Raw genomic sequence first — 106,793 nt, forward strand, 5'->3', positions numbered from 1 at the left:
CATATAAGATTATGAAGGGGCTTGACATGGTAGATGTTGAGAGGTTGTTTCCCATGGCTGGAGAGTCTAGAACTAGGGGATATAGTTGCAGGATAAGGGGTCGGTCATTTAAGTCTGAAATGAGGAGGAATTTCTTCACTCAGAGGGTTGTGAATCTTTGGAATTCTCTACCCCAGAGGGCTGTGGATGCTGAGTCATTGAATATATTCAAGGCTGAAAGAGAGAGATTTCTGGACTCCAGGGATATGGGGATCCGGCAGGAAAGTGGAGTTGAGGTTGAAGATCAGCCATGATCTGATTGAATGGTGGAGCAGGCTCGAGGGGCTACGTGGCCTATTCCTGCTCCTATTACTTATGTTCTTATGTTGTGGAGTTTGCCTGGAGTTCAGTTTGCAGCATGCAATACAACCCAGTTACACCTCGTGAAGCAAAACCAAGGAGATGCAGTTCCTTAGGCAAATCCAGGTTAAATGCACTTCTGTCGACAGATACAAGTTGGAAGATCGTGGTGTGTACAGTAAGTCTACCTCTGGTGCAATCTCATGTGCCAGTTACTGCTCCTTGTTCTTTCTCCAGAAGGATTCCCATTGGAAACCCATGCAATTGGTTTAAAAGGTGCCATAAACCAGCGACTGTCAAAATCTTTAGCACAAAATGTAACCTAAGTGGCACCAAAAAACAGCAACCTCCTCCCACAATAGACTTGTACTGCAAATAACTATAAATCCAAACCTGTCACTACAGCTTTAAATCCACTTTCAGGAACGAATCCCACAACCCTGAACACCTGTTTTGTACGGGTGTGACAAAGGCACATCGTATTCCTAGAATAAAACAGGAGAAGTTGCACATTTTCAGCATAATGCATTTAAACTTAATTCTAATAAATATTTAGATACAAGACTTCCCAACTGTCTTTTTGGCAAGATCTTCCTGCTACTAAGTGGTCACCTAACCAAAAGATGTGTCGTGCATTATGGGCAAAGAAACAAACACAAACTGTACCCAGACTTCTGAACCCCTTTCCCTACAAGCCATTTTACATTAGCACTGGCAGCATAAATTGTTGAAAAAGGTGCCACCATTTGTGCTGTAAGCTATTGGAAAACTCTTGACATGTCAGCATCAGCAATTCCCATTCATCACAGGCACTGTGTGTCGCTGTTCATTTACCAGACATGCTGACATTGGAGTTTGTTCTAATTTTTTTGATTGACAGTTCTGTAGGCAGAGACAACTCACATTGGGAAATAAATAGACGCTTTCACTAGTTTGTTTGGTCACTTTTGTTTCTTTGTATGTATGGGTCACTAGTGGAGCAGGACTCTGCACAAGTATACACATAAAAAGCTCAAAAGGATTTATTTTGGTGTCAAAGTTTCAAAAGTGCTAGCAAAAAATTCAACATTGCATTACTATTTTCCATCTGATTTGTTTGCTTTTGTGTATTAAGCTTAATTGATGCTTTTAGTCTGAACGTTATGGTTGATCAGTGGGATGTTTTCCACCACTATGAGGTCATGTTATTTGCAGTGACTGTCAATGGTAGAAGAGTTTGTTGTTTGCTCCATGGCAATAATAACCCAGAAAGTTTGCACACAAGGCAGTTTGGTTTACAGGAAACGAAGGGTGACCTACGCAATCTGACTTTTACAGAGAGCACGAATAAAGCCCAAACTGAACAGAATTCCCCAGCGTCCTGGCTATAACATCACCAAAAAAATGATCAGCTGGTCAGCCATGTCATTTCTGTTTATGGGATATTGCTGGATGCAAAAATGACTGCCCTCTTCATCTTCAGAATGCACTTCAAAAAGCAACTCTTTGTATGAGGTGGTTGGGAGATTTGAGAAGTGATAACACACAATATAAATTCATGTTCATTCTTTTACCTCCAGCAATACCAGCCTCATCTTGGACAGGAAGTTTTTTTTTGTAGTTTGTGTGGAGATCAGAGCCAGGAGATTCACACCGACTACACAGCTCTTTGGAGCTCAGGCACCTTTGTGGGAAGGAGCCAGCACAGACACATAGGGCCAGATGACCACATTCTGTGCTGTCAACTTCTATGGTTCAAAGTATGGGGCATTGGATCTTGGTTTGGGGGGTTCCTGACAAACCAAATTTTATTGAGGCCCATGTGGAGCACCCCCACTCTTGTTAGGGTAAATAGCCCTCACTCCGTGCACAGCAGTTGGGTCAACCAACGTCATCTTAGCTGGATACAGCACTCCTGGCTCTGGCTCAGAGTAGGGGTTTAAAGGGCACACTGGGTAATATTAAAGGATTGCTGCAATGTTGGAGGTGCACACTTTCAGGAGATGCTAATCCATCTGACTGTTTAGGTGAACATTAAAGCTCACATTGCACTATATGAAGAGCTGGGATCTGTCCAAGATACCTCCCATAACCAATAACGTAAAAACATTTAATTCATCTATTTGCTGGTGTAGATTGTTATTTAGGCAAACACCATAGCCAATCATTGCATTAATTCCAGTTATGTTATGGGGTTTTTGAAATCTGCATGAACCAGTTTAAAAAAAGACAGCAGCACCACCAAGTATTGCATTCTCCCAAAATTGATGTTCACGACCAAAAATCTTACCACAAGAGACTGTGCTAGGCTACTAAGTAAATACATTGGGTAAGATTTTTTAGCTTCTGAGAAATGCAAAGTGGAAATTAAAATTGGCTTTAAATGGAGAGTGAGCACACAAACAGAATTATTTAAATATTTATTCTTCAAAACTTTAGAATTACATTAGTTTTACTTCTAGTAGAATACAACAGGACAGTTAATAAAATTATGCAAGTTGTAGTGACAGGATAGAAAAAAATCATAGAAGTTCATTACACAAGGATTACCAATATTTATTGTATTACATTAGATTATATGCAAAATTAGTTACTTGTAATCTTGCATTGATAAAAGTGCAGAAAATATCTGGCCTTAGTAAAGGGTGGTTATACAGACATTTTGAACTATTTTCTCCTTTCCCTACTCAGTCAATTGAAACCAGAGCAGCATTGGAGCAAGTCCACTTTTTGGGGACTGACAACAAATGCTGACACAGGTACCAGCTCAAATTGCAGGCCGCATCCTCAAAAGTTGTTCAGAGTGAATGAAAACAGTGACCAGATTGGCCCCAAGAACAGCAATCTCTTCAACATAAAGACAAATGAAAAATTCCTCCTTATCCCCTCCATCATTTTGAGTAAATGGACCATCTGTTGTGGATACCAGGAAGGTTCAGCTTTGATCCCCAATTTGTGTTTGCTGATTTCAGCTAGGACAGCAGGAGATAAAACAAGGCTCCCAATGCTGATCACTACACAGCAGTTACTGCTGGAAGTGTGGGAGAGGACAATCAGGCTTGGTTATGGCACCGTCCTCAATCACAGGGTCTGCCAACACTCAATGTCTGGGCTCTCGCATGAAGAACAGCCAACTGTGAGATACCAGAGCGCTGCCAGCATCCAAAGTTCAGGGAGAGTTTCCTCTTTGGCACTCCCAGGGGCACATATTCAGAAGATGGCACCCGATTTTCCATTAAAAGGAATGAGTGGAATATCATGGGCTGGAGGTGTGGAAGCAGAAAGTATCCCATATTCCAGCACAAGTCAACACTTTCAGAAGAGTTAAAATGGGGGGGATTGAGGGAAGAATTAAGTTAAAGTAAAGAGGGGTCAAATGTATTTCATTATTCTTTGGATTAATCTTGGTTAGCAATGGTTTTCTTAGCAGCAAAGTTCTTTCCTAGAGACCATTAAAAATTCTAAAATAATTCAAAGTGGTTGTGTATGTCGGCAACTTAAATATCAAACACCTCCCCCTTGTGGCAAGAAGCTGCTCTCACACGATGGACCACCACAAAACCAGCTTCAGATTCCATCCTTGGACACTAAGGAGTCTGGTGTCAGTTGCCATGTTCTAAGGTTTATCAGAACCTGGTTCAGTTTCTCCATCCATTGGTTTCTCTCTTCTTTCGTGTCAGCTGACAGCCAGTTCCTGCAAAAGAATTCATAACAAGCACCAGGTTAACAGTTGGATTGTTACTCCCTATTCTATTTATACTGAAATCTTAATATTCTCCATTTGAGTTTCTATCCAAGGTAAAACAAGTCAGTGTTTCATACAAGTATCTGAGGCTCATGCCCCAATATGTATCTTACTGTCTGAATCAAGGACACCCCACGACAAGTTTGTTTTTAGATCCTAAAGTTGAAATGCTGCATCCTGTCAGCATTATTTGGGTGTTAGAATCATAGAATCTTACAGCACAGGCGGCTGCCATTCGGTCAGTCATGCCTATGCTGGCTCTTTGAAAGAGCTTTTTCCCCATAACACTGCAAATTTTTTTTTAAAAATTCGTTCATGGGATGTGAGCGTCACTGGCAAGGCCAGCATTTATTGCCCATCCCTAATTGCCTTCAAGAAGGTGGTGGTGAGCCGCCTTCTTGAACCGCTGCAGTCCATGTGGTGAAGGTTCTCCCACAGTGCTGTTAGGAAGGGAGTTCCAGGATTTTGACCCAGCGATGATGAAGGAACGACAATATATTTCCAAGTTGGGATGGTGTGTGACTTGGAGGGGAACGTGCAGGTGGTGTTGTCCCCATGTGCCTGCTGCCCTCGTCTTTCTAGGTGGTAGAGGTTGCGGGTTTGGGAGGTGCTGTCGGAGAAGCCTTGGTGAGTTGCTGCAGTACATCCTCTTCAAGTACGTGTCCGATTGCCTTTTGAAAGTTCCTATGGAATCTGATTCGACCACTCTTTCAGGTAGTGCGTTCCAGATCTTTAAAAAATTCTCATTTCCCCTCTAGTTCTTTTGCCAATTATTTTAAATCAATGACCTCGGTTTCCTCTGGCAAATGGGTCGGTAACCAGTTTCCTCCTACTTGCTTTATCAAAACCCCTGAATTTTGAATACCTCTATTAAATCTACCCTTAATCTTCTCTGCTTTAAAAAGGGGAACAATCCCAGCTTCTCCAATCTCTCCACATAACTGAAGTCCCTCATCCCTGGTAATCCTCCTCTGTACCCTCTCTAAGGCCTTGATATCCTTCCTAAAGTGTGGTGCCCAGAATTGTATGCAGTATTCCAGCTGAGGCCCAACCAGTGATTTGTAAAGGTTTAGCATGACTTCCTTGTTTTTGTATTCAATGCCCCTATTTACAAATCCAAGTATCCCATATGCTTTCTTAACCACATCATCAATTTGCTCTGCCACCTTCAAAGATTTGTGAATACTCACCCCCCTGGTCACCTGCCGTATATGTACCTTAAGTGAAATAGCAACAGGTGTCAACACTTGGCCATTGGGATTTAATTCATCAGAAAAATAAATGAAGCCAGACAGTCTATTTCTTACAACATGCACTCGCTTGGTAGGTGCGCACAATTTAGGTAAGAATTTGCAGGCGTGCAACTTGGAATTTTGTGCGGACCACATGTACCCATGTCAGTCACAAAAAAGATGCTGTCAGTGAAAGAAAACCTGTAAGTGGGGAAATAAAGTGTGGTTTCATGAAAGCTTTGGTTTGACCCTGCAGCTGCAACAAATGAAGGGAAAGGAAGGTTCTACTGATGTCAGAACTACTTTGTACTCATGGACAAGAGGATATATGGACAGATTAGTGATGGGATGAAGAGGAAGAGAAAACTATTGCTGTAAGTCAGCACAATACCCACAACATTCACTTTATAGAATCATGCAGCACAGGAGGTCGTCATCTGGTCAATCGTGTCCGTGCCAGCTCTTTAAAAGCTATCCAATTAATCCCACTCCCACTCTTTCCCTACAGCCCTGTAAATTTTTCCTTTAAGTATTTATCCAATTTCCTTTTGAAAATTACTACTGAATCTGCTTCCACCACCTTTTCAGGCAGTGCATTCAGATCATAACTTGCTGCGTAAAAAAATTCTCATCTCCTCTCTGGTTACTGATGCACCCGCCAGTGGAAACAGTTTCACCTCATTTACTCTATCAAAACCTCTTAATTTTGAACACTATCAAATCTCTCCTTAACCTTACCTGCTCTGAGAACAATCTCTAGTCTCTCCAACAATAATTTGATGAAATATCCTGATGCATTTGTTTTGTGTTTTTTTAAAAATAAGTGCAGACTATGCACAAGATTAAGAAAAAACAATAGTAAAAGGGTCAGCTGGGCTCAATTTATAGTAATGTTGCACCTGGGTCAAAAGATTGTGTATGAAATCCTACTCTAGGACTTGGGCACTATGAAGGCTTGGACTTAGTGCAATACCTAGTTCCTTCTGTCTGTTTCAGGCATTCAAATGGATGTTAAAGATCTGATAGGACTGTTTGAACAGAGGATTCTCAGATCTTGGCTAACAACCCCCTAAAAAAGATTCACCAAGATCTAATAAGTTGAATGACTAGTTAAATTATAGCAGTCATTTTATGCACTAAACAGTAATTGCACTTCCAAATATAAAAAAGGAACTTGGGTTTATATCTTTGTGGTGTCCTAAAGCGCTTCACAGCCAATGAATTATTTTTGAAATGTAGTCACTTGTTTTGCAGGTAAATGTGGCAGCTAATTTTGCACAGCCAGGTCCCATAAAGAAAAAGAAATGAGAAAAATGACTAGATAATCTGTATTTTTGGTGGTGTAGACCGAGGGATGAACTTTATCCTCGGACACTCAGTGAACTCTTTACTTTTCTTCAAATAGTACTATTAGGTTTTTATCATCCAGCCGAGCAGGCAGATGGAGCCTTGGTTTAACATCTCATCTCTTGACAATGTAGTACTCCTCAGTACTGCACTGTAATGTCAGCCCAGATTATGTGCGCAAGTCCTGGAGTGGAGTTTGAGCCCCACAACCTCTAACTCAGGAGACAAGAGTGCTACCACCTGAGCCAAGCAGATCCTCGTCAACAAAAGTAATTCACGGAAATGTTAAAGACACAAGGTGTCAGAAACATACAAGTCTTTTCTTTCTTCCATTACCAGAAAACGCAATGGAGTTGAAATTCAGAACCAGATACCAATGAAAGAAGCCTAATGAATCACATCAGCACTGCACCATTTACACAGCCCATATCGAATCAAAGTGCTTGCAGAGTTTAGAAAGTTGGAGGGGGGTGGGGGAGGGTGGAAAGAGTCAACCTGAGCCAGTGTTACTTCTCTCCAAAATCACCAGGTCAGTTTAAGGGGCTTCAAAACATTTTTTTTTGGTGGTTAGGGAAAGAGAGAGCAAAACATACAAGAAACCTTAAAATAATTAAACATAATCTACGTTTTAATACCAATTTAAAAAAGCACCTAAGGCTAACAAGACTTACTTGGTAAAGCACAGTTTGTTTCTACACTGAACGATGAGGGTTTCACGATCATCTTTGCACTGTGGTCGTGCTGTAATCAGCTCAAATGTTTTGGGCCGAGAACAGAACTCACGGCTGGCAGGTTCAATCTTGTCCTTGGTGCAGTTGACCAAGTTAATACAGCCAATAGGTTCCTGGGCAAAATCAAATGTGTTAGTGCCTTAATATGTTTCTAAAATGGTTAAAATCCACGTACACAACTGGTATTTTAAAAAACTGAATTGCGCTATGTATACTATACAATTTTATATTTTAAAAAGATGTGAGCTGGGAAACGGAAGAAAGATAAATAGTCTGCACTGCATTACAAAGCAGAAACCCATTAAAGGGTTTAAAGGAAGTCCCAGTGCAAATGCAAACCTTGACACACACCAGCATTTTATTTTGTATAATATGCAGGAAAGTTGCTCAACTCCTAAATGTACTTAATGGTGTGGCATTGACCCATACAGATGTGGAAGATCTCAAATTTAATCCTTGGAAATGTGTAGTGTTAATTGATCTCAGCCAGGACAGGGAGGCTATAATTAGCCTCAGCGTCCCTGGACTGGAGTGTAGAATTATCCACTACGGTTCCTGTCTGGATCACTGCCCATTGATTGCTCTTGGATACATGTGCAGGAACAGGATCATACTCTGCTGAAATGTCCTCCATGGTTGGGTGACCTGATGACATCCTGGGCAGTCATGTGAAGAACGGCAATCTCGGCAGAGTTATCAACTAATTCAGTAAAGATCAAACTTAGGATCATCCCAGGCTGTATGGCTTAATACCAAACTAGGTAAAGAATTTACTAGGGCAGTGATCCAATTTTAATCCTTTCAATAATAATTTCCAGTTCACAAACATTATCTTAACTACTCAGAGGTTTTGTCAAATGAGCACTCATTTGCTTAAATGGGCATTTTAACACTCAATTTACTGAATGGATAAAAAGGGCATTGGCAAATAATGTTCATTTATAAAATCCCATTGAAATTTGGTTTCAGTTTGATCCACTAGTGGGCTATCTAGTGTGCTCAACCTTTGTGACCAATTTATTACTTCATCTGACCCAGAGAGTTTATGCCCAGCAGATTCACGAGAGGTTGACTGCACCTTGTGTTTCTCTTCATCTGGATAGGTCCAATAGGAAAGAGAGTTGCCAGACAGCATGAACCAACGACGATGCCATGCACCAAACCCACTCACGTCCTCAAATATTGTCTGTAAAAAATAAAAACACGCATTAGAACACAATAGGATTCGTACATTCCCGAGTACTGAAGCCAGACATGTTCCCAAACACATTTTACATTGCCCTGCATTATTATAAAATCTGCTTAGTCACTAAACTACATAACTAAATAATGCAAGTAGAGTGCACCAGCGGAAGTCTATTGTGTACAAGGAACAGATAACTACCACGCTTCTGCATCCCACCCTTTCAAGGATGTTTGGTACATGCTTCTGAGTGGCAGTTTGGGAAGAAAAAGAGCACATTAGTTCCCCTCTCCTCCTTCACTCCACCCCCATCTTCTCTCCCCCCTCCCCCCCCCCCCCCCCACCAAAAAAAGATAGCTGGCATCAAAAATTAATCAGCACAATTACCAGGAATCCTGAGTGTTCAATAGTGGAGTGAAAACGGCACTGGAGTTTCAAATAGATGGCACCTTCCAGGGGAGACAGGAAAGGAACCTGCATTCGGTCAAAAGAAAAAATGCATCAGTAACACTTCAAGCAAACAATTTAACTCAATACAGGGTACACAGTATATACTCCAGATACCAAAATCTGGATTAACAGAAAATTGTTAGTTAAAACAGAAGCAAAAGGCACAGATAGACAGCATGTACTTGTACAGGTAATGCTTGAAATAAAATTGGTAAAGCTTATCCTCATTACAAGGACCAAGAATCTGATATGGTCAATGTACAATAGGCAATTTCAGAAGTGCAGGTACTGTGACAGGGAAGAAAACTATAGATTAGCTGGAATGCAACTTCTACACTGCAGACTTGTTATAATTTTAAACACATTGAAGACAGAACCATGCAAAAGGAGCAAGCCAGAAATAAGCAGGGAAAATCCAGCTATATGCATCATCTACTACTACGACGCTTGAAGCTGTAGTTTGGACTAGAGAACTCATTTATGTGGAATATGACATTATATATTTCCACATACCACTAATCAAAGTTCCATACGTAATCACATCAATTTACTGTATTGTGTGTAACACAAGATAATGTTCTGCAAAAATTCAACAGATTTAACATCCACTATGGTACTGTACTGAATCAGACCCTGGAGCAAAAAGAATTCCCTATCTAGTCAATACACATTAATGCAGAGTCCATTATATGGAAGTGTATTAAGGGCTCAAAAGTCACTGTTGATAATGGATATTTGTTTCATCTATAGTAGGCAATCCAGAAGCAGATCATTTTCTAGTCCCAAACTAAAACTCTGGTACATGCAGTAGAATCTAATGATTAGGTGTATAGATATTAGGTAACTATAGCAACCTTGTCCTGAAACTCATCTCCAAGTAGTTGCCTGACTTTTCCATCAAACTTCATCTACAGTAAAGAGAACACAAGTAAAAAGTTAATTGATTTTTACAACTTACAAGTATTTATTGAAAAAGGAGTCATCACTGGATGGCAATTAGGAGATATTGGAGCTGGGAAACTTCACTGGCTGGCCAGCAGCTTAGATACCCTGTGACTGATCAGACCGAGCAGCAGGGATTTCCTATGAAGCTGCTCGCCTAAGCTCCCAGAGGTGAGTAGCAACCTGTGGAGAGGGGTAACTCAAAATGGCCATTTGTACAAAAGCAAAAACCACCTGTAAGACTGAGTCTTAAAGTAGTGGATTTTTATTTCTTCCTGTTTGTGTCCAACACGTATTGCTTCGCCAGATTAATTTCAAATTTTAATTTGTTGGTTACATTCCATAAAAGGGACATGTCCTGCATTGTGTTCGTACAGGAATCCTGGACAATTTTCAATGTAGTTTTATTCTGTTTAATTAGAACTTTCCAAGTCCAATTTCACACCATAAATGAATCTATGTATCCTGTTCAGCAGGATCTCCTGGTATATGTGCAGCATGCAAAACAAGCCCCACCGAATGTTCAGATTTTGTCTAAAGATATCTCAGTCAGGGGGGGACAAAAGTCTATGATGATGCCCCTTGTAAAACGTCAAAAGGTATTTTGGATTTTAGGCACCCTACCTGCAATTTAAGGACAAATCCAAGGCAATGCCAAGAATCCACTGTTTCGTTTGATTACTACAGTCCAAAAACTACAAGGTTTGAAGCTGACATTTAAGCAATTTGCTTAGGAAGCCAAAATTATAGTTTTAAAAAAAATCTTGTATAATTGGTGATGGGCAGGTGTTTAGTCACTACACCCACTTTAGTAAGATGCTATACTACAAAACCTGTAGTAAGATGCTATACTACAAAACCACAATAGCATCAAAGCCTACTAGCAAAGCATTTGAGAAAATGCCCATAGTAAATCCACATCACTACCTGTTTTTTTTAAAAAATTCGTTCATGGGATGTGGGCGTCGCTGGCGAGGCCTGCATTTATTGCCCATCCCTAATTGCCCTTGAGAAGGTGGTGGTGAGCCGCCTTCTTGAACCGCTGCAGTCCATGTGGTGAAGGTTCTCCCACTGTGCTGTTAGGAAGGGAGTTCCAGGATTTTGACCCAGCGACGATGAAGGAACGGCGACATATTTCCAAGTCGGTATGGTGTGAGACTTGGAGGGGAACATGCAGGTGGTGTTGTTCCCACATGCCTGCTACTCTTGTCCTTCTAGGTGGTAGAGGTCATGGGTTTGGGAGGTGCTGTCGAAGAAGCCTTGGCGAGTTGCTGCAGTGCATCTTGTGGATGGTACACACTGCAGCCACTGTGCGCCAGTGGTGAAGGGAGTGAATGTTTAGGGTAGTTGATGAGATGCTAATCAAGCAGGCTGCTTTGTCCTGGATGGCGTAGAGCTTCTTGTGTTGTTGGAGCTGCACTCATCCAGGCAAGTGGAGAGTATTCCATCACACTCCTGACTTGTGCCTTGTAGATGGTGGAAAGGCTTTGGGGAGTCAGGAGGTGAGTCACTCGCCGCAGAATACCCAGCCTCTAACCTGCTCTTGTAGCCACAGTGTTAATATGACTGGTCCAGTTAAGTTTCTGGTCAATGGTGACCCCCGGGATGTTGATGGTGGGGGATTCGGCGATGGTAATGCCGTTGAATGTCAAGGGAGGTGGTTGGACTCTCTCTTGTTGGAGATGGTCATTGCCTGGCACTTGTCTGGTGCGAATGTTACTTGCCACTTATCAGCCCAAGCCTGGATGTTGTCGTCTTGCTGCATGCGGGCTCGGACTGCTTCATTATTTGAAGGGTTGCGAATGGAACTGAACACTGTGCAATCATCAGCGAACATCCCCATTTCTGACCTTATGATGGAGGGAAGGTCATTGATGAAGCAGCTGAAGATGGTTGGGCCTAGGACACTGCCCTGAGGAACTCCTGCAGCAATGTCCTGGGGCTGAGATGATTGGCCTCCAACAACCACTACAATCTTCCTTTGTGCTAGGTATGACTCCAGCCACTGGAGAGTTTTCCCCCCGATTCCCATTGACTTCAATTCTTACTAGTGCTCCTTGGTGCCACACTCGGTCAAATGCTGCCTTGATGTCAAGGGCAGTCACTCTCACCCCACCTCTGGAATTCAGCTCTTTTGTCCATGTTTGGACCAAGGCTGTAATGAGGTCTGGAGCAGAGTGGTGCTGGCGGAACCCAAACCGTTATTGGTGAGTAAGTGCCACTTGATAGCACTGTCGACGACACCTTCCATCACTTTGCTGACGATTGAGAGTAGACTGATGGGGCGGTAATTGGCCGGAAGATGCCAGTGTTGTAGCTGTACTGGAACAGCTTGGCTAGAGGTGCAGCTAGTTCTGGTGCACAAGACTTCAACACTACAGCCGGGATGCTGTCGGGGCCCATAGCCTTTGCTGTATCCAGTGCACTCAGCCGTTTCTTGATATCACGTGGAGTGAATCGAATTGGCTGAAGACAGGCTTCTGTGATGGTGGGGATATGGGGAGGAGGCCGAGATGGATCATCCACTCCGCACTTCTGGATGAAGATGGTTGCAAACGCTTCAGCCTTGTCTTTTGCACTCACGTGCTGGACTCCGCCATCGAGGATGGGGATGTTTGCAGAGCCTACTCCTCCCATTAGTTGTTTAATTGTCCACCACCATTCACGACTGGACGTGGCAGGACTGCAGAGCTTTGATCTGATCAGTTGGCTGTGGAATCGCTTAGCACCGTCTGTAGCATGTTGCTTCCGCTGTTTAGCATGCATGTAGTCCAGAGTTGTAGCTTCACCAGGTTGGCACCTCATTTATAGGTACGCCTGGTGCTGCTCCTGGCATGCTCTTCTGCACTCCTCATTGAACCAGGGTTGATCCCCTGGCTTGTTCAAGACTGCATTCTGTTCACTGGAGTGAAGTTGCAGTTGACACAGTTGTGCAGAGTGTGGCACTAGCACCAAGCATGCCATTCACAGAACTTAGTGCTGTTTATTGAATTAACACTTTTCCCTACCCCTTGCTCTTCCTGCTCGACATACTCAAAGCATAACGTCATTCTCCTCTTCCCTCCCCCAATGAAAAGCACTGCATCTTCAAGATTCTCATTTCCTCTCTCCCCCTCGACAATCCATACATTAAGCAGCTTCACTGCTCGAAGTTCACTAAGTTACCCAAGACCATTACAGTTGCACCATAAAATCTTAGTAAAATAGATTAAATTGCAAGCAAAGTCCATTGCACTGAAGCTAATTAATTTAAGGTATCAAGAGTCATGCAGTTTACATGAAGGGATCAATTAAAGTTACAATTGTGCAGAATAATTGTCCCACTGTTAACTCCCTACTTCATCCAGATCAACTCGAGTCTTGTCTGATCCAAAAACCAGGATGGTCTAAAGCACAAGTCTTCAATGGGCATGTGTCTAGACCAGATCATCCCTTTCCTTCAATTGAAACTACCATGTACTCATTTGTCAAACTCAAAATGAACAGCCAACGAACTGAACCTCATCTCTGCACATTCGACTAGATGGGAAGCAGGGTACAGAGTATTACATTCCTGGCTGCTTAAAAGTTACATAGAATTTACTGCACAGAAACAGGCCACTTGGCCCAACAGATCTATGCCTGCGTTTATGCTCCACATAAGCCTCCTCCCACCCCTCTTCATCTAAACCCTATCAGCATAACCGTCTATTCCTTTCTCCCTGATGTGCTTATGTAGCTTCCCCTGAAATGCATCGAGTTATGCACCCAGTTATTTATGCTTCAATTTACTTTCGTTCAAAGTTAGTCAGGGAGCCCACATTTTCTAAAAGACAAAAAGGAGCATTGAACATTTGCCATATGTCAAATGCTGCACATGCTATTATAAACGTGGGATGGATTAGATATTAGACTGTATTCAGGGATTAGATTTGGAAGCACATGAATTATCTCACAAATAAACTTAGGAGGGCCTGTAAAATGTTGTATAACTCTATTGCATGAGTATTTAAAACGGATTAAATATGCACCATTATAGCTTTCTTGTGAATAAGCAACCCACACAAACAAAGAATCAACTGTAGATGTCATCAGTGCTAATACAAGTTCCCTTTCCGAAGGCATTGACTCCTTGCAGGTACAGTTACCTGGAAACCAGTTACTATCCAAAACATTTCCAGGCTATTTAACAGCTATGGGGAATTGGTTGGGGCCGGCAGATTGGGGGTGGGGGGGGAGGAATTCAAGAGGAACACAGGCAACCTTGATCTAGTCTTCTGCACACTCAGGAGTCACTGGATCGGGAGCAAGAGCAGATTTTCTCTCTATTCCCCACCCTCCCCCAACTCAAAAAAAGACACATGCCAATTATAGTGCCCCTACCATCTCCTTGGCTGCAAACAGCTACGTCAGCACCTATTAGAAATACCTGGACAAAGAGATGCAAGGTGTGGTCAGCTACTTTTAGTACCCAGCAGAAAAGTAGATTCACAACTTTTCTTAGGTGCGATGAAGTCCTAAGTTGTCACAGCTGTGGTGCAAGCTCAACAGCTAGTCTATCTGCCACTTTTCTCGACTGCACTTCAACAACTCGTTAGATAAGCTCACAGCCTCCAGGGAAGTTTAAATATCCGAACTTTAATGAAGCTGCAGCTAAGTTCACGCGAAGTTAGAATTTGCAGTAACTCCAACTTGGCTCAGCTGTATAAAATGGGAACTCCTTGTTGGGGGGGAAAAAAAAGTACTGAAGCAACAGTGATCCATCATGATCACAAAGCTGCGATGGCTATTGCAACTGGTGTAACTGCCCAGATCCTGACACAAAGCTTACCTTTTCCCAGACTCTCTCATGGGATTTATGTTCAGTTTTATTATACAAAACTCTTTACAAGTGTGCAGAACAAAACTGGGGGAAAATAATATAAAACACTGACATGTAGAGAAAACTAGTACTGGTCATCCAACAGATATATAATCCAACTGAATTTTCAAATGTATTTTTGTGATTTTGCTATAGTTACTTCCTCCAAGAAGCAAAGTCAATCCAGGCTACAGACACCAACTGAATTGCTGGAGTTCAGGAGGCAGCTACAAGTAGATTGGAAGACTGATTCCTCGGTGTCTCATCTTCTGCATAATAAATCAGCACAGCTCAACCTGGCAAATTTACTTCAAGGAAATCAGACTAACTAAGGGATTAGAATTAAGACCAGGTGCAAGGTGAAGACCACGGCTCGCCGGCCACCTCATGACATAGGAACATGGGAGCAGGAGTAGGCCATTCAGCCCCTCGTGCCTGCTCCGCCATTTGACAAGATCATGGCTGATCTGTGATCTAACTCCATATACCTGCCTTTGGCCCATATCCCTTCATACCTTTGGTTGCCAAAAAGCTATCTATCTCAGATTTAAATTTAGCAATTGAGCTAGTATCAATTGCCGTTTGTGGAAGAGAGTTCCAAACTTCTACCACTCTTTGTGTGTACAAATGTTTTCTATTCTCACTCCTGAAAGGTCTGGCTTTAATTTTTAGACTGTGCCCCCTACTCCTAAAATCCCCAACCAGCGGAAATAGTTTCTCTCTATCCACCCTATCTGTTCCCCTTAATATCTTATAAACTTCGATCAGATCACCCCTTGACCTTCGAAATTCGAGAGAATACAACCCCAATTTGTGTAATCTCTCCTTGAAACTTAACCCTTGAAGTCTGGGTATCATTCTAGTAAACCTACGCTGCACTCCCTCCAAAGCCAATATGTCCTTCCGAAGGTGCCGTGCCCAGAACTGCTCACAGTACTCCAGGTGCGGTCTAACCAGGGTTTTGTATAGCTGCAGCATAACTTCTGCTCCTTGTACTCCAGTCCTCGAGATATAAAGGCCAGCATTCCATTAGCCTTATTGATTATTTTCTGCACCTGTTCATGACACTTCAATGATCTATGTACCTGAACCCCTAAGTCCCTTTGGGCATCCACTGTTTTTAACTTTTTACCATTTAGAAAGTACCCTGTTCTATCCTTTTTTGGTCCAAAGTGGATGACCTCACATTTGCCTACATTGAATTCCATTTGCCACAGTTTTGCCCATTCACCTAATCTATCAATATCGCTTTGTAATTTTATGTTTTCATCTACAATGCCACCAATCTTTGAGTCATCGGCAAACTTAGATATGAGACTTTCTATGCCTTCATCTAAGTCGTTAGTATAGTGAATAACTGAGGCCCCAAGACAGATCCCTGCGGGACTCCACTAGTCACGTCTTGCCAATGTGAGTACCTACCCATTATCCCTACTCTCTGTCGCCTTTTGCTCAGCCAACTTCCTAACCAAGTCCATACTTTTCCCTCGATTCCATGGTCTTCTAACTTAGCTAACAGTGTCTTATGTGGGACCTTATCAAATGCCTTCTGGAAGTCCATATAAATAACATCCATTGACATTCCCCTGTCCACTACTTTAGTCACCTCTTCAAAAAATTCAATCAGGTTTGTCAGGCACGACCTACCTTTCACAAATCCATGCTGGCTCTCTCTGATTAACTAAAAATTCGAGGTGTTCAGTCACCCTATCCTTAATTATAGACTCCAGCATTTTCCCCACAACAGATGTTAGGCTAACTGGTCTATAATTCTTTGGTTTCCCTCTCTCTCCTTTCTTAAAAAAGGAGAGTGACATGTGCAATTTTCCAATCTAGAGGGACAGTTCCTGAATCTAGAGAACTTTATAAGATTATAGTTAGGGCATCTGCAATGTGCACACCTACTTCCTTTAAAACCCTGGGATGGAAACCATCTGGTCCTGGGGATTTGTCACTCTTTAGTGCTATTATTTTCTTAATTACTGTTGCTTTACTTATGTTAATTTTATCAAGTCCCTGTCCCCGATTCAATATTAGTTTTCTTGGGATTTCCGGCATGCTCTCTTCTTTTTCTACTGTAAATACTGACGCAAAGTAATTGCTCAACATATCCGCCATTTCCCCATTGTCAATAACAATATCCCCACTTTCAGTTTTTAAAGAGACCAACACTGCTCCTGACCACCCTCTTTTTCCTAGTATAACTATAAAAGTTCTTCATATTGGTTTTGATATCCCATGCAAGTTTCTTTTCATACTCTCTTTTTGTAGCTCTTACTATCTGTTTTGTGACCCTTTGTTGATCTTTGTATCTTTCCCATTCACCAGGATCTGTGCCATTTTTGCCTTTTTGTATGCCCTTTCCTCATGTCTTATACTGTCCCTTACCTCTTTAGTTATCCATGGCTGTTTTTTTGGCAAGTAGAGTTCTTGCCCCTCAGGGGTATAAACCGATTTTGTATCATGTTAAATGTTTCTTTAAACATCAGTCGTTTTACCCATTAACAGATTTGCCCAGTTTACTGTGGACAGTCTTTGTCTCATCCCATTGAAGTCGGCCTTACCCAAGTCTAGAATCTTAGCAGCTGATTCACTTTTTTTCCCTTCCAAAAACTACATTGAACTCGATCATGTTATGATCGCTATTGAATAGATGTTCGCGCACAGTTAAGCTGTTAACTAAATCTGGTTAATTACTCATTACTAAATCTAGTATGGCTTGCCCCCTTGTTGCCTCTAGGAAATGCTGCTGTAGAAAACTATCCCGGACACACTCAAGAAATTCACTACCTTTCTGGCAGTTGCTAGTCTGCTTTTCCCAATCTATGTGAAGCTTAAAGTTCCCCATTAAGACCACTATGCCTTTGTTACGTGCTTGTCTAATCTCTGCATTTATACAATCTTGCACTTCGGAGCTGCTGCCAGGGGTCCTATACACAACTCCCACTATAGTTTTAGATCCTTTCCTATTTCTCAATTCAACCCATAAGGTCTCTGTTGGCTGCTTACCTCTCGTTATATCCTCCTTTATCATTGAATTGATTTCATTTCTAATCACTAAGGCTACTCCTCCCCCTCTTCCATTTTCCCTATCTCTCGTGTAGACCTTATAACCCAGTATATTTAGTTTCCAATCCTGACCATCCTGCAGCCATGTCTCAGTAATAGCTATCATGTCATACCCTCCAATTTGAATTTGAACCTGTAGTTCATTTGATTTATTCCTTATACTCCATGTATTTGTATATAGAACTTTTAGTTGGGCCACACTCCCTAGCCTGACCTTCAGCTTCGATGCTGGGTTAATCGTCTTACACCTTCTAGTTTTCACTTTATCTGTAGTGTCTAAAGTACACTTTCTTTCTGCTGCTCTACACTTTTCCCTTTCACTTGTTTTTGAACAACTGTTTGTACTATTTGTATTGTAAATTTCCCCTGGGTCTTCCCCTCTCTTGCTGCTCTCAACTTTACTCCCTTCTGACTCCCCACTCAGGTTTCCATCCCCATGCCACTCTAGTTTAAACCTTCCCCAACAGCACTAGCAAACACCCCCGTGAGGACAATGGTCCCGGTCCTGCTCGGGTGTAACCTGTCCCTCGTGTACAGGGACCACCTTCCCCTGAACCGTCACAACCTTAATGCAATTAGGCAGCCAATGATCAACTTATTAAAAACCCAAGACTTACTTTGTCCAGTGGAAACTTGGCCTTGCCCAGAGATTCCAGAGTGATTTTGTGTGACCCGACCAGCACAAAGTTACTGGTGCGTACAGAATTGCCAATAGCAGGACTAGCAGCTGCAAGACAAAAGTAGAATAGCACAAAAAAAAGTTAGAATTCTATCAATTACACTGTTGCGGGCATTCAGCTGTTCAAATGGGGGTTGGGAGAGTCCAGAACAAGGGGGCATAACCCCAAGATTAGAGCCAGGCTGTTCAAGGGTGATGTCAGGAAGCACTTCTTCACACCAAGGGTAGAGGAATTCTGAAACACTCCCCAAAATGCCATTACGGTTAGATTAATTGAAAATTTCAAAACTGAGATTGATAGATGTGTGTTAGGTAAGGGATTTGGAACCAAGGTGGGTAAATGGATACAGATCAGCCATGATCTAATTGAATGGAGCAGCAGACTCAAGGGACTGAATGGTCTATTCCTGTTCCTATGTTCCACCTGATGATTCAGTCGATAAATGCGCCACGTGTGGTACTGAGCTACACAGATCAGTGAAGTCCCAGTCGATGCCAAATTTGCAGACCTCAGCCAGGAGCACAAGGGATTTACTATAAATGCTTCAGCATCAAGTTACCAGCAGAAAGTTTTAAAAAAAAAGCCACGGTCCTATGGTCTGTGCAGAGACCACTGCTGCAAGTTGGTATCTGACGAGGACCAGGAAGGGATGTGGAGGGGGAAACCCAAAGGAACTCACCATCCAGACTCATACATACAAACAAGTCATGTGAGCAAGTTACCTGACAGCCACAAAGGCCTAAGGAATCAACACCCCCTCTCCCAAGCCAGTCAATAAGCTTTAATGCTGTATTATCTTTCCACCAGTGCTACGGACACATCTATTCAAGTTTAGAGTTAGAAAAAAAACCAAAAAAATGTATAAAATCTAACCTGGTTACAATGTTACTTTTTCAACATTGTTTAAATGCACTACAAATTTTGAAGTTACCACATTGTAATAGGAGCCAGTGGTGCATCTGTTTAATATAGCTAACTATTGATTCCTCACACCAAGTTCACAGTCTCTGCTCAAAAGGAGCTCGAGAGCAAAACACAAGGCAATCTGGAGGATGGTATAAGTGGAAATGTATTTTTGCTTGTGAAACTTACTGGCCAGTTACAGTGCTGCTGTTGGAAAGTCACTTACCCACAACTGCGTGAAAAGTAGAAGGAAAAAGTCAGATTCAGCATTGCAGCTGGTGGTACATCACTACAAGTTATGCAGCTTAATTTCTTTTTAAATTTAAAAAAGGGTTCTTGATGAAAATCAAAAATGTTTGTATAAAACTCACCAGGTGACTGCAAACTTGATTTCTGAAAGGAAAAAAAAAAGACAATGTGAACAGTTTCCTTCTGGTAACTTATGACTCCAAGCACCACCATTCTAAAAACAAATCATGTAAGTACATTCACTACATAAGCTGTGTAATCATTTACGAAGCTGCATCAAGATTACACCTAGCAATAATGGCATCTCAGCCCTATTTAAATAATGCTCTTAAATCATTTGCATAGTGTACTGTGATTGCCAAGCAAGACCAGATTATTTGGCTTATTCCAATGAGCAGCATTAACAATTGATGTCTCTTTTCTCAGCTCTTAACTGACAAGAGGTTAGTCCTAATATTGGCAGCATTTAAGGCCATCACTAAAAAAATAAATGGTGTACTTACAGTAATGGAGGTCAGCAGCTTCTTTGGGGTCATAACCTGTGTGACAGTACACAAGATTATACTTCATTTGCTTTTTATATACAAATTGTTAGCAAGGATTTAAGAAAATGGGGCATAGATCACTGAACAGGAGAAAGTCTGCATCATTTCATTAAAACACTGATTTTTAGTTCATTTTAATCTGGACTCTGTTCTATCAATTGAGTTGAAGTTCCCAAAGCACATTAGGCAGGTTTTCAAAAGGTAAATCAGCAAAATTGAGACTGTCAGAACAGTATCTGCTCAGCCATTGGGAGTACCCGATTGCAGGTATTAATTAGCAATTAAAAGCTTCTTGCAAAAATGATTGCAGTCTACATATGGTATATCCAGCACAGGTGTTAAATTTGGAGGCATGTGACATGGGTACAGACATGTTATGTACCTAACAAGAGGTTGCTGACTATGCACTACATTTTAGTTTGTGACATATTATACTTTAAGTGGATATTCCTGGAATACTTACCTCTAGCATTTTCCAGCAGCTTTATGAATAAAGGCCTCACTTACCTAAAGTAATTTTCATTTGAACCCAGATATAAAAATAGAGAATCTGGCAATATTAGTTTAGAAGAATGGTGATCTCATTGAAACGTATAAAATTCTGAGGGGGCTTGACAGGGTAGATGCTGAGAGGCTGTTTCCCCTGGCTGGAGAGTCTCGAACTAGGGGTCATGGTCTCAAGGGGTCAGCCATTTAAGACACAGATGAGGAAGAATTTCTTCACTTAGAGGGGTTGTGAATCCTGAAGGGCTGTGGATGCTCAATCGTCGAGGACATTCAAGATTGAGATCGATAAGATGTTTGAACAATAGGGGAATCAAGGGATTTGGGGATAGGGCGGGAAAGTGGAGTCGAGGTAGAAAATCAGCCATGATCTTATTGAATATTGGAGCAGGCTCGAGGGGCCACTCCTATTTCTTATATTCTTAGGAGGGGTCATTAAAAGCAATTCAAGAATTTTGCAATGTGAAATCATTGTATTTTTGATTTTGCCAGAGACCTTTTGTGGTTGGGTTTTACTGAACTTTTTAAATAAGCTTCAACTTTATTTCAAACTGATTATATATTTCTTTTAGAATGAATTCAGTCTCAATTGGAAAACATATCAGTCATACACTAGTTACATTATAACATGTGCAGTGTGAAAGTCAGGAAGTAATTTGCAGGTTGCAGATGCACATAACAAATTGATCAGAGTACAGATTTTAATTTACACACAGGGCACTTTAGACCAGTGACAATATTAAAAAGGAAGAGAAACTTAAAGATGGATGACTTTAAATTAACATTGTAATTATAAGCCTGCTATGTCATTTTGATCACCACTATTCTAAACAGTTCATCAACAGACTGCTTTCCTAGCGGAAAAAAACGCACGATGATAGATGAGCAGATTGTCTGGGATAAAAGTGATATTAGCATCCCACACTGATACCTCAGAGGGCTGAACAAACCCAGCTAGCTTAGAGTGCAGTGTTGTGACTAGCGTAACCATTAGATGTAGTCATGGTGTTTTACCTTCTCCATTAAGGAACTTCAAAAACATTTTTGACAGAATTACACAAAGTGCAGAAGACAGGCTGGAGATGGAGTAACCTCACTTTTAGAGGAGGCAGTATACTCAAATGGTACATGCACAGGAAGATGTAGCCATAGTTGATGGGCACCAGAATGAAGTCAATATCAGTACCCCTTTACTGCATCGGTTTCAGTATAATTGTTAAGCTTTTCGTATGCTCCTGCTGCAGGCTGTATGAACAGCTTTGGTAAGTTTGCAAGAATGCATAGAATCCTAGAAAGTTACAGCACAGGAGGCGGCCATTCGGCCCATTGGGTTCGTGCCGGCCGAAGAGCTATCCAGCTTAATCCCACTTGCCAGCACTTGGTCCGTAGCCCTGTAGGTTACGGCACTTCAAGGGCACATCCAAGTACTTTTTAAATGGATTGAGGGTTTCTGCCTCTACCACCCTTTCAGGCAGTGAGTTCCAGACCCCCACCACCCTCGGTGAAAAAAAATTTCCTCAGCTCCCGTCTAATCCTTCTATCAATTACTTTAAATCTATGCACCCTGGTCACTGACCCCTCTGCTAAGGGAAATAGGTCCTCCCTATCCACTCTATATCTATCTCGAGGTAGAGGGAGAGGGATATAGATATATATAAAAAATTAAATCTCGTCTCAGCCTCCTTTGTTCCAAAGAAAACAACCCCAGCCTATCCAATCTTCTCATGGTTAAAATTCTCCAACCCTGGCAACATCTTAATAAATCTCCTCTGTGCCCTCTCTAGTGCAATCACATCTTTCATGTAATGTGGTGACCAGAACTGTACGCAGTACTCTAGCTGTGGCCTAACCAATGTTTTATACAGTTCTAGCATAACTGCCCTGCTCTTATATTCTATGCCTTGGCTAATAAAGGAAAGTATCTCATGCCTTTTTAACCACCTTATCTACCTGTCCTGCTACCTTCAGGGATCTGTGGACATGCACTCCAAGGTCCCTCACTTCCTCGACACCTCTCAGTATCCTCCCATTTATTGTGTATTCCCTTGCGCTGTTTGCCCTCCCCAAATACATTACCGCACACTTCTCCGGATTGAATTCCATTTGCCACTTTTCTGCCCACCTGACCAGTCCATTTGATATCTTCCTGCAGTCTACAGCTTTCCTTCTCACTAACAACCACATGGCCAATTTTTGTATCATCTGCAAACTTCTTGATCAAGCCCCCCACATTCAAGTCCAAATCATTGACATATACCACAAAAAGCAAGGGACTCAGTACTGAGCCTTGTGGAACCCCACTGGAAACAGCCTTCCAGTCGCAAAAACACCCATCAACCATTACCCTTTGCTTCCTGCCACAGCCAATTTTGGATCCAACTAGCCACTTTCCCTGGGATCCCATTTACTTTTTTGACCAGTCTGCCATGTGGGACCTTGTCAAAAGCCCTGCTAAAATCCATGTACACTACATCAACTGCACTACCCTCATTGAATTTTTTGAGGAGGTAACAAGGAGGGTCAATCAAATCAGATAGATATGACCTTCCCGTAACAAATCCATGCTGACTGTCCTTGATTAACCTATGCCTTTCTAAATGATGATTGATGCTGTCCCTCAATCTGTTCCAATAATTTGCCCACCACCGAGGTTAGACTGACTGGCCTATAATTACTCAGTCCATCTCTTTCTCCCTTTTTAAACAACAGTACAACGTTAGCAGTCCTCCAACAACACACCTGTAGCTCGGGAGGATTGGAAAATGATGGTCAGAGCCTCCGCTACTTCCTCCCTTGCTTCTCTTAGCAGCTTGGGATACATTTCATCCGGGCCTGGCGATTTATCTACTTTCAAAGATGATAAACCCCTTAATATTTCCTCTCTCACTACTTATCCCATCCAATATTTCACACTCCTCCTCAACTACAATCTCTGCATCATCCCCCTCTTTTGCGAAGACAGACGCAAACTATTCATTAAGAACCCATACCCATATCTTCCGCCTCCACACGTAGGTTATCTTTTTGGACTCTAATAGGTGCAAGAATTCATCATGTGCCACAAAACTGATATAATTGCTTGAGGATTATACAATTCTGTTGCAATTTGTGTCAAGCCTCAAACCACTCCTCCCCCAACATCTAGACCCACAGACACTAAGAGAAATTTAGATTTTCGGAGGCTTAATCATGTCACGAGCAAGGTTGACTTTATTAAAGCAAATTTTTTTTTAAAAATCCACTTTAACAATGTAAGATTTTTTTTTGAAGAGGGAACAATATCATAATCAGCTCCCAGAATAACGATGAATGCCTTTAAGCACAGACTCGGTCACCTGACGGCACAGTTCCAGAGTTTGGAAACACACATGATTTCACACCTACAATTTCCCAGTCAGCTCCTGGGCAGGCAACATTCCACAAAGAAGGTTACCTTGTGCATAATCTAGCAACCACGTTCATCAACTTAAAATTGGCTAAAAGGTGTTTCAGATTTTACAATACTCCGCATTAGAAAAAGACTATAAAATGCACATGTCTGTAATTTTTAAATTTAAGCATCTTTTAACCTGCAAAGAAAACATCGCATCATACTTTAAATAAGTATTGAGTGCAACCATACAAAATGGCAATATGTTTCTTGAGTGCTTAGGAGCAACACCAGAGTGCTAGGCAATAGCTCGCAATCGTAATGTGCACCTTTCAGCCTCAAATTTGAGCTGACACTTTTTGCAGTGGTAGTGGAAAAGACAACTGTACACCATAAAGAAAACCAAATCAAGTGCATAGTTTCCAGGTCAGATTACATGTTTCAAATCAAGAAGATGTTGCACATCAAGAAGAAATCACCTTAGATTTTGACACTCTTCGCTTCTCAGAGGTAATTACATTTGCAGTCTGAGCCTAAGGAAGAGAAAAAAAGATTGAATTTGCTGCAAACATAAGGAACAGTTTAGAAACTGCAGCAATAAGCTCAAAGTTGAAGACAGTTTGCTTACCAGGCTGTACACCTCCACATCAATTTCAAACTTGGAATGAATATCACGCCTGAAAGACACAAAACTAGCATTAACTACATATTTTGATTCAGGTTACCATTTAACTTTGCCCACTGTATTAATGCCTGTGCTTTAGAGACAAACTGATCAGGTGCGCCAGGCATCAGCTGCCACAGATCATTGGTGTCATGAAATGAGTTTTCAAACAGGGAAGGAATTTTTTTCGTCCTCTCCTGTCCAAACATAGATCTACCTTTTTTTTAAAAAAAAAAGTGCAGGTATAAAAGGTTATTTTTTTTAAAAAAAGGCAAATGGGATCCTGAGTTTTATACCTAGAACATCAGAAATAAAAGCAAAAAAGTGATTTAAATTTGTAGAGGACTTTGGATAAGTCATAGTTGGAGTAATGAGTGCAGATCTGGGCACCCTGTTGTAAGGAGGGTATTAAAGACATGGAAATGATACAGTTTAAAACTTATAGTCATGAAGGATTGAAAAAAAAAGCTTTTTTCCCCCCAAGGTTCAGGGGAGAACCAAGAGGTTTTGAAGATAAAAGGTTTTGAGGGGGGTGAATAATGAAAGATTGTTTCCATTGATAAGTTAGCCTAGCCTGTCACAAGTAGAGATATGCTCATCACCAGAAAAATGGAGGGAAGCCAGAAGCAGATTTTTTCCTAGAGGGTTTTTAGAACATGGAACTCTTTACTGGAAGAAGCAATTCAGACTGAGACAATATAACTTTAAAGAAAATTGAATAAGGAGGAATATATAAAAAAAGGATTAGAGCAGATAGCTCCAGTTAAAGAGCTAGCACTGGTACAGGCAAGATGGGTTGAATGGCCACCTTCTGTGCTGTAATTGCTAGGATTCTACAAAATCACTCCTGGTATCTTAAATCGGAAATAAATCTTTAGATTAAATGGCTACATCATTTCTTTAATAGTTCAATTTTTGACAATTTAAGCTTTACTTGGCAAACAGTTTTGGAAAATATGACAAACAAAGTTAATTTAAAATCACAACAAAAATGTTGGTCTCCACATTTCTGTATTTTAGAATTTTAATTTTACTTCCAGACACAAACAGCTCACAAGAGATGGAGACTCACAGGGTGATGGTGGTCGGGAAAGTAATGGTATCACCATGCTGTGCATCCTCTGCTGTTGCTAGTGGAGTTGCCACAATGTTATGTGGACCGTATCGGATAATCAGTAAGAAATAGTGGCTGGGCTTTCCTGGAGAACACAATAAAAGTCAAGTGAAGAAAAGGCCATTTGACCCACCTAACCTACAGTCTATAATACTTTTAGTTTTGCATCCAACTGCATTGAATGTCCCAGTGCCTGCACCTCTACGATACAGCCAGAGAGTATTCCAGAATCTGTTTGCACGAAGAGGCTCCTTCTGACATCCTCAATTTTTTTTCCTAGTACTCAAGGTGAGGGGCATCAGTGCTGGGCAATGGATTTCTGAGTTAAGTTACCCAGGGCATAATTTTAAACAATCAGCAGGGAGGTGAATAGTCATGTGCGAAACCTGGAAAAATTTTCCATGCGTCGGCTCTTGCGATCGCGACTCAATTGAAGGCCCTTAATGGAACTTCTGGGTTTCAAGTCTACAAGCTGCATAGTGGGTGTACTGCGCACCCAACTGACTGCTGGGAACAGGAGTATTTAAAGGGCCATTGCAACTACGGATTTTGAGGGAGAAAGGAGGAATGTGCAGCGATGGAGCGCAGCAGCACCCCACCTTATTGACTTCGCTTGAGTTGCTACTGGTTGGTGTGAGAAAGGACATACTGGATCCGGCTGATCAGAGGAAGCTCCCTGCCTCCATCACCAAGGCCTGGCTCGAGGTGGCAGAGGAGTTAAGCAGTAGGAGCATGGTGGCAACATTGTGGGTGCAGTGCAGGAAGTGCATTAATGACCTAACCAGGTCAGGAAAAGTAAGTACAGTTACTGATTCACCTACATTCTGTGGTGTACATTACCCCCCCTCTCACCGTCTTGCCAAGCCTACTCTGCATCACTCCTCACATCCACTGAAGTCGCATCAACTTACCTTCAATTTCTGTGCACTTCCTCATCACCCCATTTGTGAACCCACCACTCCCACTCACACCAATCCTGATGTAATGTGATGAATCTGTCTGATACTCACTCTCTGATGCATCTGTTTCATTGGCAGTCTCACCCAAAGCAATGCACTCTTCGGGTGATCACGTCACCATCACCCACTCGGCTGTTCTTTCTCCCCTTGTAGGGGAAGACAGTGCAAAATGCATGGGAGTCTGAAGGGGGGCCTCCACAAATAGTGTCCTGATAGCGGTGAAGGCTTTGGAACTTAGCCACACGGTTAAATGCCTGGCCACGGATGGAGAGACTGGCAACCCGTAAATGGCTGGTGACAGAACTTTAACATCCCTCACACACACCATGAATTGATGTTATCAATGACTGACCTGTTGCAAACTTCTGTATGCTCATTGCAAACTAACTTCTGCGATGATTCTTAATATTGCTTTAGGTTCTTTTCCAGGGCCTTCAAGGATTGACGAGGAGGCATGGAAGAGGGAAATTGCTCAGGAGCTCCTTTCCTCTGAAGGCGCACAGTCACATCATATCCAGCCATGCACCAGCGCAGATACTGGCACTTGGGTGGGTCCTTTTAGGCAGATAGTTAGGTTGTCACCTGGTGATTCACCAACTCAAGTGTGCATCAGCAGACACTGGTGGCAGGAGCAGCTGTGAAGAGGCCACATCGGGAGGTGGCGCACTCTTCTCCAAGCTCTGCTCAGCTGGACGCAGCATCTGAACCCCAGGGGCTATCGTTGAGGATGAGAGGGGTACAGCTACACCTTTGAGGTACTGAAAAACATGCCACGCACACTGTCCACAATAGCAGAGGATGGAGTCATCTGACTCCATCGCTGGTGGATTGGTGTCGTAGGAAAGTGCGGGAATATCTGTGATGGAGAGAATGGCAGCCTCCATGAGCTTCAAGCACCAATCACAAATGAGTCCATTCAGGCCATGACAACGGCCGTGCGGACTCTGGATGCCAGCACGTCTGCCTCTGTAAACTGGCAGACAGATACTTTTGCCATGGCCTTCGAATGCGTCACAGATCTGCTCAAGCTGTTGTCCAGCAGAGTGGTGGGATCGATGTGGCCCTGGCCCAGGAGAGGGATATTGGCGAAAGGGGACGCGGAAGTGGGAACTCCGCTCAAAGTGCTGCCATGTCTCACCCGTAGTCCCCCCCACCCACTTCAACCAGTACCTGCAATGCTGCCTCCTCTCCAGATGGCTGAGTCTGCCCCTGCACAGCTACAGGTGGAGCAGACTTTGACAGGGCCCTCACAGGCTCCAAAACCCAAAGTTCATAGGCAGAGAGCATCTCAGCAGTTGGGGCAGAGATCTGAGCAACCTGCTACCACCACCGCTGAAGCCGCAGGGGAAGCACCATGTAGAAGCAGTAGGAAGAGGAAGGCAAAGGTTTTGAATTCACCAAGGGTATGCACAAGGGTGTCTGATGCAATGTCATGTTTTTCATTTATATTTGTTTTTTTCTTACACGCACATTAAATGTTATAATTGTCACCACCACTGCCACATCTTGGACTATTGAATCCCTTTGTTTGCCTATGTTTGCCCTCCTCTTCAATTTTGCTGGCAGATGAGGATGCTTTGAGCGCATTCAAGCTCCTCCACCTGTAACCCTCTCTGCTGAAACCTCTGTGCAACACACGACTATTATTCTGCACACCCTGGCTGGTGAGCTCCCTCAGATCTATCCAGGTACCTGAAGTGCATCTTCAGTATTCCTATGGCTTGTTCAATGACAACTGGTGGTGATGTGACTGTCATTGTACTGCTGCTGTGCCTTGTTGGTGGGATTTCTCACAGGTGTCATGAGCCACATCTGCAGGGGGTATCCCTGGTCTCCAGGGAGACAGCCCGTAAGCCTGTCTTGTATGTGGAAGAGAGCCGCGTTGGATTCATGCAAAATGAAGGAACCACGGCAGCTGCCAGGGAATTCGGCACACACCTACAGAAATCTCTTCGGTGGTCGCAAACCAGCTGCACATCAATAGAGTGATGGTTGATGAACAGTCCTGGCTCACGTACAGGTCCTCGAATTGCTACATGTGCGCATTCAATTGCGCCCGGCACCTGTGGGAAGCCAGCGAGAGTTGAAACCCACTGCCCCTCAGTCTGGCCGATGACGTCACGGGGGAAGTTGACGTGGTCGGATGCCCTGGCAAACAATCTGTCACCTGCAGACGACAGACACCCTGGAGATGTCACCTGTGGCACCCTGGAAGGAATTGAAAGCGAAGAAATTTAGGGCAGTGGTTACTTTGAGTGCGACAGGCAAAACGTGGCCACCAGGCACAGCTCTGCATGAAGCAGCGTGCAGACCACTTGCCTGCGTAGACACCGCTCCTTAGATGTCCAGGAACCTCAGCCTCTGCCTGCACACCCTCACGTGGGTAGTGCCTCCTGCAACGTCTCCCCTTCCGTTGGTCCAGTCTCTGCTCTTCTGTTGGTCCTTTGTGGTGCAGCTCTCATGCGCCTGCAACTCCCAGAACTGCACGTCATGCCTGCCACAGATGATGTGCCACCTCCTCAAATGTATTATAGAATAAATCCGTTGCGCCCCCGCACCCCCCCCCGCCACCCTGATGTAGTTCGAGGGGGTCCAAAATGTAGGCAAATATGTCCGAACACAAGAATTCTGAGTGTTACAAACAAATCTCAGTCTAAACACAAAGAACTCGCAGCCAAAAGTTTGTCTGAGAGAACTGATTGCCCTGCTGCAAAAACTCACCTTTTATTCACACGTCAATCACTGGTTTAAAAAGGTCCAAATGAGGTTCGGCTGCAACTCGTCTCCGTTTCCATGGCGTGTTTCAGGAGGCCACGGGAGACACGTTCAGGAAAAGTTAAAATGGTTTGTGTAATTCATTGCACAAAAAGTTATTAAAGCCGGCAGGACTTCTGGATGTCAGAAGCGCGCCCATATCCCAACGTGTCTGGGTCAAACCTGGAAGTAGGCACATTGGAGCCGGGCCGATGCATAGAAACATAGAAAATAGGAGCAAGAGTAGGCCCTTTGGGCCTGCCCCGCCATTCAAAATGATCATGGCTGATCGACTAACTCAGTACCCTGTTCCCGCTTTGCATCCTCCTCACAGCTCACAATCCACCCCAGCTTTGTGTCGTCTGCAAACTTGGAAATGTTACATTTAGTTCCCTCATCCAAATCATTGGTATATATTGTGAATAGCTGGGGCCCCAAGCACTGATCCCTGTGGTACCCCACTAGTCACTGCCTGCCACCTGGAAAAAGACCCGTTTATTCCTACTCTGTTTCCTGTCTGTCAACCAATTCTCAATCCATGCCAGTATATTCCCCCCCAATCCCATGTGCTTTAATTTTGCACACTAACCTCTTGTGTGGGACCTTATCAAAAGCCTTCTGAAAATCCAAGTACACCACATCCACTGGTTGTCCTCTATCTATTCCACTAGTTACATCCTCAAAAAACTCCAGTAGATTTGTTAAGCATGATTTCCCTTTCATAAACCCATGCTGACTTTGTCCAATCCCGTTAATGCCTTCCAAGTATGTTATCACATCTTTTATAATAGACTCTAGCATTTTGCCCACTACTGATGTTAGGCTAACTGGTCTGTAATTCCGTTTTTTCTCTCCCTCCTTTTTTAAATAGTCAGGTTACATTTGCCACCCTCCAATCTGTAGGCACTATTCCAGAGTCTATAGAATTTTGGAAGATGATCACCAATGCATCCACTATTTCCAGGACCACTTCCTTTAGTACTCTGGGTTGTAGATTATCAGGTCCTGGGGATTTGTCAGCCTTTAGCCCCATTAATTTCCCGAGCACTATTTTTTTTTAATTAATACTGGTTTCCTTCAGTTCCTCCCTCTCACTGGGCCAGGAAAACGGAATATTTTTACTGCCCACCTGTTCTTGGGTGTTAAAATTGACCCCCCAGTGTCAGCATCAAGTACTCCCAGGTACAGCTTAAATCAATGCTGAGTAAAGCTCACTTTACTCAACTCCAACCTCAGGGAGCACACCCTACTGCAACATCCTGTGGCCTCGCCAATTAGTGCGCAATTATAGGGATTGTTTTGCACCATAGGGCACATGCCCACTGAGAACTGGATCGAGACTGTCCAAACTCATTTCACATAGGACCCTCATAGCAAGCAGAGAAGACCTTTGCCTATCGATCTGGGCTTTATTTGAACACAGGTCCCAAAGGTGAAAGTCTAACCCATTGCTCTCAGTTTAAATTTATATTTTACTCCCCAATATTCATGATCTATGGTCCTTCTATCCTGTATCCAGGAATCACAGTATTTTGTACACTTTGAGGAAAAGAAACAAACCTTTAGCATGTAAAAAGAAAAACTTAACATCTGTACTGCTTTTTTTTTAATAAAATGTATGGCTTACACAATCCTTAATATAAATTTAAATATTAATGGTCACTACTGTATGCTCATTTTAGTGAGACTCTTTGAAAGTGCCTCCATACATTCAGTTTTGCATTCCTGGTAATTTAATTTCTTTTTTCCTGAATTCAGGTTTAAAAAAAAAATCAGGTGCAAGCAAGTGTGTACTTTTTCAGGACAAAAATAAAGATATGTTCAGAAAACCTCAGGGTATAATTGGAAAAAAAAAAATCACAGCAAGTAAAGCACAGCACACAATGAGACAGCAACCGATTAAGTGAATCAGCAAGTGGGAATCTGCTTTGCAAAAGGGAGGGGCATTCCACAAGCCAAACCATTTGTTTATGGTAAGGGAGGGGCAGAATCTTTTACGAGTTTGTTCAAAGAAAGGACAAACTTACATTTTCATGACCTCAGGACATCCCAAAGCACTTTACAGCTAATGAAGTTCAGCTCAAATACAGCATTTGCTCTAGTCTTTTAAATCAATTTTCACCCTAATTTTGGATGCATTCTTTGGGAAGGGCTAACTCTTTTACTGGAGCTGTCGTCAAGAGTTTAAAACTGGATAAAAATATTGGAGTTCAAAACCTATGCCTCCATCAGCCTGTGTGCATGAACTTTTCAGCACCTGAAAATGCCCCAAAAATCCTGTTTGGAAACCCACCAAAAAAAGTGGAGGGTACATTTCGCTCAGGTTTTGTGCAGTCACATGTATAACCTGTTTCAGTTTAGAATCAGAAGTTTACAACATGGAAACAGGCCCTTCGGCCCAACATGTCCATGTCGCCCAGTTTATACCACTAAGCTAGTCCCAATTGCCTGCACTTGGCCCATATCCCTCTATACCCATCTTACCCATGTAACTGTCCAAATGCTTTTTAAAAGACAAAATTGTACCCGCCTCTACTACTGCCTCTGGCAGCTCGTTCCAGACACTCACCACCCTTTGAATGAAAAAATTGCCCCTCTGGACCCTTTTGTATCTCTCCCCTCTCACCTTAAATCTATGCCCCCTCGTTATAGACTCCCCTACCTTTGGGAAAAGATTTGGACTATCTACCTTATCTATGCCCCTCATTATTTTATAGACTTCTATAAGATCACCCCGAAACCTCCCACTCTCCAGGGAAAAAAGTCTCAGCCTATCCAACCTCTCCCTATAAGTCAAACCATCAAGTCCTGGTAGCATCCTAGTAAATCATTTCTGCACTCTTTCTAGTTTAATAATATCCTTTCTATAATAGGGTGACCAGAACTGTACACAGTATTCCAAGTGTGGCCTTACTAATGTCTTGTACAACTTCAACAAGGCATCCCAACTCCTGCATTCAATGTTCTGACCAATGAAACCAAGCATGCTGAATGCCTTCTTCACCACCCTATCCACCTGTGACTCCACTTTCAAGGAGCTATGAACCTGTACTCCTAGATCTCTGTTCTATAACTCTCCCCAACGCCCTACCATTAACGGAGTAGGTCCTGGCCCGATTTGATCTACCAAAATGCATCACCTCACATTTATCTAAATTAAACTCCATCTGCCATTCATCGGCCCAATTTATCAAGATCCCGTTGCAATCCTAGATAACCTTCTTCACTGTCCACAATGCCACCAATCTTGGTGTCATCTGAAAACTTACTAACCATGCCTCCTAAATTCTCATCCAAATCATTAATATAAACAACAAATAACAGCGGACCCAGCACCGATCTCTGAGGCACACTGCTGGTCACAGGTCTCCAGTTTGAAAAACAACCCTCTACAACCACCCTCTGTCTTCGGTCGTCAATCCAATTTTGTATCCAATTGGCTACCTCACCTTGGATCCCGTGAGATGGCTTTAAAGAATTAACATTAAGGGGGTTAACTGCAGTGGTAAACGACAGTAGTCCTTGATTATTCAGAACAGCAGGTGCTAGTGTTGGTTGGAATGCTCCACAATACTCTACCCTTTTTTATATTGAGAGGGGTGAACTGTTTTGTCAAGGATTTTGTTATACTACAAAAAATTTTAAAGGCCAGGTGAAGCCCTGTGTCTATCTCACTGTGGCAGCTAAGCAATAAAATGCCACTGCTTCACAGAGAACCAATCGCTGGCACACAAACTCAAGACTCAGCCACATGTTCCTCACACTGATCACCTGTCCACCTTGTGCTTCCCTACCTTGTTTACGTAGTGCTGAACACACAAATTCAGCTTTCAAAGGAAGGCGAAGATCAGAGATGGAGACAGTGCCTCGACATGGTTCAAGCCCGTTTGTCAACTCAGTAGTTTCCCCTCGAGATACAGCATTGCCCTCTCCTTTCATCCTGTTCAGTTCAGTCAGCAAAGCGATACGCTTCTCAGCTTTAAAAACAAAATGGCAAAACATTGGATGTGAATAATTGCCAGTGCAGTCGAGGGCAAGTTTCTGCTCAACAATGGTATACCACAAATTTCACTCTGCAGTACATTACAAGTTTAACCATATTATAAATTTACCCAATCTAAGACAAAAGAACCATGTTTACATAGTGTACTAATTTTCAAATGTATTTTCTAACTGCATAGCTTAATCAAATACTCTATTTTCTCCAATGTTGGTGGAGGGGGTATTGAGGCAATTAATTCCCAAACATTTACCAACACTCATACCCAACAACTAAAATTGTGCACCGTATGGGAGTGATTAGGAACATAGGAACAGGAGTAGGCCATTCAGCCCCTCGTGCCTGCTCCGCCATTGATAAGATCATGGCTGATCTGTGATGTAGCTCCATATACCTGCCACATCCCTTAATACCTTTGGTTGCCAAAAAGCTATCTATCTCAGATTTAAAATTAGCAATTGAGCTAGTATCAATTGCCATTTGAGGAAGAGAGTTCCAAACTTCTACCACTCTGTAGAAATGTTTTCTAATCTCACTCCTGAAAGGTCTAATTTTTAGACTGTGCCCCCTACTCCTAGAATCCCCAACCAGCGGAAATAGTTCCTTTCTATCCACCCTGTCTGTTCCCCTCAATATCTTATAAACTTCGATCAGATCACCCCTTAACCTTCGAAACTTGAGATTACAACCCAAATTTGTGTAATCTCTCCTCGTAACTTAACCCTTGAAGTCCGGGTATCATTCTAGTAAATCTACGCTGCACTCCCTCAAAGGCCAATATGTCCTTCCAAAGGTGCGGTGCCCAGAACTGCTCACAGTACTCCAGGTGCGGTCTAACCAGGGTTTTGTATAGCTGCAGCATAATTTCTGCCCCCTTGTACTCTAGTCCTCTAGATATAAAGGGCCAGCATTCCATTAACCTTATTGATTATTTTCTGCACCTGTTCATGACACTTCAATGATCTATGTACCTGGACCCCTAAGTCCCTTTGGACGTACCCTGTTTTTAAACTTTTTACCATTTAGAAAGTACCCTGTTCTATCCTTTTTTGGTCCAAAGTGGATGACCTCACATTTGCCTACATTGAATTCCATTTGCCACAGTTTTGCCCATTCACCTAATCTATCAATATCGCTTTGTAATTTTATGTTTTCATCTACACTGCTTACAATCCCACCAATCTTCGTGTCATCAGCAAACTTAGATATGAGACTTTCTATGCCTTCATCTAAGTCATTAATAAATAGTGTGACTAATTGAGGCCCCAAGACAGATCCCTGCGGGACTCCACTAGTCACATCCTGCCAAAGTGTGTACTTACCCATTATCCCTACTCTCTGTCGCTTTTCACTCAGCCAATTTCCTAACCAAGTCCGTACTTTCCCCTCGATTCCATTAGCTAACAGTCTCTTATGTGGGACCTTATCAAATGCCTTCTGGAAGTCTATTTAAATAACATCCATTGACATTCCCTGTCCACTACTTTGGTCACCTCTTCAAAAAAAATTCAATCAGGTTTGTCAGGCACAACCTACCTTTCACAAATCCATGCTGGCTTTCTGATTAACTGAAAATTCGAGGTGTTCAGTCACCCTATCTTTAATGATCGACTCCAGCATTTTCCCCACAACAGAGGTTAGGCTAACTGGTCTATAATTCCCCGGTTTCCCTCTATCTCCTTTCTTAAAAAGCAGAGTGACATGTGCAATTTTCCAATCTAGAGGGACAGTTCCTGAATCTAGAGAACTTTGAAAGATTATAGTTAGGGCATCTGCAATGTGCTCACCTACTTCCTTTAAAACCCTGGGATGGAAACCATCTGGTCCTGGGGATTTGTCACTCTTTAGTACTATTATTTTCTTAATTACTGTTGCTTTACTTATGTTAATTTTATCAAGTCCCTGTCCCCGATTCAATACTAGTTTTCTTGGGATTTCCGGCATGCTATCCTCTTTCTCTATTGTAAATACAGACGTAAAAGTAATTGTTCAACATGTCCGCCATTTCCCCATTGTCAATGACAATATCCCCACTTTCAGTTTTTAAGGGGCCAACAATGCTCCTGACCACCCTCTTTTTCCTAGTATAACTATAAAAGTTCTTCATATTGGTTTTGATATCCCATGCAAGTTTCTTTTCATACCTCTTACAATCTGTTTTGTGACCCTTTGTTGATCTTTGTATCTTTCCCATTCACCAGGATCTGTGCCATTTTTTGCCTTTTTGTGTGCCCTTTCCTTATGTCTTATACTGTCCCTTACCTCTAGTTGTCCATGGCTTTTTTTTATGCCAAGTAGAGTTCTTGCCCCTCAGGGGTATAAACCGGTTCTGTATCTCATTAAATGTTTCTTTAAACATTTCCCACTGATCATCAGTCGTTTTACCCATTAACAGATTTGCCCAGTTTACTGTGGACAGTCTCTGACTCATCCCATTGAAGTCGACCTTACCCAAGTCTAGAATCTTAGCAGCTGATTCACTTTTTTCCCTTTCAAACACTACATTGAACGAGATCATGTTATGATCGCTATTGGATAGATGTTCGCGCACAGTTAAGCCGTTAACTAAATCTGGTTCATTACTCATTAATAAATCTAGTATGGCTTGCCCCCTTGTTGCCTCTAGGAAATGCTGCTGTAGAAAACTATCCCGGACACACAAGAAATTCACTACCTTTCTGACAGTTGCTAGTCTGCTTTTCCCAATCTATGTGAAGGTTAAAGTTCCCCATTAAGACCACTATGCCTTTGTTACACACTTATCTAATCTCTGCATTTATACAATCTTGCGCTTCAGAGCTGCTGCCAGGGGTCCTATACACAACTCCCACTATAGTCTTAGATCCTTTCCTATTTCTCAATTCAACCCATAAGGTCTCTGTTGGCTGCTTACCTCTCATTATATCCTCCTTTATCATTGAAGTGATTTCATCTCTAATCACTAAGGCTACTCCTCCCCCTCTTCCATTTTCCCTATCTCTCCTGTAGACCTTATAACCCGGTATATTTAGTTCCCAATCCTGACCATCCTGCAGCCATGTCTCAGTAATAGCTATCATGTCATACCCTCCAATTTGATTCACCCATAGTTCTGCATCTCCCTGATTTCAGCCATAACCAGGTGGAAACGCATTATTGCGGGTCATTGTACAGCACCAAGTCTTTCCACTATTCCTTAGTTTCACAGCTTGGAGCAGTTCCAACTTCCTGCATCACACTTCTCCAAGTCTTGGATCCCCATTTATTCCTATATTACTCACAAGCAATAAGTAGGTGACGCTCTGCTTCCGCTTCCTCTCGCGAGCCTTTACCATGCTCCTCATCTGTACAGCATTTTAGTGCCTGGCTGGCTTGATGCATGATGCTGTGCAACCTGTTAATCTCATCATTAAGTATCTGGTAGGAGACAACAAAAAATGAAATTTTGCATGCTTTGCATTTGATTTCACCCCCCCCCCCCCGACAACCTGATATGTACATGTCGCTGTGCGCGCATCTCTCTTTTTCATGCGTATGTTATGCACATATCTCTCGATGTGTGTATGCATAGGTAGAGAATATAGACACAACACATCCACCATTAGGACAAATGGAAAATTAAAAATATTTGCAGCTTTAAATCCCACATTCTGGGTCAAACAAGGTTGCAGAATTGTGGGGTGCATATTCTGTAGCTGCACAGTACAGTAGTTAGAAAATTGGACTTCAAAACTGACTGAGGTTAACAGAACGCTGTCTGGTTACAATCAATGATATTAAGATAATGGACATCCTGTGATGTCTGTCTAAAAAAGGATTTTCATGACTGCTGAAGCATGTATATGAGGTGCTTTCCAAGTAGAACGTTCAAATGTTTGACATTCATTTCACACCAAATATTTGGGAGCCTCTTCTGTCCAAACAAATTATAAAACCCTAAAAGCAGTCTAGAGAAGTCAAAGAATGGGCATCCTAATATTAAAAGTACTGTCACTAAGAATTTTAGATCGGGATCATATTTACCGTAGGCTGTGACATCTTAATCTGGACATACAATGGATTGTCATTTAAGCTAACAGTGCCATATTTAGGCCATTGCTGGTTTCGAGTTTAGTGATGTTCCAAATTAAAAAAGAACTGCATTTTTTGGGGTCCAATATTTTTCTTTTGATTTCCCCTTATTTTTGAAAAAAGTAAATCGTGAAAATACTTGCAAAATGATCAGCAATAAAAATATTAAATGATCTCTAAACCACCATGGCAATTTTTCCTACGCCCTTCACAACCCCAGGAGAGAATGATTTGTACACAAACTTCAGATTATCCCGTACCTTTATTTTCTCTTTTGTGGTCACTTGCTGTGTTGCCAACCAAGAACTTTCTGCTGCTCTTTGGGCATTAGTTTTGTTGATTTCTTTGGTTTTTCTTTCTTGCTGCCGAGTACTGCGACGCTGAGTTCTATACAAATCAATACTGAAAAAAGGGGAAAACTCACTCAGTCTGGAATGCTTTAGTGCTTTAATATGAAGTACTGAAGGCACAAATATATTATTGTATCATCCATAATGCAGATGAACTTTTGAAAAATTATTAAAAGCTTTGACTCAGTGGAAAAGGCATTGGGCTCCAATGGTTTACATTCAGAATGCTGAGGGAAGTCAGAAGCTCTGACCACAATCTTTCAAACATCTTTGTATATGGAAGTTGTGAGAAGGGACTGGAAGGTTACCAATGTAACACCTGTGTTCAAAAAGGGATAAACCAGGTAACTACCAGAAATTTTGCTCCTTAAAAAAAAAGGAACCAATGCCCAACTTCATTAAACTTGTTTTGTACAGGTTCAAATATCTGAAATGGCTGCGTATCAGGATACATTACCTGTAGAATGGCGCACTCTCCGCTGCCGTTGAGATTTCCCCAGCTGGGTCTTGGTTCTGGCCAGGAGTGTCCAGCTCTAGTGAGGAGTAGAGTGTGCAGCAGGATTCGGTTAGGCTATTGTTTAGTGATGACAGTACTGTGGTCTACCAAAATACAGAAACAAAAAATAAAAACCTTTTTGAAGCATTACAATCAAACATCCCAAGCTACTTGCAGTTACTAGCACCCAGACCCATTAAAAGGCATATTAAATAGTCAATTCAAACGTGATCCTTTGTGGCATTTAGGGACTCTTAACTAATAATCTTTGTCTAGTCATGAATACATTTGCTATAGCAGCCTGACAGTTTATCAGCAAACCTGATCACTTCCACAAACTGGTTGCCAAGCTTTAATGGCTACCTCTACCCTAGTGAATCCTCATCTTTAAATCCCTCGACGTTATCTACTCCACCTAACAATCTGCTTCAGCAGAGGGATTGCTCCTCACAACCTCCATTCCATCACTGGTAGACATTGTCAACCACTATGCCTCTACCCCCTATCCCCTTGCTTTTAAAAGCCTAAACAAAAACCTCCCCCTTTTCTGTTCTGCTCAGTGTTGACCCTTTTTCCTCTTATGCTAGAAATTAAGTTATTGCTGAACTTTAGAAGCTGATCTAAAATGTGTCAAATTAAGGTTTTTGGCCAAATTGACAGACACTGCAGGTTAAGGGAAATCTACAGACTGTAGACTAGGTTTTTTATTTCATCTCTAATTTACTTGGATTTTTTTTAAATCAGGAAAGAGGTGGATTACCATAATTAGCACCTTCTCACTCAAATGAAAATGCACCTCAGTGTACAAATAAGGTGGTCATGTGATCCCACAGCATAAATCAAATCAAGTTTGAAGGCATCAGCTGAGCTTTTCCAATACTACCACATCATAGTCTCAAAAAAAACCTTCACTTTTCCCCTTCTATTTTCCTCCCTAAAATGGCTATGCACACTGTAGTATTGATCAATTGGTGCCAGCTGCCTACAGTACTTCACTCAAGATGATTCACATGAGCCTGGACTGCGAATCTGGCAAGCTACGTTGGGGCGGGGGAAGAGGGGTTAAAAAGCAGACGACATCACAGTCAAGCCCGATCCTGTCCTCACCAAACACTCATTTAGGCCACCGGATAATTAGTAGAAACTCTAGCTAATTGTTAAATCTATTGACAGAGACAAATCTGCAATGCCCCTACTGCTGTCCCAAATGAAATCAGCCAATTAGAAGAACCAGAAAGATAGGTTTAATCCGCACCTTGAAGTATATTTACTCACATGGGGAATTATGCCTTTAGTTCTATTTCCCAAGGGGCAATGAAACAAAGAGCCATACATGGCAGGTAGGGGAGGACCTCTGCACAAGATTGGACTATTCATCTGGATCAGACGGTCTTTTGTACAGGACCCTGAGCGGGGGGGGTCTCATCAGCACTCAAGGCCAGCAGATCCAAGCACCAAGTGTTCCTGGACCAGTATAGGCTCACTAGAACAATTATCACCACCTCCAGATTCTTGTGAATGATCTACACTATGAAAGGAAAAGTATACAGAATGCCCCTGTCTGGAAATGAAATTAACATCTCCGCTTATCACCTCTCTGAAGTTTGGCACAAACTCCAGCAACCTTGTTTTGGCACATAGCCGTAAGTGGACTGAAAATCACACCGGTGCAGTGCAAGTAACTAATACGTTCATGAAATGCTGTTGTTATTTAATGGACATGTTAACTCATTTTACTTATTTTTTAAAAACTGGTTGATATTTTAAAAAACATATCTGTATAAACTTTCTAACGCATTACTGTATCATGCAGTCCAATTTCACTCAAATAATCTCTCTGGGATAATTGCACTTATCAAAGTGATTAGATGGTGCCCCTGCTGAAGCAGACCACCTGATTCTGCACCTAAAGTAATGCTGCAGTTCGCTGCATTCAGTCCACACCAGTGCATCATTTGCAAAGTATCAAGGCACACATAGATTAAGTACTAGCCTGTTTGCATAATTGGATCACTGATGTGTTGCTCATCCATCTTAAATCATTTCAGAAGTCACATACACAATAGCATGGTGGAGGGCCAGAGTACTGAGTTTGAGATGACATATGCCATGAGTTTTATGGAGGCCCCTCTCCCAAGATAGATGCCTAACCTATTAGGGAGATGTTAGGAACTGAAATTTGCATGGTTTTCAAGCAATAGAATCAAAATTTCAACACTTGAGTAAAGACGTTTAGATGCACAGCAGTTCATCAGCCAATATCAGAGAGCCTTCATATGTGGTACCATCTGGATGGACAATTTTATTTTAAAGATAAGAGACATATTGGCTGGGATTGTCCACCAGCCTGTAATTTTCTGCTGACAGTTGAAAAATTGTGAGCTGGAGAGGGCAGAAATGGAAAATCCAGGTCATTATTGTAGACAGTGCAAATAAGTTACTGGAGCTTTGCACACCCAATATTTATACAATCCAATTAACAATGCAGGCAAATAGTGATACTGCACAGTACGTAGAACTACCCAACATGGCAACGGACTTCAGTTTTGCACATTGATCGGAGTGCATTTGGCAAACAACTGTGGCTGTTTGAACAGCATAACCGCCATGGTAAGTCCACGGGAGTACACTCACCAGAGGAGTTGCAACATCCAACTTGATAGATTTAGCAAGTGGAGACAACACTGATAAACTAGGAAAAGTCAGCTCATCATCCTCTTTTTGATCTTTAGCCTCAGCCTTCACCTCATCTTTCTGCTCTTTGGTTTTGGATTTTTCCAACTCTGCCACCATTTGGTCTTTAGCCTCTGGGGCCATTTCTTCATCTGTACTGTCCGAGTCAAGCACACCTTCAAACAGCTGATCAATTATTTCAGAGTTGTTCAGTTCTTCCCGTGAGCCTGACTCCAGTTCTGAGAGAGCAACAATGAAACAAAACCCCCATTATGGACATATTACAGAGTAGTCTTCAAAAATATCAGTAATGATACAAGGCTGGTTGTCTTCCAGTTTATTATAAAATTGAAAAGCTTTTAAAAATTTTTTTAAAGAAAAGCTAAGCCAGTTCACTTTACCTTTACAACAGGAAAATGAGTGTTAAACTAAGACATTGTACAATGGTAGCAGCTTCTAACCCAGTCTTTCCCAAATCAAAGTTAGCAGCAGGCTATTTGACTATAGGAGGCTAATCACAGCCAAGCCAGATTCATGAAGCCTCTGGATAGTAATCCGAAACAGGACATTTTACCTCCTAGCCATTTGGAGGGTAGAAAGGCCAATTGCATTGCCAGTCAGCACAGGATTGATCTTAGTCCTTCTTGTTCAATATGGTTCAGTGTCACTACACATTCCCACATGATTCATTAAGTGAAAGTGTTCACCCATATAAAATACTCAACACATTAAAAGTTACAAACCAGTGTTTAAATAAATACATGCCCATTTAAAAACTTACTTTTCTAGAAAGGAACATTGGCATTGATCAGCAGAACAGCTAAGATCTGAAAGGATCAGGTGCAGCAAGGAAGCAGGGAGCAGTGTTGAAGTTGTTTGAAAGCTCACCATGTGCTGGGTTTCAGAGTAAAACGTAGGCTAGGAGTATAAACTATTCCAGCCCAGCTCTTCCTCCTCTCCCCACAAGGTACTGTTTGGACTACATCACACCAGTCAGCAGCACAGTGCATTGAAGCTCCAATAATGCACCCCAGATTTCATCAATAAACACAAAATCAGAAAGGAGAACAGTTTGCCAGGATAAACTGTGGGTCACTAGCTTCCTGAAGCTTCAGTTAACATCCTTTACTTTTCAGATAACTTAACTTTATTGGACTCAATTAAAAACAGACCCAGTATATTCTTAATAGCAACTTACCAAATCTCTGATTTAGAATGGTCAGCCACACCCAAGACTATTTATTCTAGAATGTACTTCTGGAGGTTGAATTGTACTCAAGTGAACAGGTAGTCTGTAGATGTTGCACTGTATGTTTAAAAAGGTTTGCTTCATGAAGTCAAAAATTTGTCCACCATTTTCACCCTCTCCCTTGCACTGAACACCGTCAATCCTGCTCCATCATGAGCTAAGAAAGGAGGGGCCGATCTGGTCTGCTTTCCCTCCCCACTACAAGGCGGCATTTAATGGGCTGTCCAAGAGAAAACTAAATCTCAAACTTATTACAATTCCCATTTGCAAAGTACACAAAGATGGACAATCTTTCTTCCCATAGAAGTGCCCCTTTCAGTCCTCTAATTACAAATCAGCATTTAAAGTTTTACAGAAATAAGTTTATATTTTGATAATCTCAAGGGGCCACAACAAAATTCTCATACCCATCTCAGAGATGCACTTCTCATTCTCATCGCTTTCAGTTTCTACATACTCAGGCGATGGAATGATTTGTGGTTCTAATGCAAAGGTAACCTTCCTGAGGGGAGTAGACCAATCCACAGGCTCTTCTCCCATGCAATCACCTAATTTGGGATGAACATATTTCATAAGGGTTACACATAACCGAATGCATGTAAACTTTCACTGCCAGCATCTGCCATAGAATACTGTGCAGGAAATGCAAATGTGTTAAGCCAGTATTTAATTATTGAAACTAACAAGTCAACCATCACATGCATCTCTACTTTGACAGATGTGCAGCTAAACAGTTCATAGTGACATACTAGGGCTGCAACCATTTCTATCCTGGGCTTGAAGTGAAGGGGGAAAAGAACAAAGCTTTGAATACCCAGCCTTATTCCCATTACGTATTTGATTCAAAATTGTAGTAGAAACTGAATCTTGCTTATCTGTGGGAACACCACCACCTGAAAACTCCTTTTCCTTTAACCACCTCCCATGCAATTTTCAAGACGATAAAAGTCTTGAGCTGGAGGCCCAAAAAAGTGGATGTGAAGCTTAACCAAGTGAAATTCCAGTTTGTAGCTTGATCATAGCAGTACAAGGTAGCAGGATACGGAAGACTCATTGTGGTAGAATAGTCTATTGCAATAGGTTAGAAGCAGAAGGAATTAGCTGTCAGCATGCAACAGGCAACAGTGGATAGAACAATTTACAGCAGAGCTTGTTAGTTGACAATCAATTGATAATGAATGTACAGCTTTCATACCTTCATCTTCAGTAATCCGAAGAATTTCTTCATACTTTTCGTTGTGCTCAAAACCTGAAGCAGCATCATTGCCTTGAATAGTGTTCTCTGCAGACTCCGTGCTCCCAGTCGACCCTTCCTGCTGTATCGATAGACTTGGCACTGGTTGATTAATATCCTTATGGAGAAAGAGAATGAACAATTTGGTAACTTTATATAGGCACTGCATCATTTATTGCAGTCAATACCTAAAACATGTCTAGGAGGGAGTCAAAATGTAAAGAAAAAGAATGAACTTGCATTTATATAGCACCTTTTATGGCCTCAGGACATCTGAGCTTTACAGCCAATTAAGTACTTTTGAAGTGTAGTAACTTGTAATGTAGGGAAATACTGAAGCCAATTTGTGTACAGCAAGGACCCACAAAAAGCAATAAGATAAACCACCAGATATTCTGCTTTAGTAATGGTGGTTGAGATATAAATGCAGGCCAGGACACCAGGACAACTCCTTTGCTCGTCGAATAATACCCACAGGATCTCTTACATCCACCTGAGTGCGCAGAGGGGCCTTTAGTTTAACGTCTCATCCAAAAGAAACATTTGGTGGCTTTCTTTGGGTTATATGGGGAAAAGAATAAAAAAGGAACAGAACAAAGTCAGTGACAAGTAATGTCATATTTTCAGCCTCAGATTGGTAAACAAATGCACAACTACCACAAAGTAGTGGCGTAACTATTACTTGCGCTAAAGCTAGACTAGACTTTACACAGACTAAACAAGTCAAACAGCAATTGCTGAAAATAGATCCACACTCTTACCATCTTCTCCCCCAAGTGTATTCTATTGACCAGTCACAGTAAAAACCATCAGAAAGTAATTTATATCTTATTTATTACCTATTCCCTTTTTATGCTTAAGATTATTGCTTGCCTGGGAAATACATTTGTAGTGTGACATTAAGCTCTGTTCCAATGATGCTAGTGGGGAACAGAAGGCCACAGGGATCTGTGCAGCCAGTGCTAAAATTAAACTGTCACACAGTGAGCATGCTAAAATCTCTCTGAACAGCAGCAGCAATTGTACTTGATGTTTAATAAGAATTCATCTTAAAGCATTGCCCAAACAAAAATCATCTCAACTGCAAAACAAACTTGCATCGACATAGCACCTTTTACATCCTCTGGTTGTAAAGAGCTTTGGGCCAACCTATGATTTACTTCTGAGACACAGTTAATTATGTAGGAAGTCACTGGAAAGACAAAAAGTGAATTAATCAATCATCGCTTTAAAAAAAACAGGGTATGTAATAGGGAGAAGTGAGAATTCAGCAGAGGGAGAAAAAAAAAAAGCAAACTAGCATTTCAAATATTGAAATCAAGACGAGAGCTGGAAAGAGTGTGAAGAAGGAAAGGGAGACATGAACCTTTCAGTTTGCATGTAATCTGGTTGGAGCAATGTAGAAGACCAAAGAGAATGATGGGCATGGGAATGGGGAAGAAGTTTGCACTGTGGAGTCACAGGGCAGCATCTTGCTTAGGGCTGGAACAGAGTTGTTCAGCAGGCGCACAATTCTCACTTGCATGAACTGTTAGGTCAATTATTTTAACCAAAAAGAGTCTTGGTCTATCAAAGATGGCCTTCTGTAAGCAGACAGAAAGAAACCTCAGATTTAAATTAAAGACAAATAAGCTTTTCAGCTCCAATTGTTTGCAAGGTTCTGAATTACAGACACAGATTCACACCACCAGATTTAGAAGGTATAAATCTGTAACATACTGTTGAATTTTCAAGTGGGCCCCGTACTTTCAATTTATGTCCAGGAAGTCGAGATACAAATGGTTGAAAGCCGCTGGTTCAAGAAAGTATTCTTGTCCAAGCTAAAGTCAAATAGGGCGATGCATCTGGCAAGGATGCCCACTGTGCTAACAAGAGGCCCAACTGACAATACTATAAATTACCCTTCAACTGGAACACATTTGGAAATAAAAATTGAGTGTTGCTTCCTCCTCCACCATGCAGTACAGTTTCAAAACTACACAGATCAATAAAAAATAATTGAATGTTTTTGTAAATCCACTACAACAATGACTTAGCATTGTTTCTTCTGTATCCCTATAGCTTTGCATAGGTATGGGGTGGTTATGTAAATTAGTGATTAATAATTGCCCAGTACTTTGTATATTTCTTTCTATCCATCTGGCATTGATAAAATAGCCACTCTCGTAGCAGGTCAAACATTTATCGATACTTAATTAGTGCAATCATCTCCATAAAAAAGGTCAGTACACTTACCTAATTTGAAACTATAGCAAAACAGATAATTTCCAACCCCTTTCCCTAATAAGTCAGCCCAATTCAGCATTTAAAGTTATCATTTTAAACCATAAGACAATCAATTCACTAAAATAGGAAATTGCTATTTTAAAATACTTCCACCCACAAATATGTAGATGATTAAAATGACAGTTCAAAAAGACACCCAAAAGCAACTTGGTCCCAACATCGGTCCCTCAGTAAGAGGCTATAGTTTTCAATTACTAGCCCATGGGATCAACTTACTGTGGCCATTACATTGGCATCTGGAGGTTGCTTAGAGTCCATTTCTCCCACTGGCATGCTCACATGGCCCCGACCCTTCCTGATCCTTCCTCCCATGCACGTTACACTGGATGCTACCTGTAACAGGCCATAACTCAGCGCACTCTCTCATATCCATTGCAGTGTCCAAGTGTTAAACTACTTTCTATGGTGAACCCTCACCAAGCAACATGCAGGTGGTCCTTAAATTAAAACCAAATACATTTACCTCGGAGGCTAGAAAAAGCCCCCTGCTCATCTAGAATACTCATTTGGAGGTCTGCTTATTTGAATGGTCCAATTATAGCCAGTACCAAGAACAGGTTGCTTCAAAAGTTCCAAAAAAAATTCAGTTTCGCTGAGTTTAAAGATCCAAAAACCACATGAACCCAACCAAAAGCTCTAAATAGGAAATCAAAGTAGTCTCCTTATTGAAAATATTTAAGGCAAAGAGTAGTGCAATAATTTTGTGCAACAGTCAGTATCCCTTTTTGGCTGATCTATTCAAATTACCAAGAGACCGAGAAAGGTAAATGCAAATGCATGACAAGCCGACACGAGACGTTGAGACACCCATTCAAAAAGGACAAGAACAAAAGCAGATGTATGAATCTTTGTAAAACATTTCCAAAATTTCAGAGACTAAAGTCCATCTTTTGAGGGCAAAATGCTAAGGAGTGAGATTTAACATAACCTGCAGGGGATTAAGTTAGTACACTGCATAAAGCTCCTACCATGCAAATCAGAAGAACTGAATTTTTTTTTGCAAATGTTGTTTATATGTATTTGAGCTACAAAGTTCGCATTTAGGGGGCCATAATCATATGCAACTGTGGGTTTCACCTCAAAACCTGGCAAATTGAGATTATATGTCATTCATCCACAATGGTCCAATTTGTAGGTCCTAGTAAACCCATTTTAGAAAGGTATCTAGGAAAGGAATCCTTGGTGTACAATCCCAAACACGACAAGATTGGAGAAAATATCACTTCTTACAGATGAAGGCCATTTTTGCATAAGTAAGTAACGTGGATAGTTTCAAGCTTGCCTGTTTTCAATAAACCCTTCTTGTCTTGAAGCAACAGGGTCCTTATAATTTTTATATCTAGCACTGACAATGGGGGCATTACAAGAGTTACGTCTTTAGATATGGCACAAGATTTCAGGCAAGAACCGTAGCTGCTGAAATTTAGCACGAGGCATTAAACAGGGGCCATCACAAACAATAAAGGAGATAAAATTTACAAATATCCTACTGCATAACATTTAGAATTATCTTTGGGGGTCAATTATCCTATATCGATATCTAGTAAAGAGCCAAGGTTGCGACAAGATAAAATGTGCTCAGCTTAAGGTTATGCCAGAAACTGATACCGACACCAAGAGGCACCAAGTATAGTTAAGTAGAAAATGAGTTACAATTCTCTATAAAATGACTTCACTTATGTGATTTTCTTCAAGGAGGGGGAAGATTGCCTATTCTTACCCCAACAGTTTGCTCGAGTCCTGTGCAGGATCTGGAGGTCTTCTTTCCCACCCAGGGATTGTTCCCTTCAGTCTTACCCCGAAGCATTGCAAGTTCCTGCTCCCGCTCCTAGGGGCACAAGAGCACAAAAACCAGTGAATCTCTAGAATCAGCAGCCCATCCATCACACATGAAGCTCACCATTGATCAGAATCTCTTCCTTCGCTGCTGATGGCTGGCAAACCAACACTTTTGTAAGTTAAAAATCAAGACAAGTTGGAAAAAAAATTCCAGTAAGGCAAACATCGCCAGTTTCTTCAGGTTTGCTCGGGAGTAAAGTTTTAAAAAAAAAACATCATCTTTGCTATCACAGGAATACATTTTGTCCTGAAGCCCAGTGTTCCACGAGAAAAACCACGAGTTGTCTGGCATAAAAACATTTCATATTGAAATATTGCACAAATCACCTCATATCCTATTGGGATAACCAGATTAAACACAATGAAGGTTATTGCCAGCTCCTAAAGACTATTTCCATCCTTGTGCACACATTTTCAAAAAAAGGAAATATATAAAATTGGCAAATTAAAAAAAAGTGGATTCTGTCACACCATCGTAAACTCAAATTAGAAACCTGAAGTAGGCATGGGAGAACCAGATTGGCAGCAACTACCTTACTTTCTATGAAAACTACAGCTCTATTACAACCTACAAACAATAACCCTTATTACTAGACATCCTCAGAACAAAATGGCCCCACAGCGACACATCCTGCTACACTGTTCAACAATATTTTGTCAAGTTCAAGAATCTGACCACCAGCACTTCAAGCAGGTGCATTTGTGTAACACTGTATGCCCTTCAAAAGGATTTAACCTTAGTTTTGCACATCTATGGTCATAGAATCAGCCAGCCTGTTGCACTGACAACCATGGTTCACTTTAGTCATCCAGTGATACCAGGACTAAACTTTCAATCTAGTACATATTACATAAAGCAGATGGCCTGGGAACATGTATGGAGTTAGCTAACTTTAGGCTTTTGTGCCAAAGTGTCTTGGTCAAAACAGTGACTTTAAGTACATGAATATCCTGCCCATCCCTCACCAGCTGTTATTGTTTAAGTTGCCTCAAACCAAGAACACAAACCTAGTTTTATTAAAATTCTGTAACAATTACTTCACTATGCTTAAAGTCCAAATGACACTCAAGACATACCCTGCAATCATATCTTGATGGCCACAGCAGGTCTGGTATATTGTACTTAAGTTATTAAGGATTTGCATTGTTATATTCTATATTTTGTTAAATAGCATCCAAAGTTTGAGGGAAAAAATGCTGTAATAAGAATTCCATACTAATTCTCATTTGGTGCCAGTTCCCAATAATGAAATCTATTCATGAGTCACCCACACTGATTTCACAGAATGTGACCACTGGTGAAAGAAGGAAAAGCATACGGATGTACTGTACAGTGCAGTGCAAAAGGAAATTCTGCAAACAAATAGGGATTGATTGCCTGAGTGGAAAGTGTGACCTTGAGTACCAATGTCCTACATTTAGGTATACAGCTAAATTCAAAGAGTGTTCTTACAGTAGCCTTTACTATTTAGCATAAAATAGTACCTGGTTATTTCAACATTGACGTTTGTTTTGCTCAGTTCCCGACAGAGATGTCAGGAAGCTGGGAGAGGAAGTTTCAGCCTCCGTCCCTTCCACACGTCAGCAGCTGCATTTCAAGCTTCTGCTGTTTCCTGACATCAACATCCGACAGCTCAGCAAGTTTAAAGAAAACAAGTTAACAGATCACATGTCTGTTGGCAAACACTAACTCACTTAACCTTTTCAGGACTGCAGGGTTTCCTCAACTTGGAAGTATTTATACAGAAATCTCCATGCATGTACACATTTCCACTTGTAACATTCATCTTTACAAAGAGGGAGAAGACAAGGTAGCACAGCAACCCTTTCACCCAACATTCACGTTTGAACACAACAGGGACAAAAGGCATAAAAGCTTCAGTGTAAAGCATAAATTTGGGCTGTCTCAAAGCAGTTTAGTGGATGTGGGCCCACATCACCAGACTACTCAATTTGAGAGGGTGGGGCAGTGAAGGAAGAGTGGGGTGGGGTGGGGTGGGGAGCACAATTGCCAATTTGTGCCAGAGAGGTGCAAAGAGAGCATCTTACACAGTACCAAAGGTGTGCTATACCAGATATAGGAATGCTCAATATTGACACTTTAAATCCACCATATACACCCATTAACATGTATAAGTGCAACCTTAATATAACTTGGAAGCACCACTCCTAAGAGTACACATTCACCATTGAAGCTTTTACATGGTCCAACTGATTTATTTGTTGCTTTGTACAATAAAATAGCAGCCAGTTTTGGAGTCTCTAGATTACAAATATTAAGGTTTTATGGTTGCAGTACTGATTACTCAACTCTTTTTCTTGACCCTATACGAGGGAAGTACTCAGAGGGAGGCCTTACAACTAGGAATTTAGAGGGCGTGGGAATTAGGTGCTAAAATGATTTAAACCAAAGAGCTACAGACCAAGACTGAGCAGAGCATAAAAGGAGCTGCATGAGGGATCAAAATTCAAGAAAAAGTCAGTGATTTCACAAGACAAGGATGAGCACAGAGGGTAAATCAGTAAGTACTTAGTTCATCGGTTAGTGTAAGATAAACAGTAAAGTGCCTTAAAGCTAAACAAACAGTTTAAATAACTGTTAGCTAACATGGCAGGATAGCTGAGGCCCATTGCATGTACATCCTGTACCATGTGAGAACTCCAGAACACTGTCCTGGAAAACCATATGTGCAGGAAGTGCCATCAACTGCTTAAACTCAGAGTTTCAGGAGGTGGTCACCCCACAGCCACAGAGAGTTCAGGCAGAGGTGGAATGAGTGACCACCACAGACGAGGAGCAACAGGCAAGCAGTGCAGGAGTCCACTAGGAGTGTGACACTCACAAACTGGTATTCAGTGAATACATGCGAGAGCGTTGACAGCTGGTCGAGTGCAGTCAGGAGCGAATCCACAGCACCGAGACTTGGCTAGTACCGGGGTGGGGGGGGGGTGGGGGGGGGGGGCGGGGAGGGAAGAAAACCAGTCGTTATAGGGGATTCAACAGACAGGTGTTTCCGCAACCACCAAAGCGAGTCCCGCGCAGTGTGTGGCCTCCCTGGTGCCAGGGTAAAGGACATCACAGGAGGGGGATGCAGAACATTGAGGGGGAGGGGAGGGGTACAGCCAGAAGTCACGGTCCACGTGGAAACCAATGACATAGGAAGGAAAAGGGTCGCGGGTACAGTAGCATAGTGGTTATGTTACTGGGCTAGTAATCCAGAGGCCTGGACTAAAATCCAGAGTCATGAGTTCAAATCCCGCCACGGCAGCTGGCGAATTTAAATTCAATTAATTAATTAAAATTCAGTTAATTAAAACAAAATCTGGAATGAAAATACTAGTATCAGTAATGATGGCCATGAAACTACCGGATTGTCGTAAAAACCCATCTGGTTCACTAATGTCCTTTAGGGAAGGAAGCCTGCCGCCCTTACCCGGTCTGGCCCATATGTGACTCCAGACCCACAGCAATGTGGTTGATTCTTAATTGCCCTCTGAAATGGCCTAGCAAGCCACTCAGTTGTAAAATCTCGCTACGAAAAGTCATAATAAGAATAAAACCGGACGGACCACCCGGCATCGGACCACCAGGCACCGGACACGACAACGGCAAAACACCAAGCCCAGTCGACCCTGCAAGGTCCTCCTTACTAACATCTGGGGACTTGTGCCAAAATTGGGAGAGCTGTCCCACAGACTAGTCAAGCAACAGCCTGACATAGCCATACTCACAGAATCATATCTTTCAGCTAACGTCCCAGACTCTTCCATCACCATCCCTGGGTATGTCCTGTCCCACCAGGAGGGAGTGGCCCTGGGAGTCCTCAACATTGACTCTGGACCCCATGAAACCTCATGGCATCAGGTCAAACATGGGCAAGGAAACCTCCTGCTGATTACCACCTACCGTCCTCCCTCAGCTGATGAATCAGTCCTCTTCCATGTTGAGCACCACTTGGAGGAAGCACTGAGGGTAGCAAGGGCACAAAATGTACTCTGGGTGGGGGACTTCAATGTCCATCACCAAGAGTGGCTCGGTAGCACCACAACTGACCGAGCTGGCCGAGTCCTGAAGGACATAGCTGCTAGACTGGGCCTGCGGCAGGTGGTGAGTGAACCAACACGAGGGAAAAACTCACTTGACCTCGTCCTCACCAATCTACCTGTCGCAAATGCATCTGTCCATGACAGTATTGGTAGGAGTGACCACCACACAGTCCTCGTGGAGACGAAGTCCCGTCTTCGCACTGAGGACACCATCCAACGTGTTGTGTGGCACTACCACCGTGCTAAATGGGATAGATTCAGAACAGATCGAGCAGCTCAAAACTGGGCATCCATGAGGCGCTGTGGGCCATTAGCAGCAGCAGAATTGTATTCCAGCACAATCTGTAACCTCATGGCCCGGCATATTCCTCACTCTACCATTACCAACAAGCCAGGGGATCAACCCTGGTTCAATGAGGAGTGTAGAAGAGCATGCCAGGAGCAGCACCAGGCGTACCTAAAAATGAGGTGCCAACCTGGTGAAGCTACAACTCAGGACTACATGCATGCTAAACAGCGGAAGCAACATGCTATGGACAGAGCTAAGCGATTCCACAACCAAGGGATCAGATCAAAGCTCTGCAGTCCTGCCACATCCAGTCGTGAATGGTGGTGGACAATTAAACAACTAACGGGAGGAGGAGGCTCTGCAAACATCCCCATTCTCAATGATGGCGGAGTCCAGCACGTGAGTGCAAAAGACAAGGCTGAAGCGTTTGCAACCATCTTCAGCCAGAAGTGCCGAGTGGATGATCCATCTCAGCCTCCTCCCGATATCCCCACCATCACGGAAGCCAGTCTTCGGCCAATTCGATTCACTCCACGTGATATCAACAAACGGCTGAGTGCACTGGATACAGCAAAGGCTATGGGCCCCGACAACATCCCGGCTGTAGTGCTGAAGACTTGTGCTCCAGAACTAGCTGCGCCTCTAGCCAAGCTGTTCCAGTACAGCTACAACACTGGCATCTACCCGACAATGTGGAAAATTGCCCAGGTATGTCCGGTCCACAAAAAGCAGGACAAATCCAATCAGGCCAATTACCGCCCCATCAGTCTACTCTCAATCATCAGCAAAGTGATGGAAGGTGTCGTCGACAGTGCTATCAAGCAGCACTTACTCACCAATAACGTGCTCACCGATGCTCAGTTTGGGTTCCGCCAGGACCACTCGGCTCCAGACCTCATTACAGCCTTGGTCCAAACATGGACAAAAGAGCTGAATTCCAGAGGTGAGGTGAGAGTGACTGCCCTTGACATCAAGGCCGATTGTGGCACCAAGGAGCCCTAGTAAAATTGAAGTCAATGGGAATCGGGGGGAAAACTCTCCAGTGGCTGAAGTCATACCTAGCACAAAGGAAGATGGTAGTGGTTGTTGGAGGCCAATCATCTCAGCCCCAGGGCATTGCTGCAGGAGTTCCTCAGGGCAGTGTCCTAGGCCCAACCATCTTCAGCTGCTTCATCAATGACCTTCCCTCCATCATAAGGTCAGAAATGGGGATGTTCGCTGATGACTGCACAGTGTTCCGTTCCATTCACAACCCCTCAGATAATGAAGCAGTCCGAGCCTGCATGCAGCAAGACCTGGACAACATCCAGGCTTGGGCTCATAAGTGGCAAGTAACATTCGCGCCAGATAAGTGCCAGGCAATGACCATCTCCAACAAGAGAGAGTCTAACCACCGCCCCTTGACATTCAATGGCATTACCATCGCCGAATCCCCCACCATCAACATCCTGGGGGTCACCATTGACCAGAAACTTAACTGGACCAGCCATATAAATACTGTGGCTACGAGAGCAGGTCAGAGGCTGGGTATTCTGCGGCGAGTGACTCACCTCCTGACTCCCCAAAGCCTTTCCACCATCTACAAGGCACAAGTCAGGAGTGTGATGGAATACTCTCCACTTGCCTGGATGAGTGCAGCTCCAACAACACTCAAGAAGCTCGACACCATCCAAGATAAAGCAGCCCGCTTGATTGGCACCCCATCAACCACCCTAAACATTCACTCCCTTCACCACCGGCGCACTGTGGCTGCAGTGTGCACCATCCACAGGATGCACTGCAGCAACTCGCCAAGGCTTCTTCGACAGCACCTCCCAAACCCGCGACCTCTACCACCTAGAAGGACAAGAGCAGCAGGCGCATGGGAACAACACCACCTGCACGTTCCCCTCCAAATCACACACCATCCCGACTTGGAAATATATCGCCGTTCCTTCATTGTCGCTGGGTCAAAATCCTGGAACTCCCTTCCTAACAGCACTGTGGGAGAACCGTCACCACACGGACTGCAGCGGTTCAAGAAGGCGGCTCACCACCACCTTCTCGGGGGCAATTAGGGATGGGCAATAAATGCCGGCCTTGCCAGCGACGCCCACATCCCGTGAACGAATAAAAAAAAACATGCTAGTGAGTGTAGGGACAGTAGGATAAGACAGGTTAATGCATGGCTGAAGCAATGGTGCAGGAGGGAGGGCTTCAGATTCCAGGGGCACTGTGACCAGTTCTGGGGCAGGAGGGATCTGTTCAAGATGGACAGGTTGCACCACAGAGCTGGGACCAATATCCTCACGGGGAGGTTAACTCGTGCTGTGGGGGAGGGCTTAAACTAATTTGGCAGGGGGATGGGCACCAGAATGAAACATTGGAGAGGAGAAACAAGGTACTCAGAGGACTGGGAGGGACAAGTAGCACTAGGGTAAAGAATAGTTCAGAAATAGAAGCAATCAGACAGGGGGCAACAGCGAGGCAGTCTAAGAGGAGAATGGAGTGCACGTGCATAAATGCACGTAGTAGTAAATAAGGCTGGTGAGTTGCAGGCTCAAGTCGCCACATGGGACTATGATATAGTGGCAATAAGAGACCTGGCTAAAAAGGTATTCAGGAAAGATAGGGGAGAAAAGAAAGGGGGTGGGGTGGCAGTATTGATCAAAGAAACTATAGCACTAGAAATGGATGATGTAGTTGAGGGGTCAAAGACAGAATCTATTTGCTTAGAATTAAGGAACAATAGAGGAGCTGTTTTGCTACAGGCCACCAAATAGTGGGAAGAAGATAGGAGGAGCAAATTACAGAAAGATGTAAGAACTATAGAGTAGAGATAATGGGGGACTTCAATTATCCCAATATGGACCAGGATAGTAATATAGTGTAAAGGGCAGAGGGGGAGGAACTCCTGAAACATTTTTAGGAGAACTTTCTGGAACAGTCTGTTCCCAGCCCAACCAGAAAGGAAGCAGTGCTGGATTTAGTTCTGGGAATGAAGTAGGGCAGGTGGAGTAGGTTTCAGTGCCGGAGCATTTGGGGAACAGCGATCATAATATTAGGTTTAGAACAGTTATGGAAAAGGACAAGGAACAATCAAATGTGAAAATGCTTAACTGGAGGATGGCAAATTTCAGTGAGTTAAAAAAGGGGTCTGGCCCTGGTGGATTGGAATCAAAAATTGTTAGGCAAAACAGTAATTCAACAATGGGAAGCATTCAAGGAGGAGTTGGTTCGGGTACAGAGTAGACACTTCCTTATGAGGGGAAAAGGAAGGACATCCAAAGCTAGAGCTCCCTAGATGACTAAAGATAGAGATTAAAATGAAACAGAAAAAAAGAGGCTTAAGACAAATGTAAGGTTTATAATACAGAAAGTACAGAGATGATCTAAAAAAAGGGAATAAGAGGCGCAAAGAGAGAGAGTTTGAGAATAGATTAGTGGCCAACATAAAAGGGAACCCAAAAGTCTTCTCTAAACATATAAATAAGTAAAAGGGTAGTCAAAGGAAGCATGGGACTGATTAGGGACAAAGAAGATCTTCTTGTGGAGGCAGAGGCACTAAATGAATACTTCGTATCTGTTTTCACTAAAGAGGATGCTGCCATTGTAGCAGTAAAGGAGGAGGTAATAGCGATATTGGAAAGGATAAAAATAGATAAAAAGAGAAGGCACTTAAAAGGTTGGCAGTACTCAAAGTCACCTGGTCCAGATGGGGTGCATCCTAGGTTACCGAGGGAAGTGAGGGTAGAAATTGCAGAGGCTCTGGCCACAATCTTCCAATCCTTCTTAGATATGGGGGTGGTACTGGAGGATTGCAAATGTTACACCCCTGATCAAAAAAAGGGGAGGGATAAACCCAGCAATTACAGGCCAGTCAGACTAACGCTGGTGGTGGGGAAACTTTTAGGGACAATAATCCAGGACAAAATTAATTGGCACTCGGAAAAGTATAGGCTAATAAAGTCAGCACAGATGTATTAAAGGAAAGTCGTGCTTGACTAACTTGATTGAGTTCTTTGATGAAGTAACAGAGGGTTGATGTTGTGTACATGGACTTTCAAAAGGCATTTGATGAAGTACCACATAATAGACTTGTTAGCAAAATTAAAGCCCATGGGATTAAAAAGGGACAGTGGCAATGTGGATACAAAATTGGATAGGGGGCAGAAAACAGAATGTACTGGTGAAAGGTTGTTTTTCATACTTGAGAGAAATATACGATGGTGTTCTCCAGGAGACCACTGCTCTTTTTGATATATATTAGTGACCTGGACTTGGGTATAGAGGGTATAATTTCAAAGTTTGCAGATGAGACAAAACTCAAATGTAGCAAACAATGTGGAGGATAGATTTAGACTTCAGGACAGAGACTGGTGAAATGGGCAGGCATGGCACATGAAATTTAACACGAAGTGTGAAATGATGCATTTTGATAGGAAGAATGAGGAGAGGCAATATGAAGTAAATGGTACATATGAAAAGGGGAGGGGGCAGGGGGAAGGAAGCAGTGCAGGAACAGAGACCTGGGGGTGTATGTACACAAATCTTTGAAGGTGGCAGGACAAGTTGAGAAGGCTGTTAAAGCATGAGAGATTCCGGGCTTTATTAATAGACAGAGTACAAAAGCAAGGAAGTTATGCTAAACCTTTACAAAATACTGGTTAGTCCTCAGCTGGAGTATTGTGTTCAATTCTGGGCACTACACTTTAGGGACAATGTCAAGGCTTTAGAGAGGGTGCAGAAGAGATCTGTTAGAATGGTAACTGAAGTTCCTCATCCCTGGTATGTAGAGAGACTGGAGAAGCTGGGGTTGTTCTCCTTAGAATAGAGAGGTTATGGGGAGATTTGATAGGGGTGTTTAAAATCATGAATGGTTTTGACAGAGTAAATAAGGAGAAACTATTTCCAGTGGCAGAAGGGTTGGTAACTAGAGGACACAGGTTTAAGGTGATCGGCAAGGGAGCCAAAGGCGACAAGAAGAAACTTTTTTTTTAAAAAGCAGCAAGTTGTGATGATCTGGAATGCACTGCATGAAAGGGCGATGGCAGCAGATTCAATAGTAACTTTCAAAAGGGAATTGGACAAATACTTGAAGGGAGAAAATTTACAGGGCTATGGGGAAGCACTAGGGAATGGGACTAATTGGATAGCTCTTTCAAAGAGCCAGCACAGGCATGATGGGCCGAATGGCCTCCTCCTGTGCTGTACCTACTATACCACTCCTTCTTCAGGCAATGCTTTCTACTTTCAAAGCTATACTCATCCCATTCCTTAAAAAGCCTACTTTTGGCCACTTTGTCCTTTCCAACCACCCCATCTCCAACCTCCCATTCCTCTCAAATTCTGGAATACACCATTGCCACCAAACTCCATGCTAACCATTTCCTGCAGTCAGTTTTCCAACCTGCCCACAGCATTGGACCACCCTGGTCAAAGTCAACAACATTCTGTACAATTCCTCTTGACATTACCCAACTTTCCCTTCATCACCATACTTAAATCCATGACTATGCTGTCAGACATCATCCTGGGAATGGGTTGAACTTTCTGCAGTTCATTGACAAGGCCTGTTTGGCTTCTTGCCCAAAACTTTTTAGTCAAGCCCCCGATTCCATCCAAGCTTAACCAGCCTTGCTTGACCCTGAGCTTAGATTTAAAGTCATATCCAGCTCATCACCAAGACCAATTACGTCCACCGTGTCCCTACTTCAACACCACTGCTAAAGAAGCTTCACCCTCACTGCTGCTGAAACCCTCACTTATTCCTCACTTCCAGACCAGACTTTTCCAATGTCCTCTTTAGCTCCAAGCTACATAAATGCCAGCTCATCCTGAACCATATCCTACCTCACTAAATGCCCCCATACAAAGTGCCATCCAACTGTCACTCCTATCCTTGCTGACCTGCACTGGATTCCAATTCCTCAATACATCTACAGAACCCTTCACCCCATCTCTACAGCCTCCCCCAGCCCCAAATCCCTGCTCATACCGACTGCTCTTCCAACTCTGGTTTAACATGCATTTTCCTTTCCTAAACTCAGCTATCAGTGACATAGCCTTCAGCCACCTTGTCCTGACTCTACAACTCATAGCACTCGGTCTTGCTTTATTCCTCACCACCGTCAAAAAACTTGGTTGAAACTCACATCTTTGACCATGCCTTCAGTCACCTCCCCTAATTCCAGCCTTATTGCTGCATGGGCCCAACTCCAAACTGTGAAAGCACACCAGAACCTTGTTATGTTAAAAGGTACTGTATACAAGTAATAACCATAAGTTATCAAAAATCAGTTTCAAGTTTGTGCTTCATGAAGTCTGTTCATATTCATGTGCTAATAAATCAAGGTGGGCAGACTGTACTTTACCTTTTTCATCCGGATGACACGAGATGCACTGGGAGTAGACTTCTCAAGCAGCATTGCATGAATGGCCTTTGTACTTGGAGTTACTGCAGTGATCTTGGGGCAGTTTCCTATTTCTTCTTGGTTCTGGTTTTCATGATTCATCTCTTCAAATTTCTCTCGAACGGATTGCACAACAACACCTAGTTTTTGAAAGAAAAGTTGACCATAGTGTATTAATAACCATGCTGAACTTATCAAAGGTCATGGAATCAAATAATCAGCAGATACACAGATTACAGAATGCTTTTCTGAAAACATTTACAGAAATTGAAATGGCCTAGTTACTGTGCAGATACAGGACAGTTAGCAGCTTCTTCTGCTAAAAGTGTCATACCAAAACTAGTACTGTACAAGTAATCTTGTGTTTACAGTAATAACATTTCTATGATGCCTTAGCACACAACCTCAAAGCACTTCACACAAAAATTACTTTTTAAAAGAGTAGTCACTGATACATCTGCACCTCATGTAACTGAGATAAATGGCTAGTTTAATGCTAATATTGACTGAGGGAGAAATTTTGGACAGGACTTCAAACTCCTTGATCTTTTGCAGATAGTGCTATGTGTTCTTTCAAAGGGTCCATCTGAAGCAGCAGACAGGAACGGCTTTCAACATCTCATCTGAACACCACCTGTGACAATACAGTATTGCTTCAATAATCCACTGAAGGGTCCGCCTAGATTATATGGTCAAACTATAATGGTGGCCTCAAACTCTCAGCCATCTCACCCAAAGGTGAGGATGTTACCAACTACACCAAGTTTACATACGTTAAGCTCTGGAACTATAATCCTGAAAGTTAGCATTTTCTGGTTTGTGGAACGGCTCTGTTTATAGTGGAGAGCATCTCTGCACTAGGAGGCAGAGAGGGAGCACACTTGTACCGTACTTTGTGACCAAATAAAAATTGTACTTTTTTAAAAAAAAGCATATTTGTTCATATGAACAAAGTTTATACACATTTATATTATAGAACCAATGGCAGGGACATTTTAAAAGAGCGTGCCAGATTAGTCTGACGTCTCTCAAGGATGTCTCAGAATCTTTGTCTTACTGAAACAGAAAGCAGTGAACGGTTGTTTCTGGGACTAGAGGGAGGTGTACAGTGGTGTTCCCCAGGGGTCAGTGCTGGGATCACTGCTTTTCTTGATATATATGAATGACTTGGACTTGGGTGTACAGGGCACAATTTCAAAATTTGCAGATGACAAAACTTGGAAGGGTAGTAAAGTGAGTAAACAGAGCCAGATCCAAAAAAGCTGAACTGTTACAGCAGTGAGAAAAAAAAGGGGGCTTTAGACTAAAACGACTGCCTCAAGTTCCTTTAAACTGGGTAAAAAGGGCAGTCAAGTCAATTTAAGAATGTAAGCTGATAAAACTAAGTTGAGTTTCTCTAGCAGAGGGAGCCACCCAATATTGGTTGGGCTTAAAAAAAAGTTGCAAATAATTAGAAATCCCCCAACTGTGCATCTGAGTCAGGTGCCCACCTTGTCAGAGACTTTGGGGGTGGGAAAGAGAAAAAGTGCACTTACTAGTTCTTAACTGAGTCACCAGGTGGCATCAGTTACTGTAAGAGCATCCCAGCCTCCAGAAGCACAAATACCCAACTGACCCTTTTACAATTGCAGTAGATGGCATGTGGTTTTTCTCTCCTCCCCTCATCTCGATTCATTCCAGTGAGAAGGAATCAAATGTGAAAATTCAGCTATTTAAATCGGAATGGAGGGTGGGAAGGAAGCAAATTGGACCAGGTTTATCAGGGCACACACACAAAAGCAATAGCATGAATCCAACAACTCGCTGCCAGTGTTCATCTTACAAAATGGAATATCCAGGAAGCTTTATAACTTCCTCACAAGCCACTTGTGCCAAGAAATTCTTCCAGATCTTAGAACCTTAGAAAGGTTACAGCACGGAAGGCGGGCATTCGGGTCCGTGCCAGCTCTCTGCAAAAGCAATCCAGCTAGTCCCACTCTCCCACCAATTTTTTTCTTTCAAGTACTTATCCAGTTCCCTTTTGAAGGCCATGATTGAATCTGCCTCCACCACGCCCTAGGGCAGTGCATTCCAGATCCTAACCACTCACTGTGTAAAAAGGTTTTTCCCCATGTCGCCGTTGGTTCTTTTGCCAATCACCTTAAATCTATGTCCTCTGGTTCTTCCACCAATGGGAACAGTTTCTCTATCTACTCTGTCTAGACCCTTCATGATTTTGAATACCTCTATCAAATCTCCTTGCAACCTTCTCTGTTCCAAGGAGAACAACCCGAGTTTCTCCGGTCTACCCACATAACTAAAGTCCCTCATCCCCGGAATCATTCTAGAAAATCTCTTCTGCACCCCATAAGGCCTTCACATCTTTCCTAAAGTGCGGTGCCCAGAACTGGACACAATACTCCAGTTGTGGCCAAACCAGTGTTTTTTAAAGGTTTATTATGACTTCCATACTTTAGTATTCTATGCCTCTATTTATAAAGCCCAGGATCCCGTATGCTTTTTTAACCGCTTTCTCAACCTGCCGTGCCACCTTCAATGATTTGTGCACATAAACCCCCAGATCTCTGTTCCTGTATCCCTTTTAGAGTTGTGCCCTCTAGTTTATATTTCCTCTCCTTGTTCTTCCTACCAAACGAAATGTATCACTTCGCATTTTTCTGCATTATATTTCATCTGCCACGTGTATGCCACCAGCCTGTCTATATCCTCTTGAAGTCTATCACTATCCTCCTCACTGTTCACTATCCTTCCAAGTTTTGTGCCATCTGCAAATTTTGAAATTGTGCCCTGTACACCCAAGTCCATGTCATTAATATATATCAAGAAAAGCAGTGGTCCCAGCACCGACACCTGGGGACCATCACTGTACACCTCCCACTGTCTGAAAAACAAGTTCACCACTACCCTCTGTTTCCTGTCCCGTAGCCAATTCTGTATCCATGTTGCTACTGCCCCTTTCATTCCTTGGCCACAATCTTGATAAGCCTACTATGCAGCACTTTGTCAAGTGCCTTTTGAAAGTCCATATGCAGCACAACAACTGCATTGCCCTCATCTACCCTCTCTGTTACCTCATCAAAAGACTATCAGGTTAGTTAAACACGATTTGCCTTTAACAAATCCGTGCTGGCTTTCCCTAATCAATCCATCCTCGTCCAAGTGACTGAATTCTATCCCGGATTATCGTTTCTAAAAGTTTCCCCACCACTGAGGTTAGTCGGCCTGGCCAATAGTTGCTGGGTTTATCCTCACATCCTTAGTCCTGCATTCATGCCAAGGCCACTAGTTTGCACAGACTCAAGATGTCATTACATTTTTACTACACTAGATTCTGGGATTTGCAATGTTTTGAGGATCAGTCTGTGATCATTCAGTCCAATTTTCAGCAAAAAACAAGTTGGCTTGGCTATCACAGTTTACGCATATACCTAGCCACGGGAATTTAGTGATCATTGGTATCCGACGAAGAACGAAGTTACACAAACATTCTAGACATGTAAATTTCATATGAATATCTTAAAACCAGTTGAGATGCTAAACTGCATGAAGGAAGCTCGACATCTTCAACCATCAGAGCTCATTGCTTATCTGGGAATGACTTAAAAAGGTGTGTATTGTGGTTAATCTACTTTGAAAAAAAGGTCTCTTTCTCCTTGTGATCATCTAATTGCCTAGTCCACATTCCTTGTTTCTTATATTTTTTGGACTCCAAGGAAATCAAGGGATATGGGCATCGGGCAGGAAAGTGGAGTTGAGGTCGAAGATCAGCCATGATCTTATTGAATGACTGAGCAAGCTTGAGGGGCCATATGACCTACGCCTGCTCCTATTTCGTATGTTTATGTACCTTTGACCGATGCAATCCATCTGCAGGAAGTGTAATCTATTACTCTTTTCCGTGATTAGATTGTTCCTTGCAAAGCACGGAACAATTCCTGTGCCCCCATTGTAATCAGTCTCCTAGACCCCACTCCACCAAAGGGCCTAGAATGCAGTCTCTACCCTTACCAAACCCACCAGACTTCCTGTGCTCCTTCAGCAAGTGTATCTTTACGATCATGTCTACTACAATAATGTTTCAAATTCTGCTTTAGCAACATTACATAGTGTAGTGCTATTTGTAACTTTTATTTCTGTTTCAGAACAATTTAGTTACACTGCAACAACAATGTCTTTCAGTAGATGTAAGATTTGTTTCCACTACTTGTTGGCAAGATCAATGACAAATGCCAGTATGGCTTCCTTCTAGTACTATTTGTGGAATTGCCCTCAAAATGTATATTGGTGATGTAATAAGTTAATTTCCACTAAAAACACAATCCAATGTACCTAGTTCAAAAATGGCCGTCCTGTACAGAGCATGAAAATATCTAATATTTTCATGCTCAGTACAGTACTTTCATGTTTTTTTTTTAAATGGTGAATTTTCAATTTTAGATCTCAACATTTAGTGCAATTTACCCAACTGAAATAATAATAGATCTTTACAATGTGAATATGGATTAAGTGTGGTACACAGCACATTTTCAAAATACTGTACAAATATTTTTAGAAACAAAAAAAATTTGAAGGTGACAAAAAGGACAAAGAAAATGAAAGGGACAATGGATGTGGAACAAAGAGAGGAGGCAAAGGGAAGGAGATATTGAGAGGGGGGAAATGGAGTCAGACACAGATGGAAAGAATGTGTGCAATAGACAAACAAGAATTAGAGTGCAAGACAATCAGGGACAGGTACAAGAAGTGATTCCCTTGACCCCCTCATGAGCAATACTATGGGAGGTCAGTTAGTTATTTATAAAAGTTGGATTATCATCCTCACTTGTATATCTTTTGGGCCAATTTTAATGTGTTGAAAAACTGCTGTGCTGTTCAAGATGCATGTTGACATTCAAGAGGCAATTTGCAATAGTTTATCAGGAAGGGTCCTAGTCAGACCAGAGTACTTTTGATGCATTTAATAACTACAGGGCACAATATCACTACACAAGACTTACACAGATTACACTTACTTGATACCATTGTAGTTTTCACCTTCGTGCAACTTATAATAGCTCTCTCTTCAGTCTCCTTTCTGACCTGCTTCAGCAGAAAGAGTTAAAATTTACAGATATTAAATGCTGCTCATTTGGCAAGGATCTAGCAACTTGGGTGATCCCAATGCTATGCAAGTGATACAAAAAAAAGTCACTTGTTTCACAAACATTAGAACAAGCTATAAAAACAATGAAGTACTACAACTCCTCTGATCAATCCCCTCACCCTCCCATTAAAATGTTCCATTAAAAAACTGCATTACTACGAGAGAATCTAACTCTATAAACAACAGGTCATTGAGATCAGCCCTCTACCAGAGGTTAAGTAGTCTTCAGGTACAGCTCCTCCAGCCTCAGCAGCATTCCACTATCTCACACAAGTGGTTAGCAATCATGTGGAAATCTGGACAGCAAGTGGCAAATTATTCAAATATAGGAAGATTCCCGGCTGAGCCTAACCCCATGGCAATTGGAGAATTTGAATTCATTGAAAAAAATGGAATAAAAAGCTGGTAACAGTAAAAGTGAAGCTGTCAGATGATCATAAAAACCCAGCTGGTTCACTGTTGTCCTTTAGGGAAAGAAACTTGCCATCTTTGCCTAGTCTGGCCTATACATGACTACAGTCCCACACAAACATGTTTGACTCTTAACTGTCCTCTAAAGTGGCTTAGCTAGCCACTATCGGGTGTATAAAACCGTTAAAGAAAAGCAGTTCAATAGGGTCCACCGTAACTATCTCACTGTTCCTAAGGAGGGGCAATAAATGTCAGCCTTGCCAGTGATGCCCACAATGACTCAAAATACACTGGTGATAATTAATTAGAGCTTCAATTTTTTTTTATGGGGGGGGGGGGAAGAGAAGAGGAGAGGGGGCAATCTCAAGAGATGAGGAAAATCACTGCATCTGACAGTTGTTAACCATTAAAATGTTTACCTTTGTATCCAACAAAATGCAGGTGATAATTTGAGGCTATTTTAACTGTTGACATAGCAGGTGATAGAGGCAATTGCTTCAAAAATTCAAATAAAAACATTAACCCAGTTACAATGAACAAAGACACTGTGCCTCTCAACTTAATGCACTGAAATTTATAAAACTAAATAAAAGTTGCAACAGATGTGTAATCAATACATTGTCACCCTCCCAACTCCTCGAACAGTTTAATACAATTTTTACCTGAATGAAACTTTTGAAATTTGTCCTTTAGCTTTTTTCAAACAATTGAAAAAAAAAAGCTAAAATCTGAAGAAAAATATCCCACCAGTACAGCTGCCTGAACAGTATTGACACAGCCTGGGATATGCTGCACAATCCAAATTCAGCCAGCAGCCTCACAACTCTGAACAAAAAAAAACAAACCTAAGCGCAGGCTTTTGAGAGAGACTGAGGCATTTATCTTAAATGGTTCTGTTAAAGATTTTAAAGAAAAAAAACAATTTAATAGATAAATTTAAATCATGTTCTTGTGAAATAAGTATTCAAAAAAATTGTTTGAACCTTTGACATTAGAATTTTCAGTTCCTGAGCAAAAAATGGATGAAAAGTTCAGAGAAAACTTAGTGATTTATAGAAAAAGAATACAACATTACCCAGTGACTATAGCCTGCACCTGGCACCCAGACTGTTTTCCCAATATTTCTCCATGATGCGTCCAGCATAACATCTCAGTGCTTAGATTAATACTGTAAACCCTATTAGAGTGCTACCTATAGGCATCGGCTACTATGAGGTACAACAGGTAAGTGTGGATAAGCTCATCATGGGAAGGTTCAAAAGGAAGACTTTTTAAAATAGAACATATGACTGACAATGTTTTAATCTAGCCTGTAAATTTGAAGAGTACTTTACCAATAGAAAGTAAACTCAGTTATTAAAAACTGTACCAAAGATGTAGTGTTAAACAGACATGTTCCTGAGCCACTGACACCATTGCTAAGGGTGCTCATATTACATTAAAAATACAAATGGGTTCATTGGTTTAAAGTATTCCCAGAATAGTTTCTCATATAGGAAGTGAGCCAAAGCAGCCTCCAATAGGCCAGACACAAAAAACAGTTGAAACCCATTACAAGTTTATTGAAGCCCAAATGAATGAAGAGAACACTAAGGCCATAGAACCTCAGCATTATGCATCACTCAAAAGAATGCTTTGGTATTTTCCCTCCAGGATAAGCAATGCAAGTATTGGTACCATTCATTTCATTTCAATGTTGTACACTTACCAATAAAACAATGGCTGCCTAAACCCTGAACAGTATTCCACACTTACCTACTTACTGCTGACAAAGACTAGCTCCAAAATTATCAAACTCAGTGACAGCACACACCTACATTTTTGGGCTGTTTGAATTGTGTGTGTGTTCTAAATTATGGAAATATAGTATACTGAATTCCCCAACACAAGGATGCAATCCACAGTTAGCAAAAAAACATCCTCAGGTTGGATACAAAAAGAAGATGCCGTGTAAAGCTATTGTACACCAACATGCCTTAACCCTAACCTCAAGGTAGAGACACCATCTATTCCAAAGTACTTGTACCTTTAGCCACCGAGATCAGCGGTTTAGTGTCAATTTGCACTATATGTCCAGTTAATGTCACAACAGCCTTACAGCCAGACTGATCACACTGATTCTAGATGAATCTGAACACAGGTCCCAGGAGGTGAAGAGATGGTGTACTACTCCAGCTCAGTAGTAAGTATACATCTGTGCTGATCTGGAGCATTATAGCAATTCTGGCAGAACAAATTGAACATTGAGTCTTAGTCATAGTGTGACATCTGGCTGAGAGGGCAGGATATAAAGATGTACAGACGCTTTATACTCTGCAAGCAACAATAACATTCCCAGACAGCTGTATATACAATCGGTCATCCAGCTTTGTAGCTCGGTTATCATTGCATTTTGTTCAAATTAGTTTGTCAGTGCTGCTAAACTTTGCTGTTCCCACTCATTTGTTGGCCTACATAGTTGGCAGTAGAAAATGATGGAGCAAATCAGGCATTGAGTCAAACATGCAACAGCAGCAACTGAATGAAAGAAAGTTGATTTGTTTTTGTAGGTGATCAGTACATTATTTATAGCTTTGTCTATAATAGGAAAGGTACAGAAATAATTAAACTAACTCACATGTCAACTTCAAGCATGATAAAACTTGGTACGTTATGATGCTACCTATCAAACAAGATCATCCAGACTATCATCTACTCCTGGCATATGATGCAGTGGCATTGAATACTTACACATCACTAGACCATGCCACTTAGAACAAAGCATTCGAGATAACCGTAGTCCAAAGGTTCGGTTAGAAGGGGAGGGGGAAAAAGAAAGTGTTGACAGCATTCAGAGCAATGCCAAAAAGCCATCCAAAGGAAACTTTGAATGGGTTCATAATATGCTCCCACCATCCTTTGCACATGCCCCCCCTCACTGCTTTATAAAAAAAAATGACCACATAAGCAGTGCATTCATTTCAGGACTGAAATAGTGGGCAGATTCAGTTACCTTGTTAATAGCTGGTCTGGTTAGTTCTTCCCTCCAGGAGTTGGTTGTTTCTGCTGGAGAGACCTGCCTGTTTTTCATGCCCAAAGATACTTGTGCATCAGGGAAAAGCTCTAAACAGATAGTGCATTAGTTATTGGAATAGTGTTCCAACATCAGCTTCCCCACTTAGCTCTTGTAAACAAGCCATCTACACAGCATCAAAATAATTTGCTTTGCCAAATCATGTATTTATATTAACACATTAAAAAGATTGCTAAAACTCAGCACATTATCTGAACTTCTGCCTACAGATTCTGCCATTATGCACAAACTACAAAGTTGCTTATTTTCCATTGTTTAAAAAGCAGAGATTTAATGCCACAGTAACACACATTGCCACTAACAATGAGCTATAACTGTCTCATATTTGGTTTACTCAATACTTTGAGAGTGAGACAGTTATGGACAATAGAACAGAATGACAGTTGCCAAGAAGCAACCTTCATAGAGGCCCAAATTAAGCAAGTGTACATCACCCTCAATAAAACCTAGACACAAAGGTTGTTTCTGTCAATAGTTAGATTCATGATCCAGTATGGAACCAAGCCACATCGATCACAAATCCCTGGTTTGTATGGAATCAGTTCATCTCAGCTGCAGCAGCTGTAAGGCACAATAGGCCTCAGCCGTTGGGCTAGGGAAATAACCAGATTTCCCACTCCTGCAATTGGGTGAAGTGCCAGATGGCTATTCGTGCTTGCACAGCTTTACCTAGCAAATGTCCACACTACGAGGGGGGGGGAAGACAATTGGAAATAACTCTAGTCATACTAAGAATATATTGTACAACTTGTAAAGAAAATTTGGTTTATTTTTGCAGCATGGCACAAGTCATACCATCAAGATCCCAGGCTTTCCTCTGTTCAGCCAGTCTGTGAAGCCGTGATTTTACTGATGGAACCACCGGAGTGTCCGGTTTGATCTCCTGCTCCAGGACTCGAAACTTCTTTGAGGACATAAAAATAGATCCCGCAGAATGTACGTTTTCTATTTCTTCATCCAAGGAAGAACACTTCTGCTTCTTTAAAGTGTCCAGTGGCAATGCTGGAAACCAGAGAATTTCATTAACAGATCCCCAAGTACACTTAAATCACACAGAACAACAGGTAATTCGTAAGTAGCAATACCCCTTTTAAAAATGGATATATTTTTCTTGTCTACTCTGGTCAACTATTAAGAATACAATTTGTTTAAATAGTATGTGACATCCAGGGCACTAGTTTGGAAGAGTTAGTCTGCCTGACTGTATGATCAGCTTGTGAAAGCAAGTGCAACAATGTCAAGTTCCACATGTATGCAGACAACAGCCAGCTCTACATCACCACCACCTCCCTCAACCTCTCCACTATCTGATTTGTCACACTGCTTGTCCGACATCCAGTACTGAATGAGCAAAAATTTCCTCCAACTAAATATTGGGCCGATCAAAGCCATTGTCTGCGGTCCCCGCCACAAACTCCGTCCCCCAACCACCGACTCCATCCCTCTCCCTGGTCACTGTCTGAGGCTGAGCCAGACCGTTCGCAACATTGGCATCCTATCTGACCCCATATCCGCTCCTTCACCTCGACCTTCTACTTCCACCTCCGTAATATCACCCATCTCCGTTCATCTGCTGCTGAAACCCTCATCCATACTTTTGTTACCTGTAGACTTGACTATTCCAATGCTCTCCTGGCCAGCCTCCCATCTGCCACCTTCCAGGAACTGCTCATCCAAAACTCTGCTGCCCACATCCTAAATTGCACCAAGTCCCGTTCACCAATCACCCCCCCCCCCACCGTGTTCACTGAGCTACATTGGCTCCCAGTCCAGGAACACCTCAAATTTAAAATTCTCATCCTTGTTTTCAAATCCCTCCATGGTCTCACCCCTCCCTATCTCTAACCTCCTCCAGCCCTACAACCCACAGAGATCTCAGAGCTCCTCCAATTCTTGCCTCTTGTGCATCCCCGAATTTAGTCGCTCTACCTTCAGCTGCCTAGGCCCCAAGCTCTGGAATTCTCTCCCACTTTAAGATGCAACTTTAAACCTACCTCTTTGACCGAGCTTTTGGTCACCTGTCCTAATATCTCCTTATGTTGCTTAGTGTCAAATTTTGTTTGAAAATCGCTCCCATGAAGCGACTTGGGACATTTTACTACATTAAAGGCGCTATATAAATGCAAATAGTTGTATTTCAGTCTGTTGGAGACAGGAGATATTAGCTGAGAACAAACTGCTATGATCTGCCAGTGGAAGATGAGCCATGTGTCATTCCACAAGCCCGTGAACCAGTTCAATCCTTTCAGAAATGCCGATCCTATCTTTTAGAACGCTAGTTCATAGCATCAGAGCCAGAGAATACGAGCTCAATCCCCAACTCCACTCACTCGTTCTCATCCAAGCTGAGGAAGGAGGAATCAGGTGGATGCCACAGCGTCTCCTATGGGAGGCTGCACAGGTAATTTCCTACTAAGTACAATGCACCTCCCAGTAGCCTACAAGTAGCACAGCAGGCCAAAGCAGGTTGTCCAGCCAGCCACAGCAGAAGCCGAATGATAAAAATACAGGTACGAAACTCAATTGTGTACATCTTTCATAAAGAGGTAAAAGAAATATGTTTTTCTTTCAAATAAAATGGTGCATACTTTTTTTTTTGGGGGGGTGGGTGGGTGGGTGCTTGGTTTAGGTTTACACTAGAAAAACATGGACTTCAGGGCAATTTGATTAAAATACTTAAAATATAATGAAAGGACTAGACTGTGTTCATGTGGATAGATTATTTGATTTACATAGGTTAGGGAAAATGAGAGGACATATGTTGAAGTTATGCCTGGATGAGTGCAGTTCCAACAACACTCGAGAAGCTCGACACCATCCAGGACAAAGCAGCCCGCTTGATTGGCACCCCATCCACCACCCTAAATATTCACTCCCTTCACCACCGGCGCACTGTGGCTGCTGTGTGTACCATCCACAGGATGCACTGCAGCAAGGCTTCTTCAACAGCACCTCCCAAACCCGCGACCTCTACCACCTAGAAGGACAAGGGCAGCAGGCACATGGCAACAACACCTGCACGTTCTCCTCCAAGTCACACACCATCCCAACTTGGAAATATATCGCCATTCCTTCATCATCGCTGGGTCAAAATCCTAGAACTCCCTTCCTAACAGCAGTGTGGGAGAACCTTCACCACACGGACTGCAGTGGTTCAAGAAGGTGGCTCATCACCACCTTCTCAAGGGCAATTAGGGATGGGCAATAAATGCTGGCTTTGCCAGCGACGCTCACATCCCATGAACGAATAAAAAAAAGCATAGAACTAGGCCAGCTTGTGCAGTGAGTGCGGATTCAAAGCAAGCATTCAAAAAGGGAGCTGGATGAGTTCCTGGAGGAGTCTGATGTCCCTACGTACAAAATATATCCCGTCGTCACTTTCCACCCGGAACTAATTTTTGATCGCTTTTGGGGGTTGGAAAGGAATTGCCCAGAATTCTTTTTCCCCTGAAATTGGACTAGAGCTTTTAAAATAAAATTAAAAATTGCCTCTCCCAGGAGATTAAAAGCCTGCTGGTGGGTTGGGAGCATTGAGGGTCATGATGCTTAGTTGCAACATGACTGATGGGTCAGGTTCAATGGAGCATCTTGTCCATTTCTGCCGTCTTTTCGTATGTTCATATGTAATGTGGCTTGATAGATACAGATGAAGGGAGGGATTTGGATTTCAATGGCAGCAAGTGTAATTCTGTGGCAAAGGGAATTTCTACACAGGCAGGTAAATCTTACTGTTTGGAGGAAGGGTTAAGATTAAGTATAGTGAAGGGGGAAAGCATTCTAAATAAATATGCTGGGTAAGAGAGGACAGTTAGGAAGGAATAAAAAAAAGAGAAAAGCACAGAACAGAAAACTGCTGTATTCTATAGGAACATAGGAACAGGAGTAGGCCATTCAGCCCCTCGTGCCTGCTCCGCCATTTGATAAGATCATGGCTGATCTGTGATCTAACCCCATATACCTGCCTTTGGCCCATATCCCTTAATACCTTTGGTTGCCAAAAAGCTATCGATCTCAGATTTAGATTTAGCAATAGAGCGAGTATCAATTGCCGTTTGCGGAAGAGAGTTCCAAACTTCTACCACCCTTTGTGTGTAGAATTGTTTTCTAATCGTGCTCCTGAAAGGTCTGGCTCTAATTTTTAGACTGTGCTCCCTACTCCTAAAATCCCCTACCAGCGGAAATAGTTTCTCTATCCACCCTATCTGTTCCCCTTAATATCTTATAAACTTCAATCAGATCACTCCTTAACCTTCGAAACTCTAGAGAATACAACCCCAATTTGTGTAATCTCTCCTCGTAGCTTAACCCTTGAAGTCCGGACACACTTTAAAAAGATGAAAGCCCCAGGTCACCTGGATGAATTTCACAAACCGATTGGACACAGTTCAAAAATGGACGCAGATGCCTCAAAGATGTGGCAAAATTGCTAACTGTACCAAGGTACTAATTGTGTGCACTCCAGCTATTTCATATTCAAAACCAAATTTGGATTCTGGACCACAATCTGACCCAATATGTCGCAGAAAAGGGGGAAATCTGTTAAAAGTGGAAATGGGGAAAAAAAAGGTAGGCCAGTGGATTCTCGCCACCCAATTTTTTTTAGGCTCAAAGCAGTAAGTGGGAGCACCTTCATTGCTGAACTGCTTGCAGTATAAACATTCCAACTCACCGCTGCTGTTTCCATCACTGTCTGCGGGATGCTCTCTCAGTCTTTTCAAAGGGCAGCGTAGCAGCATTGCTTCCACATTGTGAAGAGACATTTTCTTAACCACCTTTTCTTTTGTACACAATTTGATGCCTGCAACCTGAAGAAAGAAACAATGCCTAAATAAATGATAGTGTAATAAAGTGCACTGACGTCCAAGTGACTCTGGATGCACTTTGAACAGTCACACAAAGTAGGTCGCAGACTACATTCCAAATGGAGCTTGGAAAGAGGATACCGACGTGGAGACTTGATGCCCAAAGCAGGCAAGTTAAGAGTGGATTCTAGCTGTACTAAGCACCGCTCATACCATCCCACAACTAGTATAAAAATTCAAGAGCATAGGTTTTAAACAGGTGTTGATCCACAATTTTACACTTAACTGGAATTCCTTCTGGGTACCAACTTAATGATAATTAATAGATTCATGATACAGGCAGGTGGGCAATAGGACAACAGGATTACATAATATACGTTAGTGGATCACCCATGACATTGCTCACAATTAATTAGGATATGCTGTTTTATAACAGGAGTGTTATAATATGTAATGCACAATCTATGCTGCTACTAAAGTGGAACTGTGTGTCTTTACAAAAAGGTCAGAGTGTAATTGTTTGGAGACAGAATGTCTAGATTAGGAAGCTTGTGCAAATTTCAGGGTTTGTGTTTCCTTTGGGAGTGTGAAAGATGCACATTAAAGACGACTTTTTATTATAAAACTAACAAATCTCCCATGGACATTGCTCAGTGGGAGACAGAAACTATGCAGTTGTAAGGGAAGGATACAAAATTTGGGGGGGGGGGGTGGAGAAAGAGACGAGGGGTAGGGAGAATTTGGAAAGTAGACTGAAGGGTCTCCCCAGAAACAGAGAAGTTGGGGGTTCTCCAATTACAGCACTTTCCTTACCCAAGGCAAGTTGATAAATAAAATATCAATTGCACACAAATCTCTATGCAACTTGAAGCAGCTCTTTACTGTCTATCTGTTTAGGGTGTGGTTTTAATAGCAATGGCCAAGAAACATAACTAGTTTTAATTTTTCCCAAATATCTCTGCAGCAATGATCTCATCCCAGGCTCATTAAGCCAGGATGGCTCCTATCATTCGCAATTACAGGAGATTGTTTCTTTAAACCACTACCAAACGGGAGCACGTCTAACTAACCGGCAAATCATTGAATGGGGAAGGCAGAAGAACAGACCTCCCACCACAGGGAACATAAAGAAAAATGACAAAGGAACATAGGGACAACCAGGCAGCTGGGTCAGGGCAGGAAGCTTGGCTTAGCAAGAAGAGCATTGCTCAGATTAAGCCCAGAGCCAGTCAGAATCAGAAGGCTAACTAAGAAAATGAAAGGTGTGGTGTTTTAAAATTATTTTCCTTGTTCTGAGGGTTCTGTAGTTAGTTTAATCAAGGCAAGATTTGATTACAACTGTTACTCTAGATTCACTTGCTGTCTATAAAATAAAAGCATCCTAACAATTCGTATCTTGCCTCAGTTCACTAGTGTTTCAGTCTGCCTTCAAAAAAGAGTAGAGAAGTGCACGAGCAAAAGATACAAGATCCAGTTCAGATCACAAGGGTTCCACTGGGTTACACTATTATATAATTAGACATGAGTAGTTAACGGCACACTCCTGAACACAAGACATTTGGACCACTTACAGGAGTGACCGGCACCATGATATGTTTGATGATATGCAAGATGGAACAGTAATTTTTTGAACTTTACAATTGAAGATTTTCATCCCTGTGTACTAATTGCTCATCCCCCATGCTTCCTTCTGTTCAGTTGTGATTTGTTGCCACTATGAGAATATGACATTTTAGCCAATCAGCTGCAAGAAATTGTCAACACAAAAAGATGCAGCACCAAAGTTGTGTAATTCTGGATATACGCACACCACATACACAGCTCCAGTTTAGTAGATTATGTTGTGCCATTATAGACAGCATACTATCCAATGTATTACCATTGCTTTAGGTATAAAAACTATGCCACATACCAGGCATTAAAACCTAGATGCCAAAGACAGGCATCATGACAATGCTGCATGGTTCTGACCTGGAGCCTAATATTTACAAGCATTCTCTAATTTGGATAGTTCCTCACCCAACAACAATTAGACTCTGTTCAGTAAAAACAGCTTCAGATCAATTAGACTTTGTGGTCTCAAGGCCAAACAAGCTCCAGCTTGGCAGCAAGATAATACATTCTGCATCACATGATATACCATTCCTATCCTCAATGCAGCACATCATTTGACCATACGCAATGTCACAGAGGGTATATTATAGATTACAATACCTAAATCACACATTCTGTTAGGTTGCCAGTGACTTTCCACCAAACTCAACAATATAGCTTTTGAGTTAGTTGTATTTTGTACAACAGTCCTTTGTGCATCCTTTACTGAATTAGGAAGGAGATTTGGGGGGGGGATGTGGTATGGGGGGCAAAGAGGCACTTTCAGACACTGCAGATAAAGCAGATATAAATGCATGTTTTTTTAAGAAAAAAAACTCAAAAGAACCACAAAAACAGCCGTGTCCTAACATTCCAATGCAGTATGTGTTGGAGTACCACTTAAAAAGACCTTTGATCCATCAATTTTATTTTTTATTTGCAATAGATAAAACATTCAATGCTATTTATACAAACAGCTATAACTTCCAGAACAGATGGTACCAATTCTGACTACTGAAGTACACCACAACACCAGGTTTAAGACTGCTGTAGTCAAACAGATTAATGTCATTAAAAAAGCAAACCAAGCACTGGGGTCCATTTCTAGAAGGACAGAATTCAAAACCAGAGAAGTTATATTAAACTTGTATACAACCTTGGTTAGACCACACTTGGGAGTACTGTGCACAGTTCTGGTCTCCATATTATAAAAAGGATATAGGAGGCACTAGAGAAGGTGCAAAAATAAAGTTTACTAGGATGATACCAGAACTGAGAGGTTATATCTATCAGGAAAGATTGAGCAGGCTGGGGACCCTTTTCTCTAGAAAAAAAGGACAACTGAGGGGTGACCTGATGAAGGTCTTTAAGATTATGAAAGGGTTTGATAGGGTAGACATGGAGATGTTGCTTCCACTTGCAGGGGAGACCAGAACCAGGGACCATAAATATAAGATGGTCACTAATAAATCCATTAGGGAATTCAGGAGAAACTTCTTTACCCAAAGAGTGGTTAGAATGTGGAACTCGCTACCACAAGGAGTAATTGAGGCAACTAGCATAGATGCATTTAAGGGGAAGCCTGATAAACACACAATGGAGAAAGGAATAGAAGGATATGCTGATAGGGTTAGATGAAGTAGGGAGGGTGGAGGCTCGTGTGGGGCATAAGCACAGACGTGGGCTTGTTGGGCTGAATGCACAGAAAGAGACCATTCTATGTAAACCACTCAGGTCACATTTCATTTAAAAAAATCAGATGCCAACTTTTTTGGGAAAAATATTGTGCGGAAATTACAAAGCCTCAAACACCCAGAATCCTCCAAATTGCCAGTATGCCATGTACATAACTACATAATATACATAACTTATCTACCATGTACTCCTATCTTAATTTTCCTTCAAGCGCTTCAAACAATTAGTTAGTTATACAGACAAACACAGGAGCATTTGCACACAGCAAGATCCCATAAAAAAAGATGAATGACTAGTTAAACTATTAAGCGGCATTTTGAGGGAGGAATTGTGGCCATAACATCAAAGCTCCCCACATTTTTAAATAGCACCATGGGACCCTTAATGTCTGCTTGAACCAGAACAGAAGGGGCCTCACTAACATCTTATCCAAAGTGCACACCCGATATAATGCAGCACCTCAATACTGTACTGGAATGTCAGCCTGAATTATGTGAAACCTTGAAGTGAAGCTTGAACTCAACTTTCAACTCAGAAGCAGTGTTACTAACTGAGTCTCAGGGTCAGTCACCAAGATATTTTTGAGTTAGCTGATCACAGCAGGGAATTGGTCATTACATCCACTGGAAAGTGGGGGGGGCGGGGTGGGGGGGGAGGGGAGGAAAGAGAAATGGTAGTGTGTCAACAGTGCCAATCACATCCCAATACACCTGCTGAAAGTGCATATACAGAAGTCAAGCAACAGGATCAAGCTCAGCTGCAATGGCTCCACAATTAGCCCACTGACATTCACAACCAAGCTCAAACATAAATAGCCATTTGGACAAAGTACCAGAGGGACGGCATCACCCTTGAGTCCCCATGTTCATAAAACACAGAAAATTGGAGGGGAAAAGTATGCAGACCCAACTAGTCATAATCCACTTGGGACTGCATAGTTGGTTACACTCAAATGTAGTGCCACACAAGAACACATGCAAAATTCTGTTTATTTTTGAAAACCAGAGACTGCAATTTCAGAACATAAAAAAAATTAAGCATAGTACCATGATGACAGTTGCAAAAATGTTAAACTGTACTTCAGCACATTCCATTACCCTACATGAATTTCTAAAAGGTGGGTGTGACTTGGCAAACTTCCAGCATATCACACGCACCTTAAAAATTATTGGGCAGTTTCAAATAGAGATGGGATTAGGAGACCCAGGCAGGGAACGAAACAGGTTTAACTTTACTTTTTCTTCTGTTGTTGTTGCCGGGGGAGGGGATGGACATCGCACTTACAGTCCTGTTACATCCCTCACCTAAACACATCAGTCTCTGCTTTAAAGACGTATATTCTCTTCAGATTGCAGCTCTGAAGAAGCAACGCACTTCATCTTAATACAAACACTGCAACACAAGTAAATTGAAGACAATTTCCAGCCATTATTGCAAGAAAATATAAAGCAGTAAATTGAATTAATCAACTGTGGAGGATGGAGTGAAGGGGAATGACACGCACTCACACTGCCTGCGCACAACGGAGGAAGCTGCAGGATTGCTGGAGCCGGCTGCGGCCTCGCTGTCCCCAACCCAGCTACATTCGAGAGGAAGGTCGCCATCTGCCCGGAGTGAAGCTGGAAGCCCCCCCCACACCCACCACACAAACACCGATTGCACGGTGACCGCGCCTGTAGCTTCACTGGACGGGGCCCCCAGGGTGCAGTAACCCGCCGGCCTTATCGCGACCACCTACCTCGAATCCGGGTGAATGAACCAAAGCCACGGACTGCAGCCTCAAGCCCAGCGACAGACGGCGTTAACCGAGACCGATCGTGGGGTGAAGGAGCCGAGCCGAGCCGAGCCGCACCTCTCCGCCGATAACGAGTACAACGGACTCCCGCCCGCCTCCAACCGCCGTTCCCTCTGTTCAAATTCCGGCGCCCTTTCCTACGCATGCGCCTCAAGCAATCGCCGCCCCAACCAGTGTACGGCGCATGCCAGCCAAGGAGCGTGTTTATCAGACAAGATGGGCCATTGTCCAATGTGGACCATAAGAGATAGGAGCAGGAGTCGGCCATTCGGCCCCTCGAGCCTGCTCCGCCATTTAATGAGATCATGGCTGATCTGATTTTTTCCTCAACTCCACTTTCCCGCCTTTTCCACATATCCCTTGACACCCTTGCTGATCAAAAATTTGTCTAACTCAGCCTTGAATGTATTCAATGACTCAGCCTCCACAGCTTTTTAGGGTAAAGAATTCCAAAGATTCACAACCCTCTGGGAGAAGAAATTCCTCCTCATTTCTGTCTTAAATGGGCGACCCCTTATTCTGAGACTATGCCCCCTAGTTTTAGATTCACCCATGAGGGGTAACATCCTCTCAGTATCTACCCTATCGAGTCCCCTGAGAATCTTGTATGTTTCAACAAGATCTCCTCTCATTCTTCTAAACTCCAATGAGTATCGACCCAACCTGTTCAATCTTTCCTCATAAGACAACCCTTCCATACCCGGAATCAATCTAGTGAACCTTCTCTGAACTGCCTCCAATGCAAGCATGTCCTTCCTTAAATAAGGGCACCAGAATTGTACACAGTTCTCCAGGTGTGGCCCCACCAGCACCCTGTACAGTTGTAGCATGACTTCCCTGCTTTTATACTCCATCCCTCTAGAAATAAAGGCCAATCTTCTGTTTGCCTTCCAGATTACCTGCTGCCTGTTGACTTTTTGTGTTTCATGCACAAGGACACCCAGATCCCTCTGTGCCGCAGCATTTTGTAGTATTTCTCCATTCAAATAATCTTTTGCTTTTTTGATGTGGATGACACTACATTTTCCCACATTATATTCCATCTGCCAATTTTTTGCCCATTCGCTTAACCTGTGAATATCCCTTTGCAGACACTTTGTGTCCTCATCGCAACTTGCTTTTCCGCCTATCTTTGTATCATCAGCAAATTTGGATACAAGGCACTCTGTTCCTTCATCCAAGTCATTGATATATATTGTAAATAGTTGAGGCCCCAGCACTGATCCCTGCGGCACCCCATTAGTTACAGATTGCTATTTTGAAAATGACCCTTTTATCCCGACTCTTTGTTTTCTGTTCGTTAGCCAATCCTCTATCCATGCCAGTATATTACCCCAACACCATGAGCTCTTATCTTGTGCAGTAATCTTTTATGTGGCACCTTATCGAATGCCTTTTGGAAATCCAAATATACTGCATCCATTGGTTCCGCTTTATCCACTCTGCCCGTTACTTCCTCAAACAGCTCTAATAAATTTGCCAGACATGATTTCCCCTTCATAAAACCATGTTGACTCTCCTTGATTGTATTATGAGTCTCCAAATGTATGGCTACTACTTCCTTAATAATGGATTCTAGCATTTTCCCAATGACAGATGTTAGGCTAACTGGTCTATAGTTACCTGCTTTCTGTCTCACTCCCTTCTTGAATAGGGGTGTTACGTTTGCGGTTTTCCAATGTGTAACGTTTGTACAGATGCTCTCCCTGGCTGCCGCACCCTCTTGGTGGGAAAGTGCTATAATTCTACCCATTGTCATTCGATGACTCGCCACAAAGACACAATAAGTGGGATTTTTTTTTGAGCTTGTGATATGGTAGATTGTGCTTCATCTTTGGAATGAATTAAGTTTTTTTTATGTTCTTGTTTGCCATAGCTGACCCGAGAGTGTTTGAAGGAGTCCTGGAGTTCTCTCCCTAAACCTCTCCACCTCTCTCCTCTTTTAAAACCCTCCTGAAAACCTATCTCTTTGACCAAGCTTTTAGTCACCCCTTCTAATGTCTGCTTCTTTGGCTCAGTATCAATTTTTTGTCTGATTACAGTGAAGTGCCTTGGGACATTTTACTCCTTTAAGGCGCTATAGAATTGCAAGTGGCTGCTGCATTTAACACATGTCATAACTGAACTGGGAATATTTGAAGTGGGAGGAATGAATGCCATTTCCAGTGCTGAAATCCCTCATCTTTATGAATGCAAGAAATCCCCAAAAAAATCTAAATTAAAAAAAACTAATGATGTGGAGATGCCGGTGATGGACTGGGGTTGACAATTGTAAACAATTTTACAACACCAAGTTATAGTCCAACAATTTTATTTTAAAATCCACAAGCTTTCGGAGGCTTCCTCCTTCCTCACGTGAATGTGGAAATGAAATCCTCGAACCTATCGCATTTATAAATCACAGAACAATGCCTGGTGATTACAGATAGTCTTTTCAACTGCCCGTTGCCAAGGCAACCAAAGTGTTCAGACAGATAGGTGTTACCTACAGGGCCACCGAATATACAAACGGCCAGAACTAAAAGAACAGATGATGTGGAGATGCCAATTAAAAAAAAAACAGAGCGAGAGAGGCAGAAACATAGAAACATCCAGAAGGAAAAGACAGCAATTGACCCGTTATATTAAAAACAGATAACATTTGTTCGCTGGTGGGGTAACGTGTAGCGTGACATGAACCCAAGATCCCGGTTGAGGCTGTCCTCATGGGTGCGGAACTTGGCTATCAATTTCTGCTCGACGATTTTGCGTTGTCGAGTGTCTCGAAGGCCGCCTTGGAATACGCTTACCCGAAGGTCGGTGGCTGAATGTCCTTGACTGCTGAAGTGTTCCCCGACTGGGAGGGAACCCTCCTGTCTGGCGATTGTTGCGCGGTGTCCATTCATCCATTGTTGCAGCGTCTGCATGGTCTCGCCAATGTACCATGCTCTGGGGCATCCTTTCCTGCAACGTATGAGGTAGACAACGTTGGCCGAGTCACAGGAGTATGAATCATGCACCTGATGGGTGGTGTCCTCTCGTGTGATGGTGGTATCTGTGTCGATGATCTGGCATATCTTGCAGAGGTTACCGTGGCAGGGTTGTGTGGTGTCGTGGACGCTGTTCTCCTGAAAGCTGGGTAATTTGCTGCGAACGATGGTCTGTTTGAGGTTGGGTGGCTGTTTAAAGGCGAGTAGTGGAGGTGTGGGGATGGCCATAGCGAGGTGTTCGTCGTCATTGATGACATGTTGAAAGCTGCGGAGAACATGGCGTAGTTTCTCCGCTCCGGGGAAGTACTGGACGACGAAGGGTACTCTGTTGGTTGCGTCCCGTGTTAGTCTTCTGAGGAGGTCTATGCGATTTTCCGCTGTGGCCCGTCGGAACTGTCGATCGATGAGTCGAGCGTCATATCCCGTTCTTACTAGGGCATCTTTCAGCGTCTGTAGGTGTCCATCGCGTTCCTCCTCGTCTGAGCAGACCCTGTGTATTTGCAGGGCCTGTCCATAGGGGATGGCCTCTTTGACGTGGTTAGGGTGGAAGCTGGAAAAGTGGAGCATCGTGAGGTTGTCCGTGGGCTTGCGCCAAAGAACACACCCACCAGCTCAACAAACTGATCAAGACCTTCGATCCAGACCTTCAAAGCATCCTACGCGCTCTCATCCCACGTACTCCCCACGTGGGAGACTTCTACTGCCTCCCAAAGATACACAAAGCCAACACACCCGGACGTCCTATCGTAGCAGGCAACGGAACCCTGTGTGAGACCCTCTCTGGATACATCGAGGGCATCCTGAAACCCATCGTACAGGGAACCCCCAGCTTCTGTCGCAACACTACAGTCTTCCTACAAAAACTCATTACCCATGGACCAGTTGAACCAGGAACACTTCTCACCACGATGGACGTCTCGGCACTCTACACCAGTATCCCCCACAATGACGGCATCGCTGCGACAGCATCAATACTCAACACCAACAACAGCCAATCTCCAGACGCCATCCTACAACTCATCCGCTTCATCCTGGATCACAATGTCTTCCCCTTCGATAACCAGTTCTTTACCCAAACACACGGAACAGCCATGGGGACCAAATTCGCACCCCAATACGCCAACACTTTCATGCACAAGTTCGAGCAGGACTTCTTCACTGCACAGGACCTCCAACCAACACTATACACCAGATACATCGACGACATTTTCTTTCTATGGACCCACGGCGAGGAATCACTAAAGAGACTACACGATAACATCAACAAGTTCCATCCCACTATCAAGCTCACCATGGACTATTCCTCAGAATCAGTTTCTTTCTTGGACACACGAATCTCCATCAAAGACGGGCACCTCAGCACCTCACTCTACCGCAAGCCCACGGACAACCTCACGATGCTCCACTTTTCCAGCTTCCACCCTAACCACGTCAAAGAAGCCATCCCCTATGGACAGGCCCTGCGAATACACAGGGTCTGCTCAGACGAGGAGGAACGTGATGGACACCTACAGACGCTGAAAGATGCCCTAGTAAGAACGGGATATGACGCTCGACTCATCGATCGACAGTTCCGACGGGCCACAGCGAAAAATCGCATGGACTTCCTCAGAAGACTAACACGGGACGCAACCAACAGAGTACCCTTTGTCGTCCAGTACTTCCCCGGAGTGGAGAAACTACGCCATGTTCTCCGCAGCCTTCAACATGTCATCGATGACGACGAACACCTCGCTATGGCCATCCCCACACCTCCACTACTCGCCTTCAAACAGCCACCCAACCTCAAACAGACCATCGATCGCAGCAAATTACCCAGCTTTCAGGAGAACAGCGTCCACGACACCACACAACCCTGCCACGGTAACCTCTGCAAGACATGCCAGATCATCGACACAGATACCACCATCACACGAGAGGACACCACCCACCAGGTGCATGGTTCATACTCCTGTGACTCGGCCAACGTTGTCTACCTCATACGTTGCAGGAAAGGATGCCCCAGAGCATGGTACATTGGCGAGACCATGCAGACGCTGCGACAACGGATGAATGGACACCGCGCAACAATCGCCAGACAGGAGGGTTCCCTCCCAGTCGGGGAACACTTCAGCAGTCAAGGACATTCAGCCACCGACCTTCGGGTAAGCATACTCCAAGGCGGCCTTCGAGACACACGACAACGCAAAATCGTCGAGCAGAAATTGATAGCCAATTTCCGCACCCATGAGGACGGCCTCAACCGGGATCTTGGGTTCATGTCACGCTACACGTAACCCCACCAGCGAACAAATGTTATCTGTTATCAAAGGGTGGTGAGTGTCTGGAACGAGCTGCCAGAGGCAGTAGTAGAGGCGGGTACAATTTTGTCTTTTAAAACGCATTTGGATAGTTACATGGGTAAGATGGGTATAGAGGGATATGGGCCAAGTGCAGGCAATTGGGACTAGCTTAGTGGTATAAACTGGGCGACATGGACATGTTGGGCCGAAGGGCCTGTTTCCATGTTGTAAACTTCTATGACTCTATGACTCTAATATAACGGGTCATTTGCTGTCTTTTCTATGTTTGTTTCTGCCTCTCTCTGTTTTTTTTTGGTGGTTTGTATATTCGGTGGCCTTTTAGGTAACACCTCTCTGTCTGCACACTGTGATTGCCGTGGCAACAGGTAGTTGGAAAGACTATCTGTAATCACCAGGCATTGTTCTGTGATTTATAAATGCGAAGGATTCGAGGATTTCATTTCCACAACATTCACCTGAGGAAGGAGGAAGCCTCCGAAAGCTTGTGAATTTCAAATAAAATTGTTGGACTATAACTTGGTGTTGTAAAATTCTTGATTTCAACACAGGGTGGATGTAGAGAGAAGGAACAATGCAGAATATACCAGCGGTCAATTTAAGTGAAAGAAGCAAATTGAATACTCAGCTGAGCTAAATCAGAGCAGATTACTGACTCATATGTTTTTTGTCTCAATTCATTTATTTACAAGCTCATTCGGTTTTGCGTAATGAGAGCTGAGAAATGGAACGACAGGAGCAATCTTTCACAATGCAAAGTGGCACTTGCTTAAAGATTGCGCACTCATTCAGAAATTCACACAGGACTGAATGTGGCGTGCACCAGACACATAATGATAGCAAAGTCAGGGCTGTGTGACTATAGTTATGTCATCACAATTAGTGATGTTGGGAAATTTCAGCTAAGCAGACCGATGCAGAGTTCAGTGAGTTAATAAAGGGACGGTATTCACCGGCTGGTACATTTGAAGTGATTCCTATACAATGGGAACGTCCTGTCTGTTGTCAGCACGCAATGTGATTCTAGAGCGAAAGAAGGATCTTAGTTATTTGCCACTGGAAGACTGGAGATCAGGACACATCGCAAGACTATACCAGGTACCGTGCAGCCTCCACACAAACAACTGACATTCAAAGTGGAGGTTTTGCAGTTAGTTTCCCTCTTTTAAAATGAATGACAAAGAATTGTGATGAAATCTATCATCCTGTAGGATTTCCCCCCCCCCCCCCCCCGTTCACTTTCATACTCCTATTGCCTTCCCTTTCGGTTCCTCTCCTGAAGGCAGCAATCCCTGCGCTGGGTTACGGTTCTGCTGGCAGCCACCGGTACTTCGCCCAAGTTGCCATTCTTTACACACAAGCTTAGGCCATGAGTGTTGTCAGTGGGCTCTTCAAAGCGGAGAGGCATCATAGCCAAGCCTGTACCTGTCTTACATAGAATTTTACAGCACAGAAACAAGCCATTCGGCCCAACTGGTCTATGCCGGTGTTTATGCTCCACACGAGCCTCCTCCCACCTTACTTCATCTCACCCTATCAACATATCCTTCTATTCCTTTCTCCATCATGTGTTTATCTAGCTTCCCCTTAAACGCATTTATGTTATTCACCTCAACTCCTACTTGTGGTAGTGTGTTCCACATTCCTATCACTCTAAGTAAAGAGTAAAGAAGTTTCTCCTGAATTCCTTATTGGTTTATTAGGGACTATCTTATATTTATGGTCCCTAGTTTTGGACTCCCCCACAAGTGGAAACATCTTCTCTTTGTCGACCCTATCAAACCCTTTCATAATTTTAAAGACCTTTATCAGGTCACCCTAAGCCTTCTCTTTTCTAGAGAAACGAACCCCAATCTTTCCTGATAGTTATAACCTCTCAGTTCTGGTATCATCCTTGTAAAACTTTTTGCACCTTCTCCAGTGCCTCTGTATCCTTTTTTGTAATATGGAGACCAGAACTGTTCACAGTACTTCAAGTGTGGTCTAACCAAGGTTCTATACAAGTTTAACATAACTTCTCTGCTTTTGAATTCTATTCCTCTGGAGATGAACCCCCATGCTTTGTTTGCACTTGTTATGGCTTTGTTAACCTGTGTTGCTACATTAAATGATTTGTGTTAATCCACCATATACACACGTGCACTTTGAAACAGGCATCATTGGATAGTGGGAACCCTGCTGATTTTCCCCTTCCTAGGCCAGGGACACTGAGGCCAATTGCAGTGCCTGTGCTGCTGCCCAGCTGAGATCAGCTAACTCAGCGTTAACCAATGATGTGACCTGGGATCTTCTGAGTATGTATAGCTCAGTAGCAAACTAAGGTGAGATAATTACCTGCTGAATCAGACCACCCTATTAATCTCTGCCTTGTACCCAATGACTTCAGCCTTTTAATTGTAATTCTCACACCAATTTTATACCAATTACAACTGTATAATCTCTCCTGCAACATCCATCTGTTACACAGTATACATGGATTTGCATATCTGTAAAGCAGCGTACTACTGAAAAGTATACAGTATGCACATTATTATAAATGATCAATGTCCAGAATATGAGACCTTTCTGCATGTCGCGGATAGGGAGATGCATTGCATTTCAAATCGTGAGATATCTCTGTATTTTGAATATTTATTTATGAGACGTGACTGATCACTTTAAGTTTGTTTTATTGTGTCTCTGGGTTGGGGTAGAATCCACATTCTTTATGTGACTAGAAATTGCATTGTGGAGATAACAGGTTCCACAGATGACGTGGCCACAGGTTGCTGCAATCAGACTAGTCGGCCTTATTATTTTAATACTTTTTAATTGCAAAGCCATTAGCATCGATCTCACCAGAAACGCTTCATCATAACTATCTGCTGAATCTGACAGATTGTCAACCTGTTACCTTAATTGGATGAAACAGATTTGTACAAGACAAGTCTTTGAACCTACCGTAAGTGATGGCTGTTTGCGCACAATACTCCTTAGATTTATTTTGTCCGAGTCTGATCTTCACAGTTTAAAAAAAAGCAACTGAGCCATGAAGAGGGCCCTGATTCTTTGAAGTCCACTTGATCGACAGCTCCGTAACCAGGAGTTACCGATGCTGAGGATAAATGTGACAGCCTTCTACGAGTCCACGAGTTCTCCTCAGCTGATCGAGAAAGAGGCTGGAGACTCCATGTTGGTAGATAAGACTTGTCTAAGTTATGCCATAGATACTCGTCCAGGTTTAGTATTACTAAGAGCATAAACAAAATGCTGCGTCTTATATCACTGTCTTTGTATCCAAAGTGGTACAGGTCAAAAGTTCTGTAATCAGATGAAATCTGCTGTATTAACTTTATGCTGCTGTTCAACAATTATTTTAATAAACCTGATTGGTAGATTATAGCCTGAGTCACGAAGACTGATACAGTGCTTGTTTTTCTGCTGCCCGACGACTAGGAGATCAAGGGAATGCTTAGATCAATTCAATGAACTAATTACTGTAATGAGCTTCTGCTTAACCCCTGGACTATGCAACATTGCCAGATGTGTCTGTAAACTTAGTGGAGAGTGAGGGCTCGCTTACGGGAGTTTTTTGGAGCTGGGCACAAAAGAAATATTGGGTAAAGTCCTGCAACTTCTAACCTTGTTCTTCTGCATACAATACAGAGTGAGTTCTTAATAACAGACTGTTAAATGTGTAATAAAGGGGCGCTTTTATATATACCATATAAAACAAAATATATTACCATATAATATGTACAGGTGTGTTACTGCTTCATAACACAGGAGTTATAAGTAACACAAAGGCCTGGAATATCCTGTTGGGGTCGTAGTTCTGTTGGAGTGGGATTTCTGCTCGCCCCTCTAATTCTACCCTAGGTCTGGGTTTATTATCGATCCATGGCAGCCTCCTGGCAGAATGCCCCCAACCAAGTCCACCATTGGCCCCAAGGGACATGCCAGTTTCTGCCCCTTCAAATCCATCCCCACCTCTTATTGCTGCTGCATGGGGATGGATGTACAGGGGTAGAAGTGCCCTGAGACTGATGGAGCTGCAGCTAATAGACATCGGCAGAGACTGCGGCCTAGAGAGGTAAGTCCCTGCGGGCAAAAGGGAGGAGGCCACTACAAGGCCTTCTCTCCATGGGGGCACCTCAGGACTGTTACTGTCACTTTACAGGGCCTACTCCCACCTTCCCCACAGCAGCCTCGAGAAGCAGTGGTAAGTGGGGCGGTCAGGAGGGGAGTGCGCCGGAGACCAGCCCCTCCTCCTCTTCTTCCCCTCCCCCTCCGATTTCAGGTGGGATTGCAGAGGAGAATCCCAGCTGACGCATATTATTATAATAGATATCTACACAGGAGGTTTATACCTGAGTAAGGCCCAGGACATAACATCTACATCGCGAGCCAGTCAGCCCATGTCCACACTGTACTCACAGCAACACTGTATCACAGAGAATGTTACAGCCATGGTAAAGCCCCACAGAATAAAGCCAATATGTCAAACTTTACCAAAATAATTTAGAGTAAGGAAATTACAGTGGATAATGAGCTCTTTTCAAATGATTCCCTCAATGTCTCACTGGAAATAATCCGGTAGCACATATATTTGGTACCTGTCATGAAGTACCATTCTTGTAGCAGCCTCAGGGAGACCCGCCCATCTCGGTTCCCTTCCTCAGCCACTCCAGTGACATTGCAGATGGCACGAGACCTTTCCCTGTGATTAATGTCAGCATGGCACCTCAAGGAGGCCCGAAACGGTGTGTCTCTGCGAGGCTCTTGCGAAGATGTGAAAAGAGAAGGCTGAGGGGTGACCTGATAGAGGTCTTTAAAATTATGAAGGGATTTGATAGGGTAGGGTCTCCCTGAGGCTGCTACAAGAATGGTACTTCATGACAGGTAACGAATATATGTGCTACCGGATTATTTCCAGTGAGACATTGAGGGAATCATTTGAAAAGAGCTCATTATCCACTGTAATTTCCTTACTCTAAATTATTTTGGTAAAGTTTGACGTATTGGCTTTATTCTGTGGGGCTTTACCATGGCTGTAACATTCTCTGTGATACAGTGTCGCTGTGAGTACAGTGTGGACATGGGCTGACTGGCTCGCGATGTAGATGTTATGTCCTGGGCCTTACTCAGGTATAAACCTCCTGTGTAGATATCTATTATAATAATATGCGTCAGCTGGGATTCTCCTCTGCAATCCCACCTGAAATTGATAAGGTAGACCTATAGAGAAAATGTTTCTGCCTTTGGGGAATCCAAAACTAGGGGCCATAAATATAAGATAGTCACTAATAAATCCAATAGGGAATTCAGGAGAAATTTCACCCAGAGAGTGGTTAGAATGTGGAACTCACGACCACAAGGCATAGTTGAAACGAATAGCATAGATGCATTTAAGGGGAAGCTGGATAAACACATGAGGGAGAAGGGAATAGAAGGTATGCAGATAGGGTGAGATGAAGTACGGAGGGAGAAAGCTTGTGTGAGACCAGTTGGGTGAATGGCCTGTTTCTGTGCTGTAAATTCGATGTAATTCTATGTAAAACTTTCCTTGGGGTCTCTCCCAATCTCCCCATTGTAACTTCAGCGGAAATCCTGTCTCCCTGGGGTTTCCGCCACTCCTTTTTGACGGAGGTTTGAGATGAGAGGAACGCCACCCCCCATCTCCGTGGAAATTTGACCCTGATATTCCGCGGCAGTAACGAGCACAGTCATGACATGTTTTTCAGATGGGTGGGGGCAGTACTTTTAATGGAGAAGAATTGTTATCAGTGCAAGTGTTCACTCATGCAGCAACAACAACAACAATGACTTGCATTTATATAGCGCCTTTAACGTAGTAAAACGTTCTAAGGTGCTTCACAGGTGCGATTATCAAACAAAATTTGAGGAGACTGGACAGTCTAACTGGGCTGGGAGAACGGTCCAGGTCTTCCCCCCACCCCCACCCCCCTTCCCTCCCCGGAAACATCCCTGCGGCTCCAGTTGTAAGGGGGCCACCTAAAGATTTCTTGCCAAAAAAAAATTGATTCTTTTCTGCATTCTTGGCCTGCACCCTCAAGGTGGGCCCAGTCGATGGCCTGGGACACCAAGTTTTACCATCGACGCTCCACCAGGTCAAGTATGTGGAAACTCCTAATACAAGGGAATCCCTATCCACAGCCCCACTTCCTCCTGCGTTGATGGCTTGGTTTGAGGAGTGAAGGGGGAAGCGGATGCTCTGCCTCCACAAGGCTAGATGGAAAGTCCACAGGAAGATCGGCAGCTGATGTATCTGGGTTCTGGCCTCAATTACAGCCCTTCCACCAACTCCTGCTGGAGTTACGGTGACAGGACAGCGGGTTTTCGACCCTATACCTTTAAAGGTGTTACATTTGTCCTCTACTGAAGTCTTGTTGAAAAATTCTCCCCCGCCTCCAATTGATTAGTTTAAGCTGTTCCTTCATTTATTTGAAGTTAGCCCTTTTAAAAATGTATCCTTGGCTCCTGGTCCTTGGTATTTCGGAATTCTAAATCATAGAATCATAGAAAGGTTACAGCACAGAACAAGGCCATTCGGCCCATCGAGTCCATGCCGGCTCTATGCAAGAGCAATCCAGCTGGTCCCACTCCCCCGCCCTATCCCTGTAGCCCTGCAAATTTTTTCCTCTCAGTAGTTATCCAGTTCCCTTTTGAAAGCCACGATTGAATCTGCCTCCATCACCCCCTCGGTCAGTGCATTCCAGATCCTATCCACTCACTGTGTAAAAAAAGTTTTTCCTCATCTCACCTTTGGTTCTTTTGCCAATCACCTTAAATCTATGTCCTCTGGTTCTTGATCCTTCTGCCAATGGGAACAGTTTCTCTCTATCTATTCTGTCTGGACCCTTCATGATTTTGAATACCTCTATCAAATCTCCTCTCAACCTTCTCTGTTCCAAGGAGAACAACCCCAGCTTCTCCAGTCTATCCATGTAGCTACAGTCCCTCATCCCTGGAATCATTCTAGTAAATCTTTTCTGCACCCTCTCTAAGGCCTTCACATCTTTCCTAAGATCTTTCCAAACTTCTAAAGGTACAAAACATTTTTAAATTGTTTTTTTTATTTGCCTTCTATCTACCAACTCCTACATTTGCCTCTGACTTGTGCAATCTCAGAAGGTTGGAGCACTGGCAGATTTTGAGACATTTGTATCCCCCCTGCCCCCTCCCTCCCCCCCAACATCAATGGTATGCAGGAGGAGGTATGGCATTCCCTATGGGATCGGTGGTCGCAATCCTCCAGGGGTGCCATAGATTTCATTTCCAGCATGTTGTCAGCGTCACTTAACATTACCAGATCAAGATAAGCTCAGCCACCTGCGGCTTCCCTGATGTTAACGCAGCATCAAGCATTACATTTATCAATTCACACACCAAACCACTTGGGTATTCCAAATTTATATTTAGACAACCCTCAGACAACTCTGCATTCCTCCAATTCTGGCCACTTGTGCATCCTTCACTTCCTTCGCCCCATCATTGGCGGTCGTGCCTTCAGCTGTCCTAAGCTCTGGAATTTCCTCCCCTAACCTCTCCACCTCGCTATCTCTCTCTCCTCTTTTAAGTCGCTCCTTAAAACCTACCTCTTTAATCGAGCTTTTGGTCACCTGTCCTAAAGTCTCCTGCTTTGGCTCGGTCTCAATTTTTGTCTGACTACACTCCAATGAAGCGTCTTGGGACGTTTTACTACGTTAAAAGTGCTATATAAATGCAAGTTGTTGTTATATTTGATTGATTGCAATCCCCCATTAAAATAATATCCCTGTTTCATGTACACTTTTTATCTCATCTATCCCATTCTGACCTGGCAGTCCATAGCATACCCCTAAGTGCTAACTTTGTTATTTTCATGTTAAAGAGGTCTAATTGAAACTTTCCACCTCCCACAGCACCTACTTCTTTAACCTCTGCAACACTTACTGCTTGAGTGGGGCTGCCAGGTGGAGGTGACTGTAAGTTTTTTTTTATTCGTTCACGGGATGTGGGCGTCGCTGGCGAGGCCAGCATTTATTGCCCATCCCTAATTGCCCTCGAGAAGGTGGTGGTGAGCCGCCTTCTTGAACCGCTGCAGTCCGTGTGGTGACGGTTCTCCCACAGTGCTGTTAGGAAGGGAGTTCCAGGATTTTGACCCAGCAACAATGAAGGAACGGCGATATATTTCCAAGTCGGGATGGTGTGTGACTTGGAGGGGAACGTGCAGGTGGTGTTGTTCCCATGTGTCTGCTGCTCTTGTCCTTCTAGGTGGTAGAGGTCGCGGGTTTGGGAGGTGCTGTCAAGGCAGGGTCTCAAAGAGAAGACAGAAGAAAATATCTTTTCATTAGAATTTATAATAATATACTGTAATTGTTTTAAAAATTTGAAAAATATCAAAGTAAGTGTGGCTATTAAGGGCTGCGTTAAGAACATAAGACGTTGTGAAACAACTACAGTATATTACAGTATATTATTATAAATTCTAATGAAAAGATATTTTCTTCTGTCTTCTCTTTGAGACCCTGCCTTGACAGCACCTCCCAAACCCGCGACCTCTACCACCTAGAAGGACAAGAGCAGCAGACACATGGAAACAACACCACCTGTCCTGTTCTGGGAAGTGGTTTTATATAGCAGCCTCCTCAGTGCTTATAACAGTGACTACACTTCAGAAATACTTCATTGGCTCTAAAGTGCTTTGGGATCGTGAAAGGTGCTATATAAATGCAGGTTCTTTCTTTTTTCTTTTTTATAGAGCTGTACAATGTAACCATTTTAAGTGAACAGAATAAACAGGCCCAAGAGACAATGGGCTCGATTCTCCTATTCTCAACCAGGTAGTGGTCAAGACCGAGGCCTTAAATGGTAGACAATTATGGAGGGAGAGTTGGTGACTATTGGGCCCCCACGGCTCAGGGCCTACCTACCACCCCACTTTTCACACTGGTCCCTGCGGTTGGTGGAGACGGTTGGCAGTAAGGAGGGAAATCGAGTGGGGAACTCAGGCCCCACCTCTCCTCCGGCATTTAAATGCGGCGGGGGCAGGAGGAGGGAAACTGAGATCTGGGCAGGAGCACAGGGGCAGGTCTCACTAATCAATCCTGCCTTGTTTTCCACTGTCGTTTCAGGTGGGTTAGCAAAGGAAAATCCAACCCAATTGTTTGTGATTCTGGAGGGAGAAGGGAGTAAGGGATATGATGAGAAGTGGGGGGAGTATAGTTAATCTATGAAAAAGGAATGCGCTTGTTGGACTTAATGGCCTTTTCCTGTTCTTAAAACGTCTTATGTTCTTAACGCAGCCCTTAATAGCCACACTTACTTTGATATTTTTCAAATTTTTAAAACAATTACAGAATATTATTATAAATTATAATGAAAAGATATTTTCTTCTGTCTTCTCTTTGAGGCCCTGGGCCTTGACTCTTGCTGGGGTACAGTTTCACAGGCATTGGCAGCCCTCTGCTACCCCACCCTTCCTTTCTGTATGGGCATAGACGGTGAGTATCAGCAGCCTCATCAACCGTTGGGTGTATCACAGCCAAACCTGATTTTCCTCTTACTTGATGGTCACTTCTTCAGCAGGTGATCATTGGATACCGATCAGCAGCCAGAACCTAATTAATTTCCCCACCCTTTTAGTCCAGGAACACGGAGGCCAATTACTGTACTCAGGCTAATGACCGGGTTGGCAATCAGCTAAGTTACCAAAGAACGGGAATCAAGTCTGGGACTTTTCTGTCTTCACGGCTCACTGTGCACTGCTGTCATCCGCCAAGCCATTACAAGACCTACCTTTAAGTGTCTTTAACGTGTAAAATATAGAAGGAAGGATCATTGTGTTTATTTAAACAGCACTATCTTCGACTGAATTAGATAGATTTCTTTCAGAAAATAACATTTTGGGATTCAGTATATGAGTAATTTGAGATATAACATGAGATGAATGGACCATGTTTGGAGAGAGCAGGTGACTTTGGACCAATGGTTCCCAAAGCTCTCCATCACTGTGGGTTTTCCTCATCTCGTGTCTGGGTCTGCTGTAATTGATAGAGATTGGTTGCTGTAATTAGTCAATAATTCCATTATCGTCGTATCATGCGACTATCAGGATGGTAGAAGGCGAACTAGATGGACCTTGGTCTTTTCTTTTCTAGCAATTCCTATGAATTACAGGTCACTCCTTGACATTATTATAAGATATTTAAGCACTTACTGGTATTTTGCAGCCAAACATCATTGCTGTGCTGAGCTTCTGGCAAGAGGCAGCCTTGAAGTGGATGTTTTGCAGGGAAATGCCCCTCATGAGACAGATGTCCCATTCCAAAGATGTCATGAATGGGGAGTGCTACCCAGGATTCACTGCCCCATTCATGATGTCACTGGAGTGCAACAATGGAACTGACATCATAACGTTCTGTTTAAAGAGGAAGTGTATGTGACTAAATTGTCCCAGAATCCTAAGTATTAGGGGCTGAGGAGATTATGCGGTGACCTAATAAGAGATGCTTAGAATTATGAAGTAGATGAAGACAGGCTGTTTCAAATGATTGAGGGGTCTAGAACAAGGGGACATAGATATCAGATTAAATGGAAGAGATTTAACACAGAGAACAGGAGAAACCTTTTTAAGCAGAGGGTTGTGAGGCCAGCGTCAGTGATTGAAGCAGAGACCTTGCCCCAGAATTTCCTTGATATGATTTACACCACTGTTGCACCTTTAAAAAAAAGTGTTACGTCCTCCACTAGCCTCTAGAGGGAGAAAAACAAGTTCCCTGGGTATGCTTATTTGCATACCCATTGGTACAAGCATCGGTGCAAGCAGCTAAACCAGCAGGAAACTTCTGTGCAGCCTTTTAAGTGCACTGTTCAGACCGGGCTATTCAGCAGAACACGGGGGGACAAGAAGGTAAGGCAGAAACACTGCTTGGCTCTTTACTTTCTCTCTCAAATCACTCCACTACATGCCGTACCAGGTTCTTATTATATTTGGACAGGATTATGAATATTCAAGTGCCATCTGTGCCCAGAGGGCAGAAGGGCATGGCACAACTTTACTCCTTCAGAACTTCAAGCCCCCCAGAGAAAGCTCTGCTGCTTGTATCCTAACTCGCACCGAGTCCCTTTCACCCATCACCTCAATGCTCGCCGACATACATTGGCTCTTGATCGAGCAAAGCCTCAATTTTAAAATTCTCACTCTTGTGTTCAAATCCCTCCATGGCCTCACCCCTCCCTAGCTCTGTAACCTCCTCCAGCCCCACACCCTCCCGAGAACTCTGCTTTGCTCCAATTCTGGCCTCTTGCGCATCCTTGATTTTCATCGCTCCACCATTAGCGGTCGTGCCTTCAGCTGCCTAGGCCCTAGGCTCTGGAATTTCTTCCCTAAACCTCTCTACCTCTCTGTGCTCCTTTAAGTTGCTTCTTAAAACTCTTTGAACAAACTTTTGGTCACCTGTCCTAATATCTCTTTATATGGTTCGGTGTCAATGTTTGTCTGATTAGGCTCCTATGAAATGCCTTTGGACGTTTATCTACGTTAAAGGCACTATATAAACGCAAGTTGTTGTTGAGGGGCTTTGAAGGCAGGATGAACAGACTCCTGGTTGTGGGTTACCACCAACTCACCCAGAATTATCACTTATATCACCTGGAGGGAGGTGGCACTGGTACTGCCAACTCCCTCACCCCCTAGGACTGCAGAACAGTGCTGCAAGAAGTTGCACATCCTTAGCTGGACAGGCCAGTTGACATAATGCACACCTCTCCCTTTTCTTCCTTGCCTTCCTTGGCCACCAACACATTCTTCACCCTCTTAAAGCAACACTTCACCAATTAACCCTTCACAGGTCTCTGGTATAAACTGGGCGACATGGACATGTTGGGCCGAAGGGCCTGTTTCCATGTTGTAAACTTCTATGATTCTATGATTCTAGTTAAAGGAGCTTCCCACTCCCTATCCTGCACCATGGCTACAAGGCTCCCTTTACACACAACTGCCATGCACAACCCCTTCCTACACTTTAGCAGCCTTGCTGTCCTACATCTGTTACTTCACCTCTACCATGCTGCTTGCCACATATTTCTGAATTGCCATCCTTATCCTTTTGCTTATTTCTTCGGAGGATAAATTGGCGCCAAAGGGCAGACCGCTGGAGGGGGCTTCTCCACCTTTGAACATCTCCGCCCTCAAGGACAAGGCCAGGCATCTTGTGGGGAGGTACTCAGCTGTTGCCGTGGTGATGGTGAGGTCGGCAGCATCTTGGTGGCACAGGATTATTGACTGAGCTCCTGTACTGTTGCCCGGGCATCCTTCTGAAGCACCACACAGTCACAGCTTTCCACCCCATTAATCCCAAGGGAGTGATGTGATGCTCATCCATTTACCCTCTTTTCCTGCAGATCCACCATAGTAGCAGGCAGCTCAGGAGGAGGAAGATGATGGTGGTGAAGATTAAGATGAGGATCGAGTCACCCAGGAGTCTCAGCTGCCTGATCCTGCCGTTCCCTCAGAACATCGGCTCATGCCTGGCCTCCAGTACCCCCCCACACCCCACCATGCCAGTGGGAGGTGAGGCCAGGCTGCCTATGAGCACCCTCCAGAGATGCATGGGACGAAGGCTCAGCCATGGCTCAGTGGGTAGCACGTTCACATCTGAGTCAGAAAGTCGTGGGTTCAAGCCCCACTCCCAAGACTTAAGCACATAATCAAGGCTGACACTCCAGTGCAGTAGTGGGGGAGTGTTGCACTGTCTGAGGTACCGTCTTTCAGATGAGATGTTAAACTGAGGCCCCATCTGCCCTCTCAGGTGGATGGAAAAGATCCCACAGCACAATTTTGAAGAAGAGCAGGGGAGTTGTCTCCAGTGTGCTGGCCAATATTTATCCCTCAACCAACATCACTAAAAACAGATTATCTCGTCATTTATCTCATTGCTGTTTGTGGGATCTTGCTGTGAGCAAATTGGCTGCCGTGTTTCCTACATTCCAACAGTGACAACGCTTCAAAAATACTTCATTGGCTGTAAAGCACTTTGGGATGCTTGAGGTCATGAAAGGCGCTATATAAATGCAAGTTCTTCCTTTCTTTCTGCACAGTTTGAGGTGCCAACCATCTATAGCAATCCTGGCCCTTGGGTGCCACCTAGAAGAAACACAGGAATAGGTGCCCATGGGGAATGTCATAACTACTCCTGTGAACCATTGACGTTGGGTGGGGTTCATGGGGGGGGTCTGAAAATCTGCCAGTTCTCCGGCCCTCTGAGAGTGTACAATGGTCAGAGGCACATGCAGGAGCCAGTAGGTAGAAGACAAATAAAAAAACAATTTCAACACACGGACTGCAGCGGTTCAAGAAGGCGGCTCACCACCACCTTCTGAAGAGCAATTAGGGATGGGCAATAAATGCCGGCCTCGCCAGTGACGCCCACATCCCATGAAAGAATTTTTAAAAAAGTTTTGTACCATCAACGAAGATGGGGTTATTCTCCTTAGAGCAGAGAAGGTTAAGGAGAGTTTTAATAGAGAAATTCAAAATTATGAGGGGTTGATAAAGTAAATAAGGAGAAACTGTTTCCACTGGCAGGAGGGTCGGTAACCAGAGGACACAGATTTAAGATAATTGACAAAAGAACCAGAGGGTACATGAGGGGAGTTTTTTTTAAGCAGCAAGTTGTTATGATCTGGAATGCACTGCCTAAAGGGGTGGTGGAAGCAGATTCAATAGTAACTTTCAAAAGGGAATTGGATATATATTGGAAAAGTATAATTTTGCAGGGCTATGGGGAAAGAACAGGGAAGTGGGACTAATTGGATAGCTCTTTCAAAGAGCTGGCACAGGCACAATGGGCCGAGTGGCCTCCTTCTGTGTTGTAAGATTCTATGATTCCATGAAATCTGCGCCCAAAGATCGGCAGGCTGCTCCCTGTCAGGAATCCGTCACGTCCGTCTGTAACAGCTGATCCTCACAGCAGCTGCGCCTCTTTGAAATAGTTGTAACTTACCACGAGTGGGCTAAGTCCAGTAAACTCTCCTCTCCACGTGGCCAACGACTGACAGGCTGAGGCCAATGGCGACTCCGCAGCGCATCATGGATTGACTCCGGGAGCATGGGAAAACTGGTGGGGGATGAGGGGGGGATCCGTTTAAAGGCACAGAAATGTTGGAAATGGCTTCCCTATGAGCTTCCTCGGTGGAAAGAATTTCTATGCAGTTCCAGCACCGTTAATGTGGTGGATATGGTGAGGAAATTCATTCCTCATATCAACATTTAAGAATAGGTGGTTGCAGGAAAAGGGCTAAAGGGATATGGGAACAGGGTGGGCACATGAGATTAGTACTACTGCTCATATGGAGGATAAACACCAACACAGACTGTGTTGGGCTGAATGGCCTGTCTCCTTGTTATAACACTATCATAGTTATCAGTGTCTCTCAATCACTCTTGGTTACAGTGTTTTGTAACAGAAGTGCAGGCTTCCCCACTTGCTTATTGGGTAAATGTACCATGTGGTGTGGTAAAAAGAAGAAAGAATTGCATTTATTTAGCGCCATTCACGACCTCAGGATGCCCAACAGCGCTTTACAGACTTGAAGTACTTTTAAAGTGTAGTCACTGTTGTAATGTAGGAAACACGGCAGCCAATTTGTGCACAGCAAGGTCCCACAAACAGCAATGTGATAATGACCAGATAATCTGTTCTAGTGATGTTGGTTGAGAGAAAATATTGGCCAGGACACTGGGGAGAACTCCCTTGCTCTTCTTCAAATAGTGCTGTGAGATCTTTCATGTCCAATTGAGAAGGTAGATGGGGCCTCGGTTTAACATCTCATTCGAAAGACGGCACCTCCAATATTGCAGCACTCCCTCACTGGGAGTGTCAGTCTATATTTTATGCTCAAATCTCTGGAGTGGGACTTGAACCCACAACCTTTATAACTCAGAGGTGAGAGTGCTGCCAGTAAGCCACGGCTGACAATGAGCTATATTAGTAGATCAGGAAGTTTGATGCCTGGTCTGTATTGAGTTGGGTGGTGGCAGTAGTTTTTCTACAAGTGGCCCCAGCATCCCTGGCCTAAGGAGGTGAAAATAAGAACATAAGAAATAGGAGCAAGAGTAGGCCATATGGGCCCTCGAGCCTGCTCTGCCCATTCCATAAAATCATGGCTGATCTTCTACCTCAACTCCACTTTCCCACCCTATCCCCATATTCCTTGATTTCCTGAGTGTCCAAAAATCTGTCGATCTCAGTCTTGAATATACTCAATGATTCAGCATCCACAGCCCTCTGGGGTAAAGAATTCCAAAGATTCACATCCCTCTGAGTAAAGAAATTTTTCCTCATCTCGGTCCTAAATGGCTGACCCCTTAACTTGAGACTATGACCATTAGTTCCAGACTCTCCAGCCAGGGGAAGCAGCCACTCAGCATCTACTCTGTCTAGCTCTCTAAGAATTTTATACATTTCAATTCTCATTCTTCTAAATTCCAGAGAATATAGGCCCATTCTACTCAATCTCTGCTCATAGGACAACCCTCTTATTCCAGGGTAAGGGGGAGCCAGTGGATGTAGTATATTTGAATTTTCAAAAGGCATTCGATAAGGTGCCACATAAGAGGTTGTACACAAGATTAGGGCTCACGGGATTGGGGGTAATGTATTAGCATGGATTGAGCATTGATTAACGGACTCCCACTAAGGCAAGTATATCCTTCCTTAGGTAAGGAAAACAAAACTGTGCACAGTACTCCAGGTGTGGTCTCACCAGAGCCCTATATAATTGCAAGACCTCCGTACTCTTATACTCTGACCCCCTTGCAATAAAGGCCAACATACCATTTGCCTTCCTAAATACTTGCTGTACCTGCATGTTAACTTTCTGTGATTCAAGTACAAAAACACCCAAATCCCCCTGACTACTAACATTTCTTAGTCTCTCACCTTTTAAAAAATATTCTGCTTTTCTATTCTTCCTACCAAAGTGGATAATTTCACATTTCCCCACATTATACTCCATCTGCCACCTTCTCGCCCAGTCCTGTCTATATCCCTTTGCAGCCTCTTTGTGTCCTCCTCATAGCTTACTTTCTCACCTAGGTTTGTATTGTCAGCAAACTTGGATACATTACACTCAGCCCCCTCATCTAAGTCATTGATATGTATTGTAAACAGCTGAGGCTCAGGCATTAATCCTTGCATCACCCCACTAGTTACAACCTACCAACTCGAAAATGACCTGTTTATTCCTACTCTCTGTTTTATGTCCTTTAACCAATCCTCTATCCATTTAATATATTATCCCCATCCCATGAGCCCTAATCTTGTGTAATAGCCTCTTGTGTCGCACCTTATCGAATGCCTTTTGAAAATCCAAATGTACTACATCCACTGGTTCCCCCTTATCTACCCTGATAGTTACACCCTCAAAAAACTCTAATAGATTTGTCAAATACGATTTCCCTTTCATATTGACTCAGCCTAATCATATTATGATTTTCTAAGTGCCCTGTTACTACATCATTAATAATAGATGCTAACATTTTCCCTACTACTGATGTCAGGCTAACTGGCCTATAGCACCCTGTTTTCTCTCTCTCTCCTTTCTTGAATAGCAGGGTTACATTTGCTAGCTTCCAATCCATGGGAACTGTTCTAGAATCTAAGGAATTCTGGAAGATCAGAACCAATGCATCCAGTTAGGATCAGTTAGGATTCCTCGTCCTGATCACTACACAGCACCTGCCGGGAGTGGGCGCAAGGAAGGTGAGGGCAAGATTGTGCTCGGCTGTGATGGTCCTCGCAGTATTACAGCCTCCTGACATTCATCGTCCGGGTTTCCACGGGATGACTGGCCACTTGAACGATAGTCTGGAGATGCTGCCAACATCCGTGGAACTATACCTGGGCAAGAGTCACCGCCAGCTACGGAGAGGGATAAGGAGAGAAGATTTCAGGAAAAAAAACCATAGGAAAAGAACATTAATCCTACTTATGTAACCGATTTTTAATAGGAGTTCTAATGGTTAAGCTACTTCTTTAAAACAATCCTTACAGCAAGTTTACTATGGAATATCTACTTAGAATGAAGAATTCCTCCATGTCAGAGCGCTTTGCTCTGAATTTGTTCCCAGCTGTTTGTATGATTCACTTCGCACGACGGAAAATCACTGACACAGCTGATAAAAGTCTGTGAACGCTGTTAGTTGCACATTTCAAGCGTGGGCCCACTGCTGCCATCTGCACAGCTGCACGAGCGATGCCAGCTGTTGCCTTCCTAGGATCTAATGCTTCACTCAGAATTATAGCAGATCACAAATTTAACCCTTAGACTGCCCAAGGTCCCAGTGTACAGACTATCTCCCTGGGCAGGCCAGTTTCTTCAGTCCTCAGCTCATACATTGTGACGCAAACACTGATATAATGTTAACCCTACCATACGAAAATAAACGCCTCAAATGAAAATTTTAAACACTTCCTTTTCCTTTCTTTCATTTCTGGCTCCTCCCCCACTGTATCTCTCTCTCTGTACCTTTCCTTGCCTAATCTATCCAGTCTAATCTTTTCTCATTTTAAAAATAACTTGATAATATTTTGCTTATCTACTTTCTTCTTTCTCATCGCTATTTTCAAATCCCTCCATGGTCTTGCTCCGCCTTTTCCGATTTATCTTTTCCTACCGTACATTGCAACCTGCACCCTCTCTCTCGCTCACTCTGGATTACTGTTGGTCCCTCATTCCCTCTGTTCCTCCAACTCTGTATTACTGCTTACCGCTCGAGGATCTATTTATAGCCCCCTTCTCTTCCTCATCTACATGCTGCGCCTTGGCAACATCATTCGAAGACACGGAGTCAGCTTTCACATGTACGCTGACGACATCCAGCTCTACCTCACCACCACCTCTCTCAACCTCTCCACTACCTCTGCGTTGTCCTTACCCATGATTTGATTCCATCCCCTCCCAGTCTCCGTCTCAGACTGTTCGCAGCCACGGCATTCTATTTGACCCCAAGCTGAGCTTCCAACCCCATATCCTCTCCATCACAAACACTGCTTACTTCCACTTCTGTAACATCACCCACCTATTGGCTGCTGAAACCCTCATCCATGTCTTTGTTACCTTCAGACTTGACTATTCCAATGCTCTCCTGGCCGTCCTCCCATCTTCCACCCTCCGTAAACTTCAGTTCATCCAAAACTCTACTACCCATTATCTATCTCACACCAAGTCCCACTCACCCATTGCCATGGTGCTTGCTGACCTACATTGGCTCCCTGTCCCCTAATACATAGGGAATAGTGCCATGAGAGGGTAGACAGGGCCTCGGTTTAACGTCTCATCCAAAAGACAGCACCTCCGGCAGTGCAGCACTCGCTCAGTACAGCACTGAAGTACCAGCTGGATTTTATACTCAAGTCACTGGAGTGAGACTTGAATGACTCAGAGGCGAGAGTGCTACCATTGAGCCACGGCTGACATCTTAATGTGTCTCTAATGGAAAAGCCAGTAGGAGTGTGAAGTAACTGAATTTCTTTTTTGTATTCAATCTCTAACACAACATAAATCATGATCTTTGAGATGAGTGATCTGAGGTAAGTGATATTTTTCTGAGGTAAATGGTAGAAATGATTAACAGCAAGGCTGGCATTTAAAGAATGCGCCAGAATTTGCTGTTTGTAAGCCTGTTCCCCCACCCCCTTTCCAAGATATGGGAAATTGCTGAAACAACAATGACAGTTATACATTTCTAGGCCTGGAAGGTAAATTTTTTAAACATGAAACACATTAAAGCACTGAACTGTCTATGAGATCATTTGAGAAAAACAATGTACACACTAGAAATTGGAAATGCTGCAAATACACAGCAAGTCCATCAACATCTGTAAAGAGAGGTTAACATTCTTCAGAATCCTGAAGGAGGGAGTACTCCCGAAGCATTAATCCATCTTTTCTCTTTGCTCTCTTTCATTTTGGTTTTCCAACCTATGCAATCTTTTTAAAAAAAAATGTATACACTAGAAGTTGGTTATTTATGAAGTTCATATTTATTACGACAGAACAGGAGTAGGCCATTGAGCCCCTCGAGTGTGTTCTGCCATTCAATCAGATCATAGAATCATAGAATAGTTACGGCACAGAAGGAGGCCATTTGGCCCGTCGAGCCCATGCCTCCCATGCTACCTGCATGAGCAATCCAGCTAGTCCCATTCCCCCGCCCTTTCTCCATTGCCCTGCAAATTTTTTTCCCTTCAAATACTTATACAATTCCCTTTTGAAAGCCATGATTGAATCTGCCCCCACCAGCCCCTCCGGCAGTGCATTCAAATCATGGCTGATCTGTATTTCAATTCCATTTACCCACCTTGGTTCCATATCCCTTAATACCCTCGCCCAACAAAAATCTATCAGTCTCAGTTTTGACATTTGCAATTGACCCCAGCCTCAATAGCTTTTTGGGGGAGAGAGTTACAGATTTCCATTACCCTTTGTGTGAAGAATTGTTTCCTGACATCACCCTGAATAGCCTAGCTCTAATTTTAAGGTTGTGCCCCCTTGTTGTGGACTCCCCCACCAGAGAAAATAGTTTCTCTTTACCTACCTTATCAAATCCTTCAATCATCTTAAATACCTTAATTAGATCACGCCTAACCTTCTATACTCAAGGGAGTACAGGCCTAGTCAATGCAACCTGTCCTCATAATTTAACCCTTTTAGCAATCATGGGCCCGATTTCAGCACCCGCTCTCGGGTGCGTTCTCGGTGGGGGGGCCTTGAAAATTGCGAAATGGAGGAGCGGGACCGGATCGCGCCTCGATCCCGCCCACTTCCGGGTTCCCCGCTGACGCGCGGGCATGCGCGCGCAGCCCCCGCTGGTGGGAATCCCGCAGGCAATTAAAGCCAGCGGGATGCCACTTGACAATATTTACTTTGCTATTTCAGGTCATTAACTGACCTGATTAAGGGACTGTGTGTGATTTTTGAGCAACATGGGACTGTTTCCCACACTGGCGGAAACACTCCCAGATTGAATGGACGTGTTGCAGCTGTCAGCCTGTGGCAGCTGCAAAGGTCCATTTGACAGGTTGTGGGGGGAGACCCTCACTCATTGCAGGAGGCCACTCTGTCACTTGGGACAAAGTTTGGCCTCCACCACCCTCCTCCTGACAGTCAAAGTCACCAACCTGCACACTTACCCCGGGGTCCGGAGACATGTACCTACCTTGCGGACCCCCTCAGATGTACATCTTGCGGATGGGGGCCGCCGTAGCTGCAGTCATGACCTCCTCAGAGGGCGAACAGCATCACCAGCCTCGCCATCCACGCCGTCCACCTCTGACACGTGGAGCTCCACAACAGAGTGCTGTGACACATCCACCTGTACAGCAGGAGGGAGGGCTACCGCAGAGAGAGATGCGTCGCAGAGGGCACTACCCTCGTCATAGGGTCCATAGACTGAGGCACAGCCTCCTGGACCTCTCTGAGCAGCAATGCACATGGAGGCTCAGAGTCACTCGACATGTAGGCGTGGACATCTTCAGTCTCTTTTCATGCCGAGCTGCTCCCGGCTGGCCCGAGCACCATCTTCCTACCTGTCAGTGTCAAAGTCACCACTGCCCTCCCGAACTTCTCCTCCGCATCCTTCCAGGGTGCCACCGGGGACATCGCCGATGTCTCTCAGTCGTCTGCGCAGAAGAGCCCTGCAAATACACCTACACCCACTCTGTAGTGACACAATGGGTGGCATCAGTGGTGGGTCCTCATAGTGATACCCAGGAGTGGGCTTTATTGCACAAACCGGACAGGATTCGCGAAGACATGGCAGTAGTGGTGCCAATAGAATGTGTGATGTGAGTTGTTCTGAAATTCAATAGAAGTAACAACCATGACAAACCCTCAAACACCCTTGTGCATCCCCTTCATGCTCACAACACGTTTGCCTTACGCTGCCTACTGCACATATGTGATGCATGCCCTGTGGCTGCAGCACAGGTAGTGGCAGGTTGAGTGAGGCTGGCCGTGAGAGAGATGCACGAGAGGGTGAGTATGGGATAGAGCCATGAGATTGTATGAGGATTGGGTTGCGTGGTAGTGGCAGGATGAGTACTGGCGAGGTGAGTAGGTGCAGGTAAGATGAGGATGGGGTTTGAGTGGGTATGAGGGGTGATGTGACAGAGTAGTGTTGGCAGTGCTGAAGGAGATGTGGGGTGGGGGCAATGATGTAGCAGACGGAGTGTAGGGGAAAGACTACGTGTACTCACTGTGGTTGACCTACTGAGGTCATTGGACCGCCTCCTGCACTGTATGCAGGTGGGCGATATGTTGGTGACGCGGGTGACCCCCTCTGCCACCTCGAGCCAGGCCTTCCTGGTGGCGGAGGCGGGCCACTTCCTCCCGCACGCCGGGTGGACGATCTCTGTCCTCCCCCTCCTCCTCACCCCATGTATTGATACCTGGGGTGAGGGATCATTAAACTGGGAGCAGCCTTCCCCCTGGGCTGCTCCATGCAGTCATCTTTGCTATTGGTTGCAGCATCTGTCAGTGGAGGACTGCCCCTTTAAATAGAGCGCCTCCAGCTGACAGATCTTACTGCGCATGCGCAGCCCGCCCGATGCGCAGACCAGCAGCGGGGAACCCGGAGGAGCAGGTAAGTGGATCCAATTAGTGCATTGCCTGCTGCGATCGCGCGGGAAACCCACTAATTTCACCGGGTGCGTTGCCAACGCGCCCGCTTGCCCATCCGCCGGGAACCCGCACCCCTGGTAAAATCGGGCCCCATGTGTCTATTTACTGTTCCTGAGAGAGACAGCGATAAGTAAAGAGAAGAGAAAAGAAAGTGAGAAAGGGAGAGAGAGAGAGACAGACAGAGATGGAGAGACAGAAGCAGATACAAAGGAGGAAAGAGAGGGAGAGAAATCTTTATATTCTTGTAATATATCCTAAGTGACTAAGGCACCGATCTTTTTTATTTGTAATATGAATTTTCATACACTTGTTCATATAAACAGATTTATTTATACTACAGTGGCATTTAGTTAGTTATCAAAATGCAGTAGGAACAAAAACATAAGAGGGGTAATTAGTGACACAATTGTTTTGTTATTGAGAGCTGTAAAATAAGTAACATGAGGGGTAATTTTCACTTTCACCGTTTGGGTGGTAACCTGGCAGAGCGGATCACCCGCCTGAAATGGAGCCTGCTCGCATTTCCACTCAAGACATTGGTAATGAAAGGGGCGTATGACAGACGTCAGGTTGATAACACGTGAGAACCAGACTGAATATAGAAAGTTCAGAGGGGAAATGAAAACGGAAATAAGAGGGACAAAGAGAGAGTATGAGAATAGACTGGTGTCCAACATAAAAGGGAATCCAAAAGTCTTCTATAGGCATGAAAGCAGTAAACGGGTAGTAAGAGGAGGGGTGGGGCCGATCAGGGACCAAAAAGATCTACTCATGGAGGCATAGGGCATGGCTTTATCAAGGAATAAGAGTCTCAGTATAGGAAGATATAGTTGAGATACTGGATGGGCTAAAAATTGATAAAGAGGAGGTACTAGAAAGACTGGCTGTACTTAAAGTAAATAAATCACCCGGTCCGGATGGGATGCATCCGAGGTTGCTGAGGGAAGTAAGGGTGGAAATTGTGGAGGTACTGGCCATAATCTTCCAAACATCCTTAGATACAGGGATGGTGCCAGAGGACTGGAGAATTGCAAATGTTACACCCTTGTTCAAAAAATGGTGTACAGATAAACCCAGCAACTATAGGCCAGTCAGTTTAACCTCGGTGGTGGGGAAACTTTTAGAAATGATAATCCGGGACAGAATTAACAGTCACTTGGACAAGTGTGGATTGATTAGGGAAAGCCAGCACGGGTTTTTCAAAGGCAAATCGTGTTTAAGTAACTTAAGAGTTTTTTGATGAGGTAACAGAGAGGGTCGATGAGGGCAAAGCGGATGATGTGGTGTACATGGACTTCCAAAAGGTGTTCGATAAAGTGCTGCATAATAGGCTTGTCATCAAGATTGAAGCCCATGGAATAAAGGGGCAGTAGCAGCATGGATACAAAATTGGCTAAGTAACAGGAAGCAGAGAGTAGTGGTGAATGGTTGTTTTTCGGACTGGAGGGAGGTGTACTGTGGTGTTCCCCAGGGGTCGGTACTAGGACCCCTGCTTTTCTTGATATATATTAATGACTTGGACTTGTGCACAGGGCACAATTTCCAAATTTGCAGATGACTCAATACTTGGCAGTGTAGTGAACATTGAAGAGGATAGTGATAGACTTCAAGAGGACATAGGCTGGTGAAATGGGCGAACACGTGGCAGATGAAATTTAACGCAGAAAAATGCAAAGTGATACATTTTGGTAGGAAGAACGCGGAGAGGCAATATAAACTAGAGGGCACAATTCTAAAGAGATATCTGGGGGTATATGTGCACAAATCGTTGAAGGTGGCAGGGCAGGTTGAGAAAGCGGTTAAAAATGCATAAGGAATCCTGGGCTAAACATCACAATGGTGCTCCAGACCTGAGACTACCCGGGAGCAACCTCGTGGAAGGTCTGCTAGTTCAGACCCCATCACTTAAAATGTCCACGTTTAAAATGGGCAGTCGCTTATATCGACCAAAAAATGAAAACCATTAACTATTTGCATTTAACATCAATTTCAAAGGTGCTGTTTATTGGTCTTTAGTGCTCCGTTTATTTCAGGCAGAAACAGCTGAAGGGCCAGTGTTTTATTGGAAAGTAAGCCGATGATTGATGTCAGCACCACAGGTGCTCCCAACCTCCTGTGACAAATTGTTTACTTTTCTAGTCACCCTGTTCACAAGTTTTATTAAAGTCTTCCTTAATGCAGATAGTTCACTGTGATGATGGCAGGGTACGTTTTGCTTGCAGGTAAATCTGAGACTTTCCGACCCGTTGCAAGACTTCTTTGTGACTGCTGCAGAATATGTATCGAAATGAAGAGCTCCATCTCCCAGCTATCTCTCCTTTCCTGGTAATTTTGTTGACAGTTGGTTATCAGTCACAAATTCTGTTTGATGCCTTTCCCACTTAAAGCTTGTCATTTAGTGAATGTTTTAGTATTTGTTTAGTTCGTGTAGATAAACTGTGGATCCCAGGGTTGCTGGGAAATATATTTTCTTATATAAATATGCCCCATTGAAAAAAAAAGACAGCTGCTTACAAAATGGCCATATAGCACATGCAGGCGATGGCCGTTATACCAAACGTCGCATATAATGGGCAGATTGAGTTCGTACAAGCCTGCCTGCTGTAAGCGGTGGGGACTGTACTATAAAAATACAATTGTATATTATCAGCAATGGCATGTTGCACTTCTGCTAATTCACCGTTAACAGTGATGCTTTCCCTGTTTGCGTTCCTTCCTGAACTTCTCGATTTATAACATAGATTGAGATAGAAATTCAGACTCATCCTCTGACAGATTCTTGAAATGTTTATTTTTAGAACATTTTCTGAGTTCATTCTTGGTATTAAGTGGAATGTAG

General features: G+C 43.3%; 1 protein-coding gene across 4 annotated transcripts; it reads right to left on the reverse strand.

Moving 5' to 3' along the window:
* Positions 1–2,725: 2,725 nt before the first annotated feature.
* LOC137333496 (anillin-like) lies at positions 2,726–77,132 on the reverse strand. Of its 4 annotated transcripts, none has more exons than XM_067997663.1 (25): positions 76,960–77,131; positions 71,801–71,936; positions 67,927–68,133; positions 67,051–67,160; positions 63,517–63,583; positions 58,466–58,644; positions 47,658–47,765; positions 43,613–43,769; positions 42,825–42,965; positions 41,130–41,407; positions 38,457–38,599; positions 37,910–38,051; positions 36,860–36,995; positions 33,394–33,576; positions 25,845–25,971; positions 24,737–24,785; positions 24,588–24,641; positions 20,193–20,228; positions 19,812–19,833; positions 18,475–18,584; positions 9,861–9,914; positions 8,944–9,030; positions 8,452–8,559; positions 7,314–7,486; positions 2,726–4,012 (listed from the first exon to the last, which is right to left on the reverse strand). In XM_067997663.1, the coding sequence occupies exons 2-25, from the start codon at positions 71,889–71,891 to the stop codon at positions 3,886–3,888; spliced, it is 2,889 nt and encodes a 962-aa protein (XP_067853764.1). In that variant the 5' UTR covers positions 71,892–71,936; positions 76,960–77,131; the 3' UTR covers positions 2,726–3,885. The 4 variants fall into 4 exon arrangements, with proteins under 4 accessions (XP_067853764.1, XP_067853763.1, XP_067853765.1 ...); XM_067997662.1 differs by having other exon boundaries at positions 63,517–63,586; XM_067997664.1 differs by lacking the exon at positions 9,861–9,914 and having other exon boundaries at positions 63,517–63,586; positions 76,960–77,132.
* Between the last annotated feature and the right edge of the window lie 29,661 nt (positions 77,133–106,793).

The sequence above is a fragment of the Heptranchias perlo genome, chromosome 16, assembly GCF_035084215.1.
Source record: "Heptranchias perlo isolate sHepPer1 chromosome 16, sHepPer1.hap1, whole genome shotgun sequence".
NCBI lineage: Eukaryota > Metazoa > Chordata > Chondrichthyes > Hexanchiformes > Hexanchidae > Heptranchias > Heptranchias perlo.

What these genes read in the sequence shown, in the direction of transcription:
- LOC137333496 (XM_067997662.1), bottom strand. Translation starts at nt 71,891, where the DNA reads ATGTCTCTTCACAATGTGGAAGCAATGCTGCTACGCTGCCCTTTGAAA. An exon ending in TGGATGTTGCAACTCCTCTG is followed by an intron (nt 38,600 to 41,129) that starts GTGAGTGTACTC and finishes GTATTTTGGTAG; the next exon opens with ACCACAGTACTGTCATCACT. An exon ending in ATGTGGAGGTGTACAGCCTG is followed by an intron (nt 24,642 to 24,736) that starts GTAAGCAAACTG and finishes TCTCTTCCTTAG; the next exon opens with GCTCAGACTGCAAATGTAAT.